The 104,955-nt window shown below is 34.1% G+C and overlaps 3 protein-coding genes across 6 annotated transcripts; all 3 read left to right on the forward strand.

Annotated features, from left to right (window-relative positions):
- The first annotated feature begins 30,405 nt into the window (after positions 1–30,405).
- Positions 30,406–50,697, forward strand: LOC111056219 (radial spoke head protein 3 homolog B). Its single transcript, XM_039438077.1, has 11 exons — positions 30,406–30,607; positions 38,343–38,467; positions 39,222–39,362; positions 40,249–40,351; positions 41,183–41,353; positions 42,252–42,380; positions 45,763–45,966; positions 47,123–47,285; positions 47,881–47,967; positions 48,830–49,166; positions 50,467–50,697. The coding sequence occupies exons 1-10, from the start codon at positions 30,581–30,583 to the stop codon at positions 49,069–49,071; spliced, it is 1,392 nt and encodes a 463-aa protein (XP_039294011.1). The 5' UTR covers positions 30,406–30,580; the 3' UTR covers positions 49,072–49,166; positions 50,467–50,697.
- Positions 50,698–53,278: 2,581 nt separating this feature from the next.
- LOC111053200 (cilia- and flagella-associated protein 61) lies at positions 53,279–85,639 on the forward strand. 4 transcript variants are annotated; one of them, XM_039438073.1, is made up of 21 exons: positions 53,279–53,409; positions 54,562–56,389; positions 56,938–57,056; positions 59,082–59,216; positions 59,595–59,755; positions 60,146–60,269; positions 61,074–61,206; positions 62,080–62,291; positions 63,497–63,798; positions 64,415–64,529; positions 65,053–65,161; positions 65,804–65,874; positions 66,149–66,331; positions 66,723–66,936; positions 68,892–69,208; positions 70,488–70,679; positions 71,707–71,859; positions 72,848–73,317; positions 76,624–76,793; positions 81,216–81,443; positions 82,654–85,639. In XM_039438073.1, the coding sequence occupies exons 2-21, from the start codon at positions 54,707–54,709 to the stop codon at positions 84,880–84,882; spliced, it is 7,320 nt and encodes a 2,439-aa protein (XP_039294007.1). In that variant the 5' UTR covers positions 53,279–53,409; positions 54,562–54,706; the 3' UTR covers positions 84,883–85,639. The 4 variants fall into 4 exon arrangements, with proteins under 4 accessions (XP_039294007.1, XP_039294008.1, XP_039294009.1 ...); XM_039438074.1 differs by lacking the exons at positions 59,595–59,755; positions 60,146–60,269; XM_039438075.1 differs by lacking the exons at positions 53,279–53,409; positions 54,562–56,389; positions 56,938–57,056 and adding an exon at positions 57,883–58,254.
- A 10,386-nt stretch (positions 85,640–96,025) lies between these two features.
- Positions 96,026–101,177, forward strand: LOC120353616. Its single transcript, XM_039438078.1, has 5 exons — positions 96,026–96,766; positions 97,447–97,808; positions 98,629–98,867; positions 100,061–100,238; positions 100,850–101,177. The coding sequence occupies exons 2-5, from the start codon at positions 97,781–97,783 to the stop codon at positions 100,939–100,941; spliced, it is 537 nt and encodes a 178-aa protein (XP_039294012.1). The 5' UTR covers positions 96,026–96,766; positions 97,447–97,780; the 3' UTR covers positions 100,942–101,177.
- Positions 101,178–104,955: the final 3,778 nt, after the last annotated feature.

Raw genomic sequence — 104,955 nt, forward strand, 5'->3', positions numbered from 1 at the left:
AATCATACTAATATATCGATAATTATTGACATATACTAATCTTGAAAATATACAAAATTAAATCAGAAATCACTAGCATTTAGCTGTAAGAACTGTCTTCAAACACGTGTACACACACAAGACTTATACAATAGCAGATATTTTTATACTTCAACATCAAAGATGTTTTGGTAACTATAAAGGCACTACTCTATGAGCCATTTTTTCAATCCTGCTTTGACATTGTGAAGTCCTGCTTCAAATCTTGATTCAGCAGATGCAACCGGTAATGAAGTACAAATTCGATCCATATTAAGATAATTTTTTTTGCTTTGCGTACTAGGGGAAGAATTCAATTACTGTATTTCTCTCTAGTAACTCCATCTTGAAGTAACATACATTGAAGAGGTCAGTTTTAAATCCTCAACTTTCCAAAGTCCGCTTGCTTGCTCTAACAAGCACCCAATAGATATGAAAGAATAATAGCAACTCGTCCATACCGTTCATAAATCTTGCGAATTGAATTTTAAACACTTGAAGCGTGAAGTAACAGTGGATAAGTGTAACTGACCTTTTTGACAGGCTGTTGAAAAATCACCTGGCGTGGGTGAGACCCCTCTTTCACCTTATATAATATGTTTTTCCATACAGTAACAGTCAACAACCCCATCACATTTGCACCGACCTGTCAACGATCTGGAGATCAATTGCTATTATCTTCCAGAGTGGAAGATGACAAATGTGATGACGTCATAAAGTTTGAAGTAAAAAATGTGCTTGAAATCATCCAGCCTCAGAAATATTATTGATCTGCATTTGAATTTTCTGCTGAAGAAAAATGTGTGCTCATTCTAGCAGATCGGTTATCAACCCCTAGAACCGATCTACATCTTCTTCTATCATAGATCGATGAGGATAGCTAACTGGGGTTATCTACCTCAAAAATTGATTGAACAGATGATATTGTCCTGTGAGATGAAGGATTCCACTTCAATCTTAATTTCTTCCAGTATTTGAATTTCAAGTATACTTCTAGATTCCTCTAAAGTTTAACAGACCAATCCCTATCACTATCGATCAAATTTGAATTATCAAAATATCAAAAAATCTGAATTGAAAATCTTAAATTCGAATTCCACTGGAAGATGATTGAACCCGAATAATGAACTTTAACAAAAAAAACATGGTACTCAAATGATTAATCTCTTTTTTAACATGGTTAAATTCAAGTGATATTCATAGAGTAGCACTATCTCTTTTGTTTCAGGATCTCCATTACATCATATCAAAGATGATACCATGAAATTATATTTAATAATATCAAAGTAATGGGGACACTGACCTTCAATTAAGTTATAGTCAATACAATAAACGTATCTGATAATCCAAAAATTCATTATATGTATGAGTTTGAAAGCTTGAGAGATTTAGGCTTAGTCTGATAATGGTGATTAAAGGACTGTTAAATGCCACAAAAACCAATCTATCGTGAGACGAACGATTCCTCCAATGCAGAAAACGTCAGAGTTAACCCTCAACAGATTTATGTGCAACCGGCCTAAACGTAGTACTTTTTGAGAACTCAATAATCTTCATACATAATCACAGGCACCATGAAGCCTTTTTTTAGTATTTTTATTTGGCTTTTGTATTTTGGTTGTATTTTCATTTTGTAAATTGATGTAATTTATTGTGGGTTTGTATTGAATTGAAGAAAAAAATTTCATTTTTATTTTTAAAGTTCCAAAAATACATTCTTCTAGATCACAGTATATGTTTTATTGAATGATCAAGTATCCTAATCGAGAACCATTTAACCATCTAACTGAGCATATGAGCTTCCTCTCTGAACAGACTGAAACCTATTCCTATTTCGAAAAACAAGAGTTTCCGCGTCGATCTCTCATTCAAAACCCAGAACCCACCCCACTCACATTCAAAATGCGTAACTATTATAAAAACCGGCCAACATCAGACAGACCCAGTAGTCGCTGACAATGAATGTAACATTAGGATGCAGACGGTGGCATTCACACACAGCGTTCTTCATTCACAACGTACACTGACATGACCCATGATGTATATCTGTAGATACACACTTTATATCCAAGAATTCTAGGTCAGTATAGCTATATATTCAGATTGACAGGAATCAGTCGTCGGCAGTCGTTACAGGTGATATATATCTGTAGTTGGATACTTTATAACCATAGAATTCTAGGTCGGAGTAACTATATACATTCAGTATGTCAGAAGGTAGTTGTCACAAGTTGCAAGTGATGTATATCTGTAGTTACCCACTTTATAACCATAGAATTCTGGGTCAGAATATATCTATATATTTAGAGTGGCAGAAGGCAGTAGTCACAAGTTGTGCTTGATGTATATCTGTAGTTATCCACTTTTTAACCATAGAAATATAGGTTTATATAACTATATTATAGTCTAACTGCCAGGAATCAGTCGTCAGGAGTCGTTATACTAGTTTATATCTGTAGTTACATACTTTATAACCAAAGAATTCGAGGACAGTATATCTATACATTAAGACTGACAAGAGTCAGACGTCGACAGTCGTCACACGTTGCACGTGGTGTATATCTGTAGATACATACTTTGTAACTGTAGTATTTAGGGTGAGTATATCTATATAGTTTGACGAGAACGTGGTTGGTCCTGATGTCAGACGTGAAAAGCGATTCCCTTATCGGCAGGATCAGAGGAGCGCATCTCCATCCAGTTCCAGGACAAGAAAACGAAGAAAAGGAGGCTGAAAAGAGGAGGGAAAGAGGTAGAAAAAGGGCGGGAAAGAGGCGAAAAGAGCGGGAAAGCAGCGTCGGGTCGCCCAGGTGCTTCTTAACATGCAGTTAAGTGGCACGATTGTTTGGTTTATGAGGACGGAAGGTAGCTGCCGGCTTCAAAAGAGCGAGTGCCGACGACGACTCACGTGGTTTCCCAGGCCGATGCATCTTCTCAATGGACGCTCATGAAGTACAGGAGTTATCATGGTGCTGGTTACTGAGAACTCGATTCATTGATACGAGTTGAACTAACATTTGACTTCAATCCAACAATATTGAATCTCACAAAGTATTGTTCATTAAAGAAAAATGTATGTTTCAGTTTATTTGATTGGCAACAGTTCAAGTTGCAATGAAAACATTGAGAGATTATTGATGTTAAACCCCTTCAGGCAGTATGAGCAAAATCATGCACATCGAATTCCGTGGTCTGTAGAAATGTCCAGAGCAATTTTACAACTGTTTAATACATTAACTACTAATGGTACTAATTATTATTAAACGAAAATCCAACGTAAATGCTGTAATTCACCCCGAAGACTTCTGCTACTGCAAATATTGACAACAGGGTAAACAGCGAGATGGAAATTCGATGAGCGCTACTATTAAAAAATAAGTTTTGAGAAAACCTAAGGTGTTTACCCGGTTGTCAATATTATTTGCAGTAGCAGAAGTCTTCGGGGTGAATCACAGCATCTATTTTGGATTTTCGTTTAATAATTATTATTAATTCATTAGCATTTGAATAATAATTGCAGCATCTCAGCAATTTCAATCTGTAGACTAATGGTACTGTTTTCTAGCAATAAGATTAATTTTCATTGACACTACAGTATTTGAAATGATAGTTTAATTGAGTTCAGCACTATTGAGAACTGAGGACTGGATTCATTGATACATTGATACTAGCTCGCCAACTATTGTTTATTAAGAGTGATAAATTTATGGATCAGATTATTCGAATATGAACAGTGCAAGTTTGGATGAAAACCTTGAAAAGAATATTATTTATTAATAGATTAATACGATAGCTACTAATGGTGCAGTCTCCTAGAAAATGGATCCATTGATACTAAAGTATTTGTACTGATAGCTCCCCTAGGAAAGGTTAAGTAACAATTTCTGGATTCAATTGAAGAAGGAGATGCTGGTGTATATGAGCACTGAACTATTTGAGAACGCCAACCATTTCTCGTCTTTTTCCATCCATATTATATTGATACCATAATATGTTCGACTTTGTTTGCGTGAAAATTGGATCTCAATTTTTTCATAGAGGGGAGATTCCATAATGCAATTGCGAATTTTTCAAATTTGTTTCAATAGATTTGTGAAATTTATCCACTTTCCTTGCTATGTCAGTGTTTGATGTTTTGGCAAGTACCTTCAAATAATATCTGATTCTGAAAAAATACTTATATTATTACTAAAGTGAGGTCCACGTTATAATGACAGTATTCGATCAACTTTGGTTTTGCTATCCTTGTCTATCATTCGACAAAGCTGGTGGTACTATCCTATTCTAGGTCCACAACGATGCCAATTATGTTTTTAATGATGTAGAAAAATAATTAATTGATGCAGAGAATCGGCATCGCTATTCTCCAATCTTTATCCACTGCCATTATAACGTGGACCTCACTATAGTTGATAATCTGGATTCTACAGAAAATATCCATCTTATTTCAGTCTTATTTCTTGAGTAAACTAATAAGTTATTCCTACTTGGTCGGTCTATAGAGTCCACAAAGAATACGTTTACTTCTTACCAGACTCCTCCAGTTCTGAATTGAATAGCCGCGCTTTTGTCTAAGTATTCCCGCTTCATCCTTTCTTTCATCTTTATCTATCATTTTTCTTCTCCGTTGTCCTCTCTTTTGGATTTTGTTCTTCAACTCTCCTGCTTTTTTGTTATCATAGTTTTTATTTCTCAAAAACTTCGGCTTTTTTCTTGTTCAGTTTCTTTTCCTTCTCTTACCTCTTCCTCCTTCCACTGCTCACCAAATCCTTTTTTCTCTCGTATTTTTTCCTTTACTTCCTCTTTTTTCTTAATTTCTTGATTCATTTTCTACTTTATTTTTTTATTTTTTATTCATTTGAAGCCTCTCTACTCAATGTTCATATTAGTTTCTAATCTGAAGAGCTCATTCATTAAATTACTCATCTCCCCTCCTACTCTCCTGAGTTATTCTTCACTTTCACTGCTCTCTTACAATTTTCCTAGGCTACTTTGAGGTTTCCTCCTTCATCTTCCCCTTCTTATTGTTATTGTTACTCTTGTTAACTTTCTCTACTCCCTAATATTATCAATATATTTCCTGCTCTCCCACTATGATTCTTCTCTCTCTTCTCCACCTTTACTCCTTTTTTCGCATTACGAATCCTTCACGAAGAATTTTCCTCTCATTCCTTCGTACACCTTCTCACTTTTCAAATTTATTTTGTATTAGTTATCAATTCGAAGTTAAGATTTTCAGTTCATTTCCCAATTTTCATTATAATCTTGATTTTATTATGCATAGTATTCATTTGTATGAAATGTAAAGGGTTGTGTGGTAGAGAGGACATGGAGTCCTACCTCCGCCATTAGTAAAGGCAATCAATCTTCAACTACTTCTTTTCACTTTTATCTCTGCCATCATTCTATCAAATGATTCCACCATGATTCTTTTCTTTCTTTTTCTCCATTCAAACTACTTGGATAATTTTCTTCTCTTTGGGATTATTCCTTCGAGCACCTTATCAGTCTTCTATTGTTTCTTTTCATCTTTATCCCTCATCATCATTCTACAAAATGATGTTATAATCTTCTGGTTCTTCTCATGTTTCTCCGATTAACTCTCCAGTTTTCCTTCAAGTTTCAACTTCGAACTCTTCTGTTTCTTTTTCACGTTCTCCAATCCCCATAATCTTCTTTCAGTCCATCTTGATATTCCACTTCCTTTATCCAGTGTTTATATATTTTTTTGTTCTTCGTGTTCTTCTCTCGTTCCCCCACTCTACATCTTGTTGTGCCTTTTCTCCTTCCTACCATCGCCGGTTACAAAACACATCTTCATGGACTACACGGCGCGGCGCGCTGAAACAAGACTAAAAGAAACGCGAGATTCGATTGTTCAGCGCGACATTTGTGGACTCCACCGAGACCCGAGACCGAACTCTTGAATCGACTTCGAATATGGCGGTCAACGAGAGAAAGAAGAGAGAGAAAAAAGTTGGAAACAATGACGAAAAAATATACAATGCTTCGGTTGCGGCCGACTCGAGTCCAGCTTTCAGAACAATAAACCGTCGTGAAGAGATTTCATGTTTTGATGTTGGATTCAAATTGGAGTGTCCAGGTATCTTTGAGTAGGAGGGAGACCTCCTTAACATTTGGACATAACAACCTGAACAAATTGTATATTTTCAAGGAAATTCATGGAAGTATTGTGGAAAAATTGAAAATGAAAGCTCTCTAGTGATGGCTTCAAATTCTCAATCTCTTGATTGATTTTCAATAACATAATGTCCCTAGTCTTCATATAAAATATTAATTTGCAACTGACTTTTTATATGTGGTATTGTTCAACTGTTAATACTAGATTCTCTGACTCGATTAGTTAGAGAAGGTTCTGATCCCGATTATCTGATTCACTGTCCGAGGCATATGACTAGAGTTTTTAACTAAGGGTTTTCTCATGATGTAATTTTTACTTCTATGATTAATTGAATTGAATAGGTGGAGACAGGTCCTTAGTACTACCGTTCTTATAAGCAGTCGTTAATATAATATCGTTGATTGATATTTTTGATTCGATTTTCAATAATATATTAAGATAACCTGTCACATTGAGAGGGAGCAGCTTCACAAACAATAGGAATTTGCTGATATTTCAAACAAACAGACATTGTAAGCTACATGATAGTAGTACAACCTAATAAAATAATAATTCGAGTTAGTATCATGCTCCTATTATCTTTGATCATTGAGGTACAATTGAAGAAGAGAAGCATCTGAATCATCTCCAAATAAGGAGTGTCTGATGGTGGAGAGGAGAAAGTGGAAATGAAAAGGTGTAAATGAGTGATACTATATGAGGATGAGGAGGCAGAGAAATGGGAGGAATGTGGAAAGGGAGAACGTCTACATGAATACATTGTTGTCTCCATCAATAAAATTCATATTAAATGTGATCCAATCAGTGTTAGTGTCGGTCTTACATAATTTATTTATTTATTTATTTACAATGTCAAGGAAGACTACAGGCATTACGCCCAAATCAGTCTTCACTACTATTTACCAACAAAATGAATATGTAAGAAATAAATAAATAATACACAAAGATTTGAGATTAAGCATGAGAAGAGGTGAGAAGAAGGGAGACAATAAAGAAAAGAAGAAGGAGAAAATGATAGACAAGGAGAAGAAGGGAGTTGTACGGAGAAAAAAAGGAATGGTGAAAGAGTACTGAAATACTAGACGAACCATGAAGGAATACATGACTTGGCTTAGAAAACAGGAATGTATGCGGTTTGCGTTGCCTTTTTGTGAATGGAAAAGTGAACAACCACATCCTGAAGTACATCTTGTACAATCTCTTGTCTGCGACAAACCAAGCTCTAAGAATTACAACTGAGGAAAGCTGGTAACTATCTGTGAGAAACACTTCTCATTCACAAAAACGTCGGCTCTTCAAGTCATGATCGTTTTAGAATAACCTGTTGTAGTTTCCAGAGAAAACGATTATCGTTAGTGTCAATTACTTGGGATGTTTTTGTAGAATTATTGGTTTTTCAGCTGTTTGACAAGGGAACCAGTTGATGAGATTGGAGAAAAGTGATTTTTGGAGTTCGAAAGCACTCAATCTTTGAATTATTTCAGAAAGGAGTGAAACAAGCTTTTTCTGTTGAGAGCAAAAAAACATGATCTCGTATTTGGAATTGGGCTTGAATTCATTCTGAGAAAGCTTTGATTTTCCTCAAAAAGTGATAGAAACAGTTTATAAACAATAGACTTAAGTCATATTAAAATGAAGCAAAACTTTTGATTCTAACTATAAAATTTTGAACAAGTACTAACAACTCCTTTTCGAAGAGGAGTAATATACTACACATGACAGTTAGTAATAGAACTGTCTTTATATGAATCCGCTAGATAAGAATTTAGATTATAGCCTACAGCATAGAATGAAGCAAAACTTCGAATAATACTTATGCTAGCTACATAAACATAGATTTTTGCTCGTGCGATATTTTGCCGTCCTTATAAATTCTATTAGATCAAACAGATTATGTTTGTCAAGTTTCGTTTAATCTTATAGAATATTCATAAAGACGGCAAAATATCGTACGAACAAAAATCTATATGTAACTGTAAGTGTGTAACTGGCTTAACTTTTAATAGAAAGATACACAATAGTTTGCTTAAAATTAATTCTCATCATGTTCATCTTGTCCCACACCGATTTTTTGAAAGAGAAAAGTATTTTCTTTAGCACTTTTCCATTCTTCCTATGCACTTCCCTCTCCACAGCATTATCTCCTTTTCTCATGTGCATCTCTCACCTCATATCTCATATTCTTTCGATTCTCCTGCTGCCACTTTCTGTGATTTCTTTCCATCTTTCTTCTTTTCCAAGTCGTGATCACTATGTTTTTCTCTTTCAGTAGAAATATCAATCAAAACCAAGCTAGATATTGATCATGCACCAAATATATTCTACAATTAATTGCCTTCATCATCTTGCATATCCTTATCCCTTTCCTCCTCATCATTTATCATTGTTCACATCTTCTATCACCTCTTAATTTTCACTTTTTTGCTCCTCCTCACAATATCCATAATTAATTATTATACTCTTCCAATCGCCATTACTGATACTTGTCCACCTTTCCCGACATCTCTTTTTCATCATAACAGAAATTTTTTCTCCACTTCATTCTTCATTGTTCTTCTAAACTCACCTCTTTATCATCACCTCACATTATCTTCCTTCTCTCACTTTTTGAAATCTTTCACAGTTCCACATCCATTTGTCTCCACTTCTTTCTTTCAAATTCTACATCTACTTTTTCATTACCAACTCTCCTTTTTCCTCCATTTTTTATCTTTTTTCAACACCTTCACAGCTCCACATTATTTTCGAACAAATGACAAACGTCATTTTTCGTTACACTCTTCCCAAACATTCCTTAGCACTGTTTATCTCTCTCCCTCACTCTCACACTAACTTATCTACTGTCTCTTTCTACCTGGATACCAATCTGAAAAATTATCTCTCTCTTTCAAACTTCTACTACCCAATCTACTGTCCTCTTCTACCTGAATATCAATTTGAAAAATTACGTTCAGAAAAGAGTTGAACAAGAGGAGGCGTTCGAAGCGTGGCATTGTAAGTTCAACACGTTGCTGTCTGTGTCAGTCTGTCGCTGTTGGGTGTTGGGGCGGCCGTGAGGAGTAAATAAAATGTCTAGTAGTAAATTTCAAGTCTTTTGTATAATTATCGTTGTGACTGTCGCTTGTGTCTCGCGTCTGTCACATATTCAATGGGAGGCGTTTTGAAACATAGTATTCCACACCGAATGGTTATTTGTGATGCGTTTCATTCCACATACACAAGGACGAAATGAGAACGAAAATGAAGAGTAGGAGAAGGCAGTAACAGGGAAAAGAGGATAGAGGAGATGAAAAGAGCAAGAAAAAACTGAGAAAATATTAAATTCAATGATTGGATTAAGTAGGATGAATGAAGAAGAAGAAGGAGAAGAAGAAGGAGAAGGAGAAGAGAAGGAGAAGGAGAAGGAGGAGGTGAAGGAGAAGGAGAAGGAGAAGGAGTAGGAGAAGGAGAAGGTGAAGGAGAAGGAGTAGAGAAGGAGTAGGAGAAGGAGAAGGTGAAGGAGAAGGAGAAGGAGAAGGAGAAGGAGAAGAAGAAGGAGAAGGAGAAGGAGAAGGTGAAGGAGAAGGAGAAGGAGAAGGAGAAGGAGAAGGAGAAGAAGAAGGAGAACGAGAAGGAGAAGAAGAAGGAGAAGAAAAAGAAAAAAGAAGAAGAAGAAGAGAAGAAGAAGAAGAAGAAGAAGAAGAAGAGGAAGAAGAAGCAATAACAAGAAGCAAGAAGACGAAGGAAAGGAAGATGAAGAAGTAAGCAAGGAGGATGAAAGAGTAAGGAGGCATTAGAAATAAAGAGGAGAGATGAAATAGATGATAAAGAAACCTTAGAGAAGAAGGAAGCGAGGAAAGAGAAAAAAAGAACAAGAAGGCATGGAAGAAAGAAGTAATTGATTATTATATTTAGGATAATGGTTCAATGCAGAATAAAGAAGTAAAACAGGATGGAGAGAAGAAGTAAAAAGGTGGAATGGGAGATTTGGTGAGAACAGTGGAGAAGAGAGAAAAAAAGAGGAACGAAGAAGAGAGTGGAAAGAGATGAATTAATTAATTATTGGATAAAGAAGAATGATGAAAAGAAGGATACAATGGTGAAAATAGAAGAAAGAGAATGCAGAATATAGAAAAGATGAGAAAAATGCAAGTAGTAGCAGAGAACGTATCTGACTATCTTTTGAAAGCACCCCGTAGTGATTTATAAATCACACACACAAATACGAAAGAGTGTGAGTTGTGCTGTGCCGTGCCGTGCCGTGTAGGCCACAGAAAAATGTAATATTTTTCACCTTAGTCTCTCGGACAGCAAGCAGTTCTGTAAAGTATTTCACACTATTATCCACCGCTTACAACCTTTCAAAACGTATGTGTTCATTTTTTCGTTTCAATGGAATGGTAACGAAGTTCGAGACATTCTTGGCTCAACTTTGTTAGCCTATCTTGTGTTGGAGTTTTATTGGAGAGTGACACAAATCAGAACAGAAAAACGTTGTGTTGCTATTGTCCTTATGTTTTCAAACATGGGTTTTGAAGTACCTCATAAAAACGTTTGGAATAGTTGTGATTATTAAATTCAATGGAGAAAATAAAATTCAAATAACACTGAAAAGAGACTTGCACTAGTACATTCCAATAATTCTAGTGTCAGACTAAATCATGAATCGTGGATGACTTTATTCAAATAGGGAAACGTTGAATCAATCGAAGTCCCTGGTCATCCACACTCTTTCCAGAACTAGAACCCATGTGTTCAAAGGCTATTAGGCTATCCAGGCTATTAGGCTAACAGGCTAAAGGCTATAAGGCTATGTTGCCTCCTTCAACAGGATTTTCAGTAGCTCGGGACACTCATGGTAAATCTGACAATGACAGAGATTACAATTTCTACAGAGAACAAAAAAAAAACAATTTACGAGTATAATCAAGAAAGTCTCTTACATTTAGAATTAGGCATCCAATCAGTTGACTATCTAGGCCAGCCTATGTAAATTCATTTGATATTAATAAATTGTAAAACAAAAGTTCAAGTTTCCAGTTTTTAACACTATTTGAACTGAGTTTTACCATAGAGAAACAATAGCGTAAGTAGATATCCCATGGTATAGGGCGTTTATGTCGCAACTTTTACTGTTATCCCAAGCCAATTACTGTCGATTATTGTTGATTTTTACTGTTTTGACCGGGTAAGAGTGTGTGAACGGCACAATATGAGAGACTACCAGCGTCATAAAGCTTCACGGGAAAGAACTACGTGGGCTATCGGCTTGAGATAACAGTAAAAGTTGCGACATAAACGCCCTATGCCATGGGATATCTACTTATGTAGATATGTACTTGTTTCTCTATGGTTTTACTCTTTTCCAGTTTTTCACTAAATTAATCAAGCGTCAGTAGCCTATCAATATTGATGAAGTTGATCATTAGGCGATCAAATACTATTCATTTATGTCCTTCAAAATGTGTTGTGTAAATTGTATTATCTCAATCATTCTAAAGATTCAATAGAGAACCTTACAGGTAACAATGCTCAAATCTGAATGAAATCTTATTCTATCATACGAATTATCTCAAATATTCCCTTTCTTCTGTTGTTTGTCAAATCAAAATCCCACATCTCTTGCTAGAGCAAAGCTAATGTTTGCTACCACAAAAATAATGATTCAATCAAGTTGAAAAATTACAGAAAGAAATCGAAGTACAAAGGATTCCATAAATATCGAATGAATCAAAATCGAACCCTACTGTCAACATACCAACTCATCATAATAACTTCCCTCTTCACTGTCGCCCTCCTATGTCACACATACTTTTATTTATGTCTACCGTTCCAGAAAGAACAACGCATCTGATTGGCTGCTTCGGTCTGATCTTTGTTTCAACATTTCAGTTGATCTTTGTTGTTTTCTCCTTTTTTATTTTTCATTTCCGTTCCGCTGTGTCTGTTCTTTTCATCCCTGATTGATGGCTGCCAAGCTGAGATATATATGAGGTTGAACTATTTAGATATAGAGGAGACTGTTTGTATTTATAGATGTAGAGGATCCGCCTCTGGTCTTTCTGGTTGGGGAGGTCCTTCAAGTGGAACTCGCTGAAAGCCGACCGGCCGACTCCGGTGTATGACCAGAATTCTAAGTACATGTCGGCAAAAAATAGAGTCCGCCATTGCAGTTGAAACGGTGACAGTGAAGAGCTACACCCACCCCTAACCTGGGTGACAGCGGTCCACATCAATCGAATCTAGTTTGCTGATCCGCGGCATGTTCACCAGACAAAATAAGACGAATTTTGCCGGTTTTCCAAAATTATCGCTGATATATATCAAGGGCTTCTTAAAGTCATCGTTATAATCACGCGGGTCTCGGATTTAGAGATGGAAAGTATTGTTGGCTTCGAAATCAACAAAAAAAAAAAACATATTCTTGGATGAAAAGCAGTGAAAATAGGAAGGATTGTGCCGTTTCTCCAAAATTGTCGCATATACGTATCAGAGACTTCATGAAAGTCGTCGTTACAATTGCACGATTTCGGTTTCGAAGGGGGAAGAGTCTCGTTTGATCGAAACCGGACTAAATAATTAAGGACTGAGAATTTTGTGAAGTGGACAACTACAAGACTTAACCTTTTTCGGACTAGGTGTAAAATAAATAAATAAATAACCCTTTATTGCTTCTAAAACTTATATACATAATATAATTGCAATTACAATAAAAATTATATTCTTCGCAATTCAGCATTTGCTGGGTTATCCTATTTAGGATAAAATGAGTTTTATATCTTATATATCTTTTATATCTTATCATATTAGTAGAGTACTAGGTGTAGGTATTAGGACTAGGTGTAACCTTATCTAAATTTGGGAGAGGAATAGCACAAGGTTACCTTATTTTTTCTCTATCATATTGATGATGTACTTATTATATGAATCAATAAAAAATAAATAAGATAAATTTTGGCGGTTTTCCAAAATCATTGTTGGTAGCCTGATTGTTGATTGATTGAGGAATTAATAGAAGTCGAGTAAACATTAAATGATATCATTGACATTCAATACCACCAAGAGTGGTCTCATTGGATTGAGACCAGACAAAAAGACAGGCCGTAATCTCCCTTGAGTAAGCTTCAATAATCGTTTTGGATGTAATGTTGCTCAGCAACCAAAACATGCTTGGCTAAGATCGTTATCAGGTATTTCTTGGAATCGTTCATGAGTCCTAAGTAATTCAGAGACTTTTACACCAACTAAAGTTATTTATTATGTCAATCAATTTGTACCACTGTTAATATTATCTCATTATTTCCAGCTTCGATCAAGCGATCTTTATCTATTATTTACTCATGAAATAAACCAATTTATTATACCAATGATCATAGAATGAAGAACATCAGGCTCACCCCAAAAATCATCCTTTCTCTGTTTAATATAAAAATGTCTGCAAATAATATGAAGTGTGTTAAGAGGTATTCAAAGAATTATTAGAAATAGGGATAGGAATTAATTGATTGCTGTGAAGTATTATCTCATAGATTCTATCTAGGACGATGACTAATATCTTGTATCCAACAGACAAAATGACCCAAGAACTTTGAATTAGAATATTCCACAGCCGTGTTGATGTAAATTCAGAAAGCAGAAACAAGATCTTAATCACCCACACTGCTTGAGAGGAAAGTCAACCTTGTATCGTATAATGTTGATAAAACTCCGGTTGTAAATTCACAACTTAGCTACTGGATACAGAGGTGTTGAGAGATCCTAATTGATTACTATTAACAGTTTTTAATGCTACCGCTAAAAGTATGTAAATACGACATTTGAAATTCAAATCGGCAGTATCGCTTTAAATGTTGAATATAACAATTTCGTAGAAAATTATACTGTCATAATAATCTTGTATACAATGTTCGGCGACCGATATCTGTGCTGCTATGAATAGATTAATATGAAATCAGTTGAGTGGAGAATGAAAAAATTTATCACTGTCACAGAAATTGCGGTCCACGGTAATCGGTAGTCTACAGCTCATTATTCAACAATTGGGCTATCATTGAAAGTTAAGCATTTTAGGATCAAACTCAACTTCATCAAATTTATATAAATAGTTTAAAGTTTTTTCGGTAAATTAAATTTGATATAAGGTATCCTTCGTTGGATCTTGTTGACTTGCTCATGCTCTCACATCGAACGATAATGCATTTAAATTAATACAGTTTTTAGCACGGTTATTCAACTGCTTTCAACCTTATAGTTTTCTCCTCAGCCTCTCCCTCTGGTACAGTATTATAAAGAGAATAAGCTGGCAATTTGGAATTATACATTTCGCATGTATTGGAGAAGTTATCGAAATGAATATTGTTAAGTACGAGGTGTTTGATAAGAGAATTTAAATTCTAAGACAAAAGACAAAATTGCAGTATTATAAAGAGAATAAGCTGGCAATTTGAAATTATACATTTCGAATGTATTGGCGAAGTTATCGAAATGAATATTGTTGAGTACGAGGTGTTTGATAAGAGCATTTATATTCTGGAGAGAACTCTTGATTCAACTATAAAGTTACGTACGGTAAGTAAAAATAGTGTATCCCAGATAATATAGGTAGAAAATTAGGATGAAATAGTTAAGAAGTATAACTCTGCAGTTATTTTGTGATTACTGTACGTTGATTTTTCAACACATTCCTACACATCAGTTGATTTTTCAAATGTGGTCAAAACATTTTCATCCATCTCGGTGGTAAAATTGTGTTTTCAAAATTATTTTATTAGCATGATTATGATCATTGAAGGACTCAAGGCATTGGTAAGTGACTTCTAGATTTGATTCAAACTCAGCATTCATCTTGTTAGTACATTCTATTCAAAATAATGTTGAAGAAATAAGTTGAGCTGAACGTTCGCCTCCTTTTCATTCAACACGTTCGCAGAATCGTTTCGCTGGTGGCAGCAGCCATTTTTATGCCATAAAGAACCGCTCAAAGTGCTGAACTTGAGGCATTGACGTGGGAAAACTGATTTTATGCTGCAGGTTTTATGCATATAAATTTTCAATTAGGCTCGCGCTGAGAACAGGTGCCATACCAGGAAATATGACACTGAGGTCAGGTTAGGTACTCCAGTACATATGTGTCACACATAAGTCATATACATATATAGCTTTCAGACTGATTACGACTAGTAGACGTGCTCTGCGAGGGGTCTCACAAATTTCTCACCAAATCGGGAAAACGCTCGGAAAGCCTTCTTCTTCTTCTCCAATCCTTTAATAAATGCCAGTATACATCATTTTCGTTGTTGGAGGAATTGTCGAGGTATAAAGAACAGACCCGTACCAGATATTTATTGTACCAACATGACAGGGAATATTTGTGCATGGATGCTCCTCCAGTATCATTAATCTGATTAACTCCATGAAAATAAGCTTGAGTGCCCATGTAAACAAGTTCTACGATAGGCCTAAAATATGAATTTTAATCCTGCTACTGTGAAAATAATTTATTAGTCATATTGTGGTACCATGATGTGTTCTTTTGCTTTCCATAAGCAACGTTGAACGTTGCATGAAGGTTCGTCAAGTTTCTGTTAGAATGATAGAACGAGAAAATGAACGGAGCATAGGTTTTGAGGGATTACAAGATCTTCAACATAAATGAGCGGTTATTAATATGAAAACATCAACTTTGATTTCGAATCATTAGGGCTTCAAGTATTGTGAAGTTGAAGTTTATCTTATTGAAGTCAGCTCTTTCAACTGAAAATGAATTAGTATTAACATGAAATAATTACATGCCTCTCATGGATGTTTCAAAACACTGACGTGCTACCAATTTATCCTAATAGGTTGGTTAGCCTTCACCTATATTCTGAGGAAAGTCATCGGTTCCTAATAAGCTAATATCTTGATATTTCATGAATGGATCTAATGCTTATGAATAAGAAATCCAGTTCAGAGCAAATCAGATTATATTTTTTTTACAAAATGATTCAAAAATTTCAGTTTACACCAGAACAAATAATCATGCATGGATCGAACATAGATTGAACATTATTGAGGTGACTAATATGTTTGTTCCGTTCATCAAAATAGATTCCAACAGCTTTCACAAAAACTCAGAAATTATTGTTTCAAATCAAAATGAAAATATATAACTTATAGACTAAGAATACTTAACTATCGTTTACAGGTTTCAAAACAGGCTTATGGCTTTCAACATTAAACAAGAAATTCAACACAAAATGAAAAGAAAAAATTGAAATCTACATTTCACGTATGTTCAATAACATCAATAAACTTTACAGAAACATTTAGATCACAAATAACACATCTCGAATTTCAATTATTTAGGAAAATTTCAACAGAAGCCAACACTCCTAACATAAGCCAGCCATTAAAAAGTTTGAGAGAGACAAGAACAAGAAGCCTTTCCGGTGAAGCCGAGACACGTCATCGATTACCAATTAACAAAGAACACAAGTCTACAAACATTATACCTATTGTTTTCAATAAAAATTTATATTTAAAGTTATTTTAAATTTAATTAACCTTCATGTTGTTTAGAATTATCTGTTTATTAATAAATATAACTTTGTTACAGTGATACCGTGGGATGTTCAACACTAGGATATATGATAAATTCCCTGTGGAAAGTTTAGTCCATATATCGATTAAACCGATATTTGCTATCAAGTTTTATTAATATTTTGAATATCGAATTGAAGATTCGATTTCAATCAAGAAAAAATGTAATATTGAGATGTCATTGAAAAATAATGAATAGGCTTATTATGTATGGCATGTTTAGTACTATTGTAATTCCCCTCACCACCATTGAGTTTTGGAAACACAAAAATATATCGTCAAAGCAATAGTCAATCTGAAGGATGTAGTCTGAGTCCAAGACCCCCCCCCCTCTTAGGCACCCCTGCCATAATTACTTATTATTGGTCTATCTTATGGAGAAACATTATGATTTCATTATCAAAAATGTATTTTATCTTTGCTATCACATAAAATATTACAAGTTCACTTCACAACCATCTCATCGAATAATCTTTATAAATTTGTTTATCAATAGCGTTTTCTTGTTAGCTTCTATCTAATCATCTATTGATACATTCATTCATTCATTGAATCTTTATCCATCATTATATTAATATCATATTCAATTTTTTCAATCCATTTCGCTTATATAATTCATTATATTAATCTTTAATTCAATTTTCAATCCATTTCGCCTCCGCTCATTGATTTTTTCAATTAGATTTCAATAAAGAAAGTAATAACTTGCGGTAGTATGTTCATCAAACAACACATATGAACAAAATTCATTTACTTATCAGACCCACGCACATGTACAAGCTAATCTGATAGTCTAGCCTTGTATAATTGAATTGGATCAAAGGAAAAGGTTGGGCTGGATGTGATTGTTTATTGAAAACCAGGAGCGGCGCTCTTTCAGTGCTTAGAATGCAGAGGTAGGAAGGTAGGTTCTGATACTGTAGAATGTAGAAGCTAAATAAGACTCCTAAATTATATTCGATGCACTTGCCTGGTGGTAACTGCTGAACCGATTATTGAATGATTTTCTGTTCTTCTTTCTTCTTCTGAATTTCATTCATCACTTTTTGTTTGTACTGTATATATTCTGCATGAATTATTGTAACCAATCTATCTAGAATTTAAACATTATCACTTGGAAAAAAACATGAATGTCTTCACCTAGAGTGGATTTAGAGATTAACGAAGTGAATACTTGAGTAAATACTTGTTATGTACATTAACTAATACGCTCGAATTTCTTAAAAACCATTAAATGTCTGACCCTCTACAAGTATTATTAGCAGAGCCAAAAAATATGTATTAAATTTATAGACTAATTACATATAGAATAATTGATATATCAATAGTGTTATAAACCAACAAATCTTGGACACATGGAAAGAGCGGTGTGAACAGAATGAGATTGGAGACACAGTAAATATAACAGCCTTTCCAATAGGTTTCTCTCTCCCTAGAAAATTATGGGTGAGGCTCAATAGGATTAGGACTGGTTGCAGCAGGGCAAAAGCATCCATGTATTGATAGATGGGGTATTGCAGATTCTGAGAATTGTGATTGCGGTCAAGTTCAAACTCTTCAACATATATAAAAAATGAGTGTCCAATGTACAGATTTGCAACAGGGGCTGTGGGTGGGTATCCTCAATCTCACCACAGAAGCTATAGAGTGGCTGAGTGACCTTGAGGTTGACATTTGAAATATGGAAATTGATTTTCTGTTTAGGGTACTTGAACCCAATTACTATTTTTTCTATGTTTTACATTTTGACAAAGCCATTTGACTGGCAAGCATGACATTCTCATAATATTGTTTGATTTTATTATTATTATGACAGCACTTCATACAGTGTAAATAATGTTATTTATGTTCGTTTTCTTCCCTCACGCCATACGCATATATTTATATAATAGTATAATGTAGCCGATTATCTGCTGTAGGTAAATAGTTCCAGGTCCCATCCTCGTAACTGACTGCCAAGAGGCATACATTTTTCAGTTCAATTTTACTTGTCATGAATTTTCACCGTCGTCGACACTCTTAATACAATGGGTACACTCAGACTGTGAAAATGCATGTCAAATAATCGGCTACATCACAAAAGTTATGGCAATAAATCTAATAGGGATTCTACCAAATTCACGTGAAATCCATGTTCAATTATTTTTATTCCTTATATTCCAATCAACTTCGACCTAGCTAGGCTATTATGGCACCTGAAAACCAACATTCCTTTCGTTTATTTGATATATTGAGTTTCGTTTTTTGTTTATGATTTAATATATTTTGAGACGCGTTTAAACCCCACTTCTAAATGGAAAGTGTATGATATAATAGTCACTATAAATACTAACACTATAATGTAACATTGCATATTAAGAACACGATGGTGATAAATTATAGATACAGTAGACTAATAATGCCTTACGCATAGTAAGTTCAACAAGTGATAAGAAATATCTTTCTTGGTAAACGATTCTCAGAGGATTTTGACGTGTTTGAACAGCTGATTGGAGTATGAAAAAATATCAACGATTTCGCAGCAGAATAGAAAGGGAAGTGTGAATTAATGTAAAATATTTTAAGAACTAAGTACTTTTTAAATTGATGTCTCCAAATTCAGTGACAACAAATACCATGTCAACAGAAGAATGTGAGTTGTGCGTTTCCCTGATAGTAATGGTGGATGGTGTCAACGAACTGGATAGGAAAGAGCAGGAGGACCGAAGAATTACTCTAGGAAGATGAGATTCTAAAAAATGGGATGCTACGGAATTATACGAGAGACAACATCCCACATATCGCGTGCCCGAAACCCATAAACATCGCGCCATAGTAATTGACCTGTAATGCTTCCTCTATATATGCGAATAAATCACATCCGAATGAGGAGGGCTTTAATAAATGTCCTTAGTGACCCCGGAGACAGCTTTTCATTTCCCCAATTACTATTGGAAGATTGGTTGGTGAGACGGAAAGAGAAGAAGATCGGAAGATGAATGCGTGAGAGAGGGAGAGGGAAAGTTGTGTAAGAGAGAGGAAAGGTGTTGAGAAACTACGAAAAAAGACAAACCGCTTCAAAGTGTAAAGGTCGAGAAAAGTGATGAAAAAAATTAGGAGTTATTTATTTTTCAACTTTTTACTCATTATAAATCAAATTGGATGCCCCAAGTTTCGTAAAATATTAATAATAGTCTATCACCATGTGCTCTTGAAGTATAACGATTTTAAACGTTTCACTCCTCTGAAATAATTAAATCCAGGCTGAATACTTTGAACTTGTTGAATATTAGCTAACAGCAGTGGTCCTGAGTCAGTTTGTTAGCTTTTATTTATCGTAGTTGAGAATTAGTGGGCACACGCCAAAAGCATGCATGACTCACTAGTGTGCATTTATTGGGATGTCGGATGTAGCTGTGATTTATGGACTTGAAATTAAAATCAGTTTTGCATGGTGTTCTCAAAAATATACATGCTAGCTCATCAATTTTGGCATCAAGATGGAAATAGATCATTGGATTGTGAGTACAGGATATATGATTGAATTAAACGCAAAAAGAATGAAATTAACATACTGTAATCAACAAGTTGACTTTTTCCGTTAGGGATACTCTTGAATAGAAATAAAAATAAAAATCCAAGTACCCTTTTTTGAAATTGTTTACTTACGACATGTTTCGGCTAATCAACAATCTTAATCATGATTTATAACTGATTGATATGTAGATTCATATAATTATTATTGTGTTAATATCATATTAAATCATAAGTTGGATTAATTCTCTGCATGAGTTGGAAATCATCAATAAGAAAATAGAATAAAAGGTCCAACACTCCGGATTCGATAATAAGTACTTTATTCAGATAACAAACTTTCTATCAACACTGAACTTGGTGAAAATCTATCCAAAGAACATAATATTACAATCACATCTATCACGTATTGCAAGTCTTCATTTTTATCAGAAGGATGAAGTCAATTACAGTGATTCATAAGAAATTGAAATGTCAATACAATGCAATATATGATGAACAAACTTGGGTCTAGAGATCAAAAATATAGAATAAAAAGAATAATCCTTTTCACGAGAATCATTTTCTCTCATGTTTCGGGTTGATTTTCCATAAATTTATTTCCAATTCATGACAATCTTTCCCTGATTTTCTCTGTATTTTTACTTTTCCTCTGCTATCAAAATTATTGTCATATTCTCAGTACAGAATGACTATTTCAGTCTATTCCAAATTATTTTCGAATTTCATGTGTGATGTAAAATACCTTATTCTTTAGGAAAAGTGTAGTATACTCATAAGAACCTTGTCACAGGGAACCACACATTATTGTTGTCAACTATTTTTGACCAGGGAACGACACGTTTCCACGTTATTTATTCTATCATCAACTTCCATTTCCATTTTTATAGGAGCCATGGTCAAATGTTATCGTTTGGCTACGAGTACAACAGTTCGAGAGTAAGTTACAAGAAGTCTAGTTTCGATAACTCGTGGTCGAAATAAAGTCACAACACAATAAATATGGCGCGGAGGCGTTTCGTGGTGACATGAAAGCACAACATTAGGTGTGAACTGTGGAATAGCTCGACTTACTGAAGGCTTGTAATTGTGTTCAACCTCATTCCATGTGATCGATAAATAAACGCTGGCACTGCTCAATCCAAAAAACACGACACTATCTTAAAAGGCCGTGTCGACAATATAAATACTAGACAGACATCAGTAAACGCGCTCGCTTCGGTTCACAGACATTCACTTTACACTTTACCTTATAGAATAATATACATGGTCCCCATTCAACCAATGCTGTTTGTATGAAGTGGATCTCACAGGTCCTTGGTTACTTCCCACCCGATTGTTCATTGTGTCCGAGAAACAACCCTTTGTTTGGGTGGTCCGCGGGTCGCAGACAATGAACGATTATGGGGTTGATAAATAGTTATTAAGTACTGATGGTGGTTGTGTGTTGGAGGTGTCGGGAAGTGTGGGATGGTATTGCACTTGTGTGGTGTGGTCGAGTTGATTTTGTGGGATTTCGAGAAGATTTCGAATAAGAGCATTACAGGGTCCAAGGAGCGCAAATAATCAAATTATTTTCAGATTGATACTGAAATCTGATACAAATCTGATACGGGTATTACATATTATTGACGCCTAGTGATATCTAGAACTTCCCTTTTTAAAGACTAGTCAATGTAAGGCTGGGCGTACACCGGTTAGTCAAGACAAGACTAGTCACGTTTAGTCACAATACTTCACATAGTTGCTTTTGGAGTCATGTCCAATTGCAATGACTAACCATTGTGTGTTGCGTCATAAGCAGCAATGTGAAGTATTGTGACTAAACGTGACTAGTCTTGTCTTGACTAATCGGTGTGTGACGGGCCTTACACTTTACAAAATGTTATGCATGCTATGAGTATAAGAGAATGTAATGATGCTTTTCAATTCATCGAATGAAAATTTGACAATTTATATCACCTTAAACTGTCAGCATTCCCTATAACACAAACAAGCTTTCTGTTTAGTGGCTAGTGGAAAGTCCGTTGGTTAATTGATGAGATGATCAAACGTCCATGCCATCGGCGGGATTCGAACCCACGAACCAGGCGGTGCTAGCAGACCGAAGCTTATTTATGTAACACTCCTTACCACTACATCACAATTTATGTATATTAGAGTATAATATTGCTTACTCTTATATCAACCAAATGAGCATCTCTAATTTATATTATTGATATGAAAGTAAATATGGTATCCTTGAAAAATCACATCGTCATGAGAAACACTCAGTTCCCAGTAATTCAGTATTCCAACCCAATCCACGGCTTCTCACGCCAATCTATCAAGAATTCGCGTGATCCACTACAATACGTCTTCTTGCCTCTTCAAAGATCATTTTTTCGATCCAAGATGTTGAGATATTTTTAATTTTGCCAGACCTGGAACAGGTTGCCTTACTGAGACCAACGATAAGTCACTCTAGACCTGATTAATCGTCCTTTAAAATTTATTTAGCTCGGCTCTTTATACCACTTGTTCAGCATTCTGAGCAGATCGGCTGCAAATCTGATCCAAATAATCCGATCTGTCTGGACCGATTACTGTCAGTTATCAATCCTCGATAATTACCAATAAGTTATCAATTAGTAGCAAGAAATAGGTATCCACTGAGTTTGTATTCTCCAGTTGTCTCTATTACTTGTACTGTTCTTGATTTTTTATCTGATCAAGATTTTATCGGCTCTTGGAAACAAGTTAGTTTGGGTGAGATTGTCTCAGCAGATAAGATGTATGTTTATGGGTACGTGTGCTCATGAGAAATAGCTAAAACACGGATTAGTCTCCTCTAATAGGGCTCATTCGTTATTTAGCGTTCTCAGGTACCTGATTGTACCATTTAAGACTTTATTACTACCATACTTGAGTGAACATCTTCTAGAAATCTAGAAGAACATGATACTTATGACACTAATTTGTATTAAGCACGTGATCTACAGATAAATAGGCTATTTGTAGAATTTTACAAGTCTGTTATTTGTATCACTTGAATTAAATAAACTTTTTATTAATTCAAAACTTGGGATACATTCATAATATATTTAAATCGTTCCTGAACTGTGAATTTTGCGTGCAATAAATGTTGCATGTCTCTTATCAATGTAGAGCGAAATATATATCCCATCTATTAAAAAGTTCACATGGTTCTACTCATATTGCTAATGAGTCTCTTTTTGAACATAATATTACAATTCAACAATGGCATACTCATTTCATTGCTCAAACTACCACAGTGTAGTGGAATTAGAAATGAGAATGAGCTGTCATTTCATGACTTGAAATGCTATAAACTGACAACACCAATTAGCATTCATTTTAATTTGATTTTGTCGGTACTATAATTTTTTCATAGCATACTACGAGTATTTGCAAATCAGATGAATTTGTTTAATTGGCTATGGTAATTAAATTCGTGTCTCTGCTTACCTGTGCTTCCTGTCTTAGAATTGTAGCCGGAACAGATAATTGGATCATCTTCAATTACAATAATCATGAAAGTATAATCAGGTGGGGTTGGGGCGGAAAGGGTCAACAATGTATGAAGCGTGCATTGCTTTCTGACTTTTGACGGTGTGCAATTGCGGCTCTAGATTCATCCAATGATATAAAATTTATGGAAGGAGTTTTATAATGTGCTGAAAACGCGACGAGTAACACGCAGGAGATCTCATGCAAAATGATATACAGTAAGTAATAATGGCTACTTACAATACAGTTGTTATCAATGAGTTACCTCAGGGAAATCATGATCATGAACATAATATCTATGTAGAATATTCACAGATTTAGTCAATGCAATTATCACTGAATTGTGTTTTTGAAGTGATAAACTGAATAAGTGAATTCCAATCACCGCATCGGTACCACATTATAAAGATTGACGCAGAATAATGAGAACTTGCACAGTAAATCTGTGAATATCTTTATTAAAAACTTTATTGAACGAAGGTGAGAAGAGAAGAATGATTATTATCATCATTATTTTATCAATGATAATAAAAACTCGAAAACTTGCCATTTGGGAATAATTGATTAAATTGATTATTCTCTGAAAATTACCTGGAGATGGTTTTCTCCTGAACGAAGTATAATTAGAAAACTACTAAGAATATAGAGGTAACGTATGCCTATGTATTGATAGTAATGATATTGAATATTCATAGTATTGGTAATGCATATTATTGAAATCTGTGTTGAACATTCCTCATTGATCGCTGCAACATTCCAAGTGAGATATTGTACATTTCATTTCAAATTCTCTGTTTCAATTTCTAATTCATCAAAATTATTGATCGAATAGTGTACGAAATCAACACTGCACAGCAGTCAATGGCAGCTGTAGGCTACGAGTGAGTATTATTATTCTGGTAGCTACCGTCGTGTCATCTCACAAATTATTTACATTTCCTGGCCCCATGATTGCCTGCTATTTTCTCTTTGTGGATCTATCTCGAATCAAAAGTGTTCACAATTACTGAGGTTGAATTAATACAAATGATTCGGAATGGAATTTACAATATACCTGTTAAAATGCTTCAGCGAGCGTTGAGGAATCTTCAACACACTTTTGAATTATGTATTCTTGCAGGAGAAGGTCATCTAAAGGGTGTAATTCCTTCAAGATAGAAAAGGATCACAATGAAACTAATACTTTTTGTTGTTTAAAATAGCCACTTCTGATTGAATAGCTGTTAATTCGATCAATATAAATAACCCGACAACTCTCTCTATAATGGATACTCAACAAATTCCATTCTTGGCGGATTAAAGTGTGTTGAATGTGCTGCAATAAATCAAAAATGTATTGCAAATGGAACCAACCCAACGAGATTACACCGTCCATTGATTTCACAACATGTCAAAATTTGGTTAGTTATTTGCTGATCACGCCAAATATACCATATGGTGGTCATAGAGCAGAGTCCAGCTATGGCAGAAGTCATCATGCTCGAAAGCTGTCTGGTTTTAACAAGAGCAACACATAGCAGAACATAAATTGGACTTAACAGGTACATACAGGATCACAAGTTGAAATTTATATACAGGTATGCGAAGAGGGGATTTGGAGATTTCAAGCTTGTTCGTTGGCGATATATACAGATATGTAGAGTGAAGATTTGAAGATTTCAAGCTTGTTCCTTGGTGAGATATACAGGTATGTACGGTGAGGATTTGAAGATTTGCTTGTTGCTCTTTTTCGCTCTCGCTTTAGCAGATAGACGGAGACAACACTGAACAGAGCACGAGTGAGAGTCAGTCGTCTGTGACTGATGTTGGCAAGCTCGCAACATCACACACACAACATAACAACACAAGGAAGGGTGCCATACTACACGACAACATCAAAACGTTACTTACGACTTTCCCAAATGATGTTACTGTTGTGAATGAAGCTGGATTCCCACTGTGACTCCATTCAAGGGCTCTGTGATCAGGCGATAAGAGTTTTCTTAAATCAATAGCAGAGGGTGCGGGTCTTGTAGTTCCTCGCGCAACAATTGGTACATTGATGGGTTTGGTTGGCGAGGGCGAGACATGGCTGGATATTGAAATGGAAGTGGAAATGCAGTTGGAAATCCGTTAACCCAGTCAACATGACATCTATGAATGGATTCTTATGGATATGAAACACAGGAGAAAAATGTATTGCAAAACCTTATAGATGAAATGAAAAACTATCGAATGAATGTACGTGCTGTGTAGGCTTGACACTATAGAATGTATGTATGTAAAAACTATTATCAGAATTGATTTGGGAATTATTGAAGTAAAAACTTAATTTCACTCTAAAAACTCTTTTCTCATATTGCACTTTATTCAAGAATGTCATGCTATTCGTCAACTCCTCACTGACAAGATTTTCTTCTGTTGGTAGTGAAAAAGTAAACTTCTCTTGAATTTTAATTCACAATATTCATTACATTCACTAATTGAGTTTTGAGTTTTAGTTGATTGTCTGCAACTGTATGTTAAATTCATTTGGTAAATTAATATAGAATCAAGATAATCATAGAATTGAGATAAATTGATATGGTAAAAACATTTTGGGGCAGAAAAAGGTCAGCAGTGACCTTTTTCATAAGGTTCCGTTCCTTATTTGTGGGGCGGCTAGTATTAAATTTGGGATATTCAGTAGAAGAGGGGTGCGTGCTTGGCCTTGCGGGGAGGGGATACCCCTAAGTAATATAATCACAATGTATTGGCTTAATCAATGATAATTATGTTTTGAACTTTTTAAATAGTTTATGCATGAAATTCAGCTTTAACAAATTAATATAATGGCCATAAATGTCAATAAAATTATAATAGATCTGACGAGTTCTTATAGAAGTCCCATTACTGTGCAGGAAAAATTAATATGAGTTGAATAAGTAATAAGTAATTAATGAATAACCCCACTTTGGAAAACATAATTAATTATTTTGGAACATAGCAAAATGTAATCGACCGCTGTTGATGTATTTTTTTATGTGTATCAGTCTGTCAATGATATTAATTATATGGGAATTAAGATGAATATACAAAACTGTCAAAAACTATGAAGAAGTGGTAATAAGGCTACAACGGTAATGAACTAATGATCAATAAATTAGAAATCTCGCTCTGTGTTGTCTCAATGTTGTGAGTTTATATGAGCAGTCAAGGAATTTCCTTTGATCTGATAGAAAAGAGAATCTTCAAGACTGGAGAAGAATACAAAATTGGACTAACGTGTTGAACAGACAGATTCTATAATTGCAGTGCATTACTGGAGATTTGGAGTTAAGTTTGAGTCTGCATTAGAACCTTTATCTTTCTCTGATTGCACTGAAATGTATTCAGTACTCAGTCTAACATTATTGATTAATGTGATTATTTATTGTCAATAATAAATAGTAATTTGATTATTGTAATGAATTTTATTAATTCTAATGCAATAATTAAAGTATTACTGAATCTGAATCGCTTTGACAAGAAAGCATTGTTTTGGTGATATGATAATGAAATGAATTCATAAATCTTTGAAATAAAACTGTGATAGAATATTGAATAAGTATTGATAAGCTTGAAAACTGCTATTGCGCTATACAATAGCCTACTAGTATTATTTATCTATTAAATACATTCATGTTGATTTGAAGCAAATATCATGAAAATAAGTATTATTATGATACTATAGTATATTTATATGAAAAATATTTCCAAGACTGAAAAATAATTATGAGTTATTTAATAATACCATGGAGAAACAATAGCACATAAGTTTACGCTAAGCTTACGCTATTGTTTCTCTATGGTAATACCTATTGTAAATTAAAGTCTCAACATACTATCTTGCTAACTATAATAGTGAATAAATAAGTTATAACTTATTCAAGTTACAGATGGAAACTTAGTTACTGAGATATTGCAATTATTCAAATGCTAATGAATTAATTATTATTAAACGAAAATTCAAATTAAATGCTGTAATTCACCCCGAAGACTTTTGCTACTGCAAATATTGACAACAGGGTAAACAGCTAGATGGAATTCGATGAGCGCTACTATTTAAAAATTATTTGTCAGCCCGGGAACAAATAATTTTTGAATAGTAGCTGTTTACCCTGTTGTCAATATTTGCAGTAGCAGAAGTCTTCGGGGTGAATTACAGCATTTAATTTGGATTTTCGTTTAATAATAATAATTATTATTATTTAAGTTACTTAACTTACTTGAGGAAATCCACCTCTTTTGATATTTCAAATTAAGAATGTGATTCATCTCATACCAATTTGATGAGTTCTTTTATAATTAAGTTGATAAATAAAATTGATAGACCCGTTTGTTTATGCTATACCCATGGTCTTTGCACTGTGAGTTTTAAACTCTCACTTTTACTGAAAACTTAATTTCTTTGGAAGTGGAATCATCCATCAGTATTTGCCTCTCCTCCTTGGACAATTTCAAAACAAATAATAAGAATTCTCAATATGTTTTTTAAAGCTGGAAACAGAACAAATTTTGAACAAATTTTAAGGCCAGGCTCCAATAAGTACACTATTTTAATGTCATTAGTTTTTCTTCTACAAATTCAACATCGATGGGGCAAAATAAGCTTTCCATCAATAGGAAACAGGAGATAAAATAACGTGTGTGTTGGACCCAACATATACAATATCTAACACTAACAACTCGCACGCATACACCCAAGCACGAGCCAAGTGCAAGTTTACTTGCAACATACACGGTTTACATCATAGATATATTCATATTTGTTTAAATACAGTATACATCGATTTATATGATGAACAAATACAAAGACAGATAGAAAGAAAGACAGACGTTAGTTTGAGTGGAATGGATTTTGTTGTACACAAAACGAGAATGAGACGGCCAACTAAGTCCCTAAGCCAAGTACTCACCCCCCACAGCTAGAGGTGTTACTTTGAAATCTTTACGGCTCTGACTTTCACACTTACATATTTTTTACCACATCATTTTCCCAGCAAAAGACACACACTCTGGAAATTGAGTATTGTATTTTCTCATCAAGCCCACCACCTCGTCTTCCATCTTGAATCCCTATTATTTCCATCTTAGTTCTTGTATTCCACTGAATTGATATTTTCCCATTCTGCTTGTATGCAAATTGGAAGAGGAATAGGCCTACCCAACCAAATCAAATCTCAGAATGGTAAACCGATGCAGAGTCGTCTTACAGGAATAGATTTCAAATAAAAGTTGTCCCCTATTTACTCATCTTTCAGAAATATAGAATAGAATCCTCCAAGGTCGATTCCACTAAGCTTTATCCATTGTGAAATATTATTATTATAAGTTATTGCCATAACATGATATTGTCTTGAAATAAAAAAACATGAATTTTGAATTATAATCACTGTGAATGATTATTGTATCAAGTATTATAACATTTCAAAACAATGTTCTTGACAAGGAATTTTTCAATATTTGTGATGGTGTTATTAGATAAATAAAATATATTGAATTCTAAGTTATCAATGATTATTAATCATTGTTACGCATTCATGTGTAGGTATGATCAAGAAATATTTATGTGGTATTACAGATATGATTATTAATATTATTTAATAGACATCAAATAATTTGTTCTAAGGTCGTCTATCAAATATTAGTAAATTATATCTATCATCGAATTTTAATGATAGATCGTAGATTTTTAAACCCTTTATCACAGAATAGACAGACCATGGAAGAACTTGAAAAACTTCAACACTTAAATGGCGATAATATTCTATCTATTATCCGCATTTTGCATTTTTTTCCAAATTGCGGGAATGAATGAAAATATATGAATAATTTTCTCTACTTCTAGTTACCTATGTGATAAAAATTGAATGTAAATATAGTTCGGTTTAAGTAGAATCAATAGCTGAAGACTATAAAGATTCTAGCGCTACACGCGAGAGCTTGAATGAGTCAAATTATTAATGGTACCGTTTAAAATTCAATTTGAATCCTACTTTATCAAATCAAACGGCCTGGTGTTTTGTGAATAATTCAATTTGATGTGAATCATTCTTACAGTCGGCCATTGACCGATAAATTTATTTGTACGGTAACTAATCATATTTTTATTCATTCATTTGGCATCTCATGAGGAATTAAGTTTCTAAGTGAATGTTGTTGGTCATTAGCATTTAATTCAAATGCGAGGGATGGATATATGGATGTGATATTTCACGGTTATGGTATTGCATGCTTGATCATAGATTTTCAAATAATATTTGCACTTTAAGTTTTTTGTGGTATTGCCAATTTATTATTTGTGTTTGTCAAGGGCCAAGGACCACAGCCATTTAACGACCTTGACAAACAAAAATAAATTGAAAAGTACATTAATTTGTGAAATTGGAATTATTTTATGAATACGGTACCTATAGTATACCCACGTATACAAGAATACATGAGTATTCTAGTATCAGTGAGTATAGGCCTATTTCGAACCTACTTCGAACCGTGTTCTTTATTATTCCGTGTTCGAACTATCTTGTATATTTTACAACAGTATTTAAATTTGCCGCGGATACAATATGGATAAAATTTTCTTCAATAGTGCTGCCCAGGTAGCTGGTTTGAGAACTATTGATGAGGTATCATCTGTTACGAGTCAGCTGATTAAAAAAAGCATGGCATTTTTTTGGTTACTTTGTGTTTGTTTACCTTTTTCATTCAGTTTACAATCAACGTAATTTTTATCATTTTGTGTTTATTTTAACAATTTTTTAAACCCAAGTTTCATTCTTTTATCAGGGAAAGGGTCACAAAGTAAAAAGAAGATTATCCATCACATTATATTTAAGAATGGGCGATCAGATTCACAGTATTCACGTATGAAAGCTTTTATTTTAATTAAGTAGCCTGATTATATTAATACATTTTCAAACTTTGGACTATAGGTTTATTATATTCATGATTTTACAAGGATAATTTTAATAATTCTACATTTTAAACTTCTTCAAGTTTCAATTTGCTATAATTAAGATAATGAGTTGAGCTTATATTTGTCTAGGCTTTGATACCTACCAATAGCTCTAATGGGTTCAATCATTTTACCAAAATACATTTGAAAAAGGGTTGTATCTTTATCTGTATGTAAATCAATAAAACATTATTTATTTTTATAGAAATTTTTAGATTACTATCTATAAAGTTATTTACTTATTACTCAATCATACTTATACTAATATTTAGCTATTACTCAAAAACTTCTACAAAAATCGCATTAGTCAAGTTAAATCTAATCCTATGTGTATTGCATAATTCTGAGGTAGGCTAGTATAATTATATAAATTGATTTGTTAAACTCCATTTATTTGGTTTAGTAGATTATACTTTTTTATAGTAATTTTAAGTTGAATTTTATTTGTTGGTTTGAGCTTGAGTTGCTATTTGTTTACATAATGCACAGATACCGTATGCTGTAATAATTTGAAAGTATCTTGAGTAAGAGAATCCTGCAGACAGGGACAATAGTGGTAAGTTTTTCTATTATCCTCGTAAAAATGTGTGGGAAGCTGCTATGTTTTGCCACTAGATGTGGCTACTAGGGGTTGAAGACGCCACTATTTTTCCTGTGTTCCAAGGTGGATTGATTGGCCGGATGAGCTCTCATGCCCAAACCAGGAGAACTAGAAGGAAAAATGTTGGAGACTGGTTCTCACATGAATTGAACGTGTTCAAGTTTGCTGTATCTCTTCTGTACCAGAACTATGAGTTGACTCAGGACAGGATGGCTAAAGAAGTAGCATTTAGCAGGTATTTAAGGTCACGGAAGCTTTTCAATCAGGAGGTGGACCAAGCAGTTAAGAGGAAAAATGCTGATGTTATACTTGACTCTCAGAACCCATGTAAATCGGCCTGGAAGCTTATTAACAAGTGCAGAGCGTCTACACAGCCTCAATGTGATTTCAGTCCAGATGTTATGAACAGTCACTATCTGAACTCCGTGGAGGCCATTCTTCAACAGATTCCAGTGACTTAGCCAAATGGTGTTGGAGATGTAGAAGCACAACCCGCTGTTTTATCTGTATGGAGGAGAGTCTCGAAGAATGATGTATTGAAAATAGTGACTGCTTTTAAAAATTCACCTTCTCAGGACATCTATGGACTTACTGTGGCATTCTTGAAATCAGTGGCTGATGAGATGGCACCTCATCTTGCCAGTGTCTTTAGTCAATGTCTTAAACTGGGCTACTTTCCGAATTGTTTGAAGTTGGGTAAAACTGTACCTATATACAAAAAGGGAGATGAAAAGGACAAGAATAACTTCTGACCAATTACTGTTACCCCCTTACTCGGAAAAATCTTAGAGGTTGCCATGAAGGATCAGCTAATGGACCATCTTGAGAGGAATAGTTTGCTGTCTGATAGACAACATGGCTTTAGAAAGTCCAAGTCCACACAAACCGCCCTGCTGGCCCTGATCAACAAAGTCATTGATGCATTCGAGAGTGGAGATTCTGTGGCAGTGAGACTGTGTGACCTGTCACGTGCTTTTGACTGTGTATCTCATGAGCTTCTCCTTGGAAAGTTGAGTCAGTATGGTATAACGGACATTGTTGCTGACACTTTCAAGTCTTATCTTTCTGACAGAAGGCAGATAGTAAATGTTCGGGGTGCATCATCTGGTGAGCTGCATGTACGGCATGGGGTACCGCAGGGCTCTGTCCAGGGGCCGGTCCTGTTCATCCTGCATATGAACGATTTGAGAGTCGGCGGAAGTGAGCTGCTGTTTGCGGACGACACAACCCTTGTTGGGAGAGGATCCTCGCCTACAGCTGCCACCCTTGAGTTGGAGGAGTCCTTTGCTGGTGCAGAACGCTGGTTTCAGGAGAACAAGCTGTTGCTCAACGTTGGCAAGACACAGAATATCATGTGCACTCTGAGAAACCACTTCAATCATTCATTGAATGAACCGGTGAAGCTTCTGGGATTTGACATCGATCCAAAGTTAACATGGAGTGCTCATGTGGTTGCTGTATGCAGAAGATTGTCTCATGTGATCTACCTGTTGAGAAGACTGAGGTGCTTGCTGACTGAGGAACATTTGATTATGGCCTATTATTCACTTTTTCATAGCCACACATTGTTCCATAGCCACATTATCTATGGAATACTGCTGTGGGGACACTCTTCACACTGTGAGAGTATTCTTCTGCTGCAGAAAAAGGCAGTTCGGATATTGTCATCCAGTGGTCATCTGGAGCACTGTAGGCCACTCTTCGCCAGACTCGGTATTCTATAAATGATGGGAAATGCTCTGAAAATGGTCGAAATAAAACGTACAGTGAGGTTTTGAAGACAGCAACCAAAAATATAGCTGAGGGAAATAAAGATAGGAAAGGGAGAGTTCTGCTACTGACGTCCAGTCATGGACGTGATTGCAGTGATCTCCTTGATAAAAGATTGAAAAATAAATTTGATGTCCAATGTTTTTTCAAGCCAAGTGCATCAATTAATGCAGTTGTAGAGTCAACTAGGGAACAAACTAAAGACTTTGATGAAAATGACTATCTAATTGTACTGGGTGGCTCAAATAATATAAATGAACCTAACTTGAATCATCTTCCTCAAGTAACAGAAAAAATCAAGAAAATTGTGCCACTCAGCAAAAAAACAAACTTAATAATAAGTACTATTCCAAATAGGTTTGATAGGCCAGAATTAAATGAAGCAATCAATTCGACAAACAAATCAATCCATAATACAATCAAGAGCCTAAAAAATAAGAATTCTAAACAACTGGGGATTTGTTTTCTAAATGAAAGGCTGAAAAGACATAACTTCACTAATCATGGGTTGCATCTAAATCGATCTGGCAAAGTAATCTTTTGTAATAGATTGGCAGAGCTGATTGAAAGCCGTTTGCAATCCTCTGGTTTAAAAACAGTCAAAAAAACAAATAACGATTTTTTAGTAAATTGGCTCAAAACAGGGAAAGGGAAATAGCTACAAATGCTAGAGATAGAGTAGCACAAGATGGTAAGGTTTTTAGTATTTATCATCAAAATATTCAGTATCTTCGCAACAAAATTGACAGATTAGAAGTATTTCTTAAACAGGAGGATCCTGACATTGTTATTTTCACAGAGCATGGCTTAAAAATAAAGGAAATAAATCAAGTTAGGATTCCAGGCTATTCACTGAGATCAGAATTTTGTAGAATAGCTCATAGAAGTGGTGGTGTATGTATATTCACTAGCAATGCTAAACATACCCAAACTTATGAACTGGATTTTGTTAAGAGATTTTCTGTTGAGATGGATTTAGAGGTGATGGGACTAAGGTTAAAAATTGATGATCGATTTGAGGTAGCAGTGTTAGGTATCTATAGGTCACCAAATGGAGACTGGCAAAAATTTTGTGAGCTGCTCCATACACTTTTGGAAATTACAACTGCTCGTTTCACAAATGTTATAGTAGTAGGAGATTTCAATACCGATTTTGCCAGGCAGGATAAAATGACAGAGGATATTAGAGATATTATTAATATGAATAATTTAGAAATTAAGGTCCACGAATATACAAGAGTAACTCGAACTTCACAGACAATTATTGATAATATCCTCACAAATATAGAAGGTTGTAATGTCAGGTTAGGTAGCTCAGATCTATCAGATCATAACTATCAAATTTTAGATGTTAAGTTGCAGGGCCAGAATCCAAGCAGAAAAAAAACTTTTGTGAAAGAAATTCAGCAATATGAGCTAGGAAATATAAATTGTTTGAAGCAGGAACTGCTTCAAGAAAATTGGAGTAGTGTTTATAAAAGTTGTAACCTAAATTACAAATATAAGCAATTCATTGATACTCTAAGATTACACATTAGTGTATGCTGTCCAATAAAAAAAGTCAAAGTAAAAAGTAAATTAAACAAAGTAGATGAATGGATAACTGAAGATATTCTTACTCAAAGAAATATTGTTAGGGAAGCTTATGAGGAATTTAAATTAGTGAGGGATGTTCCGAGTGAAGTCAAATACAAATGTCTAAAGAAAAACTATGCAAAAGAAGTGAGGAAAGCTAAGTGTAAGAAAACAGCTGAAATATTAACAACTAGTACCAATTTTAACTCTGCTGTTTGGGAGGTAATTAATAGAAATAGGAGAGCAGCTCAAAAAGATACAGTTACTAATGTCCCTAGGATAATCGATGAACATGGAAATTATATGGATGATAGTATAGACATTTGTAACTTTTTCAATAAGAGTATTATCAACAGGTTGCATATAATCTCCAAAAGTCACTGAACACTAATACTTATAATACAACTACATTAAATGCTGAGCCAATTGAAAAGGTATTTAAATTTCATCCATTATCAAGAGATGAGTTGTCAAGAATAATAAAAAATTTGAATAACAAAAAAACAGTAGGATTGGATGGGGTCTCAAGCAAAATTTTAAAAGAATGTGAAAATGAATTACTGGACCCTTTATTGCATCTCCTTAATACTTCACTAGAGCAGGGTATTTTCCCTGATGATCTTTCTGAAAGAGTTGAAAATTATAGACCCATTAGTATTCTAAATGTAATAAGTAAAATTTTTGAAAGAGTAGTTTTAAATAGGCTATTGATGCACCTGGAAGAAATTAATTTCATATGTGATGAACAGCATGGGTTCCAGAAAGGGAAATCTACTAAGACTGCAATAGTATCCCTTGTTGAAAGACTAATAGATATAATAGATTCAGGTGAGAAGGCAGCCGCAATATTTCTTGATTTATCCAAAGCTTTTGATTGTGTGAACCATAGAATATTATTGGAAATACTAAAAACTGTAGGTGTGAATGGTATAGAACTAAAATGGTTTGAATCATATCTCATAGGTAGAAACCAGTGTGTTGAGCTTACCAAGGTGGATGGGAATGAAATAGTAAAAATTAAATCTTCAAAAACTGGAGGTCCAGGCTGGAGTACCTCAAGGCTCAATTCTGGGTCCCTTACTGTTTCTGTTGTATGTGAACCAATTACCAAAAGAGTTAAAAGATCACAGAGCTCTGTTGTTTGCTGATGACACATCGCTTATCTTTAACAATTATTTATTAGATAGTCTAGAAATAAATGCTTTTACTGGAGTACAGTCAATTGTCCAATTCTTGAAGCAAAGGCAATTAACAATAAATAGTAAGAAATGTCAATTCCTACAATTCAAAAGTAAATATAATTCAGTAGAGGATAGAGAAATAAATGTGTTTGTAGAGGAAAATGAATTAGACCAAGAAGAGAAAGTAGCATTCTTGGAATTTTATTGGACAGGAAATTAACATGGCATCCTTACATTGAGAGGATATGTAATAAGATATCATCTGGGGTATTTGTCCTGCGGCAGCTTGCTAGGCTGAATGATAAAAAACTACTGCTAACTGCTTACCATGGACTTATACTATCTCATATTAGGTATGCTATTTTAGTATGGGGTAATTCATCTCAACAAAATATGGACAGGGTGTTTAAGATTCAAAAGAAGGCACTCAGATGTATAGAGAAAGTGAATAGGTAAAAAAAAAAAATTCTCATAGTTTTTAGGCTCTTGTAGGCCTTTATTTAAAAAGCTTGGTCTATTAACTGTGCCATCTTTGTATGTATATGAAGTTGTAATGCATGTGAAAACGAGTGGTGTGATCCAGAATTCAGATGTTCATGAGTATAATACGCGAAACAGAGCAGATTATCATATAATGGGTCACAATAGTAGGTTATTTGAACAAAACCAGATTATATTGGTAGGAAATTTTATAACAAGCTACCTCAAATCTTGAAAAGTAATGATGATTTGAAGATTTTCAAAAAACAAATTAAAAAATATTTAGTTGATAGAGCTTTTTATAGTGTACAAGAATTCCTTTCAAACCTAAACTAGGTTGAACTACTTAGTGTTAGAATTATTATGTAATAACATGACTTGTCTTATACTCCATGACTGGAGTCTTTAGGACGTAATCATAAAAAAAAAATTCTCATAGTTTTTAGCCAGTTCATCTTTGCTTCCCTGGTTGGTATTAGGAATACCAATCTAACAGTGAATTTGAGGGGGTTGCAGAGTGTCTACTCACTTCGAAATGCTCTCGAAGTCAATGTTCCTCGATGTAGGCTAAGTAAGGCTCAGAACTGTTATCCCAATATCGCTATTAAAATGTTTAATATGCTACCTCCATCTGTGCGTCATTTGAGTGACAGTGAGTTTAAGAGGAGACTGAAGTCCTGGCTGCGTGCCAGACCATACTACTCCTTGAGTGAATTTTTTCAGGAGTCTATAGTTGACATTTAGTGGCCATCACCGTGTTTAGCCATCTATGCCATTATGTTTTATTTTTTTGATGTGACAGTGTTGTCAAAAACTTTTGTGTGAAATTGTATATTGACGTGATGACCCACCCAGCTCATCTGGCTGGTTAATGGTCCTACAAATGAAGATTGAAGATCCACCTACCTTGTACCAAGGCCTGTCTGCAGGGTAAATGAGTCAATTTATCAGGGTGAATAAATAAATTATCATCGTGTTGTGTATCCATTGTAATCAATTATCAATAACATAGGTATATTTCAGCTTACGGCGGTCTGTGGCAGTACTGTTAATGGTGCTTGCTTTTTATATTTATATCTATACGTGTGCAAGTTTTAAGCTGCTATTTCAATTCAACTTGAATGCCGTTAATCAGGGCCACTTTACATTTTATTTGCACCAGTGATCAGTTCTTGTGTTCGGAAGGTGTATCAAAGGATGAAATCCGTTTGAAGGCACTCCGTTAGTCATAACACTATTCCCCTATTTTACAGAAATATTCTATGAATGTTTGTCCCTGATGAACCTTCTTAACACATAAAAAGACAGATTACTGAACGCGGCTCTCCCTTCTAGTGTAAATGAAAAGTTGGGCGGCCATAAGTTTTTTTTTGCCAAAGATTATGCCCGCATGAGCTCTAGGCTTGGGCGTGGGTCATGAAACTGATGTTGAGATGACCTAGAGCTTAGGTGGGTTCCGAACCACCGGAATGCAATTTTAAACTTATAAACTATATTTAGAGGGTTATGCTGTTGATCATAGCCAAAAATAATTAATCTTTCGGTACAATACGGGATACGGTTTTGCCACAATGGTCAACACATTCATTTCGGATACACCTTCCGACCATTAAAATGTATCACCGAACATTGTTTTTCTTGTTCATTCAAATGGAAAGTTATACGGCCATGATTAACTGAATGTCAGTGATGATGGAATAGCAGCTTCAAACTTGATCAGGTATCAAACTATCATCAGGTATCAAACAGCTTCAAACTTGATCAGGTATCAAGCTTCAAAATATCAGGACATTGATAGATAGGAAGATGCAAGAATCGTCAACACAAAATAACTGTACTGCCAACATGGTCAAACAAAAATAGTTTACAATAATATTGCGTGTAATAATTGACTCATCCTAGTATAGGTTTTATAGTATATATGTTTAGTAGATTCACCCTAGTATATCTGCTTCTATTCTGCAGGAAAAATAGAAACTCAACTAAATACAATAAAAATCTTATCTTAAATTCAAGTTATTGAAATTTATTTTTCAGACTCAATCATTGACAGCTCATCGAGAGATGAAGGCACTGAGTGATGCTGATAGACTTTCATATTATCGAAGCACAAGCCACAGCTTTGTCATCCAACCAAAACTTAGTTACAGAGCAAATGGCTCGTAAGTAAATTGACTTTCAATTCATTGTTTCTATACGCTGTTGGCTACAATAAAACTAATTCTTTTTATTGGCAAAAATTGAATCTCAATTTTTGGCTAAATCGAAATCTAAATAAGTTGAATGCTATCAAATAAATAAATACAAACACTCTGCAAAATCTCTAATGACTTCTGCTCAAGGCTATATCATAGGATGATAGCTTGATATAGTTGTGCAGTTTGATATTTTTATTAAATATTTCACCTTTGAACGAATGAGCGTTCTGCACTCAGCAAGTATTGGCAACAGAGAAAATTATATGATTGCTGCTGTAAAAAATATTCACGTGGGCCGGGATACGAACCCAGTATCTCATAGTCTTACTTACTTCCGAATATAAACTGACTATGGAAACTGAGATCGGTCCTAATCATTTTTATCGAATTTCTTCTATTGCTACTATTTTTCTGTGTGTAGTTGTCTTCTGAATATCTAATAAAACTTGTTTGGACTGTTTTATAATAATTGTGCAAATATGCACCAATGTAGAAAATACAAAACCGTATTTTCCTTAAATCTCAATTGGTACTACATTTATTGAGAAACTCCTAAAAACGAGATACAAATTATAGGCCAATGTAAGATCTATCATCCAAGTGCAGATATCTTCACAACATTATTATTAAATTTAATAAATTAAAATTATTAATTAAAAATTTCCCACAGTCACCTGAAGATAAGCTATTTCAATGTGTTAATTTGTATTTTCTACAGGAAACTTTCTTCAACTAGCCCAAGAGATAGTTCAATGAAAACGTCACATTGTTGGCGGTTTCGAAATGTAGATATTAATAAGAAAAGTGATGATAGTGAAGTAAGTAAAACTGGCTACCATGGGAACTGCTACATAAGAAGGTGAGAAATACTAGTTTTATATTGATTTATGATACATACAATTCCATTCATTTTTCTAACTAATTTTCTATTATGCCGTAATAATTATCCAAGTTATAACTGTTCTTCCCACTCCGTTTACTCATGAAGTCCTGCTTTTCTTCTATCATCTATCAAAGTAGATCAAGATAATCTTGACACACTAGAAATAACTCTGTATTTCACAATGAAAATGTTATTTCCAGAACAGAAAGTAATAGCCAAATGAATACTCATAGTATACCAATACTCATAGTATTTTTAAAGTATGAATTACTTTCAAATGGAACTTTCTCAGTATTTTAATTAATTTTAGGGCTCTACAATAAAGATAAGAATTGAACAATGAACAGATATGGCACTTCTGGTTTCATATGTAGAGATATAAAAATGTTATTTTCCCTTTTTTTATTAATTCTCTAGCAAAATCTTATGTATATTTCTTATTTTCTTTTTTGCACTTTGTATTTGTTTTCTTTCATCTTATACTTAGAATCTTTGAAGTGTCATATTTATTTTGTCTAAGTTTATTTAACTTTTGTAACTGGGCACCCGACGAAAAACCTTCGGGTTTAGCAGAACCCTCAATTGTTTGAATTGCGAATAAAAATTTTGATTTGATTTTTGCCGGTCAAATATAATTTACGGACCATTGATGGAATTTGGTGATACAAATTGAATAAATTTCTAGTCTTATGAAATGTTTAATGCCTATAAGATATGAGAATTTTTCTGTAAACAGTGTCTTGTAATGAATAAATAAACACGAAACTTTTAATTTGAATCAGATTAAAGTAGCCTGAAACTTTTCAGGAAAGATGAAAATCAACGTATAACTTGATTAGTAATCTGCACAGATATTTTTCAGATCTCAACAAATTCGTACGATACCTAAACCCATTTTGCGAGACAGAAAAGTTGTTTTTGGAACGACAGTGTCTCGTCATCCCCCACATTCCTACAATGACAAGGTATAATCCAGGACAATCATTAATTTTTGAAAACTGACTTTACTTTGTAATTAATCTCATTTTGTTTATCCTTTAAACCATAGAATCCTATTAGATTGATTATTTCGTACATTAAAATATCGATTAATCTCTTTTTTCTTCCTTTACACAATTAATTCCTTGTTCCATAGCATTCAATGGAATAAGTACAATATTATGTTTATTATTACCTCATATTTTTTATTATGTAATTTTTGATAATCACCAACTAGAGAGATATATTTCAATGTTCTTTTTATTTTGTGTAGAATATTTTCTGTTTTCGAAAAAAAACAATCTTGAACCTCAAAAATTCACAGAAATTATTACGTCTTCTGATATTTCTGTGGAATTGAGAATAATAGCTTATGTTTAATTGCATTTAATACTTTGTGGATTCTAGACCTTTTTGGGCTTCAGGCAGATCACCAAGTAATATAGATATTTTTGTGAACTGTTTAAATCTGTTTATTTCTTTGTTTTTAGCTATGTATCCAATTTGATATTAGTTATTACTTTATTAATAATAAAGTAAGTTTACAAATAATATTTGTAAATTATTATAGAAATTACTAGTACCCTCTCTATACTTTCTCATATACTAGTAATTTATATAATAATTGAACAATTCATGTAGCCCTGTTAAAATACTTTATTAGAAAATATGGAACAACCAATATTATTACTTCAATCAAAAATCAATCGGTTACATTGAAGTTTCTTTTGACTTATATTCATCTCCGATTGTTTTGTCTATTCATTTAATGATTTAATTAGTTATTCAATAACAGTATATGTAATTTGGCATTGCAGGATAGAACCGAATCAGAAGCAGCGAGACTGGAAAAATTGCGGAAGAGGAAAATGGAGCTGAGAAAAATTGAAACAGACGCTATAAGGGATATTCGATTGAGATTAGGAACTCCTCCGGCTGTTGAGGGTCGCATACATGAGGACGTGCAGACAGAAGTCTATCTCGAAGAGGTAATAGATAACAGATTAACAGTCAATCACTAAGAAGTTGTAATAGTGTACTGTATAAAATCTACCCATATATTGAGATTCACTTTGAACACTTTGGAAAAACATCCGAAGATGGGTCGCCATGAACCTGCGATAATGTTCTGGCAACACACACGGGTGTGACCCGAGAAAAAATGTAACCCCGGCCGTGATTCGAACCAGGTCTCTAAATTATAAAGCCAGCATCTAATTGGTCCGTATTTTGGAAATCGGCCCAAACACTAATTCACTCGACTACAGCCACTCGCGTATTTAAAATAGTGAAAATTCTTGCAATTACTAAGAAATGAAGACAAATCTTCAAGTTCAATTACTTCATGCTATGATTCAAATTATACATTGAAAGCATTTTTGAACATCAAAGACTAAGAATACTGCTTGTTAATTCTCATCCTGTTGGTGAGAATGAGATTTAAAAAAATAATAATAATTTAAGCTACATAATATTATTCCTTCAACTTTTCAATAGTAGGATGAAGATTGGTATGAGTTCAGTTTTGGTTATAATAATTCTAAAAAATGTATGACTAATAATGAGAAGAATAGTAGCCTACATCTCGCATACTTGAGCTGGATTCGCACCCAAAAGTGTCAGTGAACAGTGAACATATAATTCCTATAAGTTCTAATGATATTATTCGTACTCACTCGGCCAAGCTAAGTGGGAATAGTTCAATTATTAGTACTTGTGGGAATTAGCCTATATTTTCACCGTTTACTCTCACTGTTGTGTGCGAATACAGTTTTATGTAATCAATAGGAAAAATCCAATAGCATTTCAAATATTAGTCTAGAATAATGTCCTATTTCTTTTTAGCTTGTTGTGCTCTTTCATGTTCATCTTTTGATATTTCTACAGCTATTTGATAACCCAACGACGAATAATGTGAGCATTCAGACATCCATATTCCATGATCGGCCGGACTCTCCTCCATTTATTCCTGCGAAAGTGGGAACTGATGTTGCTACTCAGATTATGCCAGGAGAGGTGCGTTCTCAACTGTATATAATAGTGATAGCACGGAACAATTATTATATTGAAATGTAATTAGATACAATAAAATATAACACAACGGTATTTGAAAGATGATCAACATCAACAACAGTGTTATCGGTGAATATTGGCAACAAAAATAATAGATGAGTATCGATGAATGACACTACATAAGCTTTTGTTCGGCATGGATTCTCGTTAAATTAATGCCTTTGCCGTAATTAATTTATTAAAAATTCGTTATTGACATAAACTACAACAAAAATAATACATAATTATTTGATAAATTTTCTACAGCAATGGCTTTCAGGCCTTCTGCCAGCCTTTGCTGTATATAATAATGTATAAAATCTGAAAAAAAAACATTTAATTTCTACAAGAAGAATAAGAGAATCTCACAGTCTGAGATTGTAGTAAATACTTCATAAAAACTACTTGATTAAACGTTTTTTAAGATATTCATATTCTATGTTGTAGTATCCTAAGTTAGTATAAGATAGTAATAATATGACAAAGAGAAGCATGATAGATAAATGTCTTGATTTATTGCTTCCATCAAATCAAAATTTTTATTCGCAATTCAAACAATTGAGGGTCCTGCCAAACCTGACGGTTTTTCGGCGGGTGCCCAGTTACAAAAAAACGAGTTATAAAAGATGAATAAACTTAGACAAAATAAATATAGTAATCTTTAAAGATTTTAAGTATAAGATGAAAGAAAACAAATACAAAGTTCAAAAAGAAAATAAGAAATATACATCAGATTTTGATAGAGAATTTAAAAAAAGGAAAAATAACGAAAATTTACTAGAAAGGAATGAAATAAAAATTAAAACGGAAAAATTGTTTTACACAAGTGATAATACATTTTTATCGTTGAGGTTCTAGGTACCTTATTGGTATTATAAGTACCTTATTGGTACTTATCAAGTACCCTTATTGGTTCCATTCAGAATCAATTACATGTTACCTTACAAATTCAAATTACTCCATTGTTTGTTCTGGAATAAAACTGACAAAACCTAATTGACATTTACTCAACCACTTTTTATCTAAAAAATTGAGAAAACAATTTGGCTTGCATCAACAAACTCTATCTTGAATTATTATGTAGTAAGCCTGTTTACTCATTTCTAATTATTTTATGATTATGTTTTTCTATCATTGAGGAGTAAATAAATAAATAATAATGGTGAGCAGCCGAAACTAATTTCTGAATTTTTAAAAATGATTGGTTACGACAATTTCAAGTCGTTTTATTGAATACGGATATCTACTACCAGGATCTACGTGATCCAAATTGAGAGCTTCGCCGATTAATCTTAACATTTTGTTTGTGAGTAAAACAAGGTGACGACGTCTCCGAATTGAAGGAAATAAGGGCTGGAGTTCCACAGGGTAGTGTTCTTGGACCAGTTCTTTATGTGCTGTACACAAGCGATCTTCCTGAATTGGATGCAGTGACAATAGCTACTTTTGCTGATGATAGTGCAATACTGGCAGAAGGGGAAACAGTACAAGAAGCAGCCACAAAACTACAGAATGCTAGCAACAGATTCAGTGACTGGACCAAAAAATGGAGAATTCGATTGAATGAGATGAAGTTCATTCATATCAACTTCACAAACAAAATTATCAATGACTCGATTCGAATAAATCTGAATGGGGATGTAGTACCACACAGCAACACAGCAAAATACCTTGGAATGACTCTTGACGCCAAGTTGAAATGGAAAGAGCATATCAAGATGAAAAGGAGCGAGCTAGGACTGAAATACAGTAAAATCTATTGGCTGTTGGGCCGTCAATCACATCTCTCATTGGACAACAAGTTATTGATTTACAAACAAATTCTAAAACCTGTCTGGACGTATGGAATTCAGCTTTGGGCCTGCTCTAGAACTTCTAACATCAGTCAGATTCAAACATTCCAAAACAAAGTACTGCGGAACATGGTGAATGCGCCCTGGTACATAAGGAACAGCGATTTGAACCGAGATTTGCACATCCCCTATGTGACCTGTGAGATAAGACGATTGGCAGCCCATCATGAGTCACGTCTTCATCAACACGACAACACCGAAGTCATCCAACTACTAGACAACACTGAACTCACTAGGAGGTTGAAGAGAACAAAGCCCTTCGAGTTGGTGTAGTGCTAGTGGAGTGAAAAAAGTATATTGAATAAAAGTGTAGTGAAATTATAGATTGGAACTGTAGGCTTCACTGGAACACTTTAGCAATAAAAATTAATTTAGGATAAGAAATAACAGAACAAAATTAATGGTTAGTCCTAGTGACTAGTTTTAATAGAAATAACAAAAAAAATTGTTTGTACTTTGAAATTTTCAAGTGAATTAGTTAATATTATGTATTGTTTTTGTATTATTTTCTGAGGCAATAAATAAATTTGAAAAAAATTAAATATAGGTTTAGTGATTCTAACTTGATCTACCACAACATCATATTCACTACAAACTATGCTATCAAATTTCATTTATTGTTCGTTTCAATATATGACGCTTTACAAATCGAATGAACTATTAAATATGACTCCAAGTTGATCTACCACAACATCACATCCACTACAAACTATTATCAAATTTTGTTTATTGTTCGTTTTAACATTGATTTAGTAGAGGACGCTTATTAAATCTAACGAACTATCAAATATATAGATTCAATGGTCCCAACTTGATCTAGCTCTACATCACATTAACCGCAAACTATGTTATCAAATTTTGTTCATTGTCTCTTTTTGAAATTGATTCAATATAGAACGCTTACTATTTATTTATTTATTGAGAATACATTACATGAAAAAAGTACAACTCGAAGAGGTTTACAGCTAAACGCCAAAACAAACCTCATTTACACAAAAAGTATGACACAAATGATTTAGAAATAATATTATTAAGAACTTAAAATTGAAAAATAATCTAATGAACTATTAAATCACTTCTTGCTATTAGTAAAAACGACTAGCAGTCAGATATTTTACAATAAATGAATTAATCACTCACTGTGACAACGAGATCTTTCGGCAGGTCCGCCATCTTGGTTGTATGGGTCCATCTTCAACCAAGAAGATGGCGAACCTGCCGAAAGATCTCGTTGTCACAGTGAGTGATTAATTCATTTATTGTAAAATATCTGACTGTTAGTCGTTTTTTCTAATAGCAAAAGGTGATTTAATAATAAGCAGTTGAAGAAAACTATTAAATATATAGGTTTAATTGCTCCAACTTGATCTACCACAACGGCACATTCACTACAAACACTGTTGTATTTATTGTTCGTTTTGATATTGTTTTATAATTTATCTATTCAATTTTATAATGTCAGTTGTCAATTGATTGTCTATTATTTGTGGCAGCTGTTTGACTTTGATGTGGAGGTGAGACCGATCCTAGAGGTGCTGGTCGGAGCCACCCTGGAGCAGGCGATCATAGAGGTGCTGGAGGAAGACCAGCTGGCCAGCATCAGAGCCAACCAGCGCCGGCTGAGGGAGATCAAGGCCGCTGAAGAGGCCGAGTATGAGCGGCTTGAGGAAGAGGAGACCAGGAAACGACAGGAGAAGGTTGGTTTCATACGGGACACCGATCTGCAAAGATACACACATTGTAATTAGATACATAGTTAGATAGAGGTTAGATAGACTGGCGAAACACAATAAAATTATCAAGTCCCCCTTATTTTATTATAATACGACTAGTTTCAACTCTCCAACAGCCATTTTCAAATCTAAATTGACTAATGTACTGGATTTATTGTAATTTACACTTGAAAATTGCTCTTGAAGAGTTGAAACTAGTTGTGTTATAATAAAGTAGAGGGTACTTGGCGATGTTTGTTGTGACCACACTTGAATATGGCTCTTGAAGAATTGAAATTATAGTGAGGACACTTTATAATATCACTGAAAAAAGATAAGAATATCTTTTTCTAGCTATAAGTATCAATCAATCTGTGGTTTTTGACAATTTCTTAGTCTTTTTCATTCAAGATAAGAATATGTTGACGATTCTCCGCCTTTCTACTACCTTCTATAGAGGATGGCTGATGCTAGTATATCTTATGTAATATATTAGGCCTAACTATCCAGTGTTCATTCTTGTTAGTAATTATAAATTATATTTTAATCGCCAAGAAATTATATTTTTCAATGATTCAATGATGAATTTTTATAATTGAGATTGAATATTTTGTTAAATAATTATATTTCTACATTCTAAAACAACGATGTGGCAACATTTTTGAGGTAGAAATGCCATCATAACGTGGACCTCACTACAATGAAACATCAATTTAGATAAGATTGAGATTTACAAAATATTCCTAATGAATGTATTGATTGAAAGCGATTAATATCTTATTTGGATGTAGTAAGTTGTGCGTGTGGTTTTCCGGCTCTTAAATTCTCAAGTTTATGAGATTTTTTAACATTTTCAGTTATTTATTTCTGATTCCTCTCTCATTTTATATTCATATTAACAAAATTGATTCATACTAAATTACAAATTTTTTGCTTTCTTGGTTTTGTGATGTGATTTGTTTATTTTAAAATGTGACTCTCATAATCTATATTTTGGACTGTGTGTTGTCTAAATTGGAATGGGAACAGGTTTGAAATTGAGCCTGTTGATCCTTTCCGCAAGTCATTGTACTTTTAACAAAATAATAATAAATATATTTTTTTACTTTCACAATTGATGCAATATTTGTTTTTTTCGTAGGATCGTCGTATTACGGAGCACATGAGAGCCTGTGAATTGCAGAAGGAAGTTGAGGAGCGCGTGGCGGCCGCTGTACTGACCACTGGTTACATTGCTGACCTCCTGCCATCTGTGCTAGAGGGACTCAATCTCTCTGGATATCTCAGAGATAATATCAAAGAAGGTTGGCCTACTACTATTATCAGTAAATCTATTATACACTTTATTGTATACTTTGCAAGTACATTCATTGTACTTACTGCTGTACTCACTACTGGCTACTGCTGAATTTAAGGAGAGGAGAAGATTTGGGCTAGCGCCTGTTTTCTCTTTTAAATATAACTGTATTGTTTTCGACGTTATAAATGAATAGTAAATTCATTTTCTTGTTTAATCATTATAAAAAATTACTAGTACTCTCTTTATATTATGTTTCATATAAACCCAACTAGCTTTGAGCACTTATGCCATTTTCAAGTAGTGTCAACAACAATTCAAGTATTTTATTGTGTTGTTTCGAGTTCAGTTACGTTTTCTCTTATTTTTGGCATTTTATTTCAGGATTCATATTCATTTATACATTTAAAACAAAGCAATGACTTCACTTATTCCATGCAGACTTTTGAATACTATAGAATGATGCTGTATCACTTATATAACTTGAATACTGATGATATTTTAATGCTATTTATGTCACTTCAATTCTAACTTATCTTGATCAACTTCTTTTGAGAATATTGCTCTATTAGTTACTTTATCCACTTTCCTATATTTTTCAGATGTGGAAAATAACTTTTTGAGCTGGATTATGCAAGAAGTAACCCTAGAAATGAGAAAAGTGGTTGATAACAGAGATATATTATCAGGTATTTTGAGCATGAACAATATTTTCATTTTTCATCTTAATACATTATAATTTTTTTAATGCATAGACTGAGTGGCGGTAGTCGAGTGGATTAAATGCTAGCTTTGTGATTCAAAGGCCCTGGTTCAAATCCCGGCCCGGGCGATATATTTTTCTCGGATCACTCCCGTTTTTTGGATGGACACGTTAATCGTTGGTCCCGGCCGCCTAGAAAATCGTTAGGTCATGTCAGATGTTCCATCAGATCCAATCTGAAAACTCTGACATCAGACCTGAGCCAGCTAGGTCACACGATTTATTATTATTACGTATAGGCTTGTAATTTTAATGAGAATATAACTCGTATCGTATAGCTACTGAGATGGAGATAATACAGTAATAACAAATATCCGTGATGTCTTGAAAGAAATAAAATTCATGAAAATGAGATGCATAAAATAATTCAATTTTGTTAACTATGCGTCAGCTCACTACCACCGTAAACTGTTTACGGAGGTAGTGGTCAGCTCCGCTAATTATATTTTATGAGCTTCTTAATAATGTCCAGTTAGGAACCCCAATCCAACCACCCCATGCAAAACTGACACTATCCCCCTCATCGTGAAAGGATAATCAACATGTAAACGCTCCAGTCCTAAACCAAATATGGGAAAACATGAAAAACACATTCTTAATTGAATATTTTTTGTGCTTGGATGTTTTAGGAAAGTAATAAATTGAATTTCTCGATATTATTCTTCTATCATTTTTTCAGTTATCGTAGAGAAGTATTTGTGAAAATTGAATATTTTTCTGATGTGCTTTGTGTTTTAGGATTGTAAACAACTGTATTTCTCGATTTTATTCTCACATACTTTTTACAGATATCGTTAGAGAGGTTTTAGTAAAAACTTCTACATTGTATGAGCAATCAAATGAACTGGATGATAACTACGTAGAAGAAAATAGGAGAGTCAGCCTCATATCTGGAAATGAAGAAAGCATTCAGGAAGAGGAGGATGGAGAACAATATAGAGAAAGCCAACAGAGTGAGAGGAAACAATCAGGTGCTGAGGGATCCAGAGATTTTCAGTTGTCAGAGAGTGGTGCAGGAGAAGGCTACTGAGATAACACGAATGTTTCCAAAACCGAGGAAATAGTTGAGAATCTATAGCATTTTGAAGAAATTTGGAGAGACAAATTTAGGATCGTCTGATTCAGGTAACTCGTCAGTTAACTCGTCAGTTAACTAATTCTCGTTTATAAGTAATTAGTGGGAATGGAAAAGCACAAAACGTTGCTTCCTTTTGTAGTTTGTCGCTGTCTGATGGATGTGCTGTACTCTATAGTCAGATCATCTTTCAGCTTAGGTTCAATTGGAAGCATTGATGCTATGTATAAGAAATGCTTCACTATAGTAATAGCAGCTCTATCGAAAACCAAAGTGATTGTGAACCATACTTTGCTGCACGCATTTTACACTTTCCATCCAAATGACGTAATTTCATAAAAATTCAAATACCACCTGCACATAATTTATATAGAGGAACCAATCTTGATTTCAATACAAACCGAATGTAATTTGGTACAGTGTAACGTTCACAATTACTAGAAAAGACAGAAAATCTATGAGTATTTTATATTTTTGACTAAACGTACTTTTTTTGGAGAAACAAAAAGCCTCTGTTGAAGTTAGGACTTTTTGTTACAAAGTAAATATTTAAATACATTATTTATCAACCAAGAAGTAAGTTTATTTGTTTAAAAGAAAATATTTAAATACTCATTCATAAACCAAAAAGTTAGTGTATTTAAATATTTATAAAGAATTCAATGCGATTATCAATTTTTGAATCAATTTTGAATGTATCAATCAGTAGAAATATAAAGTAGTTTAATAATCAATATCATTTTTATTTTTTCAACCCAAAATAAAAAAAAACCGTGATTTCATTTCATTTATTCATAGACAATAGAGGCAATGCAGGTAAAAACAACAGGCATTCGCCCAAAACTGCTTTAAACCTTAATTTGGAATACACAGTCTAGAGGTTATGCCGATAGCCCCGAGATCCCAATTACCCCACTCCACCTATCTCTGAAAAACGTATCTTAACTTCAACAGAGGCTTTTGTATTCCCAAAAAAACGTTTAATCAAAAATATTAAATACTCATTGATTTTCAACAGATTTAACTGTTTCGTCATGGAATACAAAATCAACAAAAAACCTGCTCTCATAGTTCTGCTAACCTTAGTTTTGATAACGACCACTTTTCATTTGGTTGTTTCAATTTTAGTCTAGCACTCACAGTGACTTATTGGTTTGCTTCTTGACAAAGCTGTTTGTACTTTCTTGTCAATTCAAGTAGAGATATTAATGTGCTTTGTGCTGTAGATTTGGTATAATTGAATTTACAATTCTTGAGTCTTCCTATTTTTATTTAGATCTTGTTCAAATTGTAGACTATTATGAGCAACATGGAAAAAATCAATATTCTCAAGTGAACATAATTTTCCAGGTGCAATCACGAAAGAACACTTGCTGGAAATATAATTCTAAAATTTATGAAGATGCATTTTTTTCGAAAAAAACTGCAATAATTAACGTAGTTCTATATTTTGGCTGTGAATGATAAATCAAGTAAATAAAAGTCATTGTAAATCATTATTTTGTAAATTTCGTTAAATAATAAGATATTTTTGCATCATTTTCTTCAAGGGCTGTAGAAACAATAAATTCAGATTCTGTCAATTTGAAGTCTACAGAGTATAAATGAGAGTCTTTCCAGAGAGTTTGCAAATTTTTGGACGTAAAAATTCATCTATCACGTCCAGTGTTCTGGTGGAATTCTCATCTATTACAGGTTCAGGACTTGTTCTTATGAAAGTTTTTGTGAAACAGGTGCTTGATTCTAAATAGATAATCTTTGTCAAATAAAGGTTTTAAACGCCTAGTTATCGCTGAGGCTTAGCAGCTATTCCTTCATAATGCAACATCAACTGAATAATTCAAGGAATCAATGCTTGATTCTTTTCAATAAATTTGATCTGCATCTAAATCAATCACTCAATTAATTAACATTAATTTTACGTATGGTGGGCTTTTTGACGAAAATTTTAATAGAATATGGAGCATGAATTTTTATAATGTTTTCTTCATATTGATTTATGCTTGGTTTGGGAATATCTTCATCATGTTTTATAGATAAAAAACAAGTTTCTCATAAATACCATACTCTGTACTCTCTCTCTATATGCTATGTAATTGTGTTGGCCTGGTTGGGTGGTAGAGGGAACCAAATGGTTTCAACCCTGCCAGGAGAAAAATAAAACAATCAATCAATCTCTCTCCAATGGCGCTACAGCCCAAATCGAGCTTTGGCCTCAATTAAACTTTGCCTCCAGCCATCTCTATCCATTGCTGCACCTTTCCATCTGCTCACACGTAACATTTCCCTAGCGTCCTTAGCCACTCTATCCTCCCATCGCTCTCTTGGTCTTCCAACAGGTCTCCTTCCTCCAGGCTGTCCCACGAATACCTTCCTTGGCACACGTATATCTGGCATCCGTTGTAAATGTCCTGCCCATCGGAGCCGCATCAATCTTATGTGGGCCGATAGTGGGGGTTCTCTATAGAGTGTTGCTAACTCTGCATTAGTACGGATACGCCACTGTCCTGCCTCACACACCGGTCCATATATTCTTCGCAGCATCTTTCTCTCAAATACATTCAACAGGTCTGCTGTTCTGGCTGTCATTGTCCATGTCTCACTTCCGTAACACACCACTGTCCTTATAATGCTTTTATATAGTTTTATCTTGCATTCACGGTGTACATTCCTAGCTTTAAATATGCATATAAGGGAGAAAAATGTGCGGTTGGCTGCAGTGATAACTTTTTGAACTTATTTCAGTTCCTCATTAGTATCCGTTATGCAACTCCCTAGGTAAGTGAAATTGTCAACTACTTCATAGTGCTTCCCTCCACATTCCATGATTTGTCCGAGTTTATTTCGATGCTGTCTACTCTGGAGCAATACTTTTGTTTTTTCAGTGTTTATCTCCAGCCCAACATCAGATGCACCCTCCTCCAACTCATTGCTACATTTTTCACAGCCATCATAGATTTACCAAGTATGCCAATATCATTTGCATAGCCTAGTATTTGGACTGACTTCATTATCAGTGTTCCACCTCCTCCCAAGTCCCAAGTCCTCCTTATTGCATGCTCTAATGCCAAGCTAAAGAGCATTGGTTCAATTCCATCTCCTTGCTTTAGGCTATGCTTCGTTTCGAAATATTCTGTCAGCTCTCCAGCCACTCTTACTTGGCAACCGTATTCTCCATTTTGGCTCTGACTAGCCTCACCAGCTTTGATGGTATGTTGAAGTCCAACATGATTGTATACAGCCTGTCTCTTGTGATGCTGTCATAGGCCTGCCTGAAGTCGAAAAACATTGCGAATATATCTAAATTGTTTCCCCAGCATTTTTCTGTAATCTGTCGGAGGGTGAATAATTGATCAGTAGTTGATCTACCTGGCCTGAATCCTGCCTGGTATTCTCCTATTATGTTTTCCACATACACCCCTAATCGTGTTTTTAATGATGTGGTGAATATTTTATATGTTGTGTTCAACAGATATATTCCTCTATAGTTTCGGCAGTCTAGTTTGTCTCCCTTTTTGTAAATGGGACAAATAATACTTTTCTTCCATTCATCTGGGAGCTGTTCTTCACACCATACCTGCTCAATAAGCTTGTGAAGCCGTCTGTATAATTATTTGCATGCCTCCATGCTTCCATAGTTCACCTGGAATTCCATCTGTTCCGGGAGCTTTATTGTTTCTTAGCAGCTTAGTGGCCTCAATAGTTTCCTCCAGAGTTGGAGGTTCAACACCGTCTACATCTCCTGATCCTGTCCAAACCTAGGATCTCCATACTCTGTACTGGTGGACATAAATTGAGTCACACGATTCAGTGACTTTTTTGCAACAACACCCAGATTGGTTAAATGTCATCAAATCGGCTGAATTTACCGATTGTTGGTATACGTTGGTTTTTACACTTTACGGCCGACATTCGGAATGGTTACCAAAAGATGATTCTCAGCCAATCAGTGTGTGTGATAATCAGATAGTTCAGTGTGTTGTTTAGCACTCGGAGGACATTCGGAGTGTCATGTCATCAAAAAATCGGTGGTGTGTGTGTATGTAAAAACAGCTACTACCATCATCACATGCGCAGTATTCAATACTGTGGAATACAGTAATTATATAACTATGGATACATAGTTACTGTGGTATGGATGAGTAATTTGACAGCTGTTTCAATGTATTCAAAATACCTGTTGTTTTTGCCTTTGATCGCTTTCTTCTAAGCAATCAAAATAGCTTGGATAGTGATTTATTTTTATCATTTACAAATATCTTCAAAACTAAACTAAAATCTTAGTTTAACACAGTGAGTATAGTTATACTAAAATCGTATCAAAGCTACTATATCTCAGGTTTTATTGTAGTATTTTTATCTTATCAAGTTGGGTTTTAGGATATATTATTCTTCCTCTGGCTAAAAATGGTTATAATTTTTAAGTGCTTATAGTAGGAAGTTTTTTTTAGTGTGTATAATGTATTTAGGCCTATTGATGGCCTAAATTATATATTCAGGTGAGATGGGACCTTCCCACAAGGGACTTCCCACCAACAAAAGCCATACAAATTTACTTGAGCTGCGTTTACGCCAAAGTTTATAACAAAATGTTAATAACTTATTGTTTATAGGTTCTATTATATTGAACATATATTATCATACACATGATGAACAAATGTGTTTGTCAAGTTCCGTTCATTCTTATAGAATCTATAAGGATTATGCTATTAACATTTTCTTTATAACTTTGGTGTAAACCCAGCTTAATGGATTATGGTTTGTAGTGTATAAGTAGCAAATTATGTTCAGAAATCTAATTTCAGGCATAAAATTTATTGTTTTCTGTAATAATGTGACTACATCACTATTTTTAAATTTCCAAGTTTAATCAAAGATCTGTCAAAGCAGATTTTTCTTCAATTTTATGAATAAATGCATTTTTAATCTCTTTTTCATCAAGTCACACCTTTTGAATTATTCAAGATAGGATGTTCAAAATAGCTATTTGTGCAACTTGTTTGCAAAACCTCTCATTGTCTAACAAGATAGTTTTATAAAATTTGAAAAATTGGAAATTATGTGAAGAACTTATTGAACATTCATATCCAACTCTTCTAATTCCTAATTTATTTGATCAATTTGGAAAATATAGCTTATTAAAACAAACCCCTCTAAATCACTGCCGTTAACTGAGCTAAACCTGTGAGTCGAGTTTAAACTCTTAATCTCTGTGAATTATAAAAAAGCTGTTAAAACGTAGAAAAACGCCAATTTTAGGCTTATGTTTAAAAATGTTTTTAGATTTGTTCTTAGTGCATATAACTAAGAAACAACTCCTGTACTTGCCTACAAATTTTAACGTTTTCAAACTAGTAAATCCGTATTTTTGAATGAATGATTAAATTCCAATTTTATGTATTCATATATTATTAAAAGGAAAAATATTAAAATTATATTGCACAGTTTCAGAATATATTGCATATTATATCAAGGTTCAAGAAAAAACTTCAAAAAAATATTTTTACCAATAACTCATTGGAAATAAAGAACCTCGGAATCTTAGAAACATCTAAAACTAGCAATATTTGAAAATTTATCAAGAAGCATAATGAGCATCACATACAATAAATTGTATAGTGACTCATCCAGAGAAGAAGAGGAAATTCCGCTGGACTTGGAATCGATTGAGGTTGAAGAGAAAAGTTTAAAAAGCAGCGATGCCGTAGTCAAGGCTAGAGAACACATGGCTTTACTGCAGATAAAATATGCAATCTCCAAACTCATTGTCAAAAAGTACTTTGAAGGTACGATCATACCGGAAGACTATGAACTGTGTATATTGCAGAATTACCTTTCAATAGTCAACAGGAGGTTAAAGGAACTTCAAAACGAAAATCCAAAATTGTTTGACATTGTCGGTCGACTGAATACTGTTGTTGATATAGTAGATGGGGAATCTACTTTGAATGATAAGCTTTCGAGGATGAATAACGAATTCCCAGAGTTTTCGTCAGCTTTGGAAAGGATTCGTGTATTAATCGAGGAAAAACAAGTTTTGAAAGAAGAAAAAACACAGGAGTACAATTACCCTGATTTTCCTCACTCAAATTATGTTCTAACAAAGAAAATTAAGGAGTGTATTGCTGAAAGACGAAAAAGAAAGTTCATTTTAAATCTTAATGATGATTCTATAGATACTTTTGACGACGAATCGAGTATGAGAGAGAGGGAAAATTCTTCTATAGATTATACTGTAGAGCAAGAGAAGGATAGCGTATCGAAAATCGATGATCAAAGCCGTAAAAATGTCAGCTTTGGAAGCTCTTCCCTATTTGAATCACAAGAATCTGGAAAAAGTGTAAGAAGTAGTGATCCGCTCATCAAGTTTCTTCTCGTGACAGGTATAAAAAAGAACTTGGGAAGTAATAATGAAAATGTTGAGAATGAGTTGAAAAAATTGGAATTGTCTCCTGAGTTCAAAGAAAATTTAACTTTGGAAATTGATAACCCCGAGAGTAAACGTGTTAAGAATTTGATGACTGAGTTGAGAGATAAAATAATCAATTTTAATGAATGTAAAGATGTGAGACTCTATAGGAAAACACCAAAAATCCCTAGTAAATGTGTTGAAGCAGTCAGAAGGCAGAAACTAGAGGAGAACTCACGTTTCAAGTCGTCTGAAGCTAAAATGCATAATATGATAAGAGAATTTAGAAGGAGGAACTCCCACACTGAAGAGGAGATTGACGAGTTGGTTAATAGTAGAGCATATAAGAAAATTATTGAGAAGATGGTGGGTAAGAGAGAAGGAAAACACGAGAGGAAAAGTAGTGTAAGAAAACCAAGAGAATCTGAATTGCTGAACGTCATAACTAAAAAGCTATCTGAAGTGAAACATGACGATTCTGCGAAATTTGAATTTGAGGAGCTGGATGAAATGAGAAATGAAGAGTTGATCGATTTGTTATCGAGTTTTGTACCTAAACAAGATCACGAGGAAATCAGCCAAACTTCCTCCGTTCAAAGGTCAGTGAGGTTCTCGATCAGTAAAAAAGACCAAAAATCTGTGACTTCTTCAAAATCGATGAGAAATATGCATCCAGCTGCTGCCAGTTGGTTTCCTTTGGAGGAAAAATCGTCGGAAGTAGTCAGCAAAGATAGTTTTCTAGACCCTGGTCCAAGGAAAAGCCGGCAAAAGGCTGATAGTGTTGACGAAATGATGTCTCGGTTGACCATGAATGATGATTCAAGTCGGTTCCAATTCTTCAAGACGGATTTAATCAATGAAAAGGTAGTTGTCATTCTCCCAGTTATACCTAGTAATATTGAATTCAACCGTGGTTAAATTATGTCATCCAAAATTAATGCCAAGAGAACAAGCAAAAGACGTTTTTTAATCAGCGATTAATCACGGTTTAATTTGATTGACGTACAATTAGTCTAACATCTTTGATTATGTATGAATAGATTTATACAGTAATTCACATATTTCAGGAACATATTTGTTTTATTAATTTAGAAGTATTTTGGAATAGAACAAATTGAATAGGCTTTTATTTCTAATAGAACTAGTCTAACCTGATCATTTGAATTGGTGAACCTTGTTACTGCAAATTATATGAAATGTACTTATCTACTGTTCTCAAATTATAATTATCCTTTGTAATTAAACTTCCAAGCAGTCCTCGAAATACTTAATTGGAGAATAATTATGAATTAATTCATCGACATATCTTTATCTTTATCTTGATCTTGGTCTTGTTGCTCATCTTTGGCTGTCCTTGTTTCCTATTGTATATAATTGATTGATTCCATAAATATTTCGTTGAATATTTTCAGGCTACAGCTGCTAGAACATATCTTCGTCCAGCCAGATATTCAGATCTGAGTGAATTGGAGAGATTAATAAACGATCGAACAATGAAATTGTTTGGTGATAAAAGTTTATCTTATTACTTGTGAGTATTTTGAAATGATTTCTATTTATTGTACTTCTCCAATTCTTACTGGTACTCCTACTAGTAAATCACTTAGGGATGGTTGCACAGTGACAATTTAAACTAAATTTAATTTTAAACTAGATTAAATCCGTATCAAGTCTCGTTTGTTAAAATTTGTTTCATTTTGAGTTTAAGCCACCAGCTGACTTAATTCAGTTTAAGCTTCGACTGTGCAAACGGCCCTTACTGTTAGACTTCTTCTCCCTAAATCTGCGTATCACTTTCTTCAATTATTATTTTCTGATAAAATAACATGGATTTGAATTCCCTACTGTTCCATTATTTAGAGAATTGCAGACCTGTATGTATAACATTATAAAAATTTCACCTATGAATAAGATAAAATCCATGCATTTTGCTCGTGATAAGGACTTTTCATGCGTTTACTGGTTAATAAATATTCCTACTCTATTCTTCGGACGAAAAATCAGTTATTGGTCAAGATAAAACACATGGATTGAGATGTATATTAATCACATAAAATTACAAGAGTAATTCATCTGTAATGGTTATGATATTGAAATAAATTAATTATGGGTTTGTGTTTTCATAGAGTTGAATTTAGTATGGGTTCATTCGAAAAGTGTAGAATTAGGACTTCAAAAATGAGACTTCAGTGATCTTGTAGGTGAATTTTGTGTGTAAATTTTTATCGTGAGAAATTTATTTTTCTGTTGAAAATAATTTTCTCACATTAAGACTTAGCTAACTTGCGCGTCCGGGAAGACTCAAATTTTATGCAGGGTTGAAATATTCTCACGGAACTGTATTTCCATTAGCGATGGAAAATACACAAAGTATTCGGGAATATTTCAAACTTGCATTTCCCTTTCCCACGGAATTGTGCTCTGTCTCCACGTGGAACGTCGTCTCGTTGGTGGAAGGGGAACATAATTTGCGTGGAAAAGTTCAGTCACAATCAAGCCGCGAATCGAAACAGATTAAAAGCCAGAGGTAGCCTCGGGCCTCGAGGGCCCTCAATTAACGTGCTTGTTGTCTAAATTTGTTAAAATGCATTACGGTAGTTTTCATCGCGGGATAAATTGAAGTATTTTAATTGTTTGTAGTGAATGTGTAATTTTTATTGAAAATATTAGTGAGAACATCCTAGTGTAGTGAAAGTTCTAATAGTGATAGATATATAATTTGAACGATCGTGAGTGCCATTATATTTTCTACCTCACCCCTTGAATGACCAAGTCCATATTTTTATAATAGTTATAATTTTTTTTAATATACATATTTTTATAAAAAAAAATAGTAAAATGACCTTCGTGAACAGTTAGAATTCCAGACGAAAAATTAGCAAAGTTTTAAAGATAGTTTTCTCGTCTTATAGAATATGCAATAGAATGTTTTCGATTATTATTTTGTTGTTGAAATTCTAGCAGTTTAAATTATTAAATAAATTTCGAAATTGAATAGAATGCAAATTTTGTTGTTTATAAGTCCCATGACTCGCCCATTAAGTATTTAGAGATCTCTCTTCTACTCTCATCTGGGGGTGGTTACACATCCTCTGACGGAAACATACATCTATGTGTGAAGATTTGTAATCTTTGACGTCTGAAGAATGTTAGAAATATCCAATAACTTAATTTCAATTCACATAATAAATTGATTTTGTATGTACAGTACTGTACTCTGTGTAGGTTTGTACACAATTGACTCACATCATTGTAGTTCAAATAAACACTCTATAATTATTTATTTGTCATGAAAAACGCTGTAATTTCCTACTTGAACAGTATTAGATCAATTTAATTTTAGATAGACTTATCATGACAAGGAATAATATTTCCAAATATTAATTCAATTTTCTCCTAAATTTTTATTTGTGCTTTGATAATATTATTATTGAAACTATCTATTCAGGGCCTCTTTATTATTTGTATACATCCTCAACGAGAAAGAAATTGAAAAACTAAATGGATTTATTAAGGGTTCCACTACTAAGATTATTTTTTTCTGTTATTATTTCAGTGAATATTCAAATGCTTGCATAGTTCAGATATCAAAAGACAATAAGTTGGTGGCATTCATAGCTATTCAGAATGACCCTCCCCTTCCCTCACTACCTCCTTCCAGTTGGGATGTGTGGATTCATGACTTATATGGGTAAGATTTTGAATATTCATAGAATATCTTTCAGATGTATAGATTCTTATAATATCTCTAGCATATAAACTTACTAGCATATAGCATCTAGAAGATATCAAATACATTATCCTTAAATGCACCTTGAATACACGTTAAATACATTATAATTTTCTATAATCTTGAATCAATATTGAAATCACGAAGAACATATATTGCATCAATATTTGAATACTTATCCTTAAATGCACCTCGAATGCACGTTAAATACATTATAATTTTCAATCATCTTGATTCAATATTGAAATCACGAAGAACATAATACTGCATCAATATTTGAATACTTGCATCCTTTGTCAAGAGTGGTTTTCATTTTATTTTATCGAAATTCTTTTATAGGATAGAAGACTGTACCTACACTAACACCATGTTCGTTCGTATGCTACTGTGGGATGAAAAATATGAAAATCACTTTCTGGAGCCGTTTCTCACTTTTTTGTACATCAATACTTTCATGCTGAAACAAATTTTTCTTGTTAAACCACCTGGGGTCGATTGCCGTAAGTAGAGTTCCAATTCGATATGTTGATTCGATACTAGCTGCCAATCTAAGTTTAAAGCCGAAAAAATTCGACTGTAATCAGTCGAAAATGACAGGCCATTAAATGTACGAAAATATCCTTGGTAGGCTAATGATTTCTTTATCAATAGGGTATAATATTTTCTCCCATATTTCAAGCTTAGAATTGCTTAGAATAAGCTTGGAACTAGAAATTATATATGAGAATCTAAAATGATTAATGAAATCGTATCTTATAAATAAAAGTAATGAGAGTAATCATAACAATTCCCTGATAACTTAGGTAATAAAATGGAGTTCCTTAGAATTTTTCTCTATAATTTTTATGTTTTCAACACCAAAATGAGCGAAAATTATGCATCACTTACAGCAAATTGTGTTGAAAAGATTTTTCTGAAAATCAACCCAAGGAAATCGATCAGTGACTCGGATCAAATTATGTATCAAAATTTGAGATTCAAGCACATCCCAACCTTGAAGATACGGAAAACGGCGTATGTTATTAAATATTAATTCCCTACTGTTATTATCAGTTATTATTCTGTTATTACAGAATTTATCAGAATGTTTTATTTTATCAACTTTACTCCTACCTATTACCTCATCCTTATGAAGATTGTTTTGTTCTGTATTTTCCGAATGAAAAGTGTAATTATTACCAAAACATAACATATTTAGTGGGTTATCATTAAAAAAAATAATGATCGAATGGTATTTTCCAATAATCTTGAAAGTTTTGATCAAAACTGTCAAACAAAGTTTTGATCAAAGTCTTCAGAATTTGGATGAGGTAACTTTTGAAATTCTTATAGTACACATTTTTCAAGGTTTCAAAATCAGTTGGATTTTGAATTTTTATTTCTTGTTATTATTGAAGAGCATGGATGTAATTTTCGTTTAATGGATAAAATATTATATTCAATGTATGCAAGTAAAATTATTCATCATTGAAATAATTGTGTGAGAAAAAACCGGGTGATTCCTTCACTATTTCTTTCCCGAATTTAGAGGACCAACATGGTCCGAAATAAGAAAAAGTTCACTTTTACTTTCAACAGAATATTCAAAAAATCATAACCATAAAAATTTAGAATATTTAAATTGATTAGATAAGGATAGGAATAGCTTCTCATCTTTTAGATATGAATAGCTTTTCATCTTTTATTGTAAAAATTTGATAATGGATACCTTACACACCAGGTAAATAAATAACAGAAAATCAATATAAACCTATTTATCACAATTACTCTCATTTATCGATAGAGTAATCATACTATCAATCTAATTGTCTTTTCCAGGGAACAAGATAACATTGATATAATGCCTGAACTCAACAGAACAGCGCCTGAGCTGGGCAGAATTTTTGGAGATTATCTCATAAGTGAACTGGTGCGCTTCTCAACTAAGGATAGGATTGGGCTGACTGCATTTGTAAGATCCACAAGAAAATATGTTTTTTAGATTATGTTGTCATACTTATGTTTTCTTCGATTTCCGGTCTCCCATTAATTGTTGAACTAGTTAATTTCAGTAGTAGAATGTATGATTTTTTAAATTATCCTATTACTAATTTTACTTTTATTTATCCATTTGTGGATACAATTACATATTATATTATGAATATAATTTTTTACTTTATAATAAATGAACATTTTCAAAAGTAATTATTTCTTTTTATAAGTATGAGACAGAAGTGTCAACTGAAATGACTACTTAGGGAATATGTGTTATTCATCTAATCTACAATATGAAGTTGGAATTTGAAGCCGTATTCATTTTAACCTTTCCCAGACTTTTTGGATGTTTAGGCCATGCACTATATGATCTTGCTTTTCCCTCTGTCTGTGCGGATATACTAGATTCTACAATATACAGTATTTGTGAATATACTCATTCAAATTGCATTGGATGATATTTTTTGTCTGACGTCTACGTTACTTGTATGTCTAGTGTTAGTAAACGTGAATAAGGTTTGAAATTTGGCTTAAAACTAGGACATACAATACTGTAGTTGATCAAAGTATGTAGGCTACTCAACCGTATAATTTCTGATTCGTTTCAATCAATTTGATGTAAGTACATCATTATTGAATCAATTTAATTTCTTTGTCAATCATTATAAAAAAACATAAATTAAGAAATTGAAGTACAATGAACAGTTCATTTCAATACAAAATTACTGTGTGCAGTACCCAACACAATAAATAATTTCACATTGTATAATTGAATAAATACATAACAGATCAACATTGCTATTTTTCAAAATTATGATTTAAGATCACAGTTTTTTCTTTTGGGTTTCAGGCCAACGAGAAAATTGTGGGCTATGCGTTACTGAACAGTAACGTGTGTGTTTCTAATTTGAATAAATATTTTGAGGTAGCCGCGTTTAACGGATTCTACGTGCACCACGAAAAAGATCAGTTTCCTCCCGGCAGAAGAGAGAAACTAATTGAAGAGAACTATCCAAAACTTCCAGAGAAACTCGATGATCTTTTTACGAGTGATATTTCTAGGTACGAATATCATCCAGTATCGTATTTGTCTTGAAATTACGTATTTTATTAGGGCTACTTGATTTGTTGAAAAATAATCCCATAGTACCCTTTTTATATAAAATACGAAAACAATTTTCTATGTATTTTATATAAGCCTAAAAAAGGTTTTTTTAGTGTACTATGGGACTACTTTTCAACTAGTCTTGAAGTCATTACACAAAAAGTTTTTAAATGAATATTAATAGTTTAACTCTTTTTATAGTATTCCTTACAAATTGTTAAATCATTACACCGAGAGTTTTTAAATGAATATTGGTGGTTTAACTCTTTTTATAGTATTTCTTACAATAAATTTACAGTTAATTATATGTCTAGTGAAAAAGGAACTTGAACAGTTTTATTTATTGGCATCAGTGCGCATGTGTGTACAATATTTCCGCCTAATTTGGTTGATTTTGTTGAACGTGACTGTACCTGAGCGCTGGATAGGCTGTAAAGCGACTTACAGACAGGGAAAGTAAAGACGGCAAGCTACTGGTGGCTAGAGGTGTAGATTACTTCACCTTCCATCAATTTTCATTCACACCGACCATTGGTTTGTCAATGGATGTTGTTACACATTATATAAGTCAATTACTACTCCCGCACACAGACTATATTATAGTCTATGCAGGTTTTATAATGCATTATTGGTTATCATTTTTGTGTGTTGATATTGCATTTTTATTGAATTAATAAAAATTGTATTAAATTCTATGTCTATTGCTTGTGATAAAAAAGTTTTGACACTTGAAATGACATGAGTGCTCTAAACTAGGTGTGTTAATATTAGTGCCGTTTTTACGGTGACACTTCAAACTGGATTAAATCCATATCAAGTCTCGTTCGATATAGCGTGGTTAATTTTGAGTTGAAGCCACCAACTGATCAAATTAAGTTTAAGCCTTTACTGTGCAAACGGACCTAAAAATAAAAAAGGTAGGCCTACTAGTAATTTCTATAATAATAAACAACTCTAGTATCAAAATAAATTATTAGAAATTTTGTATATATTTTTTTGTTTTTATACACCTTAATTGTATGGAAGTAGCAGCTTTTCATTGTAATCTTTTGCTTGTACTGTACATGTTGTGTATTGAAGTAGTTGTAAGCTATAAACCTCTTTGAGTAGTACTATTATTTTCATGTATTGTATTCTCAATAAATAAATAAGTATTTTGCAGTGAGGTTCCCCGTGAAAGCTCGTTCACGCGGTCATCGTCAAGCTACAACGTCGACTCAGACGAGGATTTTCTGCGAAGTTCGTCCAGTGATGAGAACATTATGGAAGAAATCGCTGTGCCTCAGAGCTTTATTTTCTCCAGCGATTTTGCCAAACGTCGGCCCACCCAACTAATCGACAAGAACGATTTGAGCTTTCAATCCTCGGATAAACTCAAAATCAACCTGAAACCCCGGCTATCTAAAGGCATTCTTACTCATCATGTGTTTCGGAGAGACTTTCTACACATGGAAATAGAGATGAGTATGTTTTACATTCATTAAACTTATATATTTCCATATTCTAGATGCATTCTTTCTATAATTATCAGATTCCACACGCATTATTTTTACAAGTAGTAGGATTCCACATGCATTCTCTTTCTACAATTACTGTATGAAGTTTACAAAATCCGTAAAACTTTTTGTATAATGAAGGACATATCTTTTCCTAGGTCATGTTGCAGAGAAATATGTATTTTCTAATTATTCTGTTATATACATTTTTTGGGGGGATTTTTAGATTTTTGTAGTATTGTGTGTACCATGTTCTCGAATATTCATTGTAAGTATTTTCATTTTCGGGCATTATTTAAATTTTTAATTTTCCTTCATAAAATATGTATCAGGTCCAATTAAAGAGAATATTCGAATTAACTGATCATGGGAAAACAATTTGAATTTAATCTTGAAAATACAAAATGAGTTTTTGGTATTCATGAAAGTTATGAATAAGGCTATCCTCTCTACCTATGTTCAAAATGTTCATATTCATATCTATACAGAATATAATTATTCATATCTTTCTTTTCTGTAGGCAGGTCTGATAATCGTGTCTATAAGTAATAATATCTGACAAAAATAAATTATTTTTGTTGTAGGTAACCCACCACCAATCAAAGTTAGCAGTAATATTCCAATAGAGCCAGTCTATTATGGAGAACCAAATGTTGTTATGATCGAAATATTCCTGATGCTCAGAGGTGTTGATTTTCGGTGAGTGTTTATTATTTCATTTATACCATATCATTTGCCCCTTATTGTTGATTGAGTCCGTCTTAATTAATAACGGGTCTTATTCAAAATTGGAAGTCCTAAACATCTCTTCCAAGTATTTTCATGAAAAATCGCATGAATAAGACATGATAAGATTTTAGTAATAGTAATCTTATCGAATGTCAATACTAATAGTAATATATCGAAATTCATATAGCCGAAAATATGTCATCAATGTAATTTCAAAATTTATATTATTAAATTCAAGTGATTATTCTGGGAGGATGAGTGATTTAGTATAAATTGGATCACAATTATTGATCTATATACTGGAATTTGAGAATTTAAAAGAAGTTAAATTGCATTGATTGAGATTGACAATACATTATCAACAAATTTCTCTTGAGTTTGATATACTTTGTATATTCAAATTTCAAATCAAATTTATTTACTTTGTTTTTAATTATTTAGTTCAGAAGAAGTAGACTATCAATTACTTGATGTCCTCGATTTTCTCTTACAGGCTTTCTTATGATTTTCTGGAAGCTATTTTCGAAGTTATCAATGTTGACTATTGTATACTCAGCTTTCCAACCAGTGATCCAATACCTCCCATTGTGGACCATTTTGCTGTAATTATCTTTAATTATCTTTCGACATTTATTAATTGCAATATCGGTTCAGTACTATCTTGAAAATCTATTTTCCTTCACTTATTTCAATTATATATCAAACATCAATTTGTATTTTTTCCGTTAGAGCTACTCTTGATTACAAATAAAAATAGAAATTCAAGTACAACATGTACACAACATGGTGTGAGTAAACAATTTTGAAAAGGGTACTTGGATTTCTATTTTTATTTTTATTTACAAACCTCAACCTTTATACTTTATTTCTAAATTTTTGGTATAAATAATACAATCAAAGATTATTTTTTATTGCAACTGTATTTTTAACATGAAGAAATTACAACCAAATAGTATAATTCAGATTTTTCTAGTATATCATTTTCTAAATTGATACATTTCTAAAACACCACTTGTACTGTCGAGGATGGAAGTACATTTTGACATTGAGAAGTACATGGCTCCCTCCATGTACCACAATCACGCCAATATCAAGCACTGTTGTATCTATTGCTGTAGCATAGATACTTTATTATAAAATGTTTTGTTTCAAGAATTCTTATCAATTTTATTATTTTTCCCAAGTTCATATTTTGAATTGAAATTCTTAATATCGATTGCTGTAGCATTTCTTGATTTTTCCAGAGATTAATTCCAAAAATGGGTACTTGGTTTCCTCATGAAGTTTACGTTCTACACAGATCTTACATACTGAGGTTAGTAGTTAAATTTAATCAGAAACGTTATGGAATGGGCTTTTTAAGTGTAAGATTGACTTTAAAAATCAATTATGTTTTCAATGCCTGCTTAGTTTTATTTATTTCTCCTCAACCTGTCCGTCTTTCCTACTGTTGCCTCTAGTATTAAGTTTATTTTCAGATTGTGAATAATATGAGTGAGTATTTTGTATTTTTCTCATCTTGAACCGACCAATTACAACTTACCTATATCATTTCTCTATTTATTTATATATATTTTTTAATTTTTCAGTGCGAAAACGGTGCGAGCTGCCAATCGCAATGATTTCAGTAACATTCTAATGCTGACTTCCAAACTGGTCAATTATAAAAAGATTCGAGATGATTTTCTCGACTCACAATTTTCGCCCAAAACTACATTTGAATCGTATGTCCTACTTTGCAGTGATGTCATTGTCGGTCTTTGCATTATTGAGTGAGTAATCGAACCACTTTTCTGTAAACGTTTCACAATCATAATAAATTATGAACTTTTCTGTATGTATCCTTCAGAAATTTATGGATTCTCTATCGTGAGTGAATATCACTCATAGTCAGCCATAGTCACTCATAATCATCACAATAATTGAAAATGATAACTATGAAATTTATATCAGTTATCTAGTTTTGTGAAAAGCGGAAATATTCAATTTGATGAGCATAACACTACTTCGGGGTTTAGACAATTTATTGAAATAAATTTAGGAAGAGAAGAAGTTTTGCTCTAGCGCCTGTTTTTTCTGTCCAATATTGTAATGTTTTTGAAAAATTAATATGTATATATTTGAACAAAATCGTTTTCATGTTTGATAATGTTTATTTTGTAGTAAAACACCACTTGTACTGTCGAGGATGGAAGTACAGTTTGACATTGAGAAGTACATGGCTCCCTCCATGTACCACAATCACGCCAATATCAAGCACTGCTGCATTCATCCCATATTCAGCACCTGCAGTACGATTCTGTTCAGAGAAGTTATCAGGCTGTCTTCAGTGTACTGTCTTTTCTATCGTCTCTATGAAGAAGACATTGTAAATACAGTGAGTACAGTGGTTTTTAAAGCGATTTTCCAAATAAATTATAAATTGAATAGAAAGATGGAAATAAATTGGGAGTTGCATTTGTTCAAATGCTAATTAATCCTATACTACCAAACGAGCAACTTCTGTTTATATGTTTAGATGTTTGTATTTCACCGGATCTCGAAAACGGCTCTAACGATTCTCACGAAATTCAGAAGATAGTAGGTTTATTATAGAAAAAAATCGATTGCACTAGGTCTCATCCCTGGGAAAACCCGCTGAAGGACATTGAAAGGATAATTATTATTCATCCTTGGAAAAACAGCTGATAATAATTATTTCGTCGTCTGTTGGTGATGGAAGTGAGTGAACGAGTTCATTTGTGTGGGACTGTGTCAAAATTATGACTCAGCTGTTGAACTTTTGTAATCAGGTACTTAGAGCCGGTTGCAAAAAGCCGGGTTATTTTCAATCCTGATTAATTCCAGTACGTAGATCCATCTTTTTGAAATGGTCTTCTCTGATTTGGTTCACGTGAAGCTAATCAGGATTGAAATTTAACCGGCTTTTGTGCAACTGGGCCTTTGTGAGGGACATTTTTTCATTCCTCTAGAAATTAATCTCAATTTTATGTGATTAGATAGAACATTTCTGTATGAATGTTATTATAATTTCTTCTTTCGTTATAATTTTATGTTTTTGTACTCCAGAGCGAAGCTCGGTCCCCGATATTGAATAATTATTATTAAACGAAAATCCCAAATAAATGCTGAAAATCACCCCGAAGGTTTCTTCAAATTTCCATCTAGCTGTTTACCCTGTTGTCAATATTTGCAGTAACAGAAGTCTTCGGGGTGATTCACAGCATTTAATTGGGATTTTCCTTTAATAAGAATTAAAAGAGACTAAAAAGACACTGCTGTCAATATGCCCCCACAGGCATTCATTGTAATAATTTATTGAAAATCATTTAACAAAGTGTCAACTTATCTATCATAAGTACCTGCATTTCAACATAAAATAAATCAAATATACAAATCATAACTAATAGGACCTGATACATGACAGATGCAATCTGATGAAACCATCTTGAGGCCTAGCCTGTGGGGGATGATAGCAGTGCCCTCGTATAATAATTTATTGATTGAATCACAAACATTACAATAGTGACATGAGAATGGAAATAATTATATAGTGCATGCACTTAGTTTATCATAGATGTAGATGAATTCTATGTTATTCAACATGTAATTGAAAATAAATGATTATTGATACAACAATGAATAATCAAGAAGAAACACGCAAAAACTTGTTATTTTCAATTTATGTCCACAGAACATAACAAGAATTTTTTACATCATTCAAGTACAACATGCTGTACTGAGAACTTAAAAAAGGCGGTCTGTGGTCATAATTTAAAAATAACAAGCTTTTGCGTGTTTCTTTTTGATTCTTCATTGTTGTATCAATAATAATTTATTTTCAATTACATGTTGAATAACATCAAATTCATCTACATCTATGATAAACTAAGTGCATGCACTATATAATTGTTTCCATTTAAACATAAATTTTACCAGTATAATAAATCAAATATACAATCATGATAAATAAGTGCTGATACTTGACAGAATAATAAAATAATAATATTATAACATATAAACCCTATCAGGAACGCCCACCTTTCTTTCGCACAAACTATATAGAAAAATTAACTCAATATCAAGTTCACATTAGTTTTTGCAAAAGTATTTCAATTTGAAAGGTTTGATTATTTCATTCTCAAACAATTTTCAAAAAATTACAATAATTCTTATAGATTTACCCAGTCATTAAAAGCTAATCTATTCTGTTTACAGAGGATCTATCGGGATCAGTAAATAATCTATACCCTAACGATAATAATGATTATTCTAAATCTACTCATCCACCCAGTCATCTAAAACTGAATTTTTATTATTTTCTGTTTATAGGATTTGTCGGCGCCAACAATTATCAGCTGCATCGCAGATCTAGTGCCTGTTGTGCCGAGAAAGTCGTTGCAGTACCATTCAGATCTGGCCAAGGGAAACGTGATCACTATCAACAGAACCTCGGATCCCAACGTAGAAAATTCTGGCTTCTTCTGCTCGTTCAATGATCTAGAGGAGAACAAAAAGTCTGAAAAGTTCGCTCTGTTCTTCATCAACACTAAAGTTGGCAGCTTGCTGAAACGGTGTATTCATCTGAAAATTGTGATTGTGGGAGCTTCTGATACTGCACTGTCGTTTATTGAGAGCTTGATATTCAGGTGAGGTTTTGTACTTTTGCGAATTATTTTTTTGAGATGGGAAAAATCTTCAAAATACACCATTCAGAGTGTGGGATCTCTGAGTAGTCGTCGTAGTGTGGAATTGCAATCTTCAGCGACCGCACTGCAAAATGCACCATAGTCCAGTGTGGAGCCGCTTTGGCATTTCTTCACACTGGACACCACTGATTGGCGTCCCTTACCCACTTTATGAATTTTTATGTTTGGTCTGAATAAAATTAATCAAGACTGTCGCCACCTGCTGACAAAATACTATATCATCACCAAATACCATTTAATATGCACACAAGCTCTTTATGTTATTGTTGTCTCTTCTTTCGATGAATAGACTATTTATTTAATTCTTATCTACATCTAATTATCATTTATTTTTCAATTCTTTTGCAAATAAATGCATGTGTTGAAAATACTTTCACTACCTAATAAATAAATGAAATTGTGTAGCATGCAAACGAGAACTAGTTTCTCATTGTATATCTAACATAAAATGATTGGAAATCGCATTATAAACATTCGAATAAATAAGTATTGGATCAGGTTTCTAGGACACTTATTATGTTTAATGTATTGTTATGAATGAGGCCTTATGACGTGGCGGAGGCGTGGGGTTTCTAGATTCTTCCAGCGCGTTGGGGTTCGGCGCACGGAGCTGTCGACTAATGGCAAACGCAGTCTGCAAGTTTCTTGCAACTTACACGCGCTGCGATTGGTCGACCTACATGCGATGTGATAGGCTAGACGCGTTCGCCACCCCCAAACCTTTCTAGAGATTTCTGCAGGCCTATATAATGACGCGTCTCAGTCGGCAGTCAGTCAGAAACCAGAATCGAATAGTTTGCTTACGCTAACCGTGACAGAAGTTATAAATTGATGTAGACTTTTGTAGTTGTTATTAATATAATTCTTAGTGACAGTTATTCTTATACAATTATGTATACTAGTTGGTGACTTGATGAACACTTGCGATGTTTCTGTATAGTTTATCAGTTTATAGTTGTGTATAATTTTCCTCCTGTGTGTTATAGAGTTATAAGTAATAAAGCTAATCATTATCAATCGCCTCAAGTTTTTTATTAGTGTAGAAACCCCTAACAGTATCATTGAATACCAGCATAAAGTAATGATTCCTTGATTATTTTTTGTCTTTGATTCTAGTTACTTGATATTGTGGCATTTGTGTTTTTATGAGTATTTTCAATTGAAGTATCTTCTTTTGTTGGATGTTGCAATATTAATTGATGATTTGTTGCTGTTTCAGAACTGAGATGGAAGTGGTGTACACGAACATCGTCCTGGTGTCTCCGAATGGTCTGCCCTATAGACAGAAGCCTCATGCGGCCAGGGATGCCATGGGAATATTCAGAGGTCGCTACAACAGGGACTTCATGACTCAGCTGGGAATGAATGCTTGGATCAACGTCTCCTACGGTTATATGACCTCTATTGATAGGTGACATTTAAAGAAAATCATTCATCGTGATTTTGTTTTCTTAATAAATTTAGAATACAAATAGAAAGTTATCTTCCACAACAAATAATATCCTCAACTTTAAATAACATCCCTATCAAAATAATAGAACTACTCTTCATTCATACAATAGGTACACCATCAAATGAAAGGGAGATGAAAAATAAGGTAATTTTGTGCTATTCCTCTCCCAAATTTAGATGAAGTTACACATAGTCCAAACAAGATGTAAGTCTTGACGTTATATTCTAAATATATAACAGCGGAATTACACTCATTCATTCATTCATTGTAGTTGAACTAAAAACTCTAATAAAAGCTTAACTGGATCAAATTTGGCAGGTAGGCTATGTAGCCTACAGTTAGACCTCTTGATGCGCTCTAATAATGGATTGAAAAGAATATTCCGAAGATAAACCCAACGATTTATGCTTTTTTAAGAAGTACCTGAAAAATCTGTTCATATTTGGTACATTTGTTTAAGTTTAAGCTGATGTCTTGAAGTTCAATCATCTTTTTATTTTATTTATTGATTCATACAATAAGTACATCAAAAATGATAGGAAGAGAAAAAATAAGGTAACCTTGTGCTATTCCTCTCCCAAATTTACATAAGTTTACACATAGTCCGAAATAGGTCAAGTCTTTATTTATTTATAAAGTTGCGTGGAGAGAGCTAGAGATCGTCTTTTTCTGTTTTTTACAGTTTTTGAAATTTCAATTTGTTTTCATGTTGTATTCAAGACGGATATGGTGAGCAATGCTAGCCTTCCGACTTATTCTATTTTTCCACTATTTTCGAACTAGTTGAAAGTAATCTCAGTATTGAGCTGTTATTTTCAGATAATTGTCAGTTGTTAATTTACCTCTGACTCATTATTTTTGCAATCATATTATTTATAATCTATTATCTCTATTTCAAATTACTGTCCACTACTTCATTTATATATACAATAATATAAGTACCAATAAGTACAATATTAAAGTGAGCTATTATTCAATTTTCTAGGAATAAAAAGTTCATCACAATCAATTATGAGAAGAAGATCAACTACGATTATCTGTTCTTATTTACTGGTCAGCAATTCATGAAGCCAGTCTTCCACACTTTTGACGAGAAATTTGAGCTGAGCTCCCCCACTTTTTTCACTGGAAATGATAGGTGAGTTTCATCCTATTTGTTACTGTACTATTCATTTATAGCTCCAATGGTTCTAAGTTTTTATAGGACCTTTAATATTGTTACTTACCGTGTATAAGTATTAGTTTGAGGAAGACAACAACAGCACTTTCACTTTAATTTTGTTGCATTATATTGAGTTATGACACAAGACTAAATATTTTCCAGAGTCATTTCCATACACAGTAATAGGCCTGCTAATTGGTATAATTTCTATTTTGACTAAGCTAGATAGAATCAAAATTTAATATTACATATTTGAATAGGAAATTAAGTACAACCAATTGTGATTTCCACTCTTATACATCAATCCACATCATCCTTTAATTCTAAAATAAAAATTCCATTATTAAAGCAAAGATGAACAACTTCAAATTTGAACATTTTTTAGGATTATTTTATTCCCTTTTTGTGTAGTTGAGAAGTTGATATTGTGGTAATTATTCATATTGAATGAAAAAGACCAAGAAATTGTCAAAAAAACACAGATTTATTGATACTTAGAAAGACCGGTTTCGATTATTACACCATTGTCAAACTCTGATAAACTAAAACTAAATACAAGAGCAGCAGAATTTGGTGTAATAACCGAAACCGGTCTTTCTAAGTATCAATAAATCTGTGGTTTTTTGACAATTTCTTGGTCTTTTTCATTCAAGATTATTTTATTTATGGAAGGATTATTTTAAAATTGAGAAAGCAATAGCCCTGCTACATTTAATAATTCGTCCAATGAAATTTTTCCAAAAAGATCCGATGTGAACTGTGCTCCAAATAGAATGCATCATGATTCGACTGTTTTTACATTGATCTTATGGCTGACTGCTACTAAGCACTCTTGAGCTGAGTAAAATGTACAGCAAAACCGATATTTTCATTATTTTTTATTTCTCAAACTTATTTATTTATTTATTCATTTAGTAATTAAAATGATAGTTCATCACCCTTCCTTTGTATGATGTAATTCCAGATTCACCAACAGCTACGTATCCGAATGTCCCATGAATATGTTCCTACTGAACTCAGATGTTGATGCGAGCTATTCGCTATTGACCATCCAGAAACTTTTGGAGAGTGATAATGTCCCCAAAGAAGGGAAGTTTGTCGTATATGGACATATGCTGGAAGCATTCGCCGTGCTAAACGCGCTCACCAAGTTTGGAATCCCTACTAATCGCATAGCATTTGTGGAGCCCTTTCCCAACGAACCTGCTGAAACTCTATTCAACGATACAGCAATTGATGAAGCCGTTCTCAGCACACTTGAGAAGGAAGGGTTTGCCGTGTATTCACGGTACTATCTCATCAATTGGGACTTTGATAAGAATACGAACTTGATAACAAATTTGCACTTCCAGTCTATCGACAAAGTTGTGTGCATTGAGTGTGTTTGTCTATGTGCGTTTGATTTCAAATCGACCGATTTGAGAACTTTCATAGGTGAGTTATTGATGTCCACATACCAACTTTATTCCAAAAGTAACTATTTATTTATTTATTTATTCATTTACATTAACCAGTGCACAAATCAAATACATGATTAGAAAAGGACCAACAGGCCTACCCCAAAACTGTTCATTTTCCGAATTTTGATAGTGGTAAGCCAATGTCTAAAAGGTAGGTTATATTGCTTCACTTTGAATCGAATTCCGAGTCCAGAAATATACAAACCATTATATACTTCATTATAAGGACAATATGCTTCATCTGAAGGTCATATTCCTAAGCAACGACTGTAAGACCCTAGCCGCGCGACGACTGTATTGACAGCTGTAGTCTATTATTATTATATATTATTTTATAATATCGGGGACCGAGCTTCGCTCTGGAGTACAAAAGCATAAAATATTTATTACGAAAGAAGAAATTATAATAACATTCATACAGAAATATTCTATCTAATAACAGTAAATTGAGATTAATTTCCAGAGGAATGCAAAAATGTCCCTCACAAATGCCCAGTTGCACAAAAGCCGGTTAAATTTCAATCCTGATTAACTTCACGTGAACCAAATCAGAGAAGACCATTTCAAAAATATGGATCTACGTACTGGAATTAATCAGGATCGAAAATAAGACGGCTTTTTTGCAACCGGCTCTAAGTACCTGATTGAATGATTACAAAAGTTCAACAGCTGAGTCATCATTTTGACACAGTCCCACACAAATGAACTCGCTCACTCACTTCCATCATCAACAGACGACGAAATAAATTATTATCAGCTGTTTTACCAAGGATGAATAATAATTATCCTTCTAATATCCTTCAGCGAGTTTTCCCAGGGATGAGACCTAGTGCAATCGAATTTTTATATTATAAACCTACTATGTTCTGAATTTCGTGAGAATCCTTAGAGCCGTTTTCGAGATCCGGTGAAATACAAACATATAAATATCCAAACATCTAAACATATAAATAGAAAATTGCTCGTTCAATAGTATAGGATTATATTTATTAAGTCGACTATAAAAGCTATAGCAACTAGCCTAGTATTTCACTGTTATGGTCTTACGGTTGCAGTCGTCTCTTAGGAATTGGACCTGTAGTCTAAACAAAATTGGAATTTGTGGTTCAAATCCGGAATTTAACACATTATAATAAATGCGACCAACATTCATGTGATCCGATTAGCATTGAACTTGAATGGAGCATACGGCACTCTAATGATTGCAAAACTACATTTCTCTTCAAATAAACAGTCAAAGTTCTATTCTGTACAAAATTGCGAGGGATAAGTTAAAGAGAAAACTTATTGAATAGAATTTTTCTGACAGCTAGTTTGATAAAGATTTATTGGTGGAGGACACTACTCTGTACTTATTCTGAAAAATAGACGAAATTTACCTATTCTATTTTTAATCTTCAACTATTTTATCACCCAACTTTAACTATTACACCCCATTCAATAGTTGAATAAATGAGTGATCAAATATTCCATGATCGGGTGTAGTATTGTCACATGGTCATATGGGACATATATGTAATAATATATTTATCTCATATTGATCAGGATTTTAAAGTAATAAATTTAAATTCATTGAACAGTCATCTGTCATTGAAAGAAAGATTGTTTATTTCTTGTTGCGTGATATTGACTGTAGCTTCTCTCTATTTTTAATAACAAACGTGTGATTGTGCGATACATAGAAAAATATTATTATTGTATTCGAGGTGACTTTCATGTTTGGCATTGACTGATACAGTAGTTTATTTATACCCCAAAATTATATTTTTGGGGCAGAGCTCGTTTTGATAGGACTGACAGTAAAAGTCCGGCTGTTCTGGTGAAAAGGATAGATATTGCTCTTGTTTTATAATACAGTTCGGGCAGTTTAAAGAGAATTGTATTATTAAATGAGACAGGAGCTGAACCCAATTCACTAGTTCAGTTATTTAGATTTTTAAAAAATAATTCAACGTTGCGATATCAGTGATTGCCAAGCAGGAAACAATCTTCGAAAAGGTAGGTGTTTTCTTTTGTTGAGATTTCTTCATTACTACAAAAATTGATTCATTGCAGCAAAGCGATTCATTGTTTTCATTGATTCATTGATGAATGAATCTAATCAGTAATCTGTAATCTGTTTTCTTCTAATCAGTAATATTGATTGTTTATTCAAACCCGGAATCCTATATATGAATAATTTCATATCGATAACGATTCAATAAATTTCATTGTAACTGTTCACCTCTGATTTTATCTTTACACCCACCCAATCTGTTGGTTATAGTTTCAGTCTTTGCTTTATCGTACTTTCTTCACCCCCCCCCAACCATCACATATTTGGTAGATTACCTCCTATCTAGCTTACATATTTGGTGCAGGCGCCTAGCTTACAGTATCTTAAGCATTAGTGTACCGGTGGGAGACTTGTGACATAGAGGGCATTCTATCTTTTATCTATGCTTGTGACTACTAATGAAGTGAGAATTCTAGATTCAGACTTCTTTTGCTCCGAAATAAGAATTGTTTATTTTTTATGTAAATGAATTTATATAAATAATCTAGTGGGCAAATTAATAAAGTTGTGAAGATTTTTCTCTCGTTGTAAAGCAATCTCGTTTTGATCATATAAGCAATGTCCACCAATGAAGCTTTATTTAGTTTTAATTTCCAAAAATTATCAAGTAAAAGCTTCAAGAACAACGTCATCTCATCCATTATACGATTCATAAAGAAAAATTATGAAGAATATGTTTTCACTTAGGTACTGAAGAAGTTGTATTTTTTCACTTGTGACAAGTACTAACGTTAGTTGAACAATTTGAACTCTTCTTATCATTTATATGATTTGTGTACTATGGAATATAGAATAAATAAACATTTTTCACCTTTCGTTTGATAGCTTTACCTACTACTGTAGGAGTGAGAATTCTAGATTCAGACCTCTTTTGCCCCGAAATGAGAATTGTTTATGGTTTATTGTTTATGTAAATGAATTTATATAAATAATCTAGTGGGCAAATTAATAAAATTGTGAAGAGTTTTCTCTCGTTGTAAAGCAATCTCGTTTTGATCATGTAACTAAAACTTTATAACTTAGAAACTTTTAAACTTTATAACTAAAACTTTAAAACTAAACTTTATAACTTGAAAGTTTTGCTGTGATCTTCGACGTTTCAATATCAAATGTAGGCCTACTGTGTATAACTCACATTTTTATTGTGTAATTTTTGATGTCTCAATAGAAAAACTATTCATTCGATAAGTAGTAATTAAATAACGTTCTTGTATTTTGTTTCAGCGCTGGTAAATTCGCAACTAGTTTATGACGGTAAACTGGTGATCGACAATGAGTTCAGAACTAACGACCAGTACATCTACGCGGCTGGTCCACTGACACGCTACTCCCGCAGCTACTACTCTGAACACATGGATCACGAGTTCTACAATTCCATCGAAATCGGCATGCAGGTAAAACCTCATCTCATATTTTCAGAACAAGTTCTGTTACTTTCCTTGCCCTATTACCATAGGTAAGGAAAGTATTGCTTTCCGAAAAAATAAGGTACCCCAATTTCCAAATTTCTATACGTTTCAAGGTCCACTGTGTCCAAAAAAGTGTTTTTTGGGTATTGGCCTGTATGTGTGTGTGTGTGTGTGTGTGTGTGTGTGTATGTGTGTGTTTCTATGAGTGTAGCCTATGTGCGTCTGTGTACACGATATCTCATCTCCCAAATAACGGAATGACTTGAAATTCGGAAATTAAGGTCCTTACAGTATAAGGATCCGACACGAACAATTTCGATCAAATACAATTCAAGATGGCGGCTAAAATGGCGAAAATGTTGTCAAAAACAGGGGTTTTCGCGATTTTCTCGAAAACGGCTGCAACGATTTTTATCAAATTTATACCTAAAATAGTCATTGATAAGCTCTATCAACTGCCACAAGTCTCATATCTGTAAAAATTCCAGATATGCATAGTTTGATTTTAGATTTCCAATTATCAGGCTTCAGATACAATTTAAACAGAAGTGGAAAAGATTGAGCATGAAAACCTCTACAATTAATGTTCAGTAACATTTTCACCTAAAATTGAAAATAAGCTCGAAATTCGAGAAAATGTGATTATCCAATTGCAAACTGTTGGCAACTGTTGATTCTATTAACCCTTCCACTACCAAGCGGGGTAATTGGACTATCCCAACCTACATTTTCCCCATTTTTTTGTAGATAATGTTGTTGTATTTCATTGAAACCTTGAGTACTTGTTAAAAACATATCACTTTAGTTGTTTTTTCTCATAAAATCATCTCATTCCTCTTATTTTTTCAATTATTAGCAGATTTATCCTTGGGGTAACTCTATTACCCCGCTTGGTATTCCATGTCATGCAATTTTTTGGTATATTCCATCCATTATCGGAATGCATAAGATATAAATTTATGTCCAATTATCATTTTTTCGCCAAACCTGATTCATAATGATCACTTGAAATCTAAATTTGAAAAAATTGCTTCTCTATAGCCATAATTTAATTATTTGACAACATTTCCCCTACATCTATTTGATAGAATGCTCAATTTTTTTGTCCTGTCAGTTTTTGATTGAAAACATATTTTTCAACAAAAGAAATTTATTTTTAATTATATTAAAAGCTTTTGTAATGCATTTCATAGATGAATTAATGGAAAAAATATAGAATAAAGATATAAAACAGAAATCTTGTTGGGGTGACCCAGTTACCCCAGTTGGTATTCCGTGTATGTGAAGAAGGTTGGTAGTCCAAGGGTTAAATAATCCACTATGAAGAGATAGCAGACCTCGTATGGCTCCAGCGTTATTGTCCTGTCATCAGCTGGCTCAGATCTTTGTTTATAAGTAGACTTGAGATGCGCGTGAACACTAGCGTCAGGTGATCAATTTTCATAACGGCAAGGAAAGTTGTGTGAGTGCGCCACATAAGATTTTTTTCTTGTTTTTTCTGTAACAAATAAATGGGATGATGGGCGATTGACGCCTTCACCATATGTAACAAATAAAAGAATGAAGTGAAATGACCAGTCTAACGAAAAGATTATAAGTGTTTTGTTATGTGTTATTTCATCATCTATTTATGTTCTTCACATTAATGTGATTTATTCAAATAATCAATTCGTTAGTAGGCCTACTGATCGATTGTATTCTTCTTAGTGGTTAGTGCCTCTACTCGATGTTTGGTAAAGCACACTACCAAAAATTGTAGGATCTTTAAATTTGTGGATAAGTGAATGAATTAATCCCCAGATTCCTCCAAATCGTATGGGTTTCGATCAATTCATTCAATTACCTCACAGGAACAGGAACGCCTCCACCAGTGTCTTTTTTTATATAAAGAAAAAACACAAAAACTTGGAAATTTTGATAATAAAAATTTTGACTCACACAAGGTGTTTGAATTTTTGAAATAGGATGAAAATAGAAGAAGTAAGAATTGGAAAAGTAATTTAGTTTTTATTGACACAAAGTTCTTATCAATTTTGAACAATATTTAAAAAGATACAAAAGGTTGAAAATCGGTAATACGGATGATTAAACAAAACAAATCTTATTTGAACAATTACGCCCTTTCTTATGAAACCGTTGGCTTATATTTAATTATCTAAAATGAAATTGATTTTATTTAAGAATTTAAATTTATTAAAAAAAATATGTTGAGGAAATCGTTCTATTATTGTTGTTATTATTATTATTATTATTTGAGATATTACTGTTTAAGAGGATGACAATGAATTTTGAAAGAAAAAGAAACTTACAGAAAATATGGAACTGACTCTCCTGGGTAAACCTGGACTCGTGGTCGATACCGCAGTTGAACGAGAAGTGAGTGGTCTTTTTTAGGAATGAAAATTTTGTCAGCGCAACTGCTGAGTTTGTATTAAGTTCTTAGCCAATGGCGTGGAAGCTTTGCTAAGACATTTTAATTGAATAGAACGTTTTCCTCTCTTGCTCTGCAGTTTAAGATAAAAATGAATTTGTTTAAATTATACTATATTTTATAACATTTAAAATAATTGAAAGTACTGTATTTTATTAAAAAAAAATTATAATTAAATTATTTTGAGACACGGTTCTGTCACTATCGTGACATTTCTTCTATATTGAGTTTTACTTCAAGCTGTCAGCTTTGTTTATATTGAACTAGCAGGTATCCCGTACTCCGCAAGGGTCCAATTAAAAACTTGGTAAACTGAAACCTAACCTACTGAAATCATGACCCACTGAAACAAAAATAGGCCTGTAACCAACCTCGGTAAATTAAGAATCTATTTGCAAATTTCAAGTTAATCAGTTCAGTACCTAGTTGAGACGTGATGATGCGTCATTCGTGAATTTCCTATCCCGTACGTGTATAAGCCAGTTATTTCCTTTATTATATTACATATTATAACATGAATGCTTCCCATTCAATCAATGTTGTCAGATGACCACCTGTTAAAATGTTGTCTTGCTCCAGCATGCACAAGACAGGACCTTTTTATTTTTCATGTTAAAACTGTGGATTATTATTCAAATATTGGCTTTTAGAATCACCTGACACGAACGAACGAAACAATGCTGATAGTTTGTAATGAATATTTATTTATCATATTTGTAATATAATATTTATTTATTTATTTAATATATATTTATTTATAACTTCTATTGAAATGTTTATTACTTCAATAGAAAATTTTAACATTGTTGAACATGAGAATTGGAGCAAATTCGTTATTATGATTATTACGTATTTCATTGTAATAATAATTATTATTATTGATTGACGTTGTCTATATGAATTTCTATGTAAAATCGATAACCTCATCTCACGGTGTTGAAATTTAATAGACGTATGAGCAAACGGGCCCAAGAGTTTAATTTATAAAAACACCTAGTTATTGAATTTAAACTTAATTTTACGTTTCTAAAAACGTTATTGTAAAAACGAGATGTTTCCTTCGTGATTTGGAATTTCTCAACTGACACATGGGTCAGAGCAGTCAAATTCATTTTACTTAGCACACGTTTTATACAGAGACGTGCCAAATGAAGACAGGGAGGCGGAGGTGAGCAGTTTAGCTGTACAGAAGGGGTGTGGACAGGTGGCTGCACCACATTGGCTGAGAGGCAGCAGAAGATCTGTTCCATTCACGTTATACACGATAAACAACCCATTTGGAGACAGTTATAAAAAAATCTAAAGCTCTTTCCCCACCTTCGGTTAGCATCTGAAGTTGGTTAATCCGATCACAAAGCCCTCTTCTTCTTTTAGAAAATGGATGATTCATTTCGCAGAAATTGTTTTTATTTTTTAATTTCAGCTTAGTTTAAGTAATAAATTTGATTATTTATTTATCAATTGTGATTTATTTTAGCTTAGTTCAAAACTGTCAAACCAATTTTATTATTTATTATTTATCCATAGTGATTGCATTTGTTGTCAATTTAACTCTTCTCCACACGCAGATGACAGGTCTTTGTGGAGGAATTCCGTGTAATTGAGTTGAATTATTGTTTATTTGAAGGATCGAATTAAGTAATCATTTACGTTACGTAAGTTGCATAACCTTTTAGACTGTGTATTTTCAAATTGAGGTCTCAAGCAGTTTTGGGAAAATGCCTGTTGTTTTTACCTGGATTGCATTTGCATATGAATAAATAATTAATAAATAAAACATCATTCTAATTAGATGTTTTGAGCATAAGTTAGCCTGTGGTACTTTTCTGTAAGTTGTATAGTTCTGGATGATTGAATAAATAAAAATAAATAAATGCGATTGTGATAAATATTATCTTATTTAATAACTCGATTGCTCATATATGCTCCTTAGCTTCATAATGATTATTAATAATTGTTTGTCAATTTTGCTCCAGGTGCATAAGAGGGTGAGACACATACTGGACAGCAGAAGTAGTCAGAATGATTTCGAAAGACGCGATTCTGACGAGTTTCCGTCGTCACGTGACGTGATGGGTCTGCACCAGCTACATCGACCCAGAGTCGAGTCATGTCAGCTACCAGGCGGATGGAACTATCTTAGAGTCATAAAACCTGGAAAGGTGCTGCCTCTTGAGAATCAGCTAGCCAACAAACATTTGAAAGTGAGTTGTCAACCACTCAATCAACTTTTAAATATTTTTTTCAAACCAAGCTTCATTCAATGACATTACTTACATAAGAAATTAAATTACCGTTTATATTACAGGTTATTGAATACAATAATGTTTGCTTGAGAAAATTCTTGTCCGCAAACAGGAGTAAAATATATTCAGAACACAAATAAAATTCCTAAACTTGTTTTATCTGATTTTGAGTGGTGGATTAATTTTGATTACATTTCTATGCGCTTTTGTATAGGGAAAAATTAGATATTACTAGTATATTACTGTTTGCATACATAATCCTTTGTAAACTTCTGATTTCTGGTTTCACTAATAAAAATAAATATTAATTGAATTTGAATAAGTTTTCACGACATAGTAGCTTAAAGCTGGATTCGCACACAACAGTGTCAGTGAACAGTGAAAAATAATTTCCATAAGATCTAGTGGTATCATTCATACTCACTTGGCCGGGTTGAGTGGGAAGAGTCCAATTAGAACTCATGGTGTTTATATTTTCACTGTTCACTGTCACTCTTGTTTGCGAATCCACCTTAATGTAATTCATAGCTCTATGCAATTCATAGCAAAATTTATTAAAGTGAACTATAAACGTAAGGCGCTACACGCTACACAATCCAGGATACGCTCCACTATTTGAGTCTTAATTTGTTATTAATTAATGGTATTAGACAGCTGTAACTGAAATAGTTACACATAGTTTCCTAATTGAATCATTTACTCGGTATGGAAAGTTAAATTAGAGATTATTAAAATAACTCTGTTGTAGTTCTGACACTGTGTTACTTGTAAATATTTGAAAAACACTTACTTTTCTTGTAGTATTGAGGAATGCATTTCACTCCTGAAGAGAAGCTTCATCAGCCTGAGGAGGCTGAACTACAACAGAGTTATTATATAGTGTATCGTCATGGAAAGCAACATCAATAATTATTAAAATTTGTAAATCTGTATGTAATATTAGGATCTCCGCTGTACTGCGAGGACCATCTATGTCCTAGTCGACATTTGGAAGTACCAAGAAAAAGCCTTCGCTATATTCGGAACAAATATAATTTCTTTGTTATTCATCTTGAAATTAATATAGTGATGATATATGTATTTCGATATCAGATACTCATAATTTATTACATTGTTAAACATATTTTTCAGATAAAAAAGATTTATAATGAATAAAATTTTATTTTAGGGTCCAACATTCATAACGGGGAATTGCAGTGACAAAACTGGTCCCGGTTACTTCAAACTAGTACTGGATCACAACAGAAATGTCATTGAGATTGTTTGCTACACTCAGCAGGACATTGAAATTCACAATCTTATCAAACTCTATGGTAAACATGTGGCCTTCTTCAACAATCTGGAACAAAGATACAACCTGGGAACCGTTCATGATCTTTTCGATTATTTCCGTCAGCCATGGGTTTATGCCATGTATCATGATAAATTCTATTTCATCGAGAAGAAGAACAGAAGGCTTTTTTACAACACGAAGTTACCCAATGAGTCGAATAAAACGTTTTCTGATTTGATAACTGACAAGTTAATCGAAAACGAATGGGAGGATTTGGGTGTGAGCGCTGTTGAAGATTTACGGAAACTGCTTTACAATAATACAAAAATATCTGAGGAGATTCGAGCGAATTTGAAAAGTTTCTTAGTTGCCAACGAACTGTGCCTTCCCATGTACATTAATGATGAGTACATTATTGTGAAGAAAGATGAAGCTTCCAAACACCATCTACACAAAGACCCACCGTTAGGAGTTTCTCCGAAAACGCTAAAAACATACTTAGAGCTAGTGAAAAATGTCCCAGAAGGTATGACAATGCAAGAATTTCAGAAAAGATATTTTAAGAAGTTTGAAGACAAATGTGTGAATACGCAAGAGCGAGGTTTTTGTATAACATCGTATCTGTCACTACATAGTGGTGCTGATACCTGTGATAATTGTGAAGAGTATAGGAAACTGAAAACTGCAACCAGTGTAGATGAGGGAAGTGAATACATGAAAACACCCCAGAAAAGCCCCATGAAAGGAGTTGATTGTCAATATAAACTTTTTGGAGAAAGAAAACCAGTTGCAGATGAAAGAGATATTGAGAAGGCTGATGAAAACATGGGTTATACTTACAGAAATACTACTGATAAAATGACTTCACGATCTTCAAAAAGCTTTGATACAGTTGAGAAACAGCATCTTAGTGTAAGTGGATCGAATTTATCTCTGAATGATTCTATCAGGAAAAAATCTTGTTCACAGATAAAGTTAGATGATGACCCACAATCTAAGACCCACTACGATCCTATGGTGTTGTGTACAAGTCAAGAATCTTCTTCTAAATTGATTGAGAAGTCATCTGGTACAAATCTGGAATCTCCTTCTAGAATAAATGCAGAGAGTTCTGAGTTGAATGACAAATCTCCTTCAAAGATGAAATTGGAAGGACATTTTGAAGGTATATCACCTTCTAAAACTCAGATTGGTGGTTCAAAGACGTCGGATTTAGCCATGAAACGTACATCTTCACTTTTGAAAACAGATCATCTTGATGAAAAATATGGAGGTGTAGCTGCACTTGGAGAAGTTTCAAATTTGAAAGATGGATCGAAAACTGCTCAAGAAATTGTTACTGAGTCTCAGCCCAAGCTTCTAGACTCATCCCAAACTGACTTGAAAGGAAAAAGAAAATCATTGGAATTATTGAAGTCAAAGACTAAAATTGATAAGTCATCTTCTGCTAATGATCCGAATCCGGTTGATCTCACTCGTATAGAAAAACCTGTATCATTGGAGAATGAATTAGGAGTTCGTAGCAAAGTTGGAGATTCACAATCAATGAAATATCCGAGCTCTAAAACTTCGATTGATAAGAAATCGCTCTCAGGATTGAAAGATGGATCCAGAAAAAAATTAGATGACTCAAAAACATTACATAAACCTGTCACATCTTCCAAGTCATCAGATTTGAATAAAGGGTCTAGACTTTCTGGAAAGCGTAGCAGTTCTGAAATAAAAGGTTCTGATAAAAAACATCTTCAGTCAAAATCAGCAGATATTTTAAAGAAATCATTTTTGTCTTTGAAACCGGGATCTATATCTCGAAGACATGAAGAAATAAACAAAACTTTGCAGGATCAGCTTGAAAGCAGTGATAAATTTGTTGAAGTGAAAAAATACGACACAATCTCTCAGAGCAGTTTTAGTCCTCTATTACTTGACGACTTGCTGGATCATGTCAGTAAAGTACAGAATTTGGACATAACGTCTTTCGAAGATGTGCATAATGTTAGATGGAAGAGAATTCCGGCTGAACATAAAATAACTGACAAAAATTTGTCAGCCGTTAATAATAATAGAACGCAGAAAGATGTCGGTACATCAACACCACAAATAAAAAGGATTGGCAAGGCCTGAAATGATTGGAAACTGGAAACTGAAATTCAAACCAAATTTGTAAAAATAAATGTGTTCCACCAGAGTGGAAAATTATTATTTTTAAATTTAGCTTTGGACACAGATGTAACCTGTTTACTTAGTCTATGCTTTGGATTACTGCAATACTTTGTATACCCTTGAAGCCAGTTACACACCCACACATCGATTTTTGGACGTACGATTTTTTGCAATCCTTATAAATTCTACCACATTGAATGGAACTTGACTAATACATGATATATTAGTCAAGTTATATTCAATCTAATAGAATTTATAACGACGACAAAAATCGTACGTCCAATAAATCGATGTGTGTGTAACTAGACTTACCACCCGCAATATGAAGAGGTTTAGCATATGTTGAGGCCATTTGAAATTGTATTCATTCGCTCATTGACTGCCAGATGGCAGGAGAGTTCTATAATTTTATAATATCCATTACTCATCAATTTATCGTTCGAGGCACTGGATAGTTTGCCAGTCAGTGTGAATTCAGCTCTCGTATTGCTAGCACTCCCTGTCGAGGCTTTAAGGTTCAGGAAATTCGTCCTGAATCTGCCTAAATATTCGTGTCATTTAATATCATAGGAAATTCGGCCTATACATTTATTTGTGTACATAAATTACATTTTCGTTTTATGTGAAAAGTTATTCACGTTTCGTATTAGTGAAAAGTGAATGCCAGAACTCAGATTTTAGTTTTGTTTTTATCAATAGTCAAATCATAGTGCTATATATCCAGATACCATAGGCAATTATGCTTTGAAAAAATGCAAAGTATGAGTTCCTGAGATATTGTTCTGGAACTAAAGTTTTCAATTGTCTCAGTAAATAAATAACTCTAGCTAGCCTACCAGTAATGAAATTTATGTGGGGTTCCCAAGTCAACTTGGGGTCAAACATTAATCCAAGGAATTTGATACTATTGCTGTTGTTTAGTGTGTGATCTCTCTGGCTAAATGTCAGAAACTGAGTTTTGTCTTCATTTAATTTGAAGCCATTCGCTCTGAACCATTTGGAAGCTTCTATTAACGTATTAGCTGTCATATTCTTTAGTGTGTGTGCATCTGAGTGAGAATGAAGAAAAGTGGTATCATCAGCGTACAACACAGTCTTACTATTGAGTGAGAGAGGGAGATCATTAATCATAATCACAAATAAGAGAGGTCCCAAAATTGATCCTTGGGGGACACCATACTTCACTCTGGCAAGATCTGATTTATTATTGCCCACACATACAACCTGTTTGCGTTCACTAAGGTAGGACCTAAAGAGACTGAGACTCTTCCCAGTGATTCCATAAAATGCCAATTTATTCAGCAGGATATTGTGTTCCACGCAGTCAAATGCTTTGCTCAGGTCACAGAATGCGGCCTGAGCAAAACACTTACTCTCAAATGATTCAATCACAAATTTTATCAGGGAATCAAAGGCGTCATTGGTAGATCTTCCCTTCACAAAACCAAATTGATGTTCTGATAACACTCTAATATTTATCAAATATTCGTATACCTGTATGTACATGACAATCTCTAGCACTTTTGAAAACACAGGCACTATCTGAATAGGTCTGAAGCTAGACGGTTCTTCTTTAGAACCTTTCTTATAAACCGGAACGACCTTGGACACTTTTAACACATTAGGAAAAATACCTTTTGAAATGCAGATGTTTATACATCGAGTCAGTGCTGGTACCACTGCACCTGCAATACTTTTAAGAAGGCAACTGGATAGGCCATAGAAATCCTCGCTTTTAGATGGCTTTAGATTATGAACCACTCTAGAGATAACTTCTTGACTGACCTCATGAAAACTAAAAGTGGCATTATGCTCTTTATCAACACTTCCATTTAGCATTTCGATGGCTGATATGGATGGCTTCACTATCTTTTCATGAACATCATCAACCGACTGTATGAAATATTCATTCAAGATATTTGGCATTGGAGTAGTGAAATCTTGAACACTATTACTTGAAGATATCGTTTTGATTATTTGCCATGCTTTCCTGCAACTGTTATTCGAGGACTCTATAATTGAAACAATAGACTCTCTCTTGGCCTCATCTAATGATTTTTTGTAAAGTGCTCTACATCTTTGATATACAGTTTTAGCATGTTCGGTATTTACTTTTTTAAAGTTTTCATGAGAGATAGTCAATAAAATCTTCATCCTTCCAAGCTCAGGTGTATACCAGTCAGCCTTACGTTTGGTTCTCTTTCTATTCTTAACTAAGGATTTATTTTTCCTGCAGGTCATTTTGGGAATAGTCAGATTGAAATAATACAAAACTACATTTAGAAAGGATTCGAACATGACGCTGGCATCTGGCTTATCCAAGACAGCCTTCCAGTCTACCAAAGTCAGAGCCTGGTTAAATTGTAACATTTTATCGATAGTGACAGGTCTTGAAATAATTGTAACAAATTTGTTAATACTGGCCTTAATAGAACAATCTGGTACACATATCATCACACAGTCATGATCTGAATATGGGAATTCCATGACACTTGAAATTGTCGTATCAGGTTGAGTATTTGAAAAAACGTTATCAAGACATGCTTGATTTCTTGTAGGCAGAGTATTAAAAAGTCTAAGATTGAATTGTCTCAATAAATTTTTTAAATTATATAAATGACAAGTTTCTTGATTTATATCAAAAGCAGAATTTAAGTCACCTCCAAATACAAGAGTATAGCCATTATAGCAACTTCTTGACATGTATATAAGAAGTTCCTCCAATTTATCTAGAAATAGTTTTGGATCTCCACAAGGTGATCTGTACAAAGATACAATAATAAGTTTTTTGGCTTTAATAACGGTACAGGTGTACTCAAATTCACGTTCAATGCATGGGAAGTCCAAACATAATTCCCGACTTTGAGAGTTGAGATCCTGTCTTACAAAGATAGCAACTCCACCATTCTTATGTAATGATCTACAATAACTACTAGTTACAATATAATCCTCCAATTTACAGAACTCAATTTCATCAGCATGCAACCAGTGCTCACTTACACCGATGACATCAATATCCTCATTCAATAGAAAATCATTTAGAACATTTAATTTGCCCCTCAAACATTGAACATTTAGGTAAGCAATCCTAACATGAGGCTTTGCAACTTTAGTTGAAACTAATCCACACCCACTTGATCCTGGGTTAGTGAGTTTAAATCGTGCACAATACCAGTATCCGTCATAGAGTCTAGAAATGTTGAAGGACTGCGGGGAACGTTACGAGAGTTTAGTGACTTGTGGGCGTCTGATAGAGTTGTAGAATTCATTTCAGGGGAGGGAATGTGGGCAGGAGAAATAGTTATAGGAGTATCTGGACAATCTGAAGGCAGAGATACCCTAGCGTGAATGGGAGAGGCAGGAAAAGGTTTTATAACTGGCGAAACTGCTGCAACGGGGCTATCAATGATAGTTTCACTCATCTGAGCTCCCTTCATGTCAGTCACAGAAAAATCACAAATAGATTGCTTAATGAACCCTATTAAGTGATTGACTAAAGTCTTTTTACCCCGTCGATTGAGGTGAAGGCCATGTCTGGTAAAATGAGACCTTCCCAGAGAAGTGTTCAACAAATTTAAGTCCATCCTGTACAACTTGTTGCAGCTTTGCTCCAGGCTTTGTGTATACGAAAACGTCATAACTGTCCTCCAGGCTGCTCAGGTATTTACTAAGAAGTTTTCCGTGACTATCGGCCAGTATCGTCAATCTGTTCTTCTTCTTCATATTCAAGCTTGCACCTTTGGTAATTCTAGAAGAAATAGTATTCCGTTTGTCAATTGGTGTGGCAGATTTATGGACCAAAGCCTTGACTTGATGAAATTTGTGAGCTGAAGACTCAAAAGCAGGCGGCATCAGCAACTCGCTTGAAGAAAGCTCCGAAAATCGATTAGAGATCTTAACCAAATCAGCATTCCTATGATTGGCTGGTCGTTTCCTGACTGGATTACTAGGAAAAATGAAGTCATCACAATCAGTAGTTACAAGATCATCAAAATTATTATTTTTCAGAAAATTATTGTTTTCTGTCTGAATAATGTCTATTATAGCATTTTTATTTTCAATTTCTTCATTCAAACGGCTTCTGGACTCCTCAAGACTCTTTATGCGCGATTTCAATGACTTAATTTCATCCTCTGCACTCTCCTCATAAAGCAATGATGCTTCAAAACAATCCTGTCTCCTATTCTTTTCGGCCTCTAGGAGTTTTGTCAGGTGTATATTCTCCTCCGTTAGCCTCGTCAAATCACTATTCAGTTCATTGTTGATTGAAATTGAGTTGTCTAATTTGTTTAATACTCCAATTATGTGAGGAAGCAAATCGACAATGGCATCATTAGAAAATTTGTCAGCAATAATTGACAGGGTCCCCCTGAAACTTACTGCTAAGTCTATAACATCACCGTTAAGAAGATCAATACTCAGATTATTGAGTTCCAGTTTAGCGTCACGAATCAAATTCTCTCGCATACGACGAGTTGTCATGGGTTTATTCATCTTAAATTCAAACTGAGCGCCAAAGGTAAGAACCCACAGATGAAAGTATACAACATCAATGGAATGAAAGGAGTTCAAAAATGTCACGCATAGTTGTCATGGTTACACTCAAAACAAAATATGTTTATGGTTGGACGTAAACAAAAACCAGCTGGTGATTATCAGCTTCGGAGAAGTGACAGCAAAGATAACACAATAGAAAAATAGTTTGTTGACTTTATCAGAGCAGCCTCTGCTATCACACTTTCAGTCGGCCGCTATACAGGCCCGATAACTGAACCGGTCAGTTGAATCGGAACAACGGGCACACAACAACAAAGTAACAAGTGTATGCCGGTTATGAAAAATAGACTCAATACACGTTCAAATTGCTCAGTGGTTCAAGTGTTATTGATCTCGTACTATCAAATCACCCGTCATGCAGTCATGGAATATATTAAAACAGGTACTTCACACTTCCAAAAACTATCTGATTACCACAAAACTTCACAATTCTTGTAAGTAATTACTTTAAAATATCAAAAACTACGGAGCAAATTACCAAACAATATCACAGGGCAGCCCAGTGCTACCAACCCAATTTGTGTTGTAACTGCTTGCAAAGCAGCAGTGCTTATCTGCTTGCTCAACATAAACTCATTGTTCAGCACTGCAGATAAAATTATCGCTTATTCCTACTTTGTATTTGTGATTTCTCTGTACAATCGTTTTTCTATGATTATCGTTTCGTTCTCGTTCGAAATCGTCCATTCTTGCTATCGTAATCTCATTATGATTAATGAAAATAATTAAATATTATCCAATCATGAGTGACAGAAAGTTGAAGCTCAAACGAGCTGAGCTTGAACAATATTTTACACGAATTCAATGTACTTATGATTTGTCTAAAAGGGCGTTGAAAGAAGAAGCAAGTGCTAAGCAGTTTGTAATTCTTTATAGTTCCACTTTAACAAGTATTAACCAATATGAGGCTACTGAGTTGGAAATACAGGAACTTGAAATGGAAATTGATCCCGCATTTGTACCTAAATTTAGTAATTCACATATCGAAATGTATGAATATATTGAGACTGTTGCTAGGGAATTGAATAAACGTAGTGAAGTCGTACCTGCATCTAACCCTATTCAACCTGCAATGACTAATGATTCTACAAATCTTTTACCGAAAATCGAAATTCCTGTGTTTGACGGAGATCAGTCGAAATGGTCTGTATTTTATGAAATGTTCAAATGCATGATCCATGATAACAAATCGATTTCAGATCAACACAAGGTGCAACATCTTGTAAGTAAGCTGAAAGGAGAAGCTGCTTATGTTGCTCGTCATTTGCCCCCCATTGCTAATAACTATGAAGTTATTTGGCAATCGTTGGTTAAGCGGTTTAATGATCCTCGCTCTCAGACTAATGCTTATTTGGAACAAATTTTCGAATTCAATAGTCTGAGATCTGAGTCTCGTGCTGGTTTAGTTTCAATATTGGATCAATTCTGTAGTTCTATTACAGCCTTGAAACGCTTACCTGGTGAAGATGTATCTGATGCTATATTCCTGTTTCAAGCTTTGAAAATATTGGACCCTGTTTCTCGGAAAGCATTTGAAGCTTCAGTAGACGCCAAGGATGATCCTACATATGCTGATTTTGTGTCGTTTATAGAAAAACAAATTAAAGCCTTATGAAGAATCTTCTAAGTCATGTAAGCCAGCAGTGAAACAAATAGCAAAATCTAAAGTTCTAGTCGTTCAATCGAATTCGCAAGAGACCAAGGCACCTACAAAGCTGTTGGAGTGTCTGAAATGCTCATTGACAAATCACAAATTAATTGATTGTCACCAGTTTCTTCAGTTATCGCCTTGGGATCACTTCCGTTTTGTGAAGGAGAAGGGTTGTTGCTTGAAATGTTCTTCGCCAGCTCACTATAGTAAAGCTTGTACAGGTGCTAATTGCAATCGATGTCATCAAAAACATAATTCAGTTTTACATTTTGGATCTGTTCCAAATTCGTCATCAAATTTGGAGGCGAAAAAAGTAGAAAATAATACTATCAACTGTTGTTCAATAGACTGGAATTCATCTCCCCAAGCAGCAAGGAAATGATTTGAAAGTGCTTGAAACTAATTGCCAGTGATTTAAAATTTGTCACCTCTTTTTAGGGCAAGTTAAATCATTTAAAAGTACTTTCAAATTACTTTTAATTCTCCATGAAATGTCATTGGAGACCAATGATTGAAAATGATTTATAAATTACTTAAAATGATTTGAATGAAGTACTTTTCAATTACTTGAAGACCAATGATTGGAATTGATTTACGAATAATTTAGAATGATTGGAGTCAACTGATTTGAAGTACTTTGAAGTGATTTGAAAGAGACAATTATAATTACTTTAAAATCATTTACAATAATTTCAAGTCATTGAATTTTTTTCTCATTTCTGATTGGAATCCATTGACAATCATTCGGAATCATTTGAATGGAATGATTTGGAATTGCTTGAAAATAATTTCCAATGATTTCTAATGAGTAATCCTTACTGATAGTGAAAATTGAAAAACTTCGAAACTTTCGAGTATCCTCAACAGATCATGAAGTGTGAAGTATATCTCCATAATAATGTGGAAGGATCTTGTGGACCAATGTTTGGAAATGATTTATTGAACATTGAAAATTATTAAAGTGATTGGAAATTCTCTCCTCTCCAATCGTTTGGAAATTGATGACTGCATGAGAATGATTTACAAATCGTTCAGGATTATTTGATTGGAGTAAATTACTTGAAAGTACATTCCAATCATTTTATAATTGGTGATTGAAACTGATTTATGAATCATTTAGAATGATTGAAGTAAAGTACTTGAAAGTACTTTCCAATCATTGTATAATCGATGATTGAAAATGATTTATGAATCATGATATGGCGGAAGGTGTGGCTCGTTCATCAATTGGGCTAGTCAGTCGGGTCGAGCGAGGGTTTGTTACCACTGTCTGAAAAAAATGGCTTTTGGTTGCCCTGAAAAGGGCCAAGTTTGTTGCTGGTGGCCCTGAAAAGGGACCAAGATTGTTGCTGGTGGCCCTAAAAGGGACCAAGGCAGGCTAGATGTTTAGTAGTCATCGACTGGCGCGATACCACGCCGCGCGAGGGTCCCGGGCAGGTCCGTCTGGTGCGAGAGCAGGCCGGCAGAGGCTCAAGTCAATGGTTCGCAGTCTCCACTCTGGTTTACCCGGGCTACGGAGAGGGCTGACCGGGTGATCTACTAGCCAGAGGTCGTGCCGAATCTCCGCCGGGAGGACCTCCTCGACCACTTCCTCGTTTAGAAGGGGCCTTCGGTCAAACCCCGGGCAGGCAGGGTCGTAGGCTTCCGCTGCACACACTCCGATGTCGGTTCGGCACCCAACCCGCGCATCCAGAACCGCGCGCCAGTTGTTAGGCTGGGGCGCTAAGTCTTGGGGCGCAGCTGGCGCGGCGGTGTACAGCCTCAGCCTCTCCTCCACCTGGCGAAGCCGACGTAGGGCCCTCCTCTTCTGGATTCGGCGGCCGGCTCGGTTCCTCCTAGGCATCGGCTGGGTAGTAGACAAGGAAGACACCTCAGGTTGCGGTTAGTCTCGCCGTGGTTCCCTCATTGGCCTGCTCGCTGCTCTGCTCCTGGTCTCGGTAGTGATCTCGGCTGGTAGTGGTCTCTGGTAGTGGTCTCGGCTGGTGGTCTCTTCTGGCTCTTCAGTGAAAGGCTGCTAGTGAGCAAGTGCTATCGAGGGCTACGCTACGCTACTGGTGGAACATGTTAGGGTGAGTCATTGCACCCTAACTCGGCAGTGTCTTGAGCTATGGAGCTCTATGACTGCTCAAAGTAATAACAGTGCTGAAGTTGGGGGTTCCTGATATATAAGACCTTCAGTAGAGCTTGGCAATTTTATCTTTATTTATTTATTATTCTCTAATTTTTTTTTTTTTTCTGCCAAGTCTACTTTTTTTTGGGAGAAGTGGTAATGGAGAAGGGTTCTCTCCTAGGGAATGGAATACTGTGAACAGTGGCTGACTGACAATCAGCTGCTGGCACCTTTAGAGCCCAACTGCTAACTGTCAATCAGGCCACCATTGTTGAAATGGGAGTGGCTTGTGGGTTTGAGGTGGTCGTGGTATTTCGTACATCTGCCTTATTGATGTACGCCACGAGATAGAAGCTGTATCATGAAGCTTTCGAGATGTGAGCTGAATGAAGTTGAGTAATTGAGGGGTACTGGCATATTCATAGAGTAACCTATTATTCACTGTGTAGTGAAAGTTGCAGATGGTTCTTATGAGTCTGTTTTGAAGGCCAAATAGACGTTTTCTATTGGTCTTCGATAGATATGGGAACCAGACTGGGGCGGCATAGGTCAGGTATGCCCTGATGATGGCTGTGAATATGAGCAGCCGAAATTTCAGGGGGAGTGAAGGGGTGACAAGTAGGGGGAATAGTTGTACAAACAGCACACGACAGTGTTGAATTTTCACTTTAATGTGTTGTTTGAAAGTGAGTGTTCTATCCAGAGTTACACCTAGGTACTTGACGGTATGGGACCATGGTAGGGCGTGGCCATGGATTTTGAGAGTGGGAGGAAGTTTAAGTTTTCGGGAAAAGGCGACAGCCACACATTTAGTTGGATTAATCTCTACCTTCCAGGATGAACACCAGGATGTAAGCAGGTTTAATTGCTCTTGAACATTCCTGGCCGCCCTATTCAGATTCATGCTGCTCGAGTGGAATGTGGTGTCATCAGCAAATAGACTTGTTTGAACTGAAGGTAGAGATGGCATGTCATTGATGAAGAAGGAGTAGAGGATAGGTCCAAGCACAGATCCTTGGGGGACACCTGCTGTTGCTGGGGTGAGAGCTGAAGAGTTTACTGAAGATGGGGTTCGGTTGTGAACTTCGAAATACCTATTAGTAAGGTATGACTTGAAGAGTCTTATTGTTGAAGGTGGAAAGACAGATGAAAGTTTATAGAGTAGTCCATCCAGCCACACAGTGTCGAAGGCTGCTTTGAAGTCTATAAAGACTGCAGCCACGTGCTCTTTCTTGTTGAAAGAATCTGATAACTGAGAGCAGAATTTCATTAGTTGCAGTGTTGTTGAACAACCTGCACGAAATCCAAACTGCTCTGGCCTTATCACACTATCTAATGTATCTCTTATATGTTTCTCCAGAAACATTTTCTCAAAAAGCTTTGAGAAAAAACAGGGTATGGAGATTGGCCTGTAGCTGGATGGTAGGGTGGAGCGTTTTCCTGGCTTTAGGAGCAGGAATAATTTGCTCTTTTTCCATTCTGAGGGGAAGTGTTGGGTGTTCAGAATGGAATTGAAAATTACAAGCAGGTGTTGGGCTAGCTCTGGAGGCGCATTTAAGATGGCCTTCCCAGAAATACCATCAAGACCTGGGGCCTTTTTTAGATATGTATTTTTAAGTGCATTTGTTATATCTCCCATTGTAAAAGGTGAGAGATTATTTGGGGTGGGGTCTTGCACTGTTACTAAAACACTGTCAACTATTTTTCTAAAGTGGGTGCCGAGCTCTTGACTATGAGGGACGGGTGGATTTGAGAAGTGGAGTTCTAGATGGGAGGCAAACTCATCCACTTTCTCTTGGTCTGAGAAGATTAGCCCATTTGGGCCCTCAAGTGGAGAGTTTGGAGGTTTTTTCCTGAGAAGTTTTCGGGTAGCTTGCCAGGCTGAGTTGGGTGGCAAAGAGGTGAGATACTCTTCCCAGGATTGGAGGCGATGTAGTTTCAGCAGTTGAGAGCATTTGTTTGATGCTCTATTGAATGCATATTTATCGAGGGAGCTATCGAGGGTAGCTGAGTAGCCCCCTTTTATTCACAGTCCCCGAGTTCACCTGCGCTGCTATTGGCCGGCGGTGCTCGGCCAATAGAAACGCAGGAACGGGTGGCGGCGACTGAGGCGCACCCTGGTGGCGGGTGGGTCAACCACTCATTTGGTTGATGCGTGGCGTGGGGAGCAGAGCAGAGCGGCAGGCTGAAAGGTAGCGAACGCGAGGGAGGTATCAATCATTTAGAATGATTTAAGTAAAGTACTTGAAAGTACTTTCCAATCATTGTATAATCAATGATTGAAAATGATTTATGAATCATTTAGAATGATTGAAGTGAAGTACTTGTAAGTGCTTAGAATTACCATGAAGTAAGTAAATACTTAAGCATATTACTTATTATTTAATATGTGGAAGTACTCTCCAATCATTTGATAATCAATGATTGACAACAGTATTCGAAACTGTATCACAATAAGTGCGAAATCACAGTCACTGCACCAAATAACTGCGTGAAAGTTAAAAATGGAAAGGTATTTGTAATAGAGAACTTTGCCTTTTCTAATGAGTTGAGGAAAATTGTTGCTATTGGAAAGAAATTTTCTAAAACTGAAGATTTCTACAAAGGGAGCTGCCACAGCTCGACCTTGGGAATTGTGAAGGTGGAAAGGTTAAGCAGCATAAAAATATGCCCTATAGAAGATATCAGAGCAAAATGCATGCTTCTCCCTTGTGGGAATGAGCAGATTGCTTTTCCTCTACTGCATTCTGCCCATTAATGGGGCAAAGAGCTATAATAGGTAGGCATGATTTTTACCTTTAATGCTGTATCATTGAGTACTTTTTTCATATAAATTCGAATTAAGAACTTATACGTTTTAAAATTTTAATAGCCTGATTTTCGCATAACTACTTGAAAAACCCACATTAAAGTTTTGCAATTGATTTTTGAGAGCCCCTATTGCTAGCCCTTCCCTATAATTAAAAATTAAATTTTATAATGCTCATCAATCATTGAAAGTTACAGTTTCTTACCTTATTAAACTCTTCGAAACTTTTTCAGAACACTCTGTATAACAAGAGTATAATCTGTATCTCTGTATAATCCTGGCGTTTCCTACAAAGAAGTGTTCACTGTACTTCATACAAAATCTATAGATCTTCCACCCTGTATAACTGGGTGACCAAGCATTTTCAGACTCATGTTAATTAGAACTTTTTTTCTTCTTTTGAAGAGAGGAATTACGCTCTGACTTATGGGCACCTTTTTTTAGAACACCTTTATAATTCTGAAATGTTTTGAAATATCTTTATAGTTTGAGATGTCTAATGGACTCTTCATTCATTGTTCTCAGATAAAAATGTGGACAATCATAAAGACAGATGCAAATGAATATGATTGCGTGCCAAATTCTTGGCTTGTGGATAGTACCACCTGCAGGTACCCAGATAGGAGTCCAAATACCTTGAAAAGATTGGCAAGAGACCTGGTTGCTCCTGATGACAGCTGGAATATTATAAACATGGAAATCGTCCAACGAGACCTAGGTAAATTTATCTTTCAAATATAGGTATTATTATTCTACATTTTATTGATATATTTCAAATATAGGTATTAGGCTACTTCATTTTATTGATATTTCTTCTTTATGTAATCCAGCCCAGCAATCAGTTTTGTTCTATAACATTAAGTTGAAATCTTTAGCAGTTGACTAAAAAATCAAATAAGGTCAGTCTCCTTCTCAGAAATTCTGAAAACATTTTCCATTTACATGACATGACATGCATTTACACCAAAGTTATTAACAAAATATTTATTTTTCCGTCCTTATAGATTCTATTAGATTGAACATAACTTATCATACACATGATGTGCATTATGTGTTTGTCAAGCCACGTTTAATCCAATAGAATCTATGAGAATGAACAAATGAATACTTTGTTAATAACTTTGGTGTAAACGCAGCTATAGTTTAGTTCAAATTTTTTACTATGTGATAGGCCTACGCTTGTTTCTTGAGATATAACTTTGCTTCATTCAGAACCAGAACTGGGCAATAATGAGAACAATAGTCTACTTTTGGTAATAGGCTAGTAAATATTCTTGCAGATAACGAAACACATTGTACGATTAAATACTATGCATGCAGTCCCATTCGATTTGATATTTGAATTTGAAATGTTCATTCTGGAGCTCGACAGAACTTGTTTTTTCTCTACTGTTTCAGAAAACTACGATAGGTGCATGATCGATGTTGTAAGACTTTCCAAGGGAAAGTGCACTCTAACAGAGTCAGAAAAGGAGAACAGAGGAAAAAGTTTCCGCGATAAAAAAAGAAAGAAAATTAGTCACGGAGAAAACGAGTCCTTGAGCTCAGAAGGAGAAGATCAGGAAAAAGTTTCCATGAACAAGAGGAAAAGAAACAGAATGGCATTAGGCCGACTGGTCAAACAGTAGTCGAACATCAGAGCCTGCAAGAAGCAACCCATAATAAGCTTTGCCACTTGCGCAATAGTGTGCACTATTGTGTTCAAAAAGAGGGAAAAATTGATACCAACACAATGGCCGATGGTCTATGTGCGTTGTCTCGTAAGTAATTTATCCTAATCTCCACATTATTAAGATGGTTTTCCACTGCAATTATATTAAAATCAATTTAAGGTCTATCCGCACTCACTCATACCGTAACCGATCCGGTGCACGGCGTCTGGTGAGTGTGAATTGTTGCACTTAAACCTTATAAATTATCATTTAATGGTCACTTCCATGGTACGGTTATGGTTGTATGCGGATAGACCTTAACTCCTATAAACTACAATAGAATAACACATGTAGAACTTTCAGAGACTAGAACACCAAACTTAGTATCAAGTGATAGTTTACACAAAATAAATATTTATAAATAAATGGCTAATTGATAAGTCACTTTTCCGTAGAATTAATAGAATCCGCATTTCTTCCGCAAGACACGACCGGTTTTGACTAATTATAAACTCTAAATTTCTGAATTATTCGTACTGTATATGATGTCAATATCTTTTAAACGGTCTGTGATATCGATGATCGATGTTCGGTTTTCATCATTCTTTTCCACTTGAAATTTCGTATTTGTGTTACTTGTATTGAATGACCACCTTCACATTCAAAGAGATTAACCAACTTTCAAAATGGTGGATCCTAGACAGCGTATCACAAGGTTACGGAAAAGTACCTACCTAGTAGCCTAGGCTATTTTGAGATCCCCAATCACACCTACAATGAAGTTAATATTGTTTGAGAAATATTGATCCATGCATTTTCATACTTTTCATCAACTCTGAATATTCAAATTTATTCTTAGGATTAAAAATCTCTCTTTGAAAATAGTACGGTACCTAATGATTGTATGTGTGCAATTTCGTTGTTGCAGGAAGTATGAATTTAATGAAAAATCATTTTACGGAGCAATTCGAAACCATTAAGAGCCAGATAGCCGAGATGACTGCTGAACTAATGAAGAGTGGCAAGCCTTCGACAGTGGATAATATGCCACCAGTTTCGGATGAAGAAACCGACAAATTGGTCGGAGAATGGTTTCCTCTGTCGAATTTTGAAAAATTTGAGGAGATGGAAATTCAGTTGAAGAACGCTGATTTCCGGGAGAAAATTGTGAGTTTTCAACCATAGAAACAAATTTAGATGTCATCTATGATTATAATAGTAGTTTATGCAACAGTTATATAATGAGAGCCTTTAAAGCATGAGTGAGATGTGAGTTAGAACTCTAAATATCTCACTAATGCTTTAAGGGTGTGCAATGGCTAAAAATAAACTCCCTACTGGTGATATTTTTCAAAGTTTTTCGATTTGTATATCATCAAGCTATCAAAATGAGAAAGTTTTCCCAGAAAAACATTTTTTTTCCAATCATTACTTTTTGAGATATAAGCGCCTAAAGTTTAAATTCTTGGGACAGAACATTTTAAACTCGTCGGTAAGAGATAAATCCATGAGATTCAGAGGATAAATACTTCACGGTATTGTTGATTGAATGAAACGAAAATCTTTTGAAAATGTTGATTTTTGAAAAAGTTATTCGATTACCAAAAAATAACTCAACTAGAAGTTATTTTTGGTCATTTTTAGTGATTTGAATAACTTTCTCAGAAATTGATATTTTCAGAAAATTTACGTTTTATTTAATCAAAATTACCATGAGGAATTCATCCTTTAAATCTCATGGATTTATCTCTTATCGTACGGTATTTGAAATGTTCTGTCCCAAATATTTAATTTTTAGGCGCTCATTTTTATCTCGAAAAGTAATGATTGGAAAAAAATGTTTCCCTGAGAAAACTTTTTCATTTTGATAGATTGATGATATACAAATCGAAAAACTTGGAAAAATATCACCAGTAGAAAGTTTATTTTTAGCCTTTGCACAGCCTTGAAGTATTTAACTTATACTATATTTGAACTTTAGTCTATTCAAATCAATTGACTATTCAAATACGTTTATTTATTATGATTTCTGAAAAACTACTGGATGGATTGTAACAAAACTTGGAATATAGCATTATTATAGGTCCTAGGTGCTCACTATAAAATCTTTTGGCGATATTTTAACTTTAAAGGTGTTCCAATGTACGATTGACAGTTCAGGATTTCGAGCTGGATGAATGAGCTGATGATTGCTTAGGTTTACTGTTACACAGAATCACTAAGTAGCTTCTTTATGTTCACTGAACACTCCCTTGATAACAAATAATGCGTACGACAAGCATGAATAACCGTGAACGGGCCTACTGTTCTTGAAGTAGAAGCTGAATTTGTTTATAATCAGAAAAAAACTTTATTTCCAGGTTCGTGCTTTGACGACTCTTGGGGCTGGCAGTACCAACATTTCTAGGGCCCTGACATGGATGCTGCGAAACTCCATGTCAGCGGATTTAACTTCCATGTTTTCGTGGAGTGGCCAGAAAAAAATGACATTGAAGAAAATGGCATTCAACGAGACAAACTTCCAAAAAGTTTTATTCAGTAAGTGAATAAGTTTTAATATATTCATTTTCTTGCTTCTAATTCTACATGGATGTAATTTGAGGAATTTATAAAATTAACTCTGTAACAGGGATGTTGTGGGATTACTCCATTAAGGTGAAGTGAAAAGATGTAAATTTCACACTGGAAATCTACAACTGATTATAATTCCAAGTGCATATAAGAACTAGGAGACGAATGTCTTCTTTCTATTGGTGTCTATATCATTTTTAGCCTTTTAGCCTTAGCGCTCTCCTGAGAAAACTTTTTCATTCTAATAGCTTGATGATATGCAAATCGAAAAACTTTGAAAAATATCACCAGTAGAAAGTTTATTTTTAGCCTTTGCGCACTGCCTTAATGATTATGGTTGTCAATGTCGAGACATTTCGAGCAGAATACATGAACTTTTCGACATGCCAGGCTTGAAATATTTAGCAACTGTGAGTCATACATGATAATGATCAGTGAAAATGACAACCCTGCCTCAAATAATCCAAGCAGTGGTGCCCTTCAGCCTTTCTCATAGCAACTAATATGTAGGCATGAATATAATTTTTTGTATCACAATTTATGAGAATGAAAATACATGCTTTTATTTGCTCTTCTAGGCGCAGTACGGAGGAGGTTCAAGGTGTCAGACGAAAAAATTGAAAAATCGATGAAAACTTGGTTGCAGCAAACAGCTTATGACCTACTGTAAGTTTATAAACATATGCTTCCACCTCAGTCATCATAACTACAGCCCCTGACCCACAGAATAATCTTGGTCTAACCCAATATACCTAGAATACATACCCATCAGAATGTATTCTAGGTACTTTGGTGCAACCCAACGTTATTAGACGAAAGGTTGATCACTCACAGGTGTATGATTCAAAGTGGTGGGGGGAACGCCAGCGTGACGTCACGTGTAGTAAAAATGTGATAGAGTAACTACACTGAGCATACAGTTTGTTCACTGTATCTTCAAATATATCGTCGTTTAATCTCCTCAAGATTGACCTAGAACTTGAAAATTCTCCATACTTAAAGCGAATGAATCACCGATTCTAATGATGTTGTTAAATATTTCAAGTTCATTCAACTTGTATGAATAAAATGAAGTTGAAAGTTTTTCAAGAATCTAAACACGTGACACGAAAAATTTTATAAGCTGGAAAAGCGTTAGTAGACAACGTTATACTATTATAATTGCAGATTAACCCTTAAAAAATATTGATAAACCAATGCATCGCAATAAACCGATAAACCAATCCCGATAAATCTGATGAATTTCATCATAGCTACCTCTAATATTAGAGGTGGCTATGTATTAGCCACCTCTTTATTAGAGGTGACTATGATGAAATTCATTGTAAATGCACTGAGCACATGCTGGTATCGAGCACATGTTCTACTAGAATCAAAATATCTCATCCCCGAAATTCATTAGCTGATGTATAGCCAAACTACAAAATATAAACACGACCTAGAATATGGAGAAACCTCAAGGGTTTGAAAGGGATGGTTAGGAGGTGGGGTTTTTGCTTTTATATGGCAAAATGCGTGTATTATTCAAAATTTAACAACATTATTATTATTATTATTATTATCAACATTTAATGTTTTGATAATTATTGTAAAGCAGAAACACAAAGTTTGCATGTCAGAAAATGTTTGTGTTATATAATTTGACTATACGACACCATATGATTTTCAAGAATGCGATATATTGTGCCTACTCTGTACTACAGCCTACGTCACGGCTGCAGTTCCCCCACTCCATCAATTGAATTTCAACGAAAATACTATAGATGAGTGACCAACCTTCTGTCTACTAACTTTGGGTCTAACCTATGTAATATTGTCGGAATAAGCCAATCACAGCTCTTTACACTTTGACCGTCAAAACAGTTTGATGAATTTTTGATAAATTATTCTTATTAATATGTTTTGTTGGTCATAATATTGAGTGAGGTGCATTAAATTGAAAATATAGCCTCTGGCACAATTATTGGATTCAAGAAGATTTCCTGGAATTTTATATACTCAGCTTACAAATAGAAATAAAAATCTCAGTACCTATATTCAGCTTAATATGGTTGGACATGAAGCTATATTTTTGCATGAAAGTTAGTAATATCAAAAATTCTTTAAGTAGATGCCAATATGCGTAGCTTAGATTCCAAATGGCCCGTTTACAAAAAATATAATTATTGAGAGGCTTATATCCGCCTATTAGCATAACCACCTCTAATACAAGGCCGCGGCCTACGATATTGCATCGTCGCAGTGTAGGCCTATAATCTAATACATGATTAGTGAAAAACATTTTAAAGAATACCAGCTGATCTTTTTCACCAGTCATCAGATTCTAGGCCTACAGTGCGACATCGCAATATCGTAACACTTTAACACTTCACATGATGAAGAACAATATTTTGTGTAATTAATAAAATGGAAGTTTATATCTTGCATAGTTTTTGATATACTTCAATTGACACAGTAGGCTATACTAAAATCATGATTTTTCAAGATTGAACTAAGTCAACGTAATATTATTTGGTCATAATTTTATGGAACAAATGCCAATTTTGACATGAAAAATGCCAATTCAAATTGACGAATCGGATATTTTTATTAATTTGGGGTAATACCTATCTGGATGGGGGCATAGAACGGTCAAGATAGAACAATACCCCTCCTTCAACGCCGGTGGAATGGGAAACAATAACCGTCAACCCATGTCAATGTTCAATGATAGTTCTCGTTATGCCCCCATCCAGATAAATTAGCAAAAATAATATATTTTCAAAATTTACGCCAAAACCCAACACTCTGGTCCACAACTTACAACTCGACATGTGTATACATATATACATATGTATACATATGTATCGTTTGAAAAATATCAAGTAGCACAAAGAAATTAGTTTTATATATTCAAATGTATAAACTTGTAAGTTCATCATAAATAGAGTATTTTCTTCAAGTCTTTGGTTTACTATGATAATTTTTATAAACTTAAAAACTAGCATTACACATTGATATACCCTTTACAATCACAATAAATTGTAAACGCACTTGTGCTGGGCCACTATGCAGTGATGCTCAAGTCCTATTACTCTGAGCCATAAAAAACATGAATTGTTTGACATATATAATAAAACTGCCCAATAAATCCATTGAATCAGCGGCCCAAAGAGCCTTGTCCTAATGTTTTTTTTTCATTCTATGACTATATTATATAGTCTACTACACTGTATTATATACCATACCATAAACTCTCTACGACTCTACCTATACTACTCTACATAGTATAGAAATTCTGTTATTAGGTAGTAGAATAGTAAAGCTGTACTATAATTGTTCTTTGATAATATTTGAATTGGCTCAAAATTCATCCAGCTGAATATTCTATTTATTCTATAAAGTAGATTATATGTCAATGATTTTGAATCATTCTGAAGAACTTATTCAATCATTTCTAAAGTGATTTAAAGTAGTTTATTAATAATAATTTTGCTCACTCAAAGCATTGTAAATCATTGTAGAGTGATTTGAGAGTAATTTAAAAGTGTTTTTAATCTACTTTGAAATGCTTTGAAGTGATTTAATAAGTACATAAATCGATGATTCTAAATGATTTTTAAGAACTTATTTAATCATTTGAAAGTGATTTTCAAGTAGTTTATAAATCACAATTTTGCCCACTTAAAGCATTGTAAATCATTGTACAATCATTTAAAAGTAATTTAAAAGTGATTTGAATCTAGTTTGAAATGCTTTGAAGTGATTTAAAAAGTACATAAATCGATGATTCTAAATGATTTTTAAGAACTTATTTAATCATTTGAAAGTGATTTCAAATGATTTTCAAGTAGTTTATAAATCACAATTTTGCCCACTTAAAGCATTGTAAATCATTGTACAATCATTTAAAAGTAATTTAAAAGTGATTTGAATCTAGTTTGAAATGCTTTGAAGTGATTTAAAAAGTACATAAATCGATGATTCCAAATGATTCTAAAGAACTTATTCAATCATTTGAAAGTAATTTATAAATCACAATTTTGCCCACTTAAAGCATTGTAAATCATTGTACAATCATTTAAAAGTGATTTAAATCTACTTTGAAATGCTTTGAAGTGATTTGAAAAGTACATAAATCGATGATTCTAAATGATTTTTAAGAACTTATTCAATCATTTGAAAGTGATTTCAAATGATTTTCAAGTAGTTTATAAATCACAATTTTGCCCACTTAAAGCATTGTAAAATCATTGTACAATAATTTAGAAGTGATTTAAAATTACATTTCAAAGTACTTTAAACTGATTATTTTGCTGCTTGGGTCAGTATAATGTCCTCCTATCTACCGCGCAAGTTGAAGTCTCTTGGTGGATTCAGCGAGACAGAGTCATTTCATCACTCGTAAACTTTGTCGAAAATTACAATTGTCTATCTCCCCTTTCCATTTAGTTGTGAATGGTTTCGGTGGAAATTCGCAATCAGTTGCTGGTCGCACATTTGTCACGCTTCAATCCAGATTTGATTCTAATGCAAAGTTTTTTATTTAACCATTAGTCGTCGAAAAAATCATGGAACATTTTCCAACTAGTAAAATCGATAATTCGAAATTATCAAACTTCATTGGTCTTCAACTCGCTGATGAGAATATTATCATATCCCCAGCGAAATTGATGCTATTGTAGGAGCTGAATTAGTACCCTCT

Source organism: Nilaparvata lugens, chromosome 11, assembly GCF_014356525.2.
Source record: "Nilaparvata lugens isolate BPH chromosome 11, ASM1435652v1, whole genome shotgun sequence".
NCBI classification, from domain to species: domain Eukaryota; kingdom Metazoa; phylum Arthropoda; class Insecta; order Hemiptera; family Delphacidae; genus Nilaparvata; species Nilaparvata lugens.

What these genes read in the sequence shown, in the direction of transcription:
- LOC111053200 (XM_039438073.1), top strand. Translation starts at nt 54,707, where the DNA reads ATGAGCATCACATACAATAAATTGTATAGTGACTCATCCAGAGAAGAA. An exon ending in AAAAGTTTATCTTATTACTT is followed by an intron (nt 57,057 to 59,081) that starts GTGAGTATTTTG and finishes TTATTATTTCAG; the next exon opens with TGAATATTCAAATGCTTGCA. An exon ending in GTCGGTCTTTGCATTATTGA is followed by an intron (nt 66,332 to 66,722) that starts GTGAGTAATCGA and finishes TTTATTTTGTAG; the next exon opens with TAAAACACCACTTGTACTGT.
- LOC111056219 (XM_039438077.1), top strand. Translation starts at nt 30,581, where the DNA reads ATGGGCGATCAGATTCACAGTATTCAC. An exon ending in ATCAGATTCACAGTATTCAC is followed by an intron (nt 30,608 to 38,342) that starts GTATGAAAGCTT and finishes TTTATTTTTCAG; the next exon opens with ACTCAATCATTGACAGCTCA. An exon ending in AGTTACAGAGCAAATGGCTC is followed by an intron (nt 38,468 to 39,221) that starts GTAAGTAAATTG and finishes TATTTTCTACAG; the next exon opens with GAAACTTTCTTCAACTAGCC.
- LOC120353616 (XM_039438078.1), top strand. Translation starts at nt 97,781, where the DNA reads ATGGCCGATGGTCTATGTGCGTTGTCTC. An exon ending in TGGTCTATGTGCGTTGTCTC is followed by an intron (nt 97,809 to 98,628) that starts GTAAGTAATTTA and finishes TCGTTGTTGCAG; the next exon opens with GAAGTATGAATTTAATGAAA. An exon ending in CTGATTTCCGGGAGAAAATT is followed by an intron (nt 98,868 to 100,060) that starts GTGAGTTTTCAA and finishes CTTTATTTCCAG; the next exon opens with GTTCGTGCTTTGACGACTCT.